Raw genomic sequence first — 128,299 nt, forward strand, 5'->3', positions numbered from 1 at the left:
CACAGCAGTGAACACACACACACCGTGAACATACACCCGGAGCAGTGGGCAGCCATTTTATGCTGCAGCGCCCGGGGAGCAGTTGGGGGTTCGGTGCCTTGCTCAAGGGCACCTCAGTCGTGGTATTGAGGGTGGAGAGAGCGCTGGACATTCACTCCCCCCACCTACAATTCCTGCCGGCCGGAGACTCGAACCCGCAACCCTCGGATTACAAGGCCGACTCTCTAACCATTAGGCCACGACTTCCCCGTATGTAAATACATGTAAATCGTATGTAAATACACATACGAGCTGATTTTAAACTTCCGCTGATAGACTGCTTCTCTTAAAGACTATTTCATTATACTGCCTTCTGCTGGCGCTTGAACCCACTTTCCTGTTTATCAACTAAAAATGGCCAAGCAAGTGCACACACTGACAAGATACACGATACAGTACGAGACCAAACGCGATTTCAGCACCTCTCAATTTATTATATTAGATTAAGATCAGGGGTCTCAGAATCTTGTGGCAATTTTATACAGCATGCTATAAAGTCAAATATTGAGAAATTGTCAAGGCAAGTTTGGAAGACATGAAAATGCATGTTTGACAGAATGTTAACTTTTGTGTGAAGTATTTAAGAGTATTGAATTAAACAGCTGCAGCAGCTTCACACACAAATCTTTTCTCTTCAAAACAAAAAGCATCTATCCAAAATTCAGTTGCCCCCAATGAGTGACCCAGACAAGTGCAGTCTTCACCGGGTGGGTAATCTTTAGTCCAGTTATCAGGCTCATTGTTTCCATTCTCTCGTTTCATCCAGAATCTGCAAAAAGAAAAGAAAAACACCCTGTTAATTACCTTCATATATTGTTAAGTTTAATGCAGGTTGAGTTGTAAAGATTAATGAAGATCTTACTCTAATGAATTGTTAAGTGGCTGGTTATTCACCCAAACCCAGTGACCCTCGGTGTCCAAATCATTAAGACCAATCCAGTGAGTCCCTTTAACTTTTGAGGCAACAAAATCCTGATGGAAAAAAAGTATTTAATATATAATGCACATAAGTTTCAAACCAAATAAATAAATAACCTAATATTTAGAGTCAAAATTAAAATCGAAATGCACTATTTATTGGCTTTATTGAGAATAATTCATCAAGACATGTTATGCTAAATAAATAATTGTTAGTAATCTTTAGGAAAATAAACAATTGGTTTACGGTCAGTTATTTATTTACATTCTTACGTGTTCCTAAGATTTTATTATCCCTTGTGAAAATTAACGTTGGTTTTATTATAGTAAAATTGTAGTTACCATGTTTTTTGGTAGATTAATACAATTTGAAAAAACATTAAAAAAACAGTTTTACTACAAATACTCGGGATTATATTTTTGCCAATATCCGATATGACGGTATTTTTCAACTAATTTTGGCCAAAACCGATGCCGATACTGATATATTTCCTTTTGTTTGGAAACAACACCAAGTCTCTCTTGTGCAGAAATTATAAGCAAAATATGTTTAATTTTGGTTAGTTTTTAACAATAACCTATTTATTACAATTAAATAAAAAATAATGAAGGTTTTTTGACAGTACATTGAAGCTTTAAAAATAACTACAAAAAAATTATATAAATATAATATTTTTATATTTTGTTAATATATTAATATTTAAGTGCGGTAACTTAGTTTTTATTGCTACAATAGATTTTCATTTAATCATTATTTAAGTACAGTACAGTTTTTATTTGACTTTTAAATAAAAAAGTACTTGATTAAAAAATAAATAGGTAAATAAAATGTTTATGTGTAGTTGCAAGTAACAACAATCAGGCCACGTGTCCACCAAAGCCAGCTGAAAATGCCCAGCTGTGAGCGCTTGAGAGGGAAATTTTAGTTTTTTTCAGTTAAACGTTGTGGTTGCTATGATATGGAATATCCGCTGAAATAATATGGCAGATGCATCGCAAATGAAATGTTTCTCCAAGCATCATTTTTCATAACAATATGGTACTTAATTCGGCAATTCCATCTGGTAAAGAAATGAATACTCAGAGACAAGCAATATTAACTTCTCCATTGTTGTTCAGTCGTAGTACATGCAGGGTGTGACGATATTAGTCCCGCCCCTCCTCCACTGTGATTGGTTAGCTGTCTAAAAAGTGACAATGATGAGCACTAAAGTTTTACCCAAAGTTGAACATTCTTCAACTCTCGGCGCCGAGAAAAAAACGCCGGAGTGCTCAGCATTAGGGGTGCCAACTGCACACGGCTACATTTTCATATAAATTTTATATAAAATTTTACTTAAATGTTTTGCAAAATTTACTTTATTTTTTTTTTTTATTATTATATAAGCAGTCTACTTTTTAAAAAATTACTCATTAAAATAAGTGTTCCTCAAGTATCCGAGAGTTTACAGACAATAGTAATGGGTGTTTATTTTTTCCTCAGCATTAATGCTGATTATTACTGATGAGATCATAGACAGTGGCAGATTTAACAGGCTGCATTCAGACTAATGCACAGATCTATTTTGATATATCAGTTGTTTTGTCCTGCTCTGAAAACAACTGACTGTGTGTAGCCAACATCAATTTCGTATAAAAGTATTCGAAAATGCAAGTGGATTTAACCGCAACCGCAATCGAGCTTCAGGACAAATAAACACAAGGCGCATGCCAAAGTCTAATAGTACTGCATTCCAAATGGCATAAATGAAAGCATATCTAAAGAAAACACAGCGGGTGGAAGCACGTGTCTTACTGGCAAATTCTATTCAATGAAGCCCACCGCATCTCTAGCGCGCACACGTGCCATATGCGGGGGGGAAAAAACAAGCTTGATTCAGAATCGTGGAAGAGAGAATCGCGATGTATCAGAGAATCGATTTTTTTCTCCTACCCCTACTCAGCATGAAAAAGACGCTCCCGTTTAAAACAATTAAAAAAGATTGCTAGCTTCGGGGAAAAAAAACGCTTTGGTGGAGACTCGGCCTAATTTATATTTAATTCAGAGATTCCTCTGCGTACCACTAGAGGAAGCTCACGTACCACTAGTGGTACGCGTACCACACTTGGAGAACCACTGGTGTAGGCTATTTTAAGTTGAATTGAATTAAAAGTAGGCCAACCGCTCCCCTACAGATTAAAACTCCTAACAGAACGGGCATTAGGACCCAGGTGAGGCTGTCACTGATGCCTCTGCACGTGCTATTACTGTTTACTCTATCACACACCGACAGCATCATTCTGTAGATGCTTTCACAGATTAAATGCAGCAATCCAAAACAGTCAATAATCGTCATTCAGACAAACTTTGCTTCAAGAATGAGCCACACGGCTGACGTGATCTAATCACTAGCACACTTTGAGCACATGTGAGTTAACTCATTACTCTTATCGGCAAGACATATTGGCCTAATTTTTCATGTCAGGCCGATGCTGATATTTGGGTCATTCTACAGAAACGTCCACTTTTGATATGGCAAGATGTCTTAAAATGTATTTATTTTTTAACATTCAAACTACATTATTTACCTTTTGACTTTATGAATTTTTTTGTGCAATTATTTCAAGACCACATGTATCATATTTTGTCACTGGTGTTACCTTTAGCAATATTAAAAGTTTTCATGAAATATTATTTCTCGTTTTTTTTTTTCAGCACATGTAGACAGATTTACAGACAAATCATGAAAATGCAAGAAATAAGTAGACTGTTTTATTTATTTAATGTGACAGAAAAAACAGTACAGTAACACAGTAACACTGCACTGCACACACACCAGTGACATACGTAAGACCTGATATACTGATCTTCACCATTGTCCATAAGGAAGGTAACACCAGTGACAGTAACACCAGTGACAATTGTCATGAAAAATGCATTTTGCAAAATCTCTGCTGCAAGATATCAAACCACACGCTGTCAATCATGGTATACCCACTAAATTAATTAGTTTAAACCATTTGTATTATTATTATTATTATTTTTTTTTTTACAATTCCCTAACAATAAATAGATCATACCAGTGACGTCAACTAAAAGCTTCATATGAAATCATGAGATAAATGAGAAATTTTCAGATAACTGTAAAGAAACAGTGGACTAAACATGGGCCTTTTTCCATAGATCTTTAGAAAATAGGAAGGAGGAAGTCATCGGTGTGATTTTTTTTATTTTATTCCAAAATAAAATACTTTTGTTAAGCGGTAACACCAGTGACACAACTCCAGGGGACCAGTATTTTCATTATAGCCTATATTTTATAATATTTATTTGGCATTTGGTTTTTTATGCCATTTACATCATATAGTTGATAGTTATGAATATACTTTTGTATTTTAAATAGTAGAAAATCCTCTTTTTTACCTCAAAATAAAGCACTTTCCCTCTGTACATGGCTGTGGGGACAAGCAGTTTTGTGGTACTTGGAATTCTATATAATTAATAAAAAAAAATGCCACATTGATGGCTCAGGAAGGTGTTCAAATAACATATCGTTTCATTTTGAAATATATAAAAAAAATTGTAACCCTAATGTGTATTTCAATTGTAATATTTCTGTAAAGTTTAGGGACAGAAAAGTGTCTGTTTCTGTAGAATGGCCCATTTATATTTAAATCCATTATCGGCCGATTCCGATATCAGTCCGATAATATCGTGCATCCCTAACAAATACCATCGTTAAACTATCGTTAGTGTACCAAAACAATGGTTAATTTGTGGTTACCATGTCTTAACAGCAAAAACCATGTATTTTGGTTTTATTTGGCGTAAAACCATGGTAAATTTTCGTAAGGTATGTAATAAATGGTGAAACTAAAGATGGATGAAGAAAAAAGCGCTGTATTTAAAGGTAATTTCCTAGGATTGACATCATAGAGTTTACCAGTATTTTGGAACTGATGTGTGAATGGTATTTTACCGGTAAAAAGATGGAATACAGTTGCTTGTGTGAACAGCACATTTGTGTATTAGCCAGTGATTTTTACAGCAATTTACTGGCTTTAATGTGTGAATGGAGTTATTGTCTCTTATTAATTTTTTTTTCAGTCTTGCCATTTTTAAGGGCTGTTCACACCGAGAACGATAACTATAATAATTATAATATAGTCCACACTATAACGGGTGATCGTTCACCTTATAATCCAGGTGGATTCTTAATGGGTGTAAATGTTTTTATCGTTCATTATTTGCAAAAATTCGATCTGAAAATGATTCCAAAAATATTGTTCCTCCATGTCTTTATGGTCATGTGGCATGGACTTCCCTATTCTAATATAATAAGAATGACTATCGTTACACTGTGTCCTACCAGAAAAGACGCAATAAGATTCCTTAGATAAGAATACATTTGTTTACACTGAGTTCAGTTTCAAAGTTCAAGTTTGATTTATTTTAAAGATCTGAGGTAAATTATCCATGGTCACTTTTATTATGGCTATAGGTCATGCAAAATGACATTAAATAAAGCACATAATCAGTTGGCTACCCAAGATTATTCATGGAAAAGATTTTACATTTCATCACATCACTTGGCTTCGCATCATGTCTGGTTAGGACACAGCAACAGTCGATCAGAATGTGATCTGTAGACGTTACATGACGTTACAGAAGTAAAAGGGGTAATAAATCAAAGCAATTAAGTGTTTAACTGGTAAACACACCTGCTCTGCTTTGCTGTTTATAATCACTAGATGTCCTCCCAAAGTCACACAGTGATCTCGACTCTGTGTCCAGTTCATCTTGACTGCAGAGAAGTAGTAACACTTTCCACCAGAATGAATCCAGTGGACAGAACAAAGTGCACAACCTGTGCTGTCTTTAGTAAAAGAGGTAGAAAGGAATCAATTATTCATTATTTCACACTATTTCCCTTTTTATTGTAGAGAGACTCTGCTTATTTGTGAGCATTTAAAGTCTTTTAAGTTTGCACATGGCTCAAATCATAAGACTTACTATTAAATCTGTTCAACTTTCTAAGTGTCTCCTCATGCTGGTCGCGGAGCACGTCAAACTCCTCTTTGTAATCTGTATAACAAGGCCAAAAAAGCAAAAAAACAAAACAAAAAAACAAAAACAAAGAAGATGAGATGAAATTGTTACATTCTTCAGACCATGACACTCTTGAAGTTAATTAAAGTACAGACATTTTCAAACACTTTGTCTGTGCCTGGGTCTGAGAGAGAAATTTAGTCTGATGTAGTTAGCTAAAACAGTTTTGAAGAAAGGAAGACAACAAGGGTGGTTAATCAAAACTGATTTAAGCTGTTACAAACATAACTCACTGTTGTTAATGCGGAGATGTTCTCTAACTCTGGTGTAGTTGGCTGTAAGTTCCTTAAGCTCTATTGCCATGACTGGTACAGAAATAAGAAAATGATGGAAGAAAAACAGACAAAGTCACTCGCATAGTCATTTCTCCTTGTACGGTTAAAGAAACTTGTTGCTGTATTGTGTGTGTAAGGATAACTCAAAGTTGGAATTCAGCAGCGTAGGAGAAGGTATAATGCATGTAGATCTTTAACTTGCACTTCTGTAAAGTTTAATTAAGTTTAAATGAAGTTCAAACTTAATTTATTAGGATTGAGTTTGCAATTGTATTGTAGCTGCATGTTAATTAGTGACTAATGACACTAATTTTCAAGAGATCCTTAAATTTAGACTGTGGTTCTAACTAAGAACTAATCCCAAATATTGGTTATGTATTATTTGTTCATCAGGGACCTAGTGTCGCACAGAGTCTCACGCAGCCAGTGTTAGATCTCGCCAGTAGCTTGGTCACCGCATGCTTGTTCATACAAAAAGTGTAGTTTTCTTAGTCACGTTGCTGCAACTTTCTAAGTCAGTGATGGACAGATATCAAAAGATTTCACGTGATATTCCACATGCTATAGGATAGATCAGTAGAAAAGATTAGGAAAATGGCTTTGTGTGCCCTTTGTGCGTGCATTAAATATATTTTACTCACTTGTGCCATTAGTTTTCTGGGCAGACAATTGCACTGCAACACTGACATCTGATTAAAGACAAAACATAAGTAAAACATATGTAAAGACAAAATACAAAATTAATCTGTATGTGTTATGTGATATGGGTTATACTCACACAGGATCCCTAGAATACAGAGACCCCCAAGAGCCAAAGAGGAGCAGACAGCAAAAACAATCAAAATAATTTTGATCCATTTAGGAGGATAAACTTCCTTCTTACTTTTTTGCTCTTTGGTGGTATTACCTGTGGTAGAAATTTGATGAGATGAATAATCATTTCTGAACCCTTAATCAGTGCAGCATTACTGCCTGTATCTATTCTTGACTTTATTTGCTCACTTCTGACATATATTTAAAAAAATATCATCAACTTGTGACAACTTGCCTCAACCTAACAATTTACGATTTGCATTCTTGTCTTGAAAACTTAGTTTTGAAGTTTCAGTTAAAATCTAGCTTTCAGTCATTCACTCTAAAAGAAAATGGTGCTATACAGCACTAAAAGAGGTTATTTGGCTCGTAATCATAGGGGAACCACTTTTGGTTCTATATAGCACCAAATCTTGGTGCTTCAGTGGTTCTTTGGGGGTGATTAAGGTGCTATATAGCACCACTGTCGTACAAAGAACCCGTTAAGCCCCTTTAAAGGTTCTTTATGAGCCAAAGAACCACTGTTGGTGCTGTTTAGCACCATTTTTTTGTTGAAGAAATACAATACAACATGGAACTTCTTATGGTTCTACATAACGCTATTTGACAAAGGTGCTGTATAGCACCTTTCAAAAGTAGTTCCCCTATGATTATGAGCCAAGAACCACTTTTAGTGCTGTGTGGAACCATTTTTATTAGAGTGTTGTTACTGAAAAGATGGGAAAAAAATACTTAATGTTTAGTGCGAAGAATATAATTTAAAAGGGTCCTATTATGCTTTTTCACTTTTTAAATTTTAGTCAGTGTGTAGTGTGTATGTTTGGGCATAAAAAGATCAATTTACAAATCAAGTTACAAATCTCATAGTCCACTCGAAAGGGAGATATTTCGTAAAAAAAAAATCCCTTTTCAAGAAATATAAGGAACGGCTCGTTTGGACTACAAAGTTGTTTTCCTGTATTTGTGATATCACAAAAATAAATCCCGCCTACGGAAATTCGAATGGTTGGCAGGTGGGGGAAGCTTGGTTGAGCACTGTACGTTTCAAAATCGAACCCCGGTGCGGGTGTTTTTATATCACTGTATTTCTGATGGAAACCGACTGTTTTCAGAAAAAAATTGGATGTTATTTTGATTTCATCTCGCATGTAATGTCTGATAAAGCAGCGTTTGTGAGCTTGTGGGAGGAGCTCTGCTTTGTGTACAGCGTTACCGGGGGAACCTCGATCTCTCTGACTCCAACAGCGCCAATATAATAAATGTTTCTTGAGCAGCAAATCAGCATATTAGAATAATTTCGGATCATGTGATCAGTGTTAAAATGTAATGATGCTGAAAATTCAGATTTGCCAACAGAAATAAATTGCATTTTAAAATGTATTTTAAATTGTAAAAATGTTTCACAATGTTACTGTTTTTGCTGAAGCCTTGGTGAGCAGAAGAGACTTCTTTTAAAAACATAAAAAACCTTGCTGATCTAAAACTTTTGAGCGGTAGTGTATATACATATATATATTGTATATAAAAGTATTGGGACACCCCCTTCTTTAGAACAGAAGAAGGCACTTCCAAAACTGTGGCAACAAAGATGGAAGCATAATTCATATATTTAAAAACGGTATTTCCATCTCTGTTCCACAGTTTTGGATGCGTCTAAAATGACTGTACCCATATACAAGTCGTTGGTGTTTGGTGATGAGTTTTTGGCTTAAGGTCTGCATATAAAGTCACACCAGAGGTGTTCAGCTGGGATCAGGGCTTGGCTTTCTACAGACCAGTCAAGTTCTTCCACACTGACTGAATCAATCATGTCTGAACCATGTCTTATACACAGAGACACTGCCATGTTAGAATAGAAAAGGGTCCTGTCCAAACTGTTGCTATAAAATTAGAAGCACACAATTCCCTAGAATAGCATTATATGCTTAAACATTAATATTTGTACTCATAGAAATTACTAAAGTAGTAAAAAACGGTCATTAGAAGGGGGTGACCCAATACTTTTGGCAATATAGTGTATATATATATATATATATATATATATATATATATATATATATATATATATATACATATATATGTATATATAAAATACTCTGCAGAACTATTAAGCTTCCAGGTCTCTGGTAGAGCTGAGGTCCCCAACCACAGGGTCGCGAACATTCTGGGGAAAATGTGTCTAGATAGGATGCTCTGTCGTTGTGCGTAAATGATTGCTCTAATTATTCTGTATTTTCGTTGTATGCGATTGATATGGATTTATTCATCTTTCATGTTTCCCTGCATTTAAGATACATATGCATGGGGTTTGTCACAATGCTCAAAATATTTCTGTTTTAAACCATAAAGGTGAGCCAATGATATCACACAAGCAACATGCAAACTTTGCGCAATAGTTATGCCAGTGAACGTCTTAACTTCAGTCATACAGAAAGTGAAAGTAAAAAAAACGAGTTTTCTAACGCTGCATTAACAGCGCATTTTCTCTAAGAGACAAATCTACTTCAACGTGCTGATAAGAGTATAAATGAATAGACCTGTTTTAAAGAAGATCCCATGGTTCTTTGCATTATACTTTTTTCATGCCTTTTGTTTTTCAAATCTGTAACTGTCCAAGCCTGATTTCTGGTTTTCTGTAGCTCAAGACAGACTGTCAACATACTCTTAACAGGTAAATTATTTATTTCTTAAAATCTTTTATTAGATAAAAATATTTAAATTGTAACTTTCAAATTTTATTAATAATATAAAGATACTGATTAATAAAAATAAACTGTTATTAAAAAGGGTATTTATAACAGCAGGTCATACATAGGACTTTCAAAGCACGGTTCTTTATGGAAACTTATAAAAAAGGGTTCTATTTAGCACCAAAAAGGGATTCTGCTATTGTTTCAAGCCAAAGAACCCCAATTTGGTATTGTTTAGAACCATTTTTCTTAAGAGTGTACCTGTTAGACAGGTAGGATGGCCACATAAATACAACATTGTTATAATGGGTTTATTTGAAGATTGTTTTAAGTTCACTTAAATTAAAAGTTATTTTTAAAGCCTGATAAATGTTGAATTTGATAGTATTTATACTCACATAGCTATTTTTTGTATTGTTTTTAAACAATATTATGCAGGTGCAGTTCCACACATTACAGATGGCAAACCATGCAGGACGATTACGGAAAGCTAATTTGCTGTTAGAACCTGTTAACACTGGTGTTCCACCCTGTTATGCTCCATTCCACCCTGTTATGCTCCATTCCACCCTGTTATGCTCCATTCCACCCTGTTGACAAGTAATTTTAAATAAAAATTTGAAAGCAACATTAAATGTTTGGCATACCTTTGTCTTATTTTGTGAGGTGAGGAGCATTACCAGCATATATATGTTTTTGAGCAAAATGTTTATATTATTTACCATACTGTTGGCAAAAATGGGCACAAAAAGTACCTGTTCTTAATAATCAAGATACATTCTATTCATTAATAATTGTTTTTGTTTCAAGAATAAAAAAATACCATTATGGCATAAGGGACATATACTATCTTATTATTGCTCATTATTGTTTAACATTTACATTATTAAATTTTTGTGGTAACTATGTATATGTCCCAAACAGGGTGGAATACATTCACAGCGAGTGTCTGAACAATATACCTATAATTCTTATTAAGTCACTGAGCTTGATCAGTATGTGTTCCATATAGTGAAACATGTCACTATTTTGGTAGAATGCTAAAAACATGAAAACCATGTAACTTTTTTCCAAAAATTATGAAGCCAAAATGTTACCGAATATCAGGAATGACCCAGAAAATGAAGGCCACCACATTTTAAAAAAATAATATTGGGGATAGAAAACCATGGAAAATTATTCTCACAAAGACAATGCTTGATCCATTTAATTTTAAAAACATTGTTAACAGTGTTAAAAATCTAAAGCATTAACTCCTAAACAAACGTTACTGCACATGCGCGCTTTTGTGGCCCTAACTTAACTTCCGGGAGACATCCAAATAGAATCAGTAACAACAGTTAAGTCCCTCTAGAGTAGATTATTTTTTGATAGCAAGCTAAATATGTTTGCTGCGTAAATCAGATGGACTGAGCAATAAATACTTGGACGGACTTATTCAAAATGCAAATTCATTCTCTGCTAGCAGGAGGCGCTTTAAAGCAGGAGAACTACAGGTTTCCCCAGTAACATATATAGTGTAAGGCTCCACCCATCCGGCCCAAAGAAGGTTTCCGGTGGTGGATGAAGGTTTCCTGCGTGTTCGGTCTTTCCAGTGTGCAAAGTTCTTCAATTTAAATTAAACTCTAATCTGACTCCATTTTATCATTTAATCTGACTCCATTTTAGCTTGACCTCGTATTTAACTTGAAATACAAATTGATTGTTTGTCCATTTCTAATTTATTATTCTGATATTTGATTATTCTAGTTAACTCTTGACTTCATATTTACTCGTTCATTCGGTTGCTCATGTCTTTAACAAGGATGCAACGTAATCTACTAGAGTCAATAATTACAGAGTAAAACAGAATAAGGTCAAATGTAACAATTTATTATCAGTCAGGTAAATATTGTATGTATTATGTCAATTCCACAGCAATTCAAAGAGATCAAATCATATCAATACAAAACATCGAATTCTCAAAGATAATTCTACGAGTAAAGGATGCATACCTGACTTTATAGAAATACATAGTGTGAGTATTCAGACATACCACACTACGGGCTTCTGGCTACAGAAATCGCCCTGATCCTTTTGCCAAATTTCCTTAAGTACTTCAGACCAGAATAAACATCCCCCAAACTCGAGACAGGAACTAACAATTTGGATTTGCTTTGATCAAGCCGAGTTAGCACCTTTTTGGGACAGAAGGTAATTTGCATGAAAACCACTGGGAACTGACCCACCCTCTATAGTATGTAAAATATCTCTGAACTCTCAGGATCTGTATTCCCTTTTAGTTTACTTCTTACAAGAATGAGACCATTGTACCAGTCGCCCTGAGACAATTCAAATGATACCAAACATGACTGTAAATAACACTTGCATTAATGTAGAATATTACATTCTTCTATTGACCATTCTGAGTGAGTGAAGGATGGGGGAAGGAAGGGGATGAAAAGGAACTGATGCATATGTGAGAGAGGCATTTTCTTGTATTCTCTCTCAGTGGGATGTGGAGACAGATGTCTGTATGTTAATGCACTGTGTGTGTGTGTTGTCCATCTCAGGAGTTCAAAGTGTCTGAGTTTCTGTAATTCTTACAATAGACAAAGCAAAAGCTGCTTTATCAGGCATTTAACATGCAAGATTAAATTAAAATGACATCAAACATTTTCTAAAGACAGTGTTCCTTCAGAAATACAGTGATATAAAAACACCCACGCCTCGTTTTGATTTTTAAACGTGCATTATGTGCTCATGTTTATTCAACAAAACCTTTTGGAAAATCTTTAGACGCACTCATAACAACAAAAGACAATACTTTATTTAACCTTTCTGGTAAGAAGTCTGCGCTGCAAAAGCGAGCATTTTTGACGATTGTTTCTGTCCAGTCCACTCGTTTTATCGCGTTTAACCACAGTCGTCGGTTTTTGTCTGGCAGTGGCAGCAGGTAAAGCCATAAAATTTCTAATTGGAGCCTGCTATGTCGATTCTGGCACCCAAAATCACAACGACGATATTTTAAGCTCCTTAAGTAAACGAATATATGCTGGTTTGAATTGGCCGCCTCTAGTTTTCCCTTTGTTTTGCCTCCAGCTGGCGCTGTGACCTAATCGTGACGTCAACAAAAAAAGGGTCTATTGAGCGTTTGTGCCAGGCTGGGGAGAAAGGTATTGTAATAATGTAAATTATGTGAAAAATAATGCAATTTTTGAACCACTTTTCTAGTACACCCCCAAAACAAAATCAAGACTTTGTAAAAGAGCCCCTTTAACAAAATATTCTAACTTTAGAGCTTCAAACTGGATGTTTGAAATAAAACATACAAAACCACTACTATAAAAAAGATAAGAGTAAATTTTCACACATGGAGAAAAAATATATCACTTTTTCAGCATCATGAGAAAATGAAGACAGTCTGTCCACAGGAAGCAAAAATGGCAAACTTCCAAGGGCGTAGGTTTGCTTGACAATGGTGGGAACATAAGCAGAGCAAACCCCCCCCCCCCCCCCCCCCCCCCCACTTTATTTTCCGTTTGCTGTTCACACATTTATACAATATATCTAAATGTGAATTCACACAGCCAAACTTGTCAACAAGGCTATTTTATGCAAATGTGAATGCATTAGCAGCTAGCTGTTGAATCGCAGGTGTTTCATGTATGAGATGGAGCTGCAATCAGCACATACAATGCACGTAGGCTTTGACAATTTAATTTTAATACTATTTTATTTGTTATATTGAAGAGATCTTTTTGAAGGAAACTGATTTTCTTATGCTCTTTTTGAGCAGTCTTCAGACTGTTGTGTCGACCTTGAATTAATTGAGGTAATATTGAGGTGTTCAATAAAGCAATAAGCCCCAAGAAGCCGTGGTTTACAGTGAATTTATAACAGCTAAGGGGCGTTGTTAGGCACGACATGAAGTAGAACGCGAACTGTTTTAATTTATAAAACGGTTAGTCCATATACGTAGTAAGGTTTCACAAAATAAAACAGAGCAAATAAAGTGTAATGATATTAATAATAACATTATTCTTCCGTCAAACAATGTAGATCCTCAGAAATGGTTGTTGTTTTTTGTTGTTGTTGTTTGTCTTTTAAAGTGAAATTATATAGTGTTGACAGCGTTTAATTCCCAGGGAATGCATGAACAGGTAAAACGTATACACTGAATGCAATGTAAGTCACTTTGGACAAAAGTGAAATTGTTGAATGAACATACAGAAGAAAAACTTATACATCATTACTACAGTGCAAAATTTTTATAGAAATTGTAACGAGTACTGATAATATCCCTGTCCTTACCGTCGCATTGAGAGCATTTTTCATCTGAATCAACTGTTGAAAGTATGAAACCTGAATTTCCATAGATCGAATCCATTTCATGAGCCTGACAGAAGAGGGGACTGATGAGACTTGAGTGCTGCTTGAGACTGTTTAGAATAAGGAAGTCAAATAAAGTGTCTTTCCTATTAATACAGACAGGAAGTTATGAGGTTGAATCAGGGCTGGACTGGGACACAATTTCAGGCCGGGAAATCCTACACCCACCTAGGCCATGCTATGCAGCCAATAAATTTAGAAACCATACAACCTTTTTTTCCCCTCTAAATAAAATTTATTAATCAGCATGACCATCATAATAAAACATTTACAAGCAACCTTGAAGTAAAGCAGATCTTCTGTCAGATTACATGGGTCTGTACAGAGCATTATACCAAAAGTCCAAAGCTGCTATTTCCGCTCTACTTCTCAATCATAAAATACTCTGAACTGCAGAAGAGAGGTTAAACAAAACGTTTCCGGTTACTTAACTGTAACCTTGTTCCCTGAGAAAGCGGAACGAGATGCTGCGCTGCTCAGCGCATTGGGAACGCCTTTGACCAGCTGTGAATATTGTGTGTAACACGTCGATAGAATTGACCCGGAGGTAATATAGCCTCGGTCGATGACGTCATCGGCGCGCACCCGCAACACGAGGCTATAAATAGATGAGCCACAGGTGCATCATCAGGATATTTTGTCTGAAGAGCAGTCCTGGGACATCTTCAGCACGGCAAAGCAGCGCAGCATCTCGTTCTGCTTTCTCAGGGAACAAGGTTACAGTTAAGTAACCGGAAACGTTCCCTTTCGAAAGCTACAATCGATGCTGCGCTGCTCAGCGCATTGGGAACGAGAATACCCACGCCGCCGTGCTTGGAAATGTCTGGACCCCATGGTTGTGCAGGTGTGCCCACAAGAACGCAAGAAGGCCTCAGACATTAACTTGTGACGTTGACTCAAGGACATGAGAGCCCGGAGTGGCATGAACATCCAAACTATAAAATCTTATGAATGTGTGCGGAGAGGACCAACCTGCCGCATCACAAACCTGTTGTAAGGGGGCACCCCTTGCCAAAGCACTAGAGGAGGCGACCCCCCTGGTGGAGTGAGCCCTAAGACCTATAGGCGAAGCTTGACCGCGCGCCTCATAAGCAAGAGCAATAGCATCCCTGACCCAATGAGACATGGTCTGCTTGGTGGCAGCTGCTCCTCTGTTACTACCACCATAACAGACGAACAGTTGCTCTGACTTATGCAACTGGCTAGTGCGGTGGATGTAAGCCTGAAGAGCACGGACTGGACACAGTCTATGGGATTTCTCCTGCTCCGGCGTTGTGAACGGTGGAGGGCAGAAGGCCTCTAGAATGACCGGATGTACAGCCGAAAATGGAACCTTAGGCAGGTAATCAGGATGTGGATGCAAAATAACTTTCACCATTCCTGGGGCAAAGTTTAAGCAGGATGGAGAGATAGGCAGAGCCTGCATATCCCCAATTCTCTTCAAGGAAGTTATTGCCATGAGAAAAACCATTTTTAGAGTCAGAAGTTTATCAGACGCTGATTCTATAGGTTCAAAGGGGGTTTCAAACAGACCCTCGAGAACTGTAGTCCCATGAAGGGATCTTGGTTTTTACTGGAGGCCTCAGTCGCCTGGCCCCCCGAAGGAAGCGAGAGAGCAGAGGATGTCTCCCGAGTGGCGCCCCGTCTACCAAGGCGTGGCAAGCCGAAAGAGCGGCCACATAAACCTTAAGAGTAGCAGGGCATGTGCCTGTTGATAATTTCTCCTGCATGAAGTCCAGAACTGAAGCAACCTGGCAGTTGACTGGATCTACATTGTGTAAAACACACCACCTTTCAAAAATACCCCATTTATTGGCATAACTTTGTCTAGTGGAGGAAGCTCTAGCACTCAGAATGGTCTCAATAATGGCAGGCGAAAGCCCAGTGTACCTCAGTTGGTTCCCATCAGGGGCCAAACGTGAAGATTCCACAGGTCGGGCCTGGGATGGAATATCGTGCCCTCCGCCTGAGACAGAAGGTCCCTCCTCTCCGGAATCGCCCACGGCGAGCCGTCGAGGAGAGATATTATCTCCGAGAACCACACTCTGTTCGGCCAACGTGGCACTATCAGCAAGAGGCAAGACCCTTGTTGGCGAACTCTGGCTAGAACTCCCGGGAGCAGAGAAACTGGAGGAAACGCATACAGGCGCATCTTGGGCCATGTGTGCGCCATCGCATCCAGACCCAGTGGAGCTGGGTGACTCAGACAGAAGTAGAGGGGACATTGCGCTGTCTGTAGTGGGGCGAAGAGGTCCACCTCCGCTTTGTAAAATTTTGTCCAAATCTGTTTCACTACTTCCGGGTGGAGTTTCCATTCCCCCGTCGGTAGTGTCTGCCTGGACTGTAAATCTGCTCCCTCATTCAAATGCCCTGGAATGTATACTGCCCTGAGTGACAGGAACTTTTCCTGGGCCCAGAGAAAAATCTGCCTCGCTATTCTGTTCAGATTGCGTGAGCGCAGACCTCCCTGGTGATTTATATAAGAGACCGCTGCTGTGTTGTCCACCCGCACTAGGACATGACAGCCCCTCAATTGATGGAGAAAATATTTCAGAGCCAGAAATACGGCCATCAGCTCGAGGCAATTGATGTGCCAATCGAGCTGATGGCCCTCCCATTCCCCTTGAGCTGGACGGCCATCTAAGACCGCTCCCCAGCCCATCAGGGAGGCATCCGTCTTTAGCAGTCTGCAACGACACGGCGCCCCTAGAGTGGGACCCAAGGCGAGGAACCAGGGTCTGAGCCACAGAGATAGTGTACGAAGCCCACGGCACGTCACTTTTATTTGCCTTTGAGGATTGGATCTTGGATGAAATCCTCTGGCTTTCAGCCACAACTGAAACGGTCTCATGTGCAACAGCCCCAGAGGAATCACCGTGGATGCTGAAGCCATGTAACCTAACATCTTTTGGTACTGACGAACAGTGCGATCTTGGCCTAGCCTGACTTTGCTCATGGTCTGCCGAATGGTCTCGATATGAGCGGGAGATAGTTGTGCCCGCATCGTGATCGAATCCCAAACGATCCCGAGATAAGTCGTTCTCTGGGCAGGAGAAAGAACACTTTTCTTGGTGTTGAGTCTCAACCCTAGAGAAACTAGATGAGCTAACACGATGTCTCTGTGTTGGAGCGCCATCTCTCGCGATTGTGCTAATATTAACCAATCGTCGCTGTAATTCAAAATGCGAATGCCCTGGACTCGTAATGGAGCCAGTGCTGCATCCATGCATTTTGTGTATGTGCGGGGTGACAAGGCTAGGCCGAATGGAAGAACCCGAAATTGGTACGCTTCGCCCCCGAAAGCGAACCTCAGGAATTTCCTGTGTTGTGGCAATATTTCTATGTGAAAATATGCGTCCTTCAGATCGATCGTGACAAACCAATCGTGATGTTGAATTTGCGTCACGACTGTCTTGATGGTTAACATCTTGAACTTGAGCGCTTTGACTGCACGGTTTAAGCCTCGAAGATCCAAGATTGGACGCACCCCCCCCCCCCATCCTTTTTGTGAACCAGGAAGTATCTGCTGTAATAGCCCGACTCTCTCTCTGGAAGAGGAACATGTTCTATGGCCTCTTTGCTCAGAAGAGTTTGCAGCTCTTGTGACAGTACGCCGTTGAAACGCGGAGGACGACGAATAAATTGGATTCTGTATCCTATCTGCACTGTGCTTAATACCCACGCAGAAATGCCTGGCAAAAGTTTCCACGCTGCCAGACTCTCTGAGAGTGGTATTAATTTTAATACTTCCTTTTGAGGGGATGTTAGATGTTCGGAATGACAGCCGGAAACAACGGAACATCTAACATTTCGCTGGAAACCGCTGCCCCCCGAAGCACGAGAAGTGGCGGGGATGGAGTGGTTTCATGAGGGTAGCGGGAAGGGGCGAAGAGATCTTGAACGCGCCCCATCCCGCGGGGGACTACCCCCACCAGATTGGGACTTTCGCTTCTTGTTAATAATAGTCCTGAGGTCTGGCTTGGGAGGTTGCTGAGTGCGGCGAGCCTGTCCCCAGTCTCTACGAGGGGGAGCACGCTCTCTACGAGGGGGAGCACGCTTTTTAACCTCCCTAGCTTTTGAAGGACCGGCGCGGGGCTGGGTGGCAGACGGCCCCTCCCCTTGAGTGCGGCGAGGAAGGAACTGAACGAATGCTTCTTCGTGTTTCTTCACCTCTTTAAATCTGGCCACTACGGTGTTCACGGAGTCGCCAAACAAACCAGAGGGAGAAACAGGGGAGTCTAACAGAAACAAACGATCTTTCTCTTTAATACCTGTCAGATTCAGCCACAGGTGCCTCTCCGTGCTGACTAAAGCACTCACTGAACGGCCGATGGCACGGAGAGACAGATCTGTGGCTCGACGAAGCTCAGAGAATGCTTCCTCGTCGATGGTACTGCCCAACTCAAATCCTTCAACAGGTCAGCCTGGTATGCCTTTAACACTGCCATAGTATGCAGCGCAGCACCAGCCTGACCTGCAGCTTGGAAAGCTTTACCCACTAGTGATGATGTTATACGACAAGGTTTAGTGGGGAGGGTAGGTTTCTTTATCGAAGATGCGGCTTCGGGCGAGAGATAGCTCGCGAGCGTCTCTTCAACCCGAGGCATCTCCGTATACCCCCGCGACTTCGCACCCACGATAGTCGAAAAAGTCGACGTCGATGGCACAAAGACGCGAGAATTATATGGTAATGCGGGTGCGGACTGGAAATAGTTCAGACGGGAGCGAAGCATCTTAACTGTGAGCTGGTCACAATGCTCGCACCCGCCTTTCTCTATAGCCAGAACCGGCGTGCTCTTCCCCCAAACAAACAAAACAGTAATCGTGTGTATCCAGCTCAGACATGGGACGGGAGCATGGAGGAACACAACGCTTACTGATTTTTCTTCTTTTACTTTTTAAACTCTTTGTTGTAACATGAGAGAAAAAAATATTTGAGAATGAGAATTTTCTGCACACTACCTGACTCGACGCACACATGCACAGAATGGTCTGAAGACAAAAGACCTGATGATGCACCTGTGGCTCATCTATTTATTACCTCCGGGTCAATTCTATCGACGTGTTACACACAATATTCACAGCTGGTCACCACTAAAGGCGTTCCCAATGCGCTGAGCAGCGCAGCATCGATTGTAGCTTTCGAAAGGGAACTTTCAGCTAAGAAGGTCAGCAGATTCCCCTGACTTCGCTGCTCTCAGCAACTTTATCAATAATGTTGTCAGTGTCAAGTCCAACAAGTTAGCAAGTCCATGCCACTTGTCTGAAGATACTTTGACAGTGGTGTAGTTTCAGCAAATATTCTAAGGAAAATCTGTGCGGTGAGTATGGTTTCATATCTGAGTAATGCCTCCATGTAACCTCTGGCTTTCACTCTCACAGTCAGTTGCATTGTAATGTCTTCCTCCATCTTTGGTGGCAACAAGGTCAATGAAAAGTGACCCCCTCAGGATTTCCAAAACATCGTCCTCATTGAGTTCCTCCCACACTTTCATGCGTTTGTACTGTAGAACTTGCGCATGAATGTTGCGATGTCATTTAGCAGGGAGAAAAGTGATGCACTAGACACTACAATTCCTGTTGTGTCTGCCAATACAAGATTAAGTATATGTGACCCTGGAGCACAAAACCAGTCATAATTGGGACTTATACATCAGAATAAATAAGCTTTCCATTGATGTATAGTTTGTTAGGATAGGACAAAATTTGTCTGAGATAAAACTATTTGAAAATCTGGAATCTGACGGTGCAAAACAAATCTAAATATTGAGAAAATCGCCTTTAAAGTTGTCTAAATGAAGTCCTTAGCAATGCATATTACTAATCAAAAATAAAGTTTTGATATATTTATGGTAGGAAATTTATAAAATACCTTCATGGGACATGACCTTTAATTAATGTCCTAATGATTTTTGGCATAAAATATAAATAAATACTTTTGACCCATACAATGCATTGTTGGCTATTGCTACAAATATACCCATGCTACTTTTGACTTTTTTTGTGCTCCAGGGTGACATATGTGAATAACAGCAAACATGGACTTGTGCTGGTGCCTCTTGTGTGAGAAGTATAGAAAATCCCTTGTATTGGCCTTGCATGTTTCCAGCTAAATCTGTTGAGTTGCCAGTGCATTTCTTGATGTCAATGCCAACTTTTTCCAAAACCTTCTTCAGCAAAACAACAAGATTTTCCAATAGGCACTGGCTGCAGACATGGGCCATTTCCCAACGGAGGTCGCATTTGTAGGCTGCATATGTCATAAAGAAGATCTTATTTTAGAGTATTAACAGTTATACATTTAACCATTATTCTAAGTTAAGTGTAAATTGTTGTAATATGCTTTTGACTTGTGAATGTCAAGTCAAGTCACCTTTATTTAGATAGCGCTTTTAACAATACAGATTGTGTCAAAGCACTTAACAGTATCAAATTGGAGGATAGAGTGTCAGTAATGTATAGAAATAAGATTAAACACTCAATTTTCAGTTAAGGCATTTCATTATTGAATTCAGAGATGTCATTGTCTAGCTCAGTTTAGTTTAAATAGTATATGCGAAATCCAATTGACGATAATCGCTAGAAATGAAGTGTCCCCAACTGAGCAAGTCAGAGGCGACAGCGGCAAGGAACCAAAACTCCCTCTGTGACAGAAAGGAGAAAAAAAAACCTTGGGAGAAACCAGGCTCAGTTGGGGGGCCAGTTCTCCTCTGGCCAGGAGATTATTGTTTATTTATTATTTTAATTAGATAGTGTTCTAGTTTATTACATGTGGGATTTAGGTCCAACAATTAACACCTGTGTTTTCAGAATTTAGCAGTAAGAAGTTACTCGTCATCCAGTTTTTTATATCGACTATACATTCCGTTAGTTTCTCAGTTTGGTGTGTTTCACCGGGCCGTGAAGAAATATAGAGCTGAGTATCATCAGCATAACAGTGAAAGCTAACACCATGTCTCCTGATAATATTTCCCAAGGGTAACATGTAAAGCGTGAAAAGTAACGGGCCTAGTACTTAGCCTTAAGGTACTCCATACAGCACTTGTGATCGATATGATACCTCTTCATTCACTGCTACGAATTGATGGTGGTCAGATAAGGACAATTTGAACCATGCTAAGGCACTTCCACTAATGCCAACAAAGTGTTCTAGTCTATTCAAAAGAATGTTGTGGTCGATAGTGACGAACGCAGCACTAAGATCCAGTAGCACTAATAAAGAGATACAACCACGATCAAATGATAGAAGCAGGTCATTTGTAACTCTAATGAGAGCAGTCTCAGTACTATGATACAGTTCAAATCCTGACTGGAATTCCTCACAGATACCATTTTTCTCTAAGAAGGGATATAATTGCGAGGATACTACCTTTTCTAGTATCTTTGACAGAAAAGGGAGATTTGAGATCGGTCTGTAATTAACTAAATCTTTGGGGTCAAGTAGTGTTTTTTTAATGAGAGGCTTAATTACAGCCAATTTGAAGGTTTTGGGAACATATCCTAATGACAATGATGAATTAATAATAACCAAAAGAGGATCTATGACTTCTGGAAGCAGCTCTTTTAGTAGTTTAGATGGAATAGGGTCTAACATACATGTTGGTTTAGATGATTTAACAATTTATACAATTCTTCCTCTCCTATTGTAGAGAATGAGTGGAATTGTTCCTCAGGGGATCTATAGTGCACTATCTGATGCGATACTGTAGCTGACAGCTGCATGATTACAATTTAATCTCTGATAGTATCGATCTTGGAAGTAAAGTAGTTCATAAAATCATTACTGCTGTGCTCTTGGGGAATGCCAACACCTGTTGATGCTTTATTTTTCATTAATTTAATGACTGTATTGAATAAATACCGGGGGTTATGTTTGTTTTCTTCTAGAAGAGACTAAAAGTAATCAGATCTAGCAGTTTTTAATGCTTTTCTGTAGGATAGGGTACTTTCCCTCCAAGCTTTACGAAATACCTCTAGTTTTGTTTTCCTCCAGCTGCGCTCCATTTTCCGGGCTGCTCTCTTTAGGGTGCGAGTGTGCTCATTATACCACAGAGTCAGACTGTTTTCTTTGATCTTCCTTAAGCATAAAGGAGCAACTGTATCTAAAGTGCTAGAAAAGAGAGAGTCCATAGTTTCTGTTACATCATCAAGTTTTTCCGCGCTGTTGGATATGCTGAGGAATTTAGATAAATCAGGAAGATTACTTATGTAGAGCCCTATTAAAATAGGGTCTTTTAATTTAATTTTTTTTTGTTTGTTTGTTATTGTTCGATCTAAAATTCATATTTGGTGTTCTAAAATTAAAATGGTTTAAAATTGATGTGGACTTTCAAATCAGAGTTTTATTTTAATGAAAAAAATAAAACAAAGGAAGGTTACTGATCATCCAATGAGGTGTTTAGAGAATAACCCCGAGAGTTGAAGGGGCGGGTCAAGGAAGAGGAAAGGGGGTGATGCAATTGAGAAAAAAAGACGATACTCGTCTCTTTAATTTCTTTTATCCAAGAATTTAAGATACCCTGTGTGTTTTTGTTCCAACTAAGGACTTATAGTCATGTGTATTTTAGCATCTAAGGACTGACGGACATTTTGTAGTGTTAGCAGTCCAGTGAGAGCGACGTGCGACGGAACGCACGAAGATGGGGCGATTGACTGGGAGAGACTGAGGTTGTTCCGCGGCTGCAGATCGGGCCTGGTTGCATCACAGACGGAGGATTCGCGAGAACATTCGCGAGTGCTCATTCACGAGAGGACGTCAGTGACGATCGGATTTGCTAATCATTTGATTGTGGTTCCTGAACTGGTATTGTGTGAACTTCTCTATTTCCCTGGATTTCGTGAGTACTCATAAGTGTTCCACATTCACGTGAGCTCCAACACTGCGAGCCAACGAGACTTAAATCCCAGCTGGGTAAAACTTTATTTTGGGAATTTTGACTATACTATTCTTTTGTGAATTTTTGTTTACTCTGATTATCCGTTTGAACTAAGTTTGGTTGTGTTTCCAATGTGTGAATTGTGTCATAAAGTGCCCTAAAGTAATTCAACTACAGAAAAAAGGGTAACAAAACAAAAGAGTCCACGTTTAATAAATGTAAAGGTTTGTTGACAATCTTTTTGTCTTGTGATCTTCCTGTGAAGAAAGATTTAATGATTGGTTGTTTGGTGTACAGTTGAGAAATTTAAGTGAGATTGGAAATTTACATTATGCAATAGAAACACAGCATACAGGCACTTCCACACTCTGTTTAATTGTAAGCACTTCATACTGATATCTGAGACCCTGGGTTGTATTTTAAGGTCTGTCATTACTAAAATGTAAACAGCTAGTGACAATTAATAGATGTAACTCTCACCCAAAATTTTATTTCTGGTTTTATGAAAACTTCCCCTAGACATCCTTAGCATTTGAGCCATTCAGCAGGAGAGGGCTACATTTGTGGGGGCTCGTCCTCGATTGTTTCAGATTATTCAGATTGTATTTTCAGAAGCTGTGAATTTCTGTGGAAAGAAAATTGGAAGTGATTTAAGTGTGTACAGTAATTCTTTGATAATTCTGTCTAGAGAATTTTAATGTTTAACAGCTATTAATTTTTTTTTCCTTCTCTCTTTTCTTTGCACACGTACTAGCTGGTTACGCAAGGAGGTAAAATGGAGGTTAGTGAGATTGTTGCATGGTGCAGAGAGCAAGATGTTGAGCTGGGCAGAGTACTTATTCTGAGAAATGTGCCTACAGACTGTGAAGACAGAGTAGTCTATAATGAGCTGGACGCTGTTCTGGTGATTGGGAAATGCAAAGTGCTTGATCGTCGCTCTGATAAAACTAAGAAATGTCAGTTTGTTTTGACTGAAGTAGCTGGTAACATTTCCCAGATGTCTATTCCTGCAGAAATTGGAGGACCTGAAGTGGGTCCCTGGTACACACAGGTTGTTCGTGTTGCAGCTGAAACTCCTAAACAGAGTAGGGAAGAAGAGTTCCAGACTAAGTTGATCTCTTTTCTCCAAAAAGAGGGGAAATCATTAGCTGACATCCCAAGTTTTGTTTCCCCTGCGCCTGACCTCAACACTAAGCTCGTTGATGCCATAAACTCCCTTGTCCAAACGTGTCATGTGGCTTCATCTGAGGAGAGAGTTGGATATAGAAAGCTGCGTCCTTTCTCCGGGTTCATACCAACTCCTCCTGGGGAAGACGAGTATGAGGTCTGGGTGGAGCAGACTACCCACATTCTGGAGGAATGGCAGTGTTCTGATAATGTCAAGAAGCAGAGACTAGTAGAGTGTCTCAGAGGTCCTGCAGCAGATATTGTTAGGTTTGAAAAGACCGGAAACCCATCAGCTACATTCAGTGACTATTTTAGTGTGCTAGAGTCGGCGTTTGGGACTACTGATGATGCTGCAGATTTGATGCTAAAGTTTCGGAGCACTTACCAGAATGAGGGAGAGAAGCTCTCAACCTACATACTAAGGCTGGACAGGATGCTGCACAGTATGCTGAGGAAAAAGGGCATAGAGTATTCTGCCCTGAATCATTTTCGAATGCAGCAGATAGTCAGAGGTGCCCTTTCAAGTGACCTGGTGGCTATGCGTTTGAGGATGACCCATAAGCTGTGTGCTCCTCCTTCTTTCAATGAGTTAATGAAGGAGGTGAGAGAAGAAGAAAATATGGTGAACAGTAGGAGTTTGTTACAGCCTAATGTAGCCATGACTGCAGTGTCCTCTGCCAAGAAGGAGTCATCTGCTAACACTAATCGTGACGACTCAGAAGTAGAGAAGCTGAAAAGAGAGATTAGGGGGCTGAAAAATGAGGTGTCACGCTTGTCAGCTGCAGCCAAAGAACCTGTAACCCATGATTGTCCTGCTATGCACAGTCTAGCTGCAACTGCAGAGAGTAAAACACCAACCAGACCAGTGAACAAAGCTAATGTCTTCTGCTACAGATGTGGAGAAGATGGGCATCTAAAGCGCGACTGTACAAATGAAGAAAATCTCAGGAAAGTAAACCAGCGACTCATCAGAATGAGACAGTCATCGGGAAACTTCTCCGGGGCTCAGTAGAGGAACGGCCTGAAGCTCCGGGAAAGACACGTTCCACAAAGTGCAAAAGAGTTAAAGTTGAGCCAGCAGTTCTTCTGAGCGAGTTAGTGGGACCTAGCTCTGTTCTTCCTATCCAGGTGGAAGGGATCTATGCAAAGGCTTTGCTGGATAGTGGATCGCAAGTCACTCTGTTGTACAGATCTTTCTATGAGAAATACCTAAAGCATCTGCCATTGATACCAATAGAGAATTTGGAGATATGGGGATTGAGCATGGAGCGGTACCCATACGATGGCTGTTTGACTCTAAGGCTGGAGTTTCCAGGATCTGTGGCAGGAGTGGCAGGATCCATAGATGCACTTGTGCTGGTCTGTCCCGATCCTGTAATGAAAGGAGATGTCAACATTCTGGTAGGAACCAATACATCTGTGGTGAAAAAGCTGGTTGAGTTGTGCAAAGAGAAGGTGGGAGATGATTTTCTTCATACATTGACTGTCCATCCTGATATCAGAAATGCTTATGAACGAGTCATTGCAGTTGAAAAGTGTAACGATGATGACAGAAGGGGGACTGTCTGGTATCTTCACCCTAAGCCATTGAAACTGCCTCCAGGGGAAAGTGCTAGGGTTTATGGAGTTCTGAAATGCCCTGCTGCTTTTTCTGATAAGACCCTGTTAGTGGATAAGGCGGAGGAATCTTGGTTTCCTGAGGAACTGCTAGTAGCCCCTGAAGTGCAGTCTACTACCATTGTCCAGTCAAAGAGGATTGGAGTGACAATCAGAAATGTCTCCTCTCGCCCAGTGATGATTAAGAGAGGAATGCCCATTGCTCATGTGTTTCCAGCTGAGGTTGTGGCTACAGTCTCTAAACCCCAAGAGAGTAGGGGTCAGACTGAACTGAACAAGAATTCATTTAACTTTGGTGATTCCCCTGTATCAGAGGAATGGAGACAACGACTGGTTAAACAAATGTTGGAAAGGAAGGAGGTTTTTTCATGCGATGAATTTGATGTGGGATGTTCAAGGAGTACCCAGCATCACATTCGATTGACAGAGGATAAGCCTTTTCGTGAGAGGTCACGACGGCTTGCACCAGCTGACCTGGAAGATGTCAGGCAACATCTGGAGAAGTTAAAAGGGGCGGGGATTATCACAGAGTCCAGGAGTCCCTATGCTTCTCCGATTGTTGTGGTACGGAAGAAGAATGGGCAGATCAGGATGTGCGTGGATTACAGGACGTTGAATCGACGGACTGTTCCAGACCAATATACTGTCCCACGCATAGAAGATGCATTGGCTTGCTTGAACGGGAGCAAATGGTTCAGTGTATTGGATCTCAGGAGTGGATATTATCAGATCCCCATGAGTGAAGCAGATCAAGAAAAGACAGCATTCATCTGCCCGGTGGGGTTTTACCAGTTCCAGAGAATGCCGCAAGGGATTTGTGGAGCTCCATCGACTTTTCAAAGAATTATGGAAAAGACGGTTGGAGACATGAATTTGTTGGAGGTATTAGTCTACCTGGACGACCTCATCGTTTTCGGAAGGACCCTGGAGGAGCATGAAGAGAGGCTACTCAAGGTGTTGGACCGGCTGCATAGTGAAGGATTGAAGTTATCTGTGGACAAGTGCACCTTCTGTCAGACCTCTGTCAGTTATGTTGGACACATTGTGTCTCAAGAAGGTGTCTCAACAGATCCCTCCAAGATTGATGCTGTAAAGTCTTGGCCTCGACCAAAGAACGTGTCAGAGCTACGTTCTTTCTTAGGGTTCTGTGGATACTACAGAAGGTTTGTGAAAGACTATTCTAAAGTGTCTTACCCACTGAATCAGTTGTTGCAAGGGTGTCTGCCGACAGCGAGTGTGAAGAAGATAAAAGCAGGACTCCTCCCAGAGCGAGTAGTGTACAAAGCCTCTGATCCATTTGGGAGTAGATGGACTGATGCTTGCGAAGCTGCTTTTAATGAGTTGAAGTTGAGACTTACCCAGGCTCCTGTGTTGGTCTTTGCCAATCCTCAGCTTCCGTACGTCCTACATGTTGATGCCTGCTGTGAAGGGTTGGGCGGGGTGTTGTATCAGGACCAAGGCCAGGGGTTACAACCTGTGGCGTTTGTCAGCAGAAGTTTGACACCTTCTGAGAAGAACTACCCAGTCCATAAACTTGAGTTCTTGGCGTTAAAGTGGGTGGTCGTTGACAAGCTACAAGATTATCTGTACGGAGCTAAATTTGAGGTACAGACAGACAACAACCCGTTAACTTATGTTCTGACAACAGCCAAACTGGATGCTGTTGGACATAGGTGGCTAGCAGCCCTCTCATCATATGATTTTAGTCTCAAGTACAGGCCTGGGAGACAAAATGTCGATGCTGACGCTTTGTCGCGTCGTCCTCATGGGACGGTGAAGGACCAGGAATGGACCAACATCCCATCCTCTGGAGTGAAGACTTTGTGTAAACTACCAGGTCAAGGAAAGTTCTGTTGCCTTGCAAGTGCCAGCAGGATTGTCACGTCGCTAGGAGGATCTCCTAAGTCAGTCCCCAAAGCGTACAGTAACTTAGCTACGCTGGATGCCTTCAGAATCCCAAAGTTGAGTTCTATGGATCTGTCCTGTGCTCAGCAAAATGATCCGTGTCTTGGGGAGATATGGAGAGCTTTGAAAAGGGGAGATTTTTCCTCAGTCAAGAAAGAAGCTCATCCGGACCTTCCAGTGATCAGGAGAGAATGGGACCGATTAGTGCTGGATAATGGTGTGATGTTTCGGTGCACTCAAGCACCAGACAGATCCCGTTGTAAACAGTTGTGTCTGCCCAAGAAGTTCCATGAAGTAGTTTTAAAATCACTTCATGATGACTCTGGTCACTTGGGATTCGACAAAACCTATGGGTTTGTGAAAGAGAGATTTTACTGGCCCCGAATGAAGATTGATGTGTCAAAATATTGCCAGACATGTGCCCGATGTGTCAAAAGGAAGACCCTGCCAAAGAGAGCTGCGCCCTTGTCACATTTGTCCAGTAGTGGACCGATGGATCTTGTGTGTATGGATTTTCTATCCATAGAGCCAGACTCCAGGAACGTCTGTAATGTCCTTGTCATCACGGACCACTACACCAGGTATGCACAGGCGTTTCCGACTAAGGACCAGAAGGCGTCCACAGTTGCAAAAGTCCTGTGGGAGAAATACTTCATTCACTACGGACTGCCTAGACGGATGCACTCGGACCAGGGTCGGGATTTCGAGAGCAGGCTCATCCATGAGTTGTTTGACCTGTTAGGAGTGGAGAAATCCCGGACAACGCCTTACCATCCCCAAGGTGATCCGCAGCCCGAACGGTTCAACCGGACGCTCTTGGACATGTTAGGGACCCTGGATCCAAGGCAGAAACAGCAGTGGAGCCGTCACATTGGACATCTTGTGCATGTGTACAATTGCAGTCTAAATGAAGCAACAGGGTATTCACCTTACTTCCTTATGTTTGGAAGGGAGGCAAGACTACCCATCGACCTGAGTTTTGGTGTGTCAAGTGATGGTACGTCCACAAAGTCTTATCAGCGCTTCGTAAAGACTATGCAGCAAGAACTGAAGTCTGCTTATGAGCTGGCAGAAGAGAAGGCTGGGAAGAAAAATGCAGGAAATAAGAGGAGATATGATCAGAGACTGCATTACTCTCACCTGGTTCCTGGAGATAGAGTTCTGATAAGAAATCTTGGACTGCAAGGAAAGCATAAGTTGGCAGACAGATGGAGTACTGAGCCTTATGTTGTCCAGAGCCAGATGCCAAACTTGCCTGTGTTCCGACTTGAGCCAGTGAGTGGAACTGGACCGGTCAAGATTCTGCATAGGAATCATATTCTTCCTATTGGACAAGAGTTGAGACAAGAATTTCCTTACAGTGTCCCGAAACCTAGAAAGAGGGTTCTGAGACGAAGGAAGAATGTTGAAAAGGGTCAGAGTCCCGAACAGGAAGTTAAGGACGCACCTGAAATGCAGGATGTAGAATCCAGAGCTGATTTGAATACTGGGAGTTCTGACAGTGAGGATGAATCATATGGAGTATGGTTTCCAGAACCTGTAGATTGTCAGTTCACTCCTAGGAGAACAGAGATTTCTGAGAATGATGTCACTGAGAATGTGGAACATTCAGGCACAAGTGTTGAGACTCCTCAAGAAATTGAGACAGTTGAATCGGAGTCTGGTTCAAGACTTCTATTTGAGAATGACTCTGACAATTTACAAGATGTGAGTCGAGTTTCGGATATCTGTGATACTGTTACAAGTTCTGTGCGAGATCTAGGGAATGTTGATCAAAGTGATGCAGATCAAAATGTCTCTGATGTACCTGAAACTGGTAGAATGTCTCAGAGAACAAGAACTGTGCCTAAGAGGTTTACATATGATACCCTTGGGATGCCGAAAGTTGAGCCTGTCCTTTCTCAAGCAAAAGTTGTAAACCCTGTTAGATACTGTGCTACTGTGTATTTGTGGTTGAATATGCCTTCAAGAAAGTTGAGTACCTGTGCAGTAACTTTAAGCCCAAGACAGTAGTTTGATTGAGTCCATACTGTTCGTAGGGTGACTCGTATGTTTTTTATTTTGTTCCCATACCTAGAGAGATATGTAGTGTGCATATGTAACTTAAAAAAAAAAAAAGAGGGGGGGTTGCTGTGTACCCATTTCATCATATTGACAATTGGTATGTTTTCTTTTATTTCTCCCTCGTTATGAGGGCATAACGATTCTTGGTAGGGGGAGAATGTAGAGCCCTATTAAAATAGGGTCTTTTAATTTAATTTTTTTTTGTTTGTTTGTTATTGTTCGATCTAAAATTCATATTTGGTGTTCTAAAATTAAAATGGTTTAAAATTGATGTGGACTTTCAAATCAGAGTTTTATTTTAATGAAAAAAATAAAACAAAGGAATGTTACTGATCATCCAATGAGGTGTTTAGAGAATAACCCCGAGAGTTGAAGGGGCGGGTCAAGGAAGAGGAAAGGGGGTGATGCAATTGAGAAAAAAAGACGATACTCGTCTCTTTAATTTCTTTTATCCAAGAATTTAAGATACCCTGTGTGTTTTTGTTCCAACTAAGGACTTATAGTCATGTGTATTTTAGCATCTAAGGACTGACGGACATTTTGTAGTGTTAGCAGTCCAGTGAGAGCGACGTGCGACGGAACGCACGAAGATGGGGCGATTGACTGGGAGAGACTGAGGTTGTTCCGCGGCTGCAGATCGGGCCTGGTTGCATCACAGACGGAGGATTCGCGAGAACATTCGCGAGTGCTCATTCACGAGAGGACGTCAGTGACGATCGGATTTGCTAATCATTTGATTGTGGTTCCTGAACTGGTATTGTGTGAACTTCTCTATTTCCCTGGATTTCGTGAGTACTCATAAGTGTTCCACATTCACGTGAGCTCCAACACTGCGCGCCAACGAGACTTAAATCCCAGCTGGGTAAAACTTTATTTTGGGAATTTTGACTATACTATTCTTTTGTGAATTTTTGTTTACTCTGATTATCCGTTTGAACTAAGTTTGGTTGTGTTTCCAATGTGTGAATTGTGTCAAAGTGCCCTAAAGTAATTCAACTACAGAAAAAAGGGTAACAAAACAAAAGAGTCCACGTTTAATAAATGTAAAGGTTTGTTGACAATCTTTTTGTCTTGTGATCTTCCTGTGAAGAAAGATTTAATGATTGGTTGTTTGGTGTACAGTTGAGAAATTTAAGTGAGATTGGAAATTTACATTATGCAATAGAAACACAGCATACAGGCACTTCCACACTCTGTTTAATTGTAAGCACTTCATACTGATATCTGAGACCCTGGGTTGTATTTTAAGGTCTGTCATTACTAAAATGTAAACAGCTAGTGACAATTAATAGATGTAACTCTCACCCAAAATTTTATTTCTGGTTTTATGAAAACTTCCCCTAGACATCCTTAGCATTTGAGCCATTCAGCAGGAGAGGGCTACACTTACAAAGCAGTCTTTTGTGGAAGAAGTGATGGTTCTACCATACTTGTAACAAGGAGTATAATTTACAGTTTTAGCTATATGGAGTTTACACAAGACTAGACAATGACCTGAGATATCATCGCTTTGCTGCAGAATTTCAACACCACTAACATCAATTCCATGCGACAGTATTAAATCTAGAGTATGATTTTGACAATGAGTAGGTCCTGCAACGTGTTGTCTAACCCCAATAGAGTTCAGAATGTCTATGTAGCAAGGTTCACAAGAGAGGAAGGAAGAAGTCGGAGTCAGCGTGACTGAGGCTCGGACTATTTATTGTAAATGTCCCAAAAATAACAGTGTGCTCAATGCACTTCCACAAATAAACATAAGTTCACAGTCCTTTTCCGTTTCACTCCAGTAGCGCAACAGTTCCGTAGTCCCGAGTCCTCAGTCTGTGTCTCTCTCTCCTGCCGTTTGCCTCTCTGTGGCGTTTGTACACTCTCCACGCCAATCACTGGGAACGAGAAACAGGTGCATGTCATCTTGTACTTGACCCACTTACTCACCGCTCGTCTCCAGGCTCTCTCTCCCGCTGCAGCCTCCGCTAACCACGCCCCCCCTTGCCACATACCCCCACCGCCCGACTCAGGCCGGGGAGCCATCCGGCCTGCGACCTCCCCCCCCCCCATTCCTGGAGAGGAAGTCGGCCACAACCATCTGCGCCCCCGGCCTGTGGATCACCTTGAACTTAAAGGGCTGGAGAGCCAGATACCAACGGGTGATCCGCGCGTTGGTATCTTTCATGCGGTGGAGCCACTGCAGGGGCGCGTGGTCCGAACAGAGAGTGAACTCCCGTCCCAGGAGATAATAGCGGAGGGTGAGAACGGCCCACCGGATCGCCAGACATTCCTTTTCAATGGTGCTGTACATCGTCTCTCTCTTTGAGAGCTTGCGACTGATGTACAGCACCGGCCGCTCTTCACCCTCTACCTCCTGGGCCAGGACGGCTCCAAGCTCCCTGTCCGACGCATCTGTCTGCAGCAAGAAGGGGAGAGAAAAGTCAGGAGAGTGTAACAGCGGCCCGCCACACAGAGCAGCCTTTACCTGGGTGAAAGCCTGCTGACACAGCTCCGTCCACTGGATCGGATCTGGTGCCTCCTTTTTAGTGAGGTCAGTCAGCGGGCTGGTGAGGTCCGAATAATTAGGTACAAACCTTCTATAATATCCCGCCAGCCCCAGGAACTGCCTCACCTCCTTTTTGGTCTTGGGTCTCGGGCAGGTCGCAACTGCTGCGGTCTTATCAATTTGGGGATGCACCTGCACGTGGCCCAAGTGGAAGCCCAGATACCTGACCTCCACCCGCCCAATCGCACACTTCCTCGGGTTCGCCGTCAGTCCGGCCCCTCTCAGCGCTCTCAACACCGCCCCCACATGCTGGACATGCCGCTGCCAGTCGTTACTATAGATGATGATGTCATCTAGATATGCAGCGGCATATGCGGCATGCGGCCGTAGAATTTTGTCCATGAGGCGCTGAAAGGTGGCCGGCGCCCCGAACAACCCGAACGGAAGCGTAACAAATTGGTGTAATCCGAACGGCGTTGTGAAGGCTGTTTTTTCTTTGGACAATGGAGATAAGGGGATCTGCCAATATCCTTTAGTTAAATCCAGTGTCGAATAAAAACGAGCTGTACCCAGCCGATCAAGCAGTTCGTCAACGCGCGGCATTGGATATGCGTCGAATTTCGACACAGCATTCACCTTGCGATAGTCCACACAGAATCGTATAGAGCCGTCTGTTTTAGGTACTAAAACTATCGGGCTCGCCCAATCACTGTGGGACTCCTCTATTACTCCCATCTCTAGCATCGCTTCTAATTCTGTCTGAACCACCTTTTTTTTGTGTTCAGGCAACCGATACGGCCGGCTGCGACTCACCACCCCCGGCTCGGTCTCTATGTGGTGCTGTATGAGGTCGGTTCGTCCGGGTAGGGGTGAGAACACATCCGCAAACGCGGCTTGTAGCTTCGCTACATCAGTGAGCTGCGAGGGCGAGAGGTGGTCTCCCCCAGGGGCCAGCGCCAGAGATTGTGGCTTGCTATTTACCTCTGGCCCGAGATCCTCCTCCCGACTCACCGCCGTCGCTAGCATCACTGACTCCGCCTCGCTCCACTTTTTGAGGAGGTTGAGGTGATAAATTTGATGTGTCCCCTTCCTGTCCGTACGAACCACCTCATAATTAAGATCCCCAATTCGCCGTGTGACCTCAAAGGGTCCTTGCCACTTGGCGAGTAATTTTGAGCTAGACGTAGGGAGCAATACCAGTACTTTCTCTCCCGGTGCAAATTTACGCAGCCTGGTCCCCTGATTGTATCGCCGGCTCTGCCGGTCCTGGGCCTGCAACAAATTCTCCATTGACAGCCGCCCCAAAGTGTGGAGTTTTGTTCTCAGGTCCAGCACATATTGAATTTCATTTCGGCTGTCTGAAGGTCCGTCCTCCCAAGTTTCTCTTAGGACGTCCAGCACCCCGCGGGGCTGACGCCCAAAAAGAAGCTCAAAGGGGGAAAACCCCGTGGAGGCTTGCGGGACCTCCCGCACCGCGAACAAGAGGGGTTCCAGCCACCTGTCCCAATTTTTGGCATCTTCGTGTACGAACTTCCGAATCATGGTTTTTAATGTGCGATTAAATCGTTCGACCAGGCCGTCCGTTTGTGGGTGATAGACGCTGGTACGGAGCGATTTAATGCCCAACAATTCGTAAAGTTCCCTTAACGTTCGTGACATAAACGCCGTGCCTTGATCAGTGAGAATCTCCTTCGGGATTCCCACTCGGGAGATTAACGAAAACAGTGCGTTCGCCACACTCTTTGCTGAAATGTTGCGAAGCGCTACCGCTTCTGGGTATCGGGTTGCATAGTCTACCAGCACTAATGCAAAGCGATGCCCCCGTGCCGACCGTTCTAATGGCCCGATGAGGTCCATACCAATTCGTTCGAAGGGGACCTGCATTAGCGGAAGAGGGCGCAACGGCGCTTTTGGGGAGGCCGGTGGATTTACCAACTGACATTCACGACAAGCCGCACACCACCTGCGCACATTCTCGTGGATGCCCGGCCAAAAGAATCGGGCCATGAGACGATTTAGTGTCGCTGCCTGCCCTAAATGTCCCGCCATGGGATTACAGTGAGCCGCCTGGAAGAGCATTTCCCGACGGCTCTTTGGTACTAATAACTGGGTTGTATCCTGTTTTGTCTGAGCGTCTTGGGTCACTCGATACAACCTATCTTTCAAAATAGCAAAATACGGATAGGAGAGCGGTCGGGCAGGTTGGAGTCGCTGACCGTCGATGGTTTGGACCTGTTCAAACGCCCATTTTAGCGACTCGTCGTGGGACTGTTCCAGGGGAAAGTCATCGCGTTCAGGGAGGATTAGACTCCCATTCACGCTCTGTTCCCCCTGCCCAGTACCCCGTGGTCCCGGTTCAGCCACTCCCACCTGCGCGTCCGCTCCGTTCTCCAGCTTTCTTTCACCACAAGAGACATCCGCGCATAAACACCCCAGTAATTGACTAAATGCCGGCCAATTTGTCCCCAAGATCAGCGGATGTCGGAGGTGCGGGTTAACCGCCACCTCTACATTATGTTTTTGTCCCCTGAATTGGATAAGCACGGACATTAACGGGTATTTCACCACATCCCCGTGCACGCACCGAACCGAAACCACGCGGCTCGTATCCAATGCCCCGCGCTGAATCAGGCTTTGGTGGATCGAGGTCTGGTTACAACCGGAATCCACCAAAGCGAGATGAGTACCCCCCTTTATACTCACAGGTATCTGGTACAGGCCAGCTTGATCAGGGGCAGCCTGTGGGGCGTCTGGGACCCGGATCAAAGCCCCCACCTCCATCACTGGGCACCGGTCTATGAAATGTCCTGGGTCCCCACACCGCCAACAGGCCGGCCCAGGCCTCCCCGCCGCCCTAGTGGCAGGAAGTGGGTCAAGGGATTGGCGTGGAGAGAGTGGAGACAAGGGTACCGCTGCCGTCGCTGCGCTGGCTAGCCCCGCCCCCCTGGGCGGTGCTCTCGGGCCGGCGACAGCTTCTGGAGGGGGCCCACCCCGTCCCCGGGGTGGGACGCGAGGGGGCATTCCCAGACGGGACCTGGGAAGAGGAATAGGACGGGGGGAAGAAGGGACAGTAGGGGAAGAGAGAGAGAGAGAGACAGCTGGCAGGGGTTCGCTGACTCCGGGGCACGCCACCATCTGGTCCTCCGCCAACTGGATAGCCAGGTCTAGCGACGTCGGGCGATGGCACTGGACCCACTCTGCCGTCTTTTTCGGGAGACGGCCGATGAATTGTTCCAGCACCACTCGGTCGAGGATCTGCTCGACGTCACCTTCCCCGGCCAACAGCCATTTGCGGCAGGCGTCCCGGAGCTGCTGAGCGAGCACGAAGGGCCGGCCACGATCGCCCAGCTCCAGCGACCGAAACCGCTGGCGATGTTGTTCTGGGCTCAGGCCGACCCGCTGGAGGATGGCTCGCTTTAGATCGGTGAAGACCAGGAGGTTTTGGACGGGCAGTTGTTGGGCCGCCATCTGGGCTTCCCCCGACAGCAGAGGGATGAGACGCACTGGCCAGTGGTCTCGTGGCCACCCACAGGCCTCAGCCGTCTTCTCGAACAACTCGAGGAAAGCTTCTGGATCATCTTGCGGCCCCATCTTATTCAGTGGAAGATGGGGGGGTCCCTCTGGACTCCTGACCGTCGGCCCACCTGCCCGTACCCCCTGGTCCATCCAGCTCCGGAACAGCTCACGGTCCTCCTGCTGGGCCTGCACGAGAGCGCGGAAACGACGTTCCTGGTCGTCTCTCATCTCCAGCAGCGCCTGGTGTTGTTCCTGGTGGAGGCCCGCGAGCGATTGGATGACTTCCGCAAACGGCGAACTTGGCGGGGTCTGCATGATAGCGGCGGCCGGGCTTCTTCCTTCCCGGGTTTCGGCACCAGTGTAGCAAGGTTCACAAGAGAGGAAGGAAGAAGTCGGAGTCAGCGTGACTGAGGCTCGGACTATTTATTGTAAATGTCCCAAAAATAACAGTGTGCTCAATGCACTTCCACAAATAAACATAAGTTCACAGTCTTTTTCCGTTTCACTCCAGTAGCGCAACAGTTCCGTAGTCCCGAGTCCTCAGTCTGTGTCTCTCTCTCCTGCCGTTTGCCTCTCTGTGGCGTTTGTACACTCTCCACGCCAATCACTGGGAACGAGAAACAGGTGCATGTCATCTTGTACTTGACCCACTTACTCACCGCTCGTCTCCAGGCTCTCTCTCCCGCTGCAGCCTCCGCTAACCACGCCCCCCCTTGCCACAGTCTATGAATGCTGATCCTAATGCATCTTTTTCATTATCGACATGGATATTAAAATCGCCAACACTTAAGACTTTATTTGCAGCCAGTACTAACTCAGATAGAAAATCAGCAAATTCTTTAATAAAGTCTGTATGGTGCCCTGGTGGCCTGTATACAGTAGCCAGTACAAACATCACAGGGGATTTATCACTAGCACGTGTTTCTCTAGATAATGTTATACGCAGCACGATAACTTCAAACAAGTTATACTTAAAGCCTGCCCTCTGAGAAATACTGAGAATATTGCTATAAATTGTAGCAACACCTCGCCCTTTACCTTTTGGACGTGGCTCATTTTTATAGCAGTAATCTTGGGGGGTAGACTCATTTAAAGTAATGTACAGGTCCTTCTCAAAAAGTTAGCATATTGTGATAAAGTTCATTATTTTCTGTAGTGTACTGATAAACATTAGACTTTCATATATTTTAGATTCATTACAACACAACTGAAGTAGTTCAAGCCTTTTATTGTTTTAATATTGATGATTTTGGCATACAGCTCATGAAAACCCAAAATTCCTATCTCAAAAAATTTGCATATTTCATCCGACCAATAAAAGTAGTGTTTTTAATACAAAAAAAGTCAACCTTCAAATAATTATGTTCAGTTATGCACTCAATACTTGGTCGGGAATCCTTTTGCAGAAATGACTGCTTCAATGCGGCGTGGCATGGAGGCAATCAGCCTGTGGCACTGCTGAGGTGTTATGGAGGCCCAGGATGCTTCGATAGCGGCCTTAAGCTCATCCAGAGTGTTGGGTCTTGCGTCTCTCAACTTTCTCTTCACAATATCCCACAGATTCTCTATGGGGTTCAGGTCAGGAGAGTTGGCAGGCCAATTGAGCGCAGTAATACCATGGTCAGTAAACCATTTACCAGTGGTTTTGGCACTGTGAGCAGGTGCCAGGTCGTGCTGAAAAATGAAATCTTCATCTCTATAAAGCTTTTCAGCAGATGGAAGCATGAAGTGCTCCAAAATCTCCTGATAGCTAGCTGCATTGACCCTGCCCTTGATAAAACACAGTGGACCAACACCAGCATCACTGACTGTGGGTACTTGACACTGGACTTCAGGCATTTTGGCATTTCCCTCTCCCCAGTCTTCCTCCAGACTCTGGCACCTTGATTTCCGAATGACACGCAAAATTTGCTTTCATCCGAAACAAGTACTTTGGACCACTGAGCAACAGTCCAGTGCTGCTTCTCTGTAGCCCAGGTCAGGCGCTTCTGCCGCTGTTTCTGGTTCAAAAGTGGCTTGACCTGGGGAATGCGGCACCTGTAGCCCATTTCCTGCACACGCCTGTACACGGTGGCTCTGGATTTTTCTACTCCAGACTCAGTCCACTGCTTCCGCAGGTCTCCCAAGGTCTGGAATCGGTCCTTCTCCACAATCTTCCTCAGGGTCCGGTCACCTCTTCTCGTTGTGCTGCGTTTTCTGCCACACTTTTTCCTTCCCACAGACTTCCCACTGACGTGCCTTGATACAGCACTCTGGGAACAGCCTATTCGTTCAGAAATTTCTTTCTGTGTCTTACCCTCTTGCTTGAGGGTGTCAATGATGGCCTTCTGGACAGCAGTCAGGTCGGCAGTCTTACCCATGATTGCGGTTTTGAGTAATGAACCAGGCTGGGAGTTTTTAAAAGCCTCAGGAATCTTTTGCAGGTGTTTAGAGTTAATTAGTTGATTCAGATGATTAGGTTAATAGCTCGTTTAGAGAACCTTTTCATGATATGCTAATTTTTTGAGATAGGACTTTTGGGTTTTCATGAGCTGTATGCCAAAATCATCAATATTAAAACAATAAAAGGCTTGAACTACTTCAGTTGTGTTGTAATGAATCTAAAATATATGAAAGTCTAATGTTTATCAGTACATTACAGAAAATAATGAACTTTATCACAATATGCTAATTTTTTGAGAAGGACCTGTATTCATCTGGTTTTAGCCATGTTTCTGTCAAACAGAGCAAATCTAGGTTATGATCATTGATCAAATCATTTACAAAAAGTGCTTTTGTAGAAAGGGACTTGATATTCAGTAAGCCAAGTTTTATCAATTGTTTATCTGTACTGTAAATTAAAAATCTTGTGAATTTGCACTATATTGCTAGTCGGGGTTTGGGTGAAGGCTACAGTTTGTCCGGTCAGAACAATGATGTCTCACTTAGATATCCAAATGGTTTTTATTAAATGTGCATAGATGTGTGGTTCTGAAAATATAAAATACAATCACAAGTATGAATATAAATGTATACAAAACACAACACAACGTTAATAAAGCTTATTTAAAAATTAATTATTCCACGGGGTCGCGGTTGGCGGCAATTGCAGCCACATAGACTTTAAGGGTTGAGGGAGACAGCCTTCGGTCCAACCCCTGCTGCGAAAAGGAGAGCAAGACTCAGATCGGGCACTTCCGGGGGTCTTCTCGGTGAGAAAAACACCACTCGACGAACAGGTTCCATTTCAAGGCATAAGCCTGTCTCGTAGACGGCGCCGAAGTGATGGTGTCAACTACCCCCTGGGGTAGGTCACCTAGAACCTCCGCGTCCCGTCAAGGGACCAGACATGAAGTTTCCAGCTTCTTAGGTCTGGACGCCGGTGCCATAAGGTGCCCCGTCTCTGAGTCAGTAGATCCTTCCTCAGAGGAATCTGCCAAGGAGAAAACCTTTGGATTTTGAGTCCGACTCTCTAACCATTAGGCCATGACTTCCCCATTTACTGACAAGATGCACATTGGATATCGCATGCGATTTATCATGCAGCCCTAGAAGTGATGCAATTAAAATTTGTATTTTTTTTTTATAGAACTATTATTATATTAATTATTATTAATGAATTGTATAAAAAGTGCAATCTGTCTATAAAACACACAACACACACATAAACGTGATTGTCCCGTATTTTCCTTTTCTGAAGTTGGCAACATTTGCATTTACATTTATTCATTTAGCTCACACTTTTATCCAAAGCGCCTGCCAAGTCCCCGGATCCGCCCTGGAGGCTTCCCTTGTCTCCTCCCTGTCCTGGCCCTGCTCTGGCCTCCAGGGCGATATCTGTCACGTGTCGGTTTCCGTTTAGTTCCTGTTTGCCCTTATTTGGTTTTTCCTGTTCTAGTTTAGTTAATCATCGTTTATTCCATTCACCTGTTTTGTATTAATCATCTTGTTTGTTCTTTTGTTCCTGTCCCTTTATAAGTCTTCAGTTCTCCCCTTGTCTTTGTCTCACTTTAATGTTGTTTAATAAAAGATAAAAGTGTGTTGATGCTACTTCGTTCTCCTGAACCTTTATTTAATTACTACAACCACTAAAAACCGTAACACTATGTGGTATATATTAGTTATGCTCACATACAGTATACTCAGAGCATAGAGACTGGCTCCAAGAGCAAAAAACAGAGAGACAGCAAAAACAATCAGAAGAATTTCTGTGCATTTAGGCAGACAAAATCTTTCTTGCTCTTCAGTGGCGTTACCTGTGGTAGAAATTTTTATGAGAACCCTTGAATCAGTACAGAATTTCTCTCTGGAACAATGCATGAATTTACTTGGTTAAAGGGGTTATTGGATGCAAAATTCACTTTTACATGTTGTTTGAACATAAATGTGCGTTAGAAGTGTGTGTATGCATCCATCCTATAATGATAAAAATCCACCCAGTAGTTTTTTTTAAATCCCTATTTTAAAATCCCCTTTCTCAAATCAGGCTGTTCTGAGATTCCTGTCAGAATGACGTAGTTCTGCACAGACCGCTCCCACTAACGGTCTTACTTTAGACCCACCCTGAGTGAGCTGAGAGCTGTGTGCCATTGTGTCGACTCCGGTGCAAGGGAAGACAAGAATGTCTCCGATTAAGCAATTGAGGTGTTTTGTTGTTGGACGTAATAATGAACATAACAGTCGTCATTTACTCCCGACATCTGAGTCACTGAAGACGCAGAGGATTAACGTTACTTTCGTTAACAGTTCACACATCACTGTTGCCTTCACGTTTTTGGCAGATGCTTTTATTCAAAGCATCTTCAGATTGCATTTGAACTAAGTTTTCTTTTTGAAGCAATGGCACTGGAGTTGATAGCACCATGAACTACTGTCTCACTAGGAAGACAGAGCTTTTTCATCTAATTGACAGCATTTGATTCCACTAAAATACATGAACAGATATAAAGGTCTTCCTCGATGCAGGTTAAGATGTTTCGGACAAAGGCATCTGCCAAATGTGCAATTGTTGAAAGAACATCAGAAAACCTTATACTGTACCAGTGCTAAATCTTTAAAATAGAATTTGTAATGCATACTGATAATACTCCTGCCTTACCTCCGCATTGAGAGGGTTTTTCACCGGAAGTTTCATAGTTTCATACTTTCAATTGTTGAAAGTATGAAACTAGAATTTTCATAGATCGAATCTATTTCATGAGCCTGACAGAAGATGTGGACGAACTTAAGGACGTAACGATGCACCCCAAGCCGGTTGAAAATCGATAAAACAAATGTGACATTAAAATGCAGTGGTCATTTCAAGTAAAGCCTTTCTTTGTTTAAATTAAGAGATTTCTTTTATTTGCATTATGTATTCATTTGATTTGGGATTTTTAAATTCAGTCTACAGTTCAGAATGCCTTGAATTTAGAATTTTAATAGACTAAATGTGCATGCACACTCTGTGTGCTTTTGTGATATACTCAATAATGTCAGATCGCACATCATTACAACACTTACCATTATCACAGAAGATTTACTGTATATCGCACACCCCAGCCTCGACTTTGACTGGAAAATGAAATGATCTTTGATCACATAAATAAAACTGACTGCAAGTTGAGTGATGTGTGAGCTAGTAAAACAAAATGTGTTATCAAGCATAGTATGCTTTACAGCTTCTAGATTCAACTTTAAACAGGACACATTTAAATGCATCTTTCAGTTCATTTCTAGAGAAAAATACAGCATTTTTACAACAAAAACATGAGTAAGCAAATCTAAAAGAGCCCTCCCTCTAGTTTGCTATGCATATGCAAATTCAGTATAGACCTTATTAATTAGTACCACTGATAGAGGTCAATTATTTTTTCTTTTCACAAATAAACTTTTTCTTTTTTTTACATGAAGCATCAAACCAAGATTGAAAGTTGCCATTTGAATCTCCCAGACTAGCACAGTTCTCTCCAGACGGATCCTGGTTTCTCCAGTTATCAGGTTCTGTCGGCCCATCTCTGAACCAGAACCTTTAAGACACAAACAGTCTGGGTAAATAACACATTTTTATCCTTACAATAATTGTATAACAGAGCTGTAGTTAAGGTGATTGTGTGAGGTTTTGGACGATTGAAAAATGTACAATCATTTGTCATTCAACTGCAGTGATTTAACAGCTGTATTTATTCTACAGTTATTTATGACAGATTTTTCTTACTGTACTTCAGTTTCAGTGAGAGTTTGGTTATTCACCCAAACCCAGTGTCCTTCAGTTTCTAGATCATTGAGACCGATCCAGTGCATCTCTTTAATTTTAGAGAACAGAAACTCCTAAAGGAGAAACACACATATTTTTTACGTATCTTTTATCTCATTACATACAATTCATACACCAAACTCAAGCCGGAAAATGACTTGCCTGTTCTGATTGGCTGGTTATGGTGACCAGATCGGCTCCTTTTGAAACACAGACATCTCGACTGCTTGACCAGTTTAGTTTATTAGAGCTGAATAAATACAGCTTTCCACGAAAAGCTTTCCATCCATCCACAGAGAGATTGCTCTCATCTGTGAATAATGAATTAAAGAGTGTAAAATTTCCATCGTCGATAAATTTGAAGCTCATCAAACCTTGGTTCCGTGTGCTTGCCTTGCACATTAAAAAGTAAGACAAATGCATTCCAATGCACTATTTACTTGTTTTAGGAGAAAGAGTTTGATGTACTTACAGCCAGAATGATTGTCCTTGTAACTAGTGTGAGTTTGCATACACATATTGTGATAGAATTAATGCTTAATTAAAAAAAAAAAAAAAAAGGGAAAAAAAACCAACAACAAAAAAGTTATTAAAAATGGCAAACACAAGCCAACTCACCAACACAAAGGGACGGCGGTTCTTTAATTATGGTGTAATTGGTTTTCAGTTCTTCTAGTTCTCTCGACACTTGAAGAAAATGTGAAAACCATCAGATGTGGTCAGTTCAGTGAATACTACTGTAAATGAAACGTGTTTGTGTTCTGCTGTTTCATGTTTTCTCACTTGTGCTGTTCTTCTCTTGAGCTGATTTTAAATCGGCAAGCGTATATACATCTGATTAAAGAGTAAACAATCACAGCAGCAATTATTAGAAATGACGTCCTCATATCGGTTTCATTTTGAACAATGCAAGTCAAAAGGGGGATATTTAAAGTATAAAGTTTACAAAACTAAAAAAAATTGCACACTGTCAGACTGAAGTTATTTGTACATTAATGCTTCAGGCTGAATTATTTGCAGTTTAATATGAAAAATGTAAAGGCTTAGGGGTTTAGAAAATAATTTAATTTAGTACAATTACAAAAATGTTATTATATTTAAAATTAACTTCTTATTTTAGGCAACAGAACAGAAATATAATTAGGTAACACTTTACAGTAAGGTTTCATTAGTTAACTACATTAGGTAACACTTATAATAAACAATAATTCTACAGAATTTATTCTTCTTAACATTTACGGTAATAATGCATTTTTAACATCAGAAGTTGTAACTGTTAACATTAATGCAACATGAACATAAACATTTGTATTAATTAACATTTACAATAAATGTTGTCCTTTATTCAAGTTAGTTAATGCATTAACTAATGTTTTAAAAAAAGCCTTATTGTTAAGTGTTGCCTATAGTTTTTTTAATTCATTGTAATATCCAGGCAAACACCTGATTCACAATTTGATCACCAATAGAAAAAAATAAAAATGCAACAATAATTGCTTATAATCTGCATCTTAAAACTACTTTGTCTGACAAAAGTATGATTTTGAATTTTTTTTTTATTGCATAAGTGCTGAAAAGCTGCTTCTGCTGTACACTAGTAAATGCACCCTGAACAGAGTGCAACCTGAATGCACTTTGAACAGATTAAAGATCTCACATTTCTCTACTCACATAGCATCCCTAGAGCGCAGAGGCCTCCGAGAGCAAAAACAAGAGAGAAACTGAGAAGAGTCAGAAGAACTTTAGTCCACTTAGGAGAAGAGACTTCTCGCTCTCGTTCTTGTTCTTGAAAGGACATGTCTGGGGTCAGAAATTGTGTTAAAGTTACAAATTATTCCAAACAAATAAGTTCAGAATTTTCATTGTGGCCTGTAACATGTTTTTGAAAATGTATTTAAACTATTCTTGAACTTTTATAACTGAATTTCTTAGCAGGACCATGTCCTTTAAATGAGCTCACAGCATTTGTGAGAAATTAAACTCATATAAATAAAATAACAAATCAATAATGGTCAACGCTTGTGAAATGGTTGATAAAGAAAAAGAAAGCAAGGATGTGTATGTAAGCATCTTTAGAATTAAAATTAAAATTCAGTTTTATAACTTTTTTTTCATTTGATATTTTGTTTTAGAATGCATGAAGATTCTTTCAGCGGTGAATAAATCTCTAAATATGATATTGGTGTCATCTAAATAGAACTAAAAAAATATAAATGATAAAACCTATAATATCTTACCTCTGTACAGAGAGCATCTGATATCTGAAGCTGTCATCGAAGGCATGTAATCAGTATTTTCATAGATTGAATCCATTTTGCTGACCTGATAAAAGACGTGAAGGTTGAGTGTTTGCTGGACAAAAAGGGCCACAGAAGTATTACTACTGTCATTAAATATCGTTTATACAGACAGGAAATACAAGAAGTTAGCAAATGGAGGAAGAGGAACAAATTAAAGTTGATTTAGCAGTGTTTAAAGATCAAATGTGATGAATACATTCCAGCATGATTTAAAAATTAAACCTAGATAAATAATGTTTTAATATTTAACAAATATAATTTTAACAAAAATCAGTCACACGTATTTTTACATTTAAACAAACATTTGAAAAACATATCAGTAATTTCACTCAAAGTGATAAGCAGTACGTACTGATGCTGTTGTCACTCTTTACTGTTCTGCTGCGTCTGTGCGCATCTTTGCTCATTCTGATAGATTCATACAGAGACATGCAGGAAGTTACCAAACCTCAAAGTCAGAGAAAGTGAGTTTGTCTCACTGAGTTCAATGTACAGTTCTGTGAAAAGAATGTGCAACTCATTAAATGTTTGTCAAACTATGAACATATTTGGTTATATTAACTTTTCATGGACTTATAACTATGGGTGAAATTTAATTGATAGCTTCTTTTAATTGCCTCTTACGTTGACTAGGATGCTTCCTTATGCAAAATGCTTTGAAAATGCTGTCACTCCACTTATATGCATTTTCAGACATGTTGTCACTCTAAATAATGATAATGAACATATAATTCGTATGAATTGGATCATTTTAATGAATCTGTGAACAGGAGGCCCATGCAACTCGACACAAAGCCATGCTTTTTGCCCACAGAATGGTGTTGTCACAACATTTACCAGCATGGGCTCACAGTTAAAACTAAACCCAGGTTTAAATTGCTCTTTGTGATGGAGTACTAGTGCCAACTATAGGCCTGAGGTAATAAAAAGTTCATATTAAATTATTTGGTGTGTTTTCATTGTGACATTTGATTCTTAGGCTACATTATTAATCAAGTGTTTGCATGAACTATTGAAACCAATTTTAAAATTATTAAAACCAATCCAGTGAATCTCTTTAACTTTTAAGGTAACAAAATCGAAATGGACTATTTATTGGTTTTATTGAGAATAACTAATCAAGACATGTTATTCTAAATAAATAATTGTTAGTAATCATTAAATAAACAAATAAACAAGTAATCACAAATAAACAAATGATTTACAGTCAGTTAACTTGCTTACTCATATACATTCTCTCATGTTCATTACATTTTATTATCCATTATGAATATTAACCTTGGTTTTGTTATAGTAAAAATGTAGTTACTATGTTTGGTGGATGATATAATTTGCATAAGAGTTTTACTTCAAACACCATGGTTAAACTATGATTACTGTAGCAAAACCATGGTTAATTTGGGGTTACCATGTTTTGACAGCATAACCAAGTATTTTGGTTTAATTTAAAGTAAAATCATGGTTAATTTTCATAAGGCATGTAATAGATGGTGAAACTAAAGATGGATGAAGAAAACAGCGCTATATTTAAACATAATTGCTGAGGATTGACGTCACAGAGTTTCCCGTTTTTTTGGAACTGATGAGTGAATGGTATTTTATCAGTAAAAAGATGGAACGCAGTTGGTTGTTTGAACAGCACATTTGTGTACTAGCCAGTGATTTTTACAGCAATTTGCAGGCTTAAACGCATTTAAAACTCAATTCCTGGAGGGCCACAGCTCTGCACAGTTTAGCTTCAACCCTAATCAAACACAGCTGATCCAGCTAATCAAGGTCTTTAGGATCACTAGAAACTTCCAACAAGGTGCGAGTTGGAGCTGCATGGTTGGAGCTAAACTGTGCAGAACTGTGGCCCTCCAGGAATTGAGTTTGAGTCCAATGCTTAAATGTGTGAAAGGTATGGAAGCCCGTTTCCGCCACTGAATAAAAAATTAAAAAGGTAATTGCGACTTTTTATCTCACAATTCTGACTTTTTTTTTTCTCTCATAATTGCATGATACAAACTCCCAATTCTGACTTTTTTCTCAAAATTGCGTGATATAAACTCGCAATTGCGAGTTAAAAAGTCATAATTGTGAGATTTAAACTCGCAATTCTGAGAAATAAAGTCAGAATCTCATGATATAAACTCACAATTCTGACTTTTTTTTCTCAGAATTGCGAGTATATATCTTGCAATTCTGACTTTTTTTTCTTGAAATTCTGACTTGTGAGATATAGGGTAGAGTGGGGGAAAAGAAAGATAAGATAGATGATCTTAGAGCCAGGATTAGTTTCCAACGGGACATAAGGGACTGTAATATCTTGTTTGTCCGAAACATGGCTTTCGTCCTCGGTCCCGGACACTGCTGTAATGCCGAGTGATAACTTCTCTGTTTTCTCGGATGGACAGAACAGCAGAGGCAGGTAAATCCAGGGGTGGAGGAGTGTGTTTCATGATCAACAAGAAATGGTGTAATCCCAGGAATATCTCCATTCTGTCGCGTTCCTGCTCGCCTCATCTGGAACATCTTTCCATTACTTGCCTCCCATTTTATCTGCCCCGGGAGTTTTCATCGATCATTGTTACTGCTGTTTACATTCCACCACAGACAGACACCGGCTTGGCTTTGTCTAAGCTTCACGATGTGCTCAGCGGCTACATTAACAAACATCCTGACGCTGCCTTTATCATCGCGGGAGACTTTAACAAAGCCAGCCTCAGGCAGGTCATGCCGAACTTTCATCAACACGTATCCTGAGGACCAAATACACTGGATCATTGCTACACTCAGTTTAAGAATGCCTACAAAGCCCGCTCACTACCGGCTTTTGGTAAATCAGACCATGCCGCCATTCAGAGAGAGAATTCAGTTTCAATTCCAGCTCAATGACTCTCGACGGATGTGGCAGGGACTGAGGACCATCTGTGCCTTCCGAAACAAATCCTCCGCAGAGGTGAGAGCAGATTCGTTGCTGGCCGACGAGTTAAACATCTTCTACGGCCGCTTCGATTGCAACGGCAGCGACACGACTCTGCCGTCCAGTGCGTCAGGAAGCAGCAGGCAGAGCAGCGATAATCCTGTAATCACCGTGTCGGAGGATGAGGTTCGGAGGGCGCTAAAGAAAGTGAACGTCAGGAAAGCTGCCGGACCTGATGGGATAACCGGCCGTGTTCTGAGGTCCTGCGCTGATCAGCTCGCTGGTTTGTTCACTTCCATCTTTAATGAGTCCCTTGCTACCTCCGTGGTTCCCACCTCATTCAAAAAATCAGTCATTATCCCTGTGCCTAAGAACAATAAACCCTCTTGCCTGAATGACTATCGCCCAGTTGCCCTCACATCTATAGTCATGAAGGTTTTTGAGAGACTTGTAAAGAGCCACATTTGCTCCTCCATACCTGATACTTTGGACCCTCTTCAGTTTGCCTATCGCCCAAACAGATCTACGGACGATGCCATCTCTCACGTCCTCCACTCTTCCCTCACACACTTGGACAGCAACAATGTGAATTATGTAAGGCTGCTATTCATTGATTATAGCTCAGCTTTCAACACTATAGTCCCCATCAAGCTAGCATCTAAACTCACAGACCTTGGCCTAAACTCCTCACTCTGTGACTGGATTCAAGACTTCCTCACCGGCAGACCTCAAGTGGTGAAAGTTGGCCAGTTCACCTCAAACTCCATCACCCTGAACGTAGGAGTCCCACAGGGCTAAGTCCCCAGCTCTACTCTCTCTACACGTATGACTGTGTGTCCTCTCACAGCTCCACATCTATTATCAAATTCGCTGATGATACTGTGGTTCTGGGTCTCATCTCCAACAACGATGAGACTGCATACTTGGATGAGGTAGAGAGACTCACATCATGGTGCCAGGACAACTGTCTCTCTCTGAATGTGAGCAAAACTAAAGAGCTGATCATGGACTTTAGGAAGAGACGGCAGCAGCCCTACACTCCTCTTATGATCAGTGGGACCCCTGTGGAGAGGGTGAGCAGCTTCAAGTACCTCGGTGTAAACATCTCCGTGAACCTGACTTGGACTACACACATCCAAACACAGGTTAAGAAAGTCAGGCAAAGACTGTACCATCTGGGACAGCTGAGGAAATTCAGGGTCTCACCAGCAATCCTGAAAACTTTCTATTCAGGGACCATAGAAAGTGTATTGACTCAGTGCATCTCAGTGTGGTATGGAAACAGCTCCAATCAGGACTGCAAAGCACTACAGAGAGTTGTGCGCTTAGCTGAGCACATCTCAGGGTCTGCTCTGCCCTCTCTGCAGGACATCTACCTCAAACGCTGCAAAAGTAGAGCTGTCAAACTCATCAAGGACTCAAATCACAATGGTAACAGTCTATTCACTTTGCTTCCATCTGGTAAACGCTTCCATAGCCTGATGGCAAAAACTGAAAGACTTAGGAGGAGCTTCTTCCCCCAGGCACAACTCTGTGTCATAACATCACATGACTCCATGTAAATATCACTATATCAATAAGCTATTCATAATTTTTTCTACCTCATATTGCTGCTATTTAAATACACTGTACAACTTTTTTGCACATTCTTTGGCACATTCCTCTTATATTACTATTTAAGTCAACAACATACTGACCTGCACATTTATATTTTTTATCTTTTATTTTATTCTTTTTTTTCTACTTTTCTTTCTCTTATATTTGTATACTATACAATTGCACTGTCCTTGGAGCGGACCTGACTTACATTTCACTGCGGGTTATACTCTGTATAATTGTGTATGTGAAGAATAAAAATCTTGAATCTTGAATCTTGATATGAGAATAGTAGGGCTTGTAGATAAAGGCTATGTGTTATTTAATAAAAATATAATTTATAATAATTATATTTTCAGAATGACATATAATTATCACAATGGAGGGAATGGGTAAGTACATAATCTAATTCATAAATATTAAAAAATTTTACCATTATAAAAATATATAGGTCTATACTTAGTGACTGATAGCTACAATCTTCGTTGTGGAATAGATTTGTGACAGTTGCGACAGTGCGACAGCTGATCAGAATCTACCAGTAGTTATCGTCCTTGGTGTGAACAACCCTTAACTCAGAAATACATGACATTACAGAAGTAAAATGGGCAATACAGCAAAGCAATTAAGTGTTTAACTGGTGAACACACCTGCTCTGCTTTGCTGTTTTTGATTACTAGATCACACAGTGATCTCGACTCTGTGTACAGTTCACACACACACACACACACACACACACACACATGTTGGGTTTCCATGTTTTATGGGGACATCCCATAGGCGTAATGGTTTTTATACTGTACAATCTGTATGTGCTATTGCCCTACACCAACCCTACACCTAAACTTAGCCCTCACAGGAAACATGCTGTATTTTTAGATTTTCAAAAAACTTTATGCTGTATGATTTATAAGCTTGTTTCCTCATGGGGACCAAAAAATGTCCCCACAAGATTAAGATTTACTGGTATTACTATCCTTGTGGGGACATTTGGTCCCCAGGACGTGATGAATACCAGGTGCACACACACACACACACACACACACACACACACAGACACACACTCTCAAACACAAACACATTGACAAACACAAACAAACACAAACACCAAAACATTTACTACAATAATAGAAATTGTAATGCATGCTGATAATATCCCTGGACTTACCTGTGTACTGAGAGTGTTTTTCGTTTGAAGCAACTGTATAAAGTATGCAACTTGAATTCTGATAGACTGAATCCATTTCATGAGCCTGATAGAAGAGGTGCCCTATGAGACTTGAGTGCTGCTTGAGATTGTTTAGAATAAGGAAGTCACATAATGAAGTGTGTGAAGTGAAGTGTGAAATGACATTCAGCCAAGTATGGTGACCCATACTCGGAATTCGTGCTCTGCATTTAACCCATCCAACGTGCACACACACAGCAGTGAACACACACACACCGTGAACATACACCCGGAGCAGTGGGCAGCCATTTTATGCTGCAGCGCCCGGGGAGCAGTTGGGGGTTCGATGCCTTGCTCAAGGGCACCTCAGTGGTGGTATTGAGGGTGGAGAGAGCGCTGGACATTCACTCCCTCCACCTACAATTCCTGCCGGCCGGAGACTCGAACCCGCAACCTTTGGATCACGAGTCCAACTCTCTAACCATTAGGCCACGACTTAATGTGTCATTCTTATATTAATAAAGACATGAAGTTATGAGGTTATGAGCCAGAATAACAAATCTAGAAACTGCATGTTTGAATATGTGATGGTCTCTGAAAATAAGGAATATGGAAATGTATTTGTGTTCAAGTTCAAGTTTATTTGTATAACGCTTTTTACTATACAAATCGTTGCAAAGCATCTCTACAGGAAATTAAGTTTCCACAATATATTTATATATTGCAGAACCTTAATATAATATGATATTTGTGTTCTCCAAGAGGAAAGAATGAGGATGGTGGTAAAAACATCATAGTAGAGATACACTGTAGACTGTCTTAAAACCTCATCAAATATATATTACACTACAAGCCCTATATATTCAGCCTCAAATTTTCAGCATTTTGATTTGCTGTAGCAAATTATGCAACTTCCTAAAATACCAACTTAATTTCAAACAGTAGTTTGACAAATTCAGAAGTAGTTCTGACATTTTTGAAATATGAATAGAAGTCATTAAAGCTGTAGAGGCTGCTTGTGGATAAAACAATAAACATATACAAAGTGACAGAACAGGAAAAAAAATATTTTAGATGCATGCACAAAACAGATCTTGACTGTTTATTTTAGTTCTAGGCTACTCATAGCTATACAGGGCTGCCATCTGCTGATCACAGTGGTTTCACAGATGATATTGAAGCATTTAATTACAGCATTGCATGTCCTTATGATGTTTAAACTGACTGCAAGATGAGTGATGTGTGAGTTATCAAAACAAAAAAGCTTTTGTTTTATTAGGTAAATCTGCTTCAGATCTTCATTAAAATATGCAAAGTCAAAACTGGAGAAATGCAGCATTTTTAGATGGGTAAAAGCAAGCAAATCCGAATTCAATTTTGCTCTGCAAATGTAGAGTGCATGAAGTATCATTGACATTTTATTATGTATTACTGATAAAGATAAATTAATAGATCTTTTCACAGATAAACTTTTTCTGTGTTTTACAAGAAGCATCAAACCAAGATTTAAAGTTTCCATTTGAATCTCCCAGACTAGCACAGTTCTCTCCTGACGGATCCTGGTTTCTCCAGTTATCAGGTTCTCTTTGCCCCACACTGAACCAGAACCTTTAAGAAAAAAAAAAAACTTTAAGAAACAAGCAATCATGCATTTGGTCAAGGTAAAACAAGTAAAATGAAAATAAATAACTGGTGGTTTTGCAATACTAATACAGAGAGGTAATCACTGTAAAAATGTTAAGAAAATTAAAATTGGTCAAGCAACCAACTTTACAATTAAAAAGAAAAAAGAAAAAGAGGAAAAAAAGAAAGAAAATCACAAATGCAGAGTTCTTACTGTACTCCAGTTTCATTGAGAGTTTGGTTATTCACCCAAACCCAGTGTCCTTCCGTTTCCAGATCACTGAGACCAATCCAGTGCGTCTGTTTTATTTTAGAGAACAGAAAATCCTGATGGAGAATAAAGGCGATAGTGTAAAATAATTGTGTTAGTATAGGTAAAGGTAACAAAACACACACACCCATAACATAAACTTTCATCTGTGATCAAAACCTAAATCACCTTGTAAAGTAGTTGTCATGAAACAGACAATGATGATGGCATAAAGAACCCAAGCGCAGTTTATTTAGAACTTTGATGACCCAAAAACATAAACTAAGAACTTAATCCATGACATGAAACAAAACAAAAACAAGCTTGACTTGACACTAAATAATGATCTGACACATGGAACAGCAACAGTACGCACTTCAATACACAACAAAGCAATGCAGCAAACATGAGAGCTTAAATACAATCACATGGGTAATCACATGACAAACAAACAATGACAAAATGGGAATGCTAAACAAGATAACAAGGCAAATGAACATGATCCAATGAGAGACCAGGGGTTTATTCCAGAAAGCAGGTTATGTGACATCCCCAGGTATGTTTAAGGGTGAGTATGCGTTTGAACTCAGCTTTCGGTTCCAAAACTGGAGATAACTTTCAGGGTATGCAAACATAGCAACTTATTCTCTGAACATAACCTGCTCCGGAGTAGGTTATGTTTTCAGGGTTAGTTTACTTCAGAGCTAAACTTCAGAACTATTAGCGCATGCATGACCTACTGACGAGACTCCAGTGGGCATGAAAATTTGTGTGTGATATTATATATAAAATGTCATATTTAAGTTGTATTGATATACATTAATTATGACACACTATTATAACAAGGTTTATTTTATTCCGGTGGTAGTGCAATTACCCCAAACCTTGCTTACTTGAGGTACAGTATAATGGTAGGAAAAACGAGTATGTTTCTGGATAACAAGCAAGACATTCTCAACAGAGCTGCTTCTTTCTTCTTCTTCTGTTCAATGGACATTTACATTACCTAGTGCATATCGCAACCAAATTGGTGGTTGTGCAATCATTTTTCAAACTTTTCGTTTCATCTTTAATCTTTAATCACTGAGAATAAGAATTATATTGTTTGTTTGATGCTGATTAATTATGTATTTTTATTATAGAAATACATTATAGAAAATGGCCTGTTGCAAAAAGAAGAAAAAACTAGTTTGAATGCAGTTCCATATGTGAGATGACGATAAAATAAACATAATAAGTATATTACAATAAATAAATATTGATATAATAGTACGGTGGCCGAGAGAGCTCAACGCGCTGCAACTTCAGAAAACACATGCAAATAGAAAAAAACACCAGCAAATCAAGAAAACATCTTCATCATTTTGACAGCACATGCGCTGCAAACCCTCACAACACATGCAAATTAAGAAACGCTGCAAATCCTCACAACACATGCAAATTAAGAAACGTTGCAAATCCTCACAACACATGCAAATTAAGAAATGCTGCAAATGCTCACTACACATGCAAATTAAGAAACGCTGCAAATCCTCACAACACATGCAAATTAAGAAACGCTGCAAATGCTCAGAACACATGCAAATGAAGAAACGCAGCAAATATTATCTGCTCATATTCAGCCAAATGCTTCAGAACTCACTGGACGGCGCTTCACAGTGCAGATGGCCAATGACCCAAAGCATACTGCAAAAGCAACCAAAGAGTTTTTGAAGGGAAAGAAGTGGACTGTTATGCAATGGCCAAGTCAATCACCTGACCTGAATCCGATTGAGCATGCATTTCACTTGCTGAAGACAAAACTGAAGGGAAAATGCCCCAAGAACAAGCAGGAACTGAAGACGGTTGCAGTTGAGGCCTGGCAGAGCATCACCAGGGATGAAACCCAGCGTCTGGTGATGTCTATGCATTCCAGACTTCAGGCTGTAATTGACTGCAAAGGATTTGCAACCAAGTATTAAAAAGTGAAAGTTTGATTTATGATTATTATTCTGTCCCATTACTTTTGGTTCCTTAACAAGTGGGAGGCACATATGCAAACTGTTGTAATTCCTACACCGTTCACCTGATTCGGATGTAGATACCCTCAAATTAAAGCTGACAGTCTGCAGTTAAAGCACATCTTGTTCGTTTCATTTGAAATCCATTGTGGTGGTGTATAGAGCCAAAAATGTTAGAATTGTGTCAATGTCCCAATATTTATGGACCTGACTGTAAATGTTACCTTATATTACTTATATAATATATATATATATATATATATATATATATATATATAAGTAAATCTGAAGTAAACCCTGAAAGTACCATAAAAATGGCTTGGCTTTTAGCTGCGTTCATTGCCATAGTAACGTACACTCCACAGCTAACCTGCTCCAGGGCAGGTTATGTTCTGAGTTAAAGATCTCAAACTGAAATTGGATGAAAAAAAAAAAAATCACTCCCCCAGTTTATCTTGCTCCAAATTAAAGGTCACTAAACAAATTGTCTGGCTTTAATGGTAATTACTTTTGTGACTTATATTATATTAATCCATTCCTCACAAGCAATTTTAGTTTAACAGTTATCATAAATCATTTATTTAAATGAATGTTAATATATGGGTAGTTGACAAATAAAAATAGGACTGCGTCCTATGGTGTGACAGCAAAAATGTAGAAAACAAATACAAATAACATGAAAAAAATGTATCTTCATTCTTAGAGTTACAAATAGCATGAGAGAGGTATATCTTCAATGTTAGAGTCCTTTTTTCCCATCACAACATAGGAAACATTGATACGTCAACTACCCATATACAGATTGTATGTAATATAAATTGTGTAATCAACAGTGTTGGGGAAAGTTACATTTAAAAGTAATGCAGTACAATATTGCGTTACTCCCTAAAAAGTAACTAATTATGTTACTTAGCTACTTTTTATGGAAAGTAATGCGTTACGTTACTTTTGCGTTACTTTTTAAATATGAGCAGGGCTTGATTGTTTTTAATACAAGAAATTACATTAATACAAATGTAAAAGCCCTGTATCTTGTGAACACGTCTGTAAAGTAAAACTCAGGATAAGAAGGTTTAACACTCTTCGGCAATAAAAAAAAAAACAATGAAGTACAATTGTTAGTTTATCTAAAGTCATTTTTGCTTATTAGTATGGTTGAACTGGATCAAATGTCAGCAGCAAAGACATCGTTAATAAAATAGGATTAGATACATTTGTGTTGTTTAATATATTTAATTATTGCAGTTTGCGTCATATTCTGAGTTTGCATTTCACTGTTTTAATTAATTTTGATGAATACTAAATCTGTTTTTTGCGAGTGGGATGAATTCATGCACATTCACATTTAGATCTATAGTAACAGCATGCTCACACAGCGACCTGTCAGTCAATAAATGGGGAAAAAAGTAACTGGCGTTATTTTTTTGAAAAAGTAATTGATATTTTCTTGTAAATTAAAAAGTAATGCGTTACTTTACTAGTTACTTGAAAAAAGTAGTATTATTACATAACTCGCGTTACTTGTAAGGCGTTACCCCCAACACTGGTAATCAATAGATAATGCTTTAAAAATGACTATGTGACCTTACATATTCGAGTCTCTATCGCTGTATATTTATAACTACTGTATATACTACTAATTTAAAAAGTTTCACTTGTCACTGCACTGATAAAGCAAGATCATTTCTTTTATTTGTCCTCTTTCATGAACAAGTACTTTTTTCATTGCAAATGCATTTAAATGAATCATATTCTTCAATCGCATAACTTTTAGCAAAACCTTTAACCAAAGCTCGTGATTGCCAGTGATGTCAAACATTCATGTGCACGTGCTCCACAAACTCAGGATCAACGCCTTTTTTCGTTTGACAAAGAAAGTTGATGATCAGCATCATGGTACCAACAAAGCCGGACTGCAGTGGTTTGGTTTTGTCAACTCAAAACTAATCCTGTAACTCTGAATCTGTTCATCTACCATCATGGTACAGGCCCCAGGTTATGTTCACAGAATAAGTTGCTTTATTTACCTCCGGTTTTGGAACCGAATGCTGAGTTTATCCGCTTACTTACCGTTAAACATACCCGGGTATGTCACATAACCTGCTTTCTGGAATACCTCCCAGCTGTAAGTCAAGTTTGTTTTCATTACACTTACTTTTAGTATCAGTTAATCCAGTTAATAATTGATCTGACTTGCCTGTTCTGATTGGCTGGTTATGGTGACCAGATCAGCTCCTTTTGAAACACAGACATCTCGACTGCTTGACCAGTTCAGTTTATCTGAGCTGAATAAATACAGCTTTCCACGACAAGCTATCCAGCCATCCACAGAGAGATTACAAGACTGAGCTGTGAATAATGAATAAAGTGTAATAAAATCTTCCATTATTTAGGTTCCTTGTGCAAAAATATTCTATCACACTTTGTATACAAACTGGCACTCACCATCGTAAAATGACAACCATTTTCTAAGTGTGTTGTATCTGGCTGTAAGATCATTAAACTCTTTCTTCATGACTGATGAAAAGACAGTTAAAAAAGGAGAAAACAAGCAGCCATTAAAGAATTGACCTTAAAAGACTGAGGCAGTTTTAAAAGCTGAATTATAAAAAAGTAATGAAAATGTCAAAAGCCAACTCACCAACATGAGGTGGAAAGTGTTCTATAATTCTTGTGTAATTGGCTTTAAGTTCTTCTTGCTCTCTCATCAGAACTTGGTAAGAACAAAACAAGGTCAATTCAGTAAAAAGCTACTTTAAATGTGCTCTAATATTTATGAAACATTGCTTTCTCACTTGTGCTGTTGATCTCTTGAGCTGACAGTTGCTTTGAAATCATGATGTGCTGTTCATTCAGTGATTCAAAATCAGCAAGCTTATAATTATCTTATTAAAGACAAAATATTGGTAGATTTGAATTTGAGGATAATCCATATCATGATTATATATAAAGACTAAAATGATCTAAAAACAAAACAAACAAACAACAACAAAAACATTTGAATGGAGTTAATTAATTGTAGTTAAAAATGCTGAAAATGAATAAAAGGCATTTGCTTTCCAGTCCCGAATCTTATCTTTCTTACCAAAAGTTTCATTTCCTAAAAGCACAGACGTTTCTCACACATAGACTGTTAAAAAATACTTCCTCTTCCTTACACTATAGAAAAGGGAAGATAAAATGTCTCGTGTGTGGCTACTGTCATCTTGCACCAGTGACTTCATTTGGAGCAATAGTCTGTGCAGTGGTGCTTGTGAGGTAGAGCCACAGAATTAAAGTCCTGCCTTAACTGCCACAGACTCAAGCACAAGCACACAATCATGATGCCACACCCCCTTCTTACAGCATAAAATAACTAACTCAAAGCAAACCTATTTTTAAAAAAGTACATTAAGAACATACATTGTTATTAGTAAACTACCTAAAAGGACCTAAAATAGTTTTGGGCCCACGTCCCATTCGTTTACATGGAGAGGGCAGGGTTTATGACCTATCCTGCAGCCACCCACCAGGGGGGATCGAAATGTTTTGGCTTCACTTTTTAGGTTGGGCTGCGTCCGAAATCGCATACTCTTGAGTATCTTGAGTGCTCTTTTGATTACTTCCCAACCACAAAAAGAGTACATTCTATATAGTATGAATGTAATGTGGATGTAGTAGAGTCACCATGTTGTTATTGTCACATGACCAACCAGTATCAGTTGCGTCACATCATAGCCATTCATAAATCCTCTCCCGTGGCCTCATAGGATAATAAAATGTCCATCGTATGCACTTCAGAATCACGCTGGAGTAGTAGGTCATCTGAGTATTTATACATACTGATTTTCTCTACTATAGTAGGGAAATATGAGACTAACAATAACCTAAACCTTATTTCAAAATAATATAGTCACACCATAGCAACCCACATATTGTGCTGTTCAGTGCTTACTAAAAGTATGATTTTAAAAATAAAAATGTGTTTTCTACCCTGAACAGAGCAAAGATCTAGTATCAGTTATACTCACAAAGCATCCACAGAGTGCAGAGACCTCCGAGAGCAAAAACAAGAGAGAAACCCAGAACAGTCAGGAGAACTTTAGTCCGCTTTGGGGAAGTGACTGCTGTCTCTCGTTCTTGCATTTGACTGGAGTTAACTGTGGTCAGAAATTTGATGAGATAAAGAAAATTAGAACATATTTTATACATCTCTTAACTCTTTAATCAGTCCAGCATAGCTGTATGAAACTATTCCTGAATTTACAGTTAATTTCTGCCAAATTATATTGCCCCAACTTGACATTTTATAAATTGTACTCTTGTAGTAAATCAGGTACAGATGTTGTGACAACTAGGCTTGTGCAACAATATTCTAACAAGACAGATGAGAAAAAATATACCACTGCTCATTAAAGCATCTTGAGAACATGGACTCTTAGTCTGCCCACAGGACATAAAAATGCTCATTTCACACCGGTTCACACATCACTGCTACTTTCAGCAAATATCTATGTATATTTATGCTTTTGGCATATTTACGTTTACACTTTTGGCAGATGCTCTTATTATCTAATCCTGCATTCAACATTGCATTTGAACTCTTTCTTCTTTCTGAAGCAATGACACTGGAGATGATAGCATTATGATCTACTGTCTAACAGCAGGAAGACAGAGCTTTTTAATCTAATTGACAGCATTTAATTGAAATACATGAACATATAAGATAGATCTTCCACGATGTATTGTAAGATGTTTCGGACAAAGGCATCTGCCAAATGTGCAATTGTTGAAAGAACATAAGAAAACCTTATACTGTACCAGTGCTAAACCTTTAAAATAGAATTTGTAATGTATACTGATAAAACTCCTGCCTTACCATTGCATTGAGAGGGTTTTTCACCTGAGGCAATTGTTGAGGGTATGAAACTAAAATTTTCATAGATTGAATCCATTTCATGAGCCTGACAGAAGACGTGCTCTATCAGACTTGAATGCTGATTGAGATTGCTGAGAATAAGGAAGTAATAAAGTGTCATTCTTATTAAAACAAACAGGAACAGAGCTGGGTAGATTACTTAAAAATTGTAATCCATTACTGATTACACATTACATGATGAAAAATGTAGTTAATTACTTTTTTTCTAACTTGTTTTAAACTTTCCATTGAATTGATATAAATAGCAAAGAGAGAGAAAATACATTGAATTTTTTTTTTTTAAATCAACATCATAAAATGCATTACACATTACATTAAACCAGGGTTTCCCAAACTTGGCTTAATGTAAGAACTACGGTGGGTTTGCGAGTTGACAAAAAGCTAATCATTGTTGGCGCTGATAGCCTTGTGGTTAGTGCGCTGACATACAGCACAGTTGTGTTCACAGGAACCTGAGTTCAATTCCTGTGTAGGGGTCCTTTGCTGATTCCACGCCCCTCTATCTCCCCAATGATTTGCTGTCATCTCTCTACTGTCCTGTCTATTAAAGGCATAGAAGCCTGAAAATACAACTTAAAAAAAAGCTGATCATTAAACACTAAAAATCTAAATACATCATTTGTTTACCTGCATGCCAATCTGACCATTAAGCGACATCAAACTGTAAATTTTTGAATGTGTTGTTAAATTATTGAAATATTAATTTATTTCATGTCAAAGAGGGTTTGGCTGAAAAAAAAAAACATTTAAAAGAAGAATTAGAGAGAATGAGTAAATTATCGTTGATTTACTAATCATGTAATCCATAAAAAGTGTACTGCAATCTGATTATAAGCATTATAAAATATAATATACTCTAATTACAAGTACTTGATTTTTGGGTAACACTTTATTGTAAGGTGTCGTTGTTACAAATGTTACATGTGTCACGAAATTCTCTCAAACAAGAAGATCCAATTGTAGCTTTTATTGAAGAGCCCAAAAACAGCAGTCCACATCGGGGCAAAAGCAGAAAAACATGCAAAATGTAATCCACAAAAGGAACCCGCAAAAACAGAGAACAGAAAATAATAACCCAGCAACAAAAGACACAGAGAACAGGGTATATATCAGGATGAGCTAATGGTACAATCATAGAGAATGGAACAATCATAGAGAAAGGGATGATGGGAACTGAAGTCCAGAAAAACAAACAAAAGTCAAGAAGAGTGCCCTCTGGTGGCTTTCAAGGACATACCAGCTGCTGGCTGTGACAACATGTACTTACTATTATAATAACAATAACTTATGTATAATTACATTCAAGTAACCCTAAACTAAACCCTAATCCTAACCCTACCCATATAGTAAATACATGTAATTAATTAATATTACCCAGTACTTAAATGGATAATTACACTGTAACAAGTTGTAATCCAGATTACATGTAATCAGTTACTTGCCAGATAGTCTCTGAAAATAAGGTATAATGAAATGTATTTGTGTTCTTCAGTAAGGAAGAATGATGATGGTGGCAAAAGCATTTCAGTGGACATAGTGTAAATTCTGTCTTTAAACATAATATTCTGTCTATTGCTTTATTGTCCTCAACATTAAGAATAAAATTCCAAAATTTCAGCATAATTTCAGGCAGCATTATATGTCATGTATGGACAGGAGACTATCCTCTCCAATACCACACTGCCGGAAATGATGCTGAAAATTTGCACTTCAATATATTGACAGGTGTTGTAGGGAAATTACAGTTAAGCTCCACAGAGTGACTAATATGCTCAATGAAGACCAGGAATCAAATTCGACGTTGAATCAGTTTGAACAGAGAGTTTACTGAAGACAGAGCTCTCCACACTTCCAATGGTCGTAGAAAATGAGTACGAGGAGCCAGCCTCGAACAAACTCAAAGTGCAGAAACACTAGTACTTATAGTCATATTAACGTCATTTCTACAGAATCTGATATGTTAAAAGTACAGAAAATTCTAGCAACATCCAAACATCATGATCTTTTCTTAATGACAGTATCTTGGAGACACCAAGTTCCATTCATAAGCAACGCCAGTAAGGGCCGTAGGTGAGTCATAAATCTTGTGAGGGCACTTCTCATCCAGACACCATATTCCTAAACAACCCTTGCAAATACGCCATTATATAAAACATAGGCAATATCTGGTCCCTTGAAGGTTGAGCTGCAGCACAGAACAGAACAATACACTTACACAGAGCACAGAGCGCGTTCATAGTTAAACAAATAGGAAGATCAAATTGGGCACGCCACAGCTCCAGAAGTAGAAAATATTTATGTTCTTGCCACAGGTGATGTTTTGAGCCTAAAAGCTCTTCATTAGACAATGAACACGTACACAGCTCAGCCCTTATATACAGCACAAACCTACATCGCATGATCACCCACATGACAAAAGGACAAAAATAAATAAATAAATAAACCAACACACACACAAGGGCAATCAACAAATCACATCACATTAGATCAATAAGCATAATACAGAAATAAATACTGGGAGCACCAATAATCCGTTCAGCAGTCCGAACCGTTCTCTGTAGTCTTCTGATTTTGTAGCTGAACCAAACCAGACAGTTCTTGATGTGCACAGAACAGACTCAATGATGGCTGAGTAGAACTGTTTCAGCAGCTCCTGTGGCAGGTTAAATTTCCTCAGCTGGTGAAGGAAGTACAACATTTGTTGGACCTTTTTTACAATGGAGTCGATGTGAGTCAACACTGCACTGGTTCTCTATTAAACATCATATACAGTTTAAGATCTTGCTAATTACCTATAAGGCCCTGAAAGGTTTGGCACCTCATTATTGGAGTGAGGTCTTATCACACTATAGTCCTTCACGTCCGCTGCGATCTGAAAACTCTGGCCATTTGATAATACCTAGAATATCAAAGTCAACTGCGGGCGAGAGATAATTTTCCTATTTATCGCCCAAACTCTGGAACAATCTACCTAACACTGTTCGGGAAGCAGACACACACTGCCAGTTTAAATCTAGATTAAAGACCCAACTCTTTAACCTGGTTTACACATAATACACTATCACATTTCTGTAATTCAAATCCGTTAAAGGATTGTTAGGCTGCATCAATTAGGTCAACCGGAACCGGGAACACTTCCCAAAACACCGCATGTACTTGTTACATCGTTAGAAGAATGGCATCTACGCTAATATTGGTCTGTTTCTTTCTTATTCCGAGGTCACCGTAGGCACCTAGGTCCAGACTATCCAGATCAGATGGTCACTGCAGCCACCCGGATCCAGTCCGTATCCAGATCAGATAGTGGATCAGCACCTAGAGATGACCTTTACAGTCCTGAATGTCAGCGGAGACCAGGACAACTAGATGAGCCCCAGAGACAGATCCCCAGTGAAGACCCTGTCTGCTAGATGGCCATCGGGACAAGACCACAGGAACCAGATGAGTCCTTTGCACAATCTGACTCTGCTGCAGCCTAGATTTAAACTGCTGATTTTGTCTGGCCAGAGGAGAATGACACTATTTCGACACACTATTTCCCCGTCTAAATACTGTAAAGCTGACGAAAGACCACCCAGCTTTATATTAAGCTGATGTAAAGCTGCTTCAAGATTTTTTATTTGTCACATACACAATTATACAGGGTATAACCAGCAGTGAAATGTAGCTTTGACACAATTTGCATTGTTAAAAGCACTATACAAATAATAGTGACTTGACTTGAGAGTGTTTGATCGCATTTTTGATGCATTTTGATTGGCATGTAACGGAAGGGGGTGAGGGGGTATTTAGGGGGGTAGGGGGCTTAACGTGTCACTGCTTGTAACTGGTTTTCACTATTTAAACCTCTGCTTTTATCCAAAACATGATTATGTGACCTCTTTCTTCTTTCTGAAACCCATGACATTGGTGTTGGTATCATGATCTACTTTCTGACATACATAAAGAGCTTTTTTTTAGTGAGATGATAGTGTTGACAGTATTTGATTCCCAGGGAATGCTTGAACAAGTAAAATGTATGCATCGAATGCATTGTAAGTCACTTTGGACAAAAGTGAAATTGTTGAATGAACATACAGTAGAAAACCTTATACATCATTACTACAGTGAAAAATCTTTAAATTGTAATGCATACTGATAATATCCCTGTCCTTACGGTCACACTGAGAGCATTTGTCAACTGCATGTTTCTAGACATAACGTATAAAAACTACAGAGAGATTTATTTCTGCAGCATTGCTGTCCACTTGTATTTTACACTTGTCTGCTTCTGCAAGACTTTTCCTGTTTTCATCCCTTCGGTCCTACACTCTTTTATAAAGACTAGAGACTGATCTATTTCTGCAGCATTGCTCTTCACTTTTTCACTTTCGTCCCTTCAGTCTGACACTGTTTTATCATAAAAGTGACTTACAAAAGAGGAACTTAACAAGAAATGCATCATCAGAAGAGCTTTTCTGGAGAAAAGAAGAGAGCAATATGAAGTGACAGAACAGGCAAAAATTGCATAATGTAAAAATTATAAATCAGATTATGAGTGATTAATTCTGTTTCCGTTTTTCACAAGAAAAAAAAGAATACTATAGTTGCTTTACAAGACTTGAAATAGCTGTAGCGCACATTACATGGACATTATTCATTTCTCTATAGCACACAAATCTTATACTCTCCTTGAGGTTTTAGTGAGCTTATTAATTTTTAAACTTCTACTTAGCATATAAGATTTAATAATAAGAAAACCACAAGGCTGCCACAGCAGTTTCATATGATAATAAAGCATCAAGCTATCAAACAAAACAAAACAAAACAAAACTTTTGTATTAGCAGGAATAGTCTGTTTTATAGCTTCTATATTAAAATAGAAAATAAGGACACATTCGAATGATTCAAGGGTTCAGTTCATTTGTATAGCATTTTTAACTTGACACGAGTAATCAAATCCAAAGGAGCCCTCCTTGTGGTTTTCTATGCATATGCAAAGTAACACTGATTTAAGTAAATTAATATTTCTTTTCACAGATAAACTTCCTCTTTTTTTTACAAGAAGCATCAAACCAAGATTGAAAGTTGCCACTCTCATCTCCCAGACTAGCACAGTTCTCTCCTGACGGATCCTGTTTTTTCCAGTTATCAGGTTCTGTCGGCCCCTCTCTGAACCAGAACCTTTAAGAAAGAATCAAGCAAATGAGGGTAAAGGACATGTTTTTCTCCCCTTGGAAATAATTGTAGCTGTTGATAATAATGTAGCTGTATGGTTAAAAAGATCACACATGCACAGTTCTTACTGTACTCCAGTTTCATTGAGAGTATGGTTATTCACCCAAACCCAGTGTCCTTCAGTTTCCAGATCACTGAGACCAATCCAGTTTGTATTTTCAATTTTAGAGACCAGAAAATGCTAAAGGAGAGGATCATAACATCACACAATCAGTAAAATGTTAAGCATTAATGGTGTGCTATGTAAGGGTTTGATCATTTTAGTGTTTATCTTGATGCCATTATGACTTTTTTATACTTTAATGCACTATAAAATAACAGTCAGGTAAGATTTGAAATCAGTTTCAACTCAAATCAATATTTAACATCCGTGTCGTTGCATATTTGGTGAAAAGCTGTGTAATAAGTGATATGCCTGCACATTATACCTTCAATGTTCATTGTCTTTGAACTTGTTTGTTCATCTATACACAAAGCATGTTATTCACAGAAGCACAAGTAACATATTTAAACTTAAGCACATATTTAATGTCTAATTATTTACTTACGTGCAGTGTAATAAGACGGATAATGTACACTCTAAAAAAATGCTGGGTTAAATATAACCTAGTGCTGGGTAAATATTGGACAGAACACATGCTGGGTTGTTTTCAACCAACAGTTAAGTTAAATGTTTAGCCGAGCCTTCTTGGCAGTAACCCAACCGCTGGGTCTAAACATCCTAATCGCTGGGTCCAGCGCTAGTTTGTATTTAATCCAGAATTTTTTAGAGTATACAACTATTTGTTATCACAAAGAAAAAAACCTTCAGCAGGGGCGGGCTGGGGCTAAAGAGTGGCCCTGGACTTTTTGGCACCGAGTAGCCCCATGCATCACACCATAAACCCACCAGCTCATTAGAGCAATTTTTAACACCACATACTAACATAAAAATTTGACACAATACAGAAATAAAAATGTTTTTTTTTTTTTTTTTTTTTTTTTATTATCATTGACATTAATGAATGACTGTCATACATTATCATTATAAAAACTGCTACGTTAATGTTTCTATGTAGCCTACATTGTGGCAAATAACGTAAATGGCATTAAAATCTGAGAAATTCGAAAAGGCCAGTATAGTAGTTTGCTTCCTTGAAAATTAATGTCTGTCATATAACTTTTTTTATTGTAAACAGTTGGAAAATATTGCTGAATTGTCTCGTCATGTTTAGCAGCTTACCTCAGCTCACATTCAACAGCTCAGCTTCTGTGAACAGTAAATCCTGCCTTCTTCGATTTGACTGGCTATTTCAAACATTTTGACATTGACGAGCACTTTTGAGCTGCTGCAGTGAGCCAGAGTGCACTAAAGTAATTAGAATGTTTGAATTAAGTGGGCTGCGCAGGCCATTCGTCTGGGCTGATGTAGGGATACAGGCTACGTACATTTAGCTACTATAATTTATATTTACGCAATGGGCCAGCCTACATTGTACAGCGGCCCACCAGGAAAACTCCCGGTGCTCCAGATGGCCAGTCCGCCACTGCCCTTTAGTGTGATACAAGACTGATCACCCTGTCTGAGTTTTTTCTGCAATATCAACCTACTGGATGTACATTATCCAGCTGCACTGCGCTCTGGAATACTCGATTCTGATTGGTCAATCGCAACATTCCATGGTCTACTGTTTCCTGATAATGACCATTGTCAATAGCAACAGTAGTAACAGACCTCTCTCTCGGCTCGCAATGTAGCCTTATCGCAAAAGAAACCCCTTCAGGGTGGTACAAGGCTCAGACGTGAATCTGAGCACCCCGTTTATTTTAAGATAACAACCTGTCCATATACCTTTACTTATTTTTTTTTTAAATAATAGTCATAAGATCTCAACACGGCAGACCGCATGAGGTGTTAAACAGATTCTCAGCAGGCCACTGATACAGTATATGGCTGAATTCTTCATCTCATGTGAGTATCCATATTTTTAACATTTGTGTTAAAAGTATGTTACTCTATCTCTAGGGAAAAAAATGACACCTTGGGAACTCAAACAAATACACAAACCACCAAAATCCTCGGTGTGATTAAAACTTTATTTTCATACTCATATGTAATATCAATTATAATTGATATGACTTGCCTGTTCTGTTTGGTTGGTTATGGTGACCAGATCGGCTCCTTCTGAAACACAGACATCTCGACTGCTTGACCAGTTCAGTTTATCTGAGCTGAATAAATACAACTTTCCGCGACAAGCTATCCAGCCATCCACAGAGAGATTACAAGACTGAGCTGTGAATAATGAAAATCATAAAGTTTATCATAAAGTTAATCACACTGGTTCCATCAGCAAAAATATTCGATCACACTTTGTATGCAAACTGACACTCACCATCGTAAAAGGACAGCCATTCTCTAAGTGTGCTGTATCTGGCTGTAAGATCATTAAACTCTTTCTTCATGACTGATGAAAAGACAGTTACAAAGGAGAAACAAGCAGCCATTTAGAAAAAAAGAACTCAAGGCTGAGGGAGTTTTAAATCCCAAATTGTAAAAAGTTTCTTTAGCTTTCAATTTAGCTTCAAGAAAAATGGAAAACCACCGGACATGTCAACATGTTCAGGTCCATTACTGAAACATGTCACAAACATGTACTTTACCATTTATGAAACAGTTTGTTTTCTCACTTGTGCTGTTCTTCATTTGAGCTGACAGTTGCATTGAAACCATGAAGTGCTTCTCATTCAGTGATTCAAAATCAGCAAGTGTATTCTTATCTGATTAAAGACAAAACAGCAACAGCAGTCAATTGCTTAACCAGTGTTTAAAAGGCAGAAACATAAAGCTTATATTTTAGCTTTTGGTTCTGTAAATGAAATGCTGTAAATGAATATAAAGAAAGGCAGACAAGTTGGCTTAGAATTCAGAATGCAATTGGATGTAAGAAAATAGACCACCTCGTATTCAATATGAAATTAAATATGAAATTAAATGAAATGTAATGTAAGGAACTTGTTTTAAAATAGTATCAGTTATACTCACAAAGGATGCCTAAAGCGCAGAGACCTCCGAGAGCAATAACAAGAGAGAAACCCAGAACATTCAGAAGAACTTTAGTCCATTTTGGGGTAATGACTTCTTTCTCTTGTTCTTGCATTTGAATGGAGTTAACTGGGGTTAGAAATCAAGTGTTAATGTGATAAAGTGTCCCAAACAAATAACTGACTTTTCCTGTTGGGGGTATTTCTGAATAGGTACTGTATCTAAAACTATTCTTGAATTTCATGAATTACAAATTTAATTTCTTAGTAGTACCATGTCTTCAGGTTCTTTTAAAAAAAAAAAAAAGCCGCATGGCATTTGTGGGAAATTAAAACCAATTCAAAGAGGACAAGTAATATAAGTCCTATATCCATTACTTTCTCCATAAAAAAAAAAAAAAGTCTATTTCTTTATGCCATTTTTAAAGTGTGCTTTACCACTCTGAAATCTGTAATAATAATAAATTATAAATTCTGAATCTTACCTTTGTACTTAGAACATTTGCCACCTGAAGGCATGTAATCATTACTTTCATGTACTGAATCCATTTCATGAAGCCTTTAAGAGACGTGGTTTGAATGTTTGCTGGAAACAAGTTAGCCACAGACATATTAGTACAGTAATAAGTGTCATTTGTACAGACAGGAATACAAAAAAAAAAAAAAGCAAAGTATGCAAAGAAACAAATTAAACTTTATTAGTGGTTAGAGATCAGATGTGATGGATCCCAACATGACAATCATTACATGCACAATGTTTTATATATATATATATATATATATATATATATATATATATATATATTTTTTTTTTTTAATGGACAGCATAATAACATGCACTTACATATTCTTTTTACATTTAAATAAAAAAAAATTCTGATTGTGAAATGTATGGACATTAATTGCATACAGTGTAATATACAGTACACAACAATGGAGGTTTAATGATGCTTTTGTCACTATTTAACAAAATGTAACAATACTGTAAAATAGTATATTTGATTGGACCAATATATATATATATATATATATATATATATGAGACATGCATGAAGTTATAAAACATTCTTTAAAATTAAAGTTATATTTGATTTTTCATTATACAGAAATTCAAAGAAATATAAGTGAGATATAACTATAAAAGCTTTTGTGTGAGCAGTTATAGTTTGAATGTTCCAGCAAAGTAAACTCTAATCTTGTACTTTGTTTTACTTTGATTTTCAACTTTACTTTGTTTTACTCATTTATTATGAATGCCAGTTAGCCATATTGGTTTAAGATTTTTTGGGGGATTTGTCATTTGCAAACTATGAGATATTTTTCATCAAATTGATTAGTTATAATGAATAGCACTCTATATACACGGAAATCTGGTAACTGTCAGGTGTGGGTGAAGGGATGAGTGCGAGGACTCAATTGCAGGAGGAAATAGGGCTTTATTAATAATAAAAACTAAATAAACAAACAAAAACTACCCCGTAGGGGGAAACAGACTGGCAAGGCTGGACAATGCTTCAAATCGGGTGACATCGACGACAAACCGGCACAGGACTGCAAACACAAGGAGATTATAAAGGGAGCAAATGAGGAGGGTAACGAGTAAACACAGGTGGCGCAAATTAACCAATAATCAGGAAACAAGGTGGGTGGGGTCAAGAACACATGGCACATAGAACCAAACAAGACAAGCCATGTGCTCACACAAAACAAAAACACAAGCACATGGCCAGCAAAACCAAAATCACTAACCATGTGCAAAACAGGACATGAACACGCAGCTAATGAGGAGACTCATAAGCCGCGTGTTCACAAAAAAACAAACAAACATGAAAGCACGCAGCCTGTGAAAAAACACAAGCTGCGTGCAACACAGAGCAAAACAAAACAAGAAAAAGCACGCGGCTCGGTTTCGGCCGAACAAAACACACACACACAGAGGAGCGCAGGGCCCGAGCAAACTCGAAATCGCATGCTCCCACAGCGAGAACAAACCTGGAGCGTGAGTGTCCGAACCTTGACACGAAACCAGAACTGAGCCTGAACAAGACAGGAGTGCCGGGAGCCGAACACCACGCCCCAACATGAGACAGAGCACGCAGACGAAAGAGCTCTCCAGAAAACAAGACAAGGGAGTGTCAGAGCTCTGTCACAAAACCATGAATAAACTAGACCGAAGTGACAGAACCCTGACAGTAACCTTATCTTATATCATACTCCTCTTATTTCCTTCCTGATGCCATTATGCCAATGGTCAGTTGACTGAAAACATAGCACAGATCATGTGTGTTTATTAAACCATAAAACAGGTCATTGGTTTAACTGCGATGAATTCCGGTTGATGGTTAAAATCAGGTTTTGCTTAATAATTTATGACTTTACAAAAAAGGAACAAATTCTACAATGTTTACATGTTTTAAACATTGTCAGGTTTTAAGCTGTATCTTCTCATGCAGGAGCTCTCTGCATTGTGCATTAGGCACATTTTCATTAGTTTTGGGATTTGGATATTTATATAAAAAGGTTGTGTTTGCATGAACTATATATGTTTTGATATAGTTTAGAGCTTCTAAGAAAACCAAACAGAAAATGATAGTTTGGATAGGATCCTCTTTTTGGATTTGCTTATTTTGGAGGGGAACTACAGTTAAACCCCACATAGAGGCCAGTATGCTCAGTGAAGACCAGGAGTCAAATTTGACGTTTATTCAGTTGACAGAGGGTTTACTGAAAACACAGTTCTCCATACTTCCAAAGGGCGTAGAAATGAGTAAGAGGAGTCAGTCTCGAACTAAGATAATTGTAGCAACATCCAAGCATGGTATTCTGTTCCCTATGCAGGTTACTCTTCTCATTTGGACTGCTGATGAAATCAGCTGGAAACTGTTGCTTTGGCATAGTCACCATGCCTCTCAATGCAACAAACAACCCCGGTAATCTTAATTAGATAAAACATAGGTGACATCTTCCCCTCTTCCCTCCAAGATTAAGCTAGCGCATCACTGGAACAGAACAATACAATTCATGCAGAGAAAACCTGGTCTGACATAAATTTCTGTTTATGATTCAGTATGCAGTTTAAAATGGCAAGTATGCATATGTGTGGTGGATACATGGTGCGTTATTGACCTTTATGACCCCAAGCCTTATGTCTTATAAAGCTATCATCAGAACAGCAAAATAAAATGAATAAGAACAAAGTTCAAACTGATACTCTTTTTTTTTTTTTTGGAAAATATCATGTTTATATAATGATTCAGATGAATTCTTACAAAATAAATACATATTTATTCTCTGGGAGCTGGGATAAATGAGTAAACGCTGTTACTGCGCTCCTGACATGGGTCAGACCCTCAGATACCAAATGCAGATATTGTTCGTAACATATTTACCAGAACAGATACACTTGTTTTAAGAAAACTATGTATTCATCATATACTAAAAGAAGATGGGATTTGAGAACCACCCCTTCAATTTGAGAAGAATAAAAATGACACTTGACAGCATGGAGAAAAGAAATGCAATTTCACCTTATAAATAAGCTAATTCAAAAGAGGATTCTATGCCAAACATCTGGCAAAAATCTCTGTTCCTTTCACCAAAAGGTATTATTAAAGGTTTGGGTTTTCATGAAAGTTTTCAATGAAAGTGTCATGACCACTTTAATTTGTTCAATTACCTTCCATACTTGTATTGTTGTATTTGTATTTGTTCTGTCACCTGTATTTCCTTGAATCTTCCTTCTATGAGAACCATGAGATTTCAAATGAAAATGATGTCTTCTGCAACAGCTCCAGATGCTCTCAGTGCAGAAGTATGTTATTGGCACGTTTTAGATATTTTAATTTGCTCAGTTCTTTTTAGATTATATAACAGAGTTCAGACAGGGAAAATACTGAGTAAACTAGTTGTTTTTATTTCTTTTTTAGAACTGTATACTCTTCATCATGTTCATCAATACCAAATGCTTTGAGTTTTATTTTTTTTATATATTTTAAAAATTTAATTTATAATCCATCATGGCTATAAATTTGGATTAAGTAACTGATTTGGGGAATTCTTAACAGAATCTGTCTCAGACGTCTGGCAAGGACTTTTCCAGTGAATGTTAAGGGATATCTTCTACAATAGGTATTACTCTTTTGGCCATGCACAGTAATATCCTAATATTGATACATCACTGTCAGTTGGCATGATTAGACACTCCAGTTTATTAGCATGAACTACAACATGAACAAAAGTTCATTAACTAGGCTAAGCAATTAGTCAAATGCACATGCACATACAAACATGCATACAGTTTATCTTTGGCATGACATTATGGTAATATTTGAAATACACTTAGTGCTAGAGCATCAAATAAAGAAATTAATACTTGCATGAACCATCTGCTGGAAAAGAGTGTCCTAGTGCAAATTGTTGAGGCTCCAGTTGATCTTTACTGAAGTTGCATTGAGGAGAGAGAACCGGTTTGATGTAGAGGGTCTTTAATAAATGAAAAGGGGTCTGTCAAGGACTTCTTCTAGTCAAGGAACATTATCCTCAGCATATTCATGTCAGAACATCTAATGCTCCACATAATCTCCTCCTCACTGTGTTCTTACGTCATCTTATAAACCGTGAGGTTGTCACTCCCTCTGGAGGTGAGGGAGCCAATGAGAAGTTGTAGAAAAAGCTGACTGTTTGTTTTCCAGCATTTGTTTCTTCCAACATTTTAGGTAATAACAGGGTAATTCCAACAAGGTAATAAAAGAGGGAAAAGGACTGGAGGAATGTGTAATGGAAAACTCATTTGAGAAACACTTCACAGTTTACAAAGAGTCTGTTATGTCTGTTCAACCATGTGAACACTCATGATTCCTAAAAAACAACACAAGATGTGTCAGATAGCATGACCGTCATCAGTACAGCCTGGCATGTTGATTAATAGTCTGGCTCGTTAAACTAATTGTGTTATAGAATTTAAGTGGTTTTTAAAACAGTGTGAAGTTGCTACTTGATTATGTCATCATGCAACACAAAGCACATCAGTTATACAGAATGCAACAGTCACAATCCAGAAGTATAAATAGGAAAATTGATTTTTAACCATAACTTATAAACCTTTAAAGATGGACCTTTTGCGAGCTCTACAGTGAATGGGTGCCGTCAGAATAAAAGTCCAAACAGCTGATCAAAACATTCCTATAATCCACACAACTCCAGTCTATCAAATACTGTCTTAAGTAAAAATCTGCATGTTTGAAAGAAACCAATCCATCATTAAGATGTTTCAGTTTTCAAATTGAAATGTAACATTGTTTATAATTTGATTTGAACAATCAAATAGACACATGTTGCAAGAAGTCTGTTCCACCATTTGAATTATTTAAAGGAGACCTATTATGCCTCTTTTTACAATATGTAATATAAGTCATATGTGGCTGCCGTCGCATCATCCAAGTGGATGCTGCACACTGGTGGTGATTGAGAAGAGACCCCCCACATGATTGTAAAGCGCTTTGGGTGTACAGCAATACACAATAAAGCGCTATATAAATGCATCATTCATTCATTCATTCATTCATTCATTCATTCATTCATTCATTCATTCATTCAAGTCTCAGGTGTCCCCACCTGTGTCCTTGAAGTTTCAACTCAAAATACCCCACGGATCATTTATTATATAATTTTGAAAATGCCCATTTTTAATTGGAAGCTGTTAAAAACAAGCTGTTATGTCTGTGAAGGTAAACAGCTGGGAAATAAAACACATGTTTCTATTAGATCTATGTGGCTGCAGAATAATATACAGTAAATAAATCAATAAATCCACTGCTCCTCTGATCCTGGGACTCTACATAGTGTTCTGTGCTCATCAGTGCAGCCAAAGACAGAACAGTTAGCAAGTTTTGCTCAAACTTTTGTCATGGTGTTAGAACTGGTACACCATTGTTGCTTTCGAAAACTAAATGACGGTGCCGTGGGTGGAATTAAGGGGCGGTAATGTTATAATAAGATCCCCTTACCACGTCACGGGGGGAGCGAAACCTGACGCAAACATCTCCATGCCACATATTTATTCTCCATTTTGAGTCAGCACTATTTAGAATTCACCCAAGCCCTAGAGTTAAGATTTGACTTGTCTTTACTGATGTGATCTATGTATTTTGCATTATTTCTGTAGTATTTTAGCATATTTAGCTAGGCAGTACAAAATCATCAAATTGTTTTTTTTTTTTTTTTTTTTTTTTTTGCATGGTAAAGAGCAGCTGTTATGACATTCAGTGCTGTTCTTATAGACTTTGCTTTTACCTGTGTGTCCCATCTTTTTCTTTTTTCTCTATATCAAAGTGTGACCGTACTGAGGTGTTAAGACAAAATCAATGAAATGAGCATGCTTGATGTGACATGCTTAACAGACAAATAACACTACAGAGTACTTCCTGCCTGAGGGTCTTCCTTCAGCCAATCCTTATAAAACCTAATTATGTTTAATTGTCAAATTAAAAAGGAGCAGGGTCAAATGAATTTGACTTAACATAAAAATAGTTGGATGGCTTAACCTCAACTTGCCGGTGAGCTGTGTCAGGGAGAGGCCAGTGAGTGTTTTTTTGTTTGCTTGTTTTTTGTTTCACACCTGTAACTATTTTTGTTTTTGAGCTACATGTGTATCAAACATTAAAACAATTTTGATAAAATAATCGTTTTTGATAGAATAACACGAATGTGACTGGACAGATATACAGGCTACAGGCTAAATCTTAACTGAATAGTCATTTAATTGAATACAGCACTGAACTTTTTTTTAACATATGTAACTCCGTGTGTGTGTGTGTGTGTGTGTATTACACATATTATATCAAATGTTGAAACAATTTCCCCACACAAATATTTCAAATAGTTTAATACAAGTAAAAATGTTGTTTATTCATAATTTGTGAAAATTATACTCTAGCATAAAGAGTGCTACTATTTTAAGCATTTTAATTAAAAAGGTAATTATAGGAAATACTTTATTATATATATGTATATATACATTATAAACGCTCTGTGTGTTAGCACTCCAACACTTGTGGCAGTATTTTAAAATATATTTCATGTAAAAGCAATAGGAAATACTTGATGTTTACATGTGAATTCCATAGGCAATAAACACAAACAAAGTCAATCCTTTGTTTACACACTGTACAATCTAATTAATTAACCTTAAGAATGCATGCAAACTGATTGCTAAAACAAATAAAGAAATTGTTGAAAAAAGTCAATATTTTTGTTTTCTCTGCTCACAAAATGTAGTTTAGTAGATTCATTAAATTACGGTTGAACCACTGATGTCACATGGACTATTTTAATGATGTCCTAACTACCTTTCTGGGCCTTGAACTAGGTAGTTGCAGGGCTGCCTATGAAAATGTCAGAAAGCTCTCAGATTTCATCAGACATATCTTAATCTGTGTTCTGAAGATGAACAAAGGTCTTATGGGTTTGGAATGACATGAGGGTGAGTAATTAACGACAGAATTTTAATTTTTGGGTATCCAAAAAAACAAACAAACATCAACAACAACAAAAACTATCCCTTTCTAAGCATTGAGGATAATATGCTTAATATTATGCATAATATGCATACTATTCTAATATACTCTTCTTCCTCTCTAGATCACAACCATTTTGCCTTTAGGTCTTTATGGTCTTGTATTTCTTTCATTTGGTTTTGGTGTCCCCTCTTGACTTAATAGTTTTTAATCTCAATTGTACAACTCAAATGTACTGTAATACTAGTTTTAATCATTCTATTCTATTCTATAATATTCTATTCCATTCTGCTCTATTCTATTCTAAAAGTTTGGAATCAGAGATGTATCTGCAAAACAATATTGTGATCTTTCAAGCTTATGCAGCAAGCTTGTGTCTTTGGAAACATTATTATTGTTAGTAGAAATTTCTTTAAGAAGTCACACTTTAAACAGGTTTATGTTGCATTCACAGTAAAAAATATCAAGCTTAGAAAATATCTAAAGATATTTGGGTATTATTTAATGGCAATATGAGCAATGTTTCCCTCTGAAGTTTAGTTCCTAATGATAAAAATGTGCAGCTTTTATTAAAAATAAAATAAAATGTTGTTTTCAGCGGCAATTAACTTATAAAACACAGCCTTTGCAATGACAGCATTTCTAGTTTGATGAAGGAATGAAATATGAATTTTAATGCATCGTTAATATTTTAACCAATATTTTCATGCATTGTTAATATTTTAAATCTGCACTGCTGAGGAAAAATCACTAACCTTGTTATTAGTTTCTTATTAGCCACTAACATCACTATTATCAGACAAACACATGACACGAGTAGAGATGATCACAATTTATAATCTGATGAGACCTTTTAAGTCATTTAATCTTAGTAAAACGCTCAAAATTAAGTAGTAAGTTAGAAAGTGTTACAGATGAGGGACTCAGACTGCGTGACGGATAGTTAAACAGGTATTTATTGACAGACTATGAGCAATATGGAGTTGAACAGGTAAGTGGTGATTCTGGATATCTTCGGAGATCTGGAAGAACGTTAACTTGAGTATCTTCTCTTGACAGGAGACAAGGAACAGGAGCTGGACACACACCTCACCAATATGGCTGACAAGGACTGAACTCTGGAGCAGACAGACTAGGGATCGCTGGAGAACACACTCGGGGGAAAACACAGCAGGTAAGTAGACAAGGAGGTAAGGATCAGGCATAGAGCTGCAATAGCAATGGTAGTCCTCTTTGTACGAACGATTAACGCCTTAATAAGACCGGACCCTGGAGTGTTGTGAGGTGTGTGTATTTGTAGCCGAGTTGATTAGTGAACAGATAACGTGCAGGTGTGCTCAGTCAATGGCTAGGTGAAACCAGGTGCGTGCGTCATGACTGGTGGAGAACAGACAGACCCGTGACAGAAAGAAAGTAGTTTTTGCAGTAGATGTGAAAGTTGTAATCTTGGTCATCTTTAGCTTGAGTCTGTATGGTCTGTGAGGTTTAGTTTTCAAAATACTATTTTTTTGCTGATGGACCAAGTTACTTTCTTATATGTGATCTCGTATGTGCATGAGATGTATTTGTTGACAGAATTCTGGCTTGTTTCCTTTGGGTCATTTTGGACATCCTGTGCTCTTCTGGAGCTGTCCATGGTGCTGCTGTTTAACTGATGGACTCAAGATCCTCATGCTTTTGATAGGTGATGATAGCAAGAGCCAAAGTAGTGCTGCGTGTTAAAAATCATATTGGATTAAGTAATGCATCTCTAATGCTTACCAAAGCAGCATTTATTTGATGAAAAATACAGTAATTTTGTGAAATATTGTTCAAATTTAAAATAGCTGCTTTCTATTTGAATAAATTGTGAACCTGGACCAGAATTAAGTATACATTTTTCGAAATTGAGATTTATACATCATCTGAAAGCTGAATAAAGCTTTCCATTGATGTATGGTTTGTTAGGATCAGACAATATTTGGCCGAGATACAACTATTTGAAAATCTGGAATCGGAGAGTGCAAAAAAAATCCAAATATTGAGAAAATCGCCTTTAAAGTTGTCCAAATTAAGTTCTTGGCTATGCATATTACTAAGCAAAAAGAAGTTTGATATTTACAGTAAGAAATTTACAAAATATTTTCATAGAACATAATCTTTACTTAATATCCTAATGAATTTTTGGCATAAAAGAAAAATCAATAATTTTGACCCAGACTATGTATTTTTGGCTATTACTATAAATATACCCCAGCGACTTCAGACTGGTTTTGTGGTCCAGGGTCACAATTTATTTCTGTGATGGCAAAGCTGGACTTTCGGCATCATTAATCCAGTCATCAGAGTCACATGATCCTTCAGAGATCATTGTAATAGGTTGATTTTCTGCTCAAGAAACATTATCAGTGTTGAAAACAGTACATTAACAATATAATATAGTCATTATTTGCGATACTGTAGCAAGCAGCAATGGGCCATAGAACAAGATGTCAAACGTGGCTGGTTAGCATGTGATCGGTTCGATCTGTTGGTAGATGCTATAACTACACTTTTCTACAGTCAAAGGGCATCTTTCCTCATTGACAACCTTTCAAATATACCCTTTCACACTATATATACTACATACAACAGCAAAAATGCAGTAGTTTTATGTTATTCTGAACTCAACTCTTTTCCATTGTGATTGGAAACTGCACAATACTGTCAATGCATGAATAAACACTAAGTCAAGGTTAAGGTCAGTTTTTTTTTAAATATTGGCTAGTACCTTGGCATGACAACCAGAGTGCATGCTGCACAACAGACAAACCATGACATACCACTCTACAAAGAAGCTATATAAAAAGACAATACAGAACATCAAACAAATATAAAACATAATCTCTACTAAACAAATGATGTATAAGCCGGAGAAAATAAATATGTTTTAAGAGATGATTTGAATGTTGATAACGGGCCGATCTGATAGAGAGAGAGAGGTAAGGTGTTTTGAGATGTAGGTTGTCACTAGAGGGCGACAAACGCATGCACAAAATGAGAAATCCGTCCACATGCCAAGGTGAGACAAAAATTCTTAAAACAATAGATAGTGTATTGTGCTGCTTTTGAAAGGATGACTTAAAAATAAAGCAAAAATGATTCATACTTAAGTGAATAAACGTATGCCATACATTCACCTGCACACATTGACATCGAAACATTAGGTTACTAGTGACCACAGAGTTTATTTGAGATGTTTGGAATTATTAAGATATGTAGGCCTACTGGGTTACATTGTGGCCAACGTATTACGATTAAGGCAGTTATATTCATATGCCACTACAATTTTGCTTGTCAGCTACACATTTGGAAATAGTCTATTAGAGATACTACTGACCATCACTAAGTTTACATTCAGTTTAGTTCAATTCATGTTGAGCAGCATGTCAAGAAAAACAGCACTTTCATAATCAAATATATCATTGTATAAATTAAAATGAATGCATAAAATAAAATAAAAAAATCTATTCTTAGAGATTGTAAACATGCAACTGTATAAATAAAGTGGGTACAGTGCAGGCAGGAAAGTGTAAACAGGAGTTGTAGATTTACAGAAACACTGTATTTATAGTATTATTGCAATGACAGTGTTAAATAATAATAATAATTACAATAAATAACAGCGGACGTAGTTTGGTACTTAAAAAACTGTACACTTGGAGGGAATCCTAAAGGTGCGTAATGCAAATTTAAGGGGAAGGGTCCTCAGTTAGGGGTCTACGTTTTCACTTTCAACATGTTCAACACAATTTGTCACTTGTTTTCCTGTCCTTCGGTTTGGCATGAAAGTGTGTGTGATTATTAGGTACACAGATCTTGATCTTTATCTTCTGAGTATCATTAAACCACATGGCAGGAACAGGAGGGATTCATCAGAGGTCAAAATCATTAACCTCACCGCTGAAACACACACTAGGAGTGTGAGCCAACATGGCTTTTTCTACACCAAACACACCATAGGATCACATATCAAAACACTCTGTCAACACCGCAAACACACACACACACACACACACGCACGCACGCACGCACGTACACACACGTCTGGTCAGCTATCCTTGTAGGGACTCTCCATAAGCGTAATGGTTTCTATACTGTACAAACTGTTTTTTCTATCGCCCTACACCAACCCCACAACTAAACCAACCCCTCACAGTAAACTGTGCATTTTGACTTTCTCAAAAAACTCATTCTGTATGATTTATAAGCTTTTGTACCCATGGGGACGTCAATTTAGGTCCCCACTGTGACACGAGTCCCCTTGAGTCTGTGTGTATTCAGGTTCAAGTCCCCACCAGGATATATAAACCTGTACACACACACAAACAACTTCCTGCTGCTGCTTCAGTCTCTCAGCATCTTGTTTTTGCACTGATCTGAATTCAATTTAAGAAGTTTTCTCTGTATCATTTATAAAGACAAACATGTTTGTTTATTTTGTCTACAACATAAACATGCGTTTCAGTCTATTTTCTCAGAAAAAAGATGTTTAAAATGTATTTATTTAGGAATATGATGTTCGGTTAGTTTGTTTTTGTTTTTTTTGTATTTGTTTTTCATCCAGAGTAACAGACACAATGTAGTCTCACATTCTGAAGGATAATGATAATAAGATTAAATAAGGTTTCTTTAATCTTAATTTTGTCTCCTAGGTTTGGATGACCTTTGCAACATTGACAGTGTTATTGAACTAAACTGAATCAACATTGAACTGACTTAAGCTGAAAAATGACACTATTACAGTATATTCTGTAGAGCTGCTTTACAGCAGCTGTAAAGCTGAATTTTGCGATATTAACATAAATAAATGTGATTTGATTTCAGTCTCCACTAGAGTTTAGGGAGAGATATCAAACATTTCCAATCAAATTCTTTCAAGCTAATTAATTGTATAGATTTATAGTACTATTTTACTATTTTTATCAGGGTTATTGTGGTTAACAAAAATATTACAAATAATAGTAGTTACATGAAATAAAATAAGCATTAACTGAATTATATATATATATATATGAGTGTGTGTATGTATGTACAAACATGGCAACATTTCTAATTTTCATTTAGTTTAAGTTGAAATATTAAAATAACAAAAACACAAAACAAAATAACTATAACTAAAATGAAAACATAAAAATAAAATCCAATTAAAAATGCTAATAGTACAGTAATTATACTAAAATTATTTATTTCTATTTATTTTTATTATTTATTTTAGTTTATTTTACAATACTTTTTTATTTTATTTTAAATAGATTAGCCAAACTTGGGCTTAAATATAATTGACATCTCCAAAAATTCTTCTGAGCTTTAAAAGCACAATCTCTGAGCAATAACTTTGTCCCCTTAATTAACTTTGCATATGAGACAGTTTGGAAAGGATGTTTAATTTATTTACTGTTAGGCTCTTTCAGATCTCTTATGTTAATCCAGTAAAAGCCAGTTGAGGGAGGGTTTGTTTTGACGAGCTTTGAGGCTTCCCATGTCAGCGAGAAGAAAGTGTGTCGCTCATACTGTCAAAGCTGTGTTTTCTGCTAAAGCTTAGCCACCAGGGTTGACCTTTGACCTTACACCCCTGCCCTCCAGCCTGCACACCTCTGTCCACGCGTTAGAGAGATCGACTGTCAGGCAGAACCTTCCGGAACGCTCTGATTGCTCGCTCTGATTGGCCAGGGATGTTGCCAGTTAAGCCTGTGGAACTACAGGAGGATCAAATGAAAGAGAAACTGAGAGATGGAATAAAAATCAAATTAGTCTGGAGGAAAAGAGTCGACTGACTAGATTTTAGTAGCGTTTGCCCATACAGAAGTTTCCACCATGAAGTTAAGTTGTTGTAGATGGTTATTGTATGGCTGCTAAAGCATTTTTAGTACATTTCAATGCAGTTTCTATCATATTTGGACATGACTTTGGTTAATTTGCAAGCGAAGGCTTACTACTTAAGCTTATATGTGAATAAATTCCTTGCCCTAAGTGTGCATAATAGTAAATTAATTGTGCAAATCATCAGAAAGCCACTGAAATGCTCTTCCTTTCCTGTAAATGCTGATGTTAGTGAAAAAAATGGGAAAACTTGCAGATTCATTTAAGCCAATGATGCTTACATCGGTATTTTTAAAAACCACATCAATTGAAGTTTGCTCATAGTTAAGATAGAGATTTATTAAAACAACTAAGTGTAATGCTAATAGTAAATAATGCATAAATAGTAGTAAATTAGTGATGCAGATCAGCAGCCCTTCAGTTCCTATTAATGCTGATGTTAGTGGAAAACTTGGAAATTGGTTGCAGATTTATTCAAGCCCACAAAGTTTTTTTTTAACACCCATTCAAAATACAGCACATGATAATGCATTTATGCTCCTCTTATTCACTTCTTCTTTTATTTTTTTATTAGTTTTTTTTTATAAATTAAGAAGCACTTGAGCTTTGCAAGAAACATACAATTCTTGTCTATAAGCAATTTCAGACACAACCAGTTGCCAGCATTTGTAATTTTCATTTAGCTTAAGTTTTTATGTTTTTACTATATTTCAGCTTTATTTCAAGTAACAATTTTGTTTTTAATAGTTTCATTTTTAGTTAATAACCTGTCTGTGTTGCGTGACGAAAAATGCAGTCTGGCCGATGGAGGACCCAGACAGGCCCAGGCCTCTGCCAGTGTTATGCCACATATGCATTAAAAAAACTAGCCGTTATCTTCAAAAGTTGTCGCCGTGTGACTCACAACATGGCCAGGCACCTCGCTGCTCTGCAGACATGCTGCATTCCAGTGCTCATTCCACACAGTACAATAACTTCCTGGAATTCTTCGAAGCCTGGCCGACGGAGCCAGGGCACTTCCTGTTGTCCTTGTTGTAGCACTTCCTGCACGGCCAGCGGGATCAGGTTCTGTTGCTATGGTAAGGAGCAAACACCTCCAGCCGGTTTATGCCGGAGCGTTCGGTCTTGAAGCAAACATCCAGTGTGTAACAAAAGTTGGTGCTGCACCAGGTGATATTAAACAGGATGATAAATCCAGTTGCCACTGATACTGGATGTTTTCTAGAAGAAGACATCTTGTAATCAGAGAATAAAAAACATAATTTCTCATACTGCTAACTGATTTACAGTGTATTTTGATTTCATGAGTGACACACTCCAGATTTACAACCCGAATTACGTAAATGTTGGGACTTTTTTTTAAATTGGAATAAAATGAAAACTAAAAGAATTTCAAATCAAATGAGCCAATATTTTGTTCACAATAGAACATAGACAACATAACAAATGTTTAAACTGAGAAAGTTTACAATTTACAATATTTACAATTTACAATATTTCAGTATTCATAGTGCCTACCAAAACATGCAAGCTGCCCATACCGTATGCACTTATGCACCCCCATACCATCAGAGATGTTGGCTTTTTAACTGAACACTGATAACACGCTGGAAGGTCTCCCTCCTCTTTAGCCCAGAGGACACGGCGTCCGTGATTTCCAACAAGAATGTCAAATTTGGACTCGTCTGACCATAGAACACTTTTCCACTTTGAAACAGTCCATTTTAAATTAGCCTTGGCCCACAGGACACGATGATGCTTCTGGACCATGTTCACATATGGCTTCCTTTTTGCATGATAGAGCTTTAGTTGGCATTTGCAGATTGCACGGCAGATTCTGTTTACCGAGAGTGGTTTGTGGAAGTACTCCTGGGCCCATTTAGTAATGTCAATGACAGAATCATGCCAATGAGTGATACAGTGTCGTCTGAGGGCCCGAAGACCACAGGCATTCAACAAAGGTCTTCGGCCTTGTTCCTTACACACAGAGATTTCTCCAGTTTCTCTGAATCTTTTGATGATGTTGTGCACTGTAGATGATGAGATTTGCAAAGCCTTTGCAATTTGACATTGAGGAACATTGTTTTTAAAGTATTATTATAAATGCTGATCGATTTAATAATCCTTGCTGAATAAGTCACATTCATTTCTTAAAAAAAACAAAAAAACAAAACAAATAACAAAAAACACTTGACCCCAAACCTTTGATCAGTGTAGTAATTCAAACATGACTTAACCATCATAAATAAGATAAAATGGTTGAATATGTAATACTCGTCTCTTGACTGATGTCTAAATACAACAAAGCATATAATTATCTTTATAAGCTTATGAACTTTTTAAAAGGAGTAGATAACACTTGCATCCATTCAAACTCCAAATTCATCTGTCTCTTGTAGAAACAGTGCTTGATCTGTGCATATTTCTCTCCTAATTCAGAAAAAAATGACTAACTGAAGTTATAAATGTCTTAATTGATTTGTTTTACAAACAAACAATTTTTTTTTGACATTAATTGATGGACTGCAGTCATGTGGTTTACTTGTGGATTACTGTGATGTTTTTATCATCTGTTTGGACTCTCATTCTGACGGCACCCATTCACTGCAGAGGATCCATTGGTGAGCAAGTGATGTAATGCTACATTTCTCAAAATCAGTTTCTGAAGAAACAAACTCATCTTTAACTTGAATGGCCTTAGGGTGAGTAAATGTTCAGCAACTTTTCATTTTTGGGTGAACTATTCCTTCAAGGACATTTTTGTTTACTTTTATATGATAAACAATTCTGAAACTGTGTCCTGAAACAAATCCAGCTGAAAACCACAAATCTATATAGTTTAGATACAGGATCAATTCAAACCCTCCCTCAGGCTAAGGTTTAAACCATGTGTCCTGAAACAAATCCAGTCGAGAACCAATGATCTGTACAGTTATAGATACAGGATAATTTTTAACTCTCCTTCAGGCTAAGGTTTAAACACACACACACACACGTAGTGATTGATAGCACCAGCTTGGATCAGATTGTTGACAAATCACTGTGAAGTTTGCTTTGGCCCTACATCCTGTGTGCCAAAGAAATTCACAGGAATGATTAGGGTAAGTGTGTTTGTTTGATGTGTCTTTACATGTGATTGGTTAATGCTTGCAAAAGCCACACGTATATACACTCACCTAAAGGATTATTAGGAACACCTGTTCAATTTCTCATTAATGCAATTATCTAATCAACCAATCACATGGCAGTTGCTTCAATGCATTTAGGGGTGTGGTCCTGGTCAAGGCAATCTCCTGAACTCCAAACTGAATGTCAGAATGGGAAAGAAAGGTGATTTAAGCAATTTTGAGCATGGCATGGTTGTTGGTGCCAGACGGGCCGGTCTGAGTATTACACAATCTGCTCAGTTACTGGGATTTTCACGCACAACCATTTCTAGGGTTTACAAAGAATGGTGTGAAAAGGGAAAAACATCCAGTATGCGGCAGTCCTGTGGGCGAAAATGCCTTGTTGATGCTAGAGGTCAGAGGAGAATGGGCTGACTGATTCAAGCTGATAGAAGAGCAACTTTGACTGAAATAACCACTCGTTACACTCGGTATGCAGCAAAGCATTTGTGAAGCCACAACACGCACAACCTTGACGCGGATGGGCTACAACAGCAGAAGACCCCACCGGGTACCACTCATCTCCACTACAAATAGGAAAAAGAGGCTACAATTTGCACAAGCTCACCAAAATTGGACGGTTGAAGACTGGAAAAATGTTGCCTGGTCTGATGAGTTTCGATTTCTGTTGAGACATTCAGATGGTAGAGTCAGAATTTGGCGTAAACAGAATGAGAACATGGATCCATCATGCCTTGTTACCACTGTGCAGGCTGGTGGTGGTGGTGTAATGGTGTGGGGGATGTTTTCTTGGCACACTTTAGGCCCCTTAGTGCCAATTGGGCATCGTTTAAATGCCACGGCCTACCTGAGCATTGTTTCTGACCATGTCCATCCCTTTATGACCACCATGTACCCATCCTCTGATGGCTACTTCCAGCAGGATAATGCACCATGTCACAAAGCTCGAATCATTTCAAATTGGTTTCTTGAACATGGCAATGAGTTCACTGTACTAAAATGGCCCCCACAGTCACCAGATCTCAACCCAATAGAGCATCTTTGGGATGTGGTGGAACGGGAGCTTCGTGCCCTGGATGTGCATCCCACAAATCTCCATCAACTGCAAGATGCTATCCTATCAATATGGGCCAACATTTCTAAAGAATGCTTTCAGCACCTTGTTGAATCAATGCCACGTAGAATTAAGGCAGTTCTGAAGGCGAAAGGGGGTCAAACACAGTATTAGTATGGTGTTCCTAATAATCCTTTAGGTGAGTGTATGTGCAAGCAGTTTCTTAAATGCATGCATGTATTTGAGTTATACAGACTGATTTTGCATTGTTACATAAAACTGTGCTAGAACATGTTCAGTGATTTGCATTTTGGAACTGAACTGCTTAACTGTCCTAAAATACTTCCTTAGATGTGAGAATCAATTCAAACCTCATAATGCCAGATTATATTTCATGTAACTATGAATTGTTTCTACAGATCTCGCTTATCTTCTGGCACATTCCTGCAAATATTATGTAATGCTCGAGCTGAACTCATGCCAGGATTATAGAGACCCTCTTTCCGTTGGACTAAAGCCATCACTCCAAAGCACGCTGATGGCCTAGAAGATAACACACTGTGCCACATGGCAAGAAACATCTTGGTGGTTCTCATTTGAGATACTTTTTTCATTATATTGTAGTTTTTTTTCTCAGAATGCAAATGTATAAAGACAGTCATTCATGTTTTTGGAGCACATTTGAATTAGAATTTTCTGTTATAAAAACAATGCACTGTCAGCTAGTCATTCGATATACCATATTTGTGTTTGTTTGTTTGTGTGTCTTGCTTTTAATAATTGCATACTTGCGGTAGACGTGGCGTCTCTGAACTTGCTACAACAAGAAAAACAGACACAAACAAAATAGTTCCATTTATGCCTACATTTTAAGTGCACTAAATACACAACATGTTTTGCTTGCTCAAATATATAATTCAAACTATTTATAAACTTATAATATAAAAAAATATATATTTAATGTGATAGTTTATTTTTTATTAATTAAGTTAGCATTTTGACATGTCCAGTCATAGAAGATGAAAAAAAAAAAAACATTATTAACACAATTATACACTCTAAAAAAACATGCTGGGCTGCTTTCAACCAACAGTTGGGGTAAATGTTTAACCCAGCCTTCTGGGCAGTAACCCAACTGCTGGGTCTAAACCAGTGGTTCTCAAACCTGTCCTGGGGACCCCCAACTACAGCATATTTTGTATGTCTCCCTCATTTAACACACCTGATTCAACTCATCAGCTCATAAGTAGAGTCTGCAAGACTTGAAATGGGTGTGCCCTATGAGAGAGACTTACAAAATGTGTGGTGGCTAATATATATATATATATATATATATATATAAATGCATAATGCAATTTAATGCAAAGTTTAAAAGAATACTCCCAAAAAAGGCTGGGTTAAACCTTTAAACCCAACTGTTGATTGAAAACCACCCAGCATTGTGTTCTGTCCAATATTTACCCAGCACTGGGTTGTATTTAACCCAGCATTTTTTAGAGTGAAGATTCAGTCAAAGAAGTTCTATGGAAATATTTGTAAATTTTTTATATATATATATATATATATATATATATATATATATATATAACCACTAAAACGTTGCCATGATGTAATGTTCATTGCTTCTTTCCATTCACTCTAGATCAATTTCTTTCTTTCTTTCTTTCTTTCTTTCTTTCTTTCTTTCTTTCCATCCTTGCTGAATATAAAAAAAATATATATAATATAATGTGCATTGTGTTTAAAAAAAAAAAAAATTTAATCACAGCAGGGGTTATTTACCTTGACAGATGTCTGGAAGGGAATTCTGACGGCCAGTTGTTGGTGCAAAAGTTACCATTACAGTGCCAGGTGTCGTGGGCACATAGCTTGCTAAAAACCAGCTGTAACCAATCTGAGGTGATTTTTTTTTTTTAGTTTTAGCTGGTCTAATGAACATTAATACTGATGGTGAACTGTAAACAGATGTCAAGTTCTGAGAGCTGCTCATAAGTTTAGTAAGCAGAGGTGAAATGTTTCAAGCCCTTATGAAAATAAGAGATGAAAAAGTCCCCTGACATCCATGATGGAGCTTGGTTTCGGCGGATGATAATGGGTTGGAAACATCCTCTATTCTCTTTAGCTAACACTGTGTATGGTAAGCCATGAGGGACGTGTTTCTACAGCCATGCAGTAAACATGCTGGTAGAAATCTTACCTCAACTTTCCACCTGTTTGTTTATTTATTCTCACTTGGTTTATGTCTTGACATCTCAGGAATCTCCTTTCTGTTTGCCACAATCTGAAATGTTCATGTTTTCATTAGTCTCTAAAGCAGGTGTTCTGAAAGAGTAATTCCATTTATGTCCTTATTTTAGGTGCAATAAACAAAAAGTGTTTTGCAAGCTTAATGTAGCCTATAATAAAAAAATAATAATTATGAACTTTTATATATTATATTACACACTTTTAGGAAAGATGAAGTGACATCATTGGCCCATCATTGTGGTGTTTTTCATGCTTGATCAGATCTCCCATGTCAACCTTACATCACATAACAAATTCTAATTTGTTTATAGAACAGTCATATTGTCAACTCTTGCTAATGCTAGATGGCTTAACACTTGATAACGGGGAAAGCAGTAGCCATTTTGGTTTGAAATCTCTCATCTGTTGGAAATCGACTTGTGTTGAGGTGGAATATGCAATTGTGTGGTCTGTGTCATGTTTAAAAAGCACATACAGCACCCAACATTGATGCACAACAAATGTTTGTTTTTGCTTCAGAATTGTTGTCATGCGACTCCACTGGGCAGGGAGGAATATAGTATACAAGCAAAGGACATAAGTATCGCTTTTTATTGCTCCTATTTTCTACTACTTGTTTCACTTCTGTTTTCTAACCATTTCTTACAATGTGTAAAGAATTAAATAAGTTGTTGTTTTGAGCATGTGTGTTTGGCAGTGTTATTTCTTAGGATTACTGATAAACTATACTGTCATGATTTGTATTTATCTATTTTAATTTTAGTTAAATAATGTCTGGATTTATTATATCTGTATAGGTCTTTTACGTTTTAGTTTTATTTCATTTGAGTTATTTTAATACTTCAATAAACTAAATGGAAATTAAGTGAAATTATATGTATATGTGTGTGGTTGTACATATACATTGTCAGTTTTTTTGTGTGTGTGTTTGGCTTATTGTTATGTTAGAATCATTATTATACTCTTATATAGTTCATTTTTACTAGTGAGAAGGAGATTGTACACAATGGGGAGAAGGAAGATAAGAGTTAAGGCAGAATCATATCATTCTTTATAATTTAGTTAATTCAATTTGTCTTTACAAGTATTATTCAAAACAAAGGTTTTCTATTCATATATATTTTAAAAATGCAATTTATTGCTGTGATTCTGAGCTGAATTTTCATCGTCATTACACCAGTCTTCAGTGCCACATGATCCTTAGAAATAATTTCAATATGCAGATTTTCTGCTCAAGAAACATTTCTTATTATCAATGTTTTATTTTTTTTTATTTACTTATTTATTTTTGTAATACTGTTTTTTTTTTTTTTTTTTTTTTTTTTTTTTTTTCATTCAATGCATCAATTTTATGCATCCTTGCTGAATAAGAATATTAATTATTTAAATAAAAAAAATGTATTGACCTAAATATTTGAATGGTTATATTATAAAATAATTTTTTTAAAAGTATAAAATTTAAACATGCCAACATTCAAACTTGTTTCTTCTGCACTTTTGCTCTTTTGCATTTCACTTTTCTTCATGCCGTGTGAACTGTGTGAGCAGATTTGTGAATGTGAGCTGCATGGCATGCAGGTATTTTTGATGAGTGCATGTGCACCCTGTCTGATTAATTTGCTCTATCCGATGTGACATGATGGGCAGCTCTCATACGGTAATCCCATGTGGGTGTTCTGTTCGTGACTTCCCACTTTGTAAGAGCCGTCCCGCATACAGACGAGAGTCATGCATACGGTTCTCTGTGCAATAACTGTGAACTCTGCAGGACGCCGTCCTTGATGCATCCCGTCTCAATGGCGTGAGCCCAGGAATGAAGCGTGCAAAGAGACTGGCTTCCCTAATCCCCTATGCAACCAGACATGGGTTCAGCAAATATTTATACACCCTCGGGGTCTAAGACGCAAAATGTAACCTTTACCTCAGTTTCTGCCAAAAACGCGAAGTGACGTGCTTGTCTACGGTGTAACAGGAGAGTGTGAAGTCTGAAGATGTTTCTCTAGGCATCTGGACTCGCTTTCAAAACCACACTGCCACCCACTTTCCCCACTTCCAGTCAGTGCTGTTTGCATCATCGTGACACGGAAACGGAGGGCACGTTATTCGCATGGATGTGCTGTCATAGGTCATCCAGATTGCCATGGATCTGGTTTTTGGTACTCTGCTCTCTTCTGTCGGTTTTCTGACTGGCGCGTGTTAAGCATAACGGGCTTGTTTTTATAGACGCCATTGCCTCTACATGTCTTTTCACGGAATAGTCTTGGAGTAACATTATGCAAGATCTCTCTGACCTCCTATTTCACTCTGACATTATCTACATTGAATATTTACAAACAGCGCAATTTCATTATTTACAGTACTAGCTGGTGAGTTGTCTGAATGAATATTTGGTTTTAAAGAAGCTTTGTATAATTAGAGAAATTTAGGGGCCTGTGCAGCATACACAGACGCTGATTGCACCTTAAAAATTGAAGTATTTCTTTTTAAATCTTTAATTTACGGTGGTTAGTTCACCCAAAAAGGAAATTTGCTGAAGATGTATTCCCCCTCAAGCCATCCAAAATGAGTTTGTCTCTTCATGGGAACAGATTTGGAGAAACTCTAGCACACCAGTGGATCCTCTGAAGTGAATGGGTGCCGTCAGAATGAGAGTCAAAACAGCAAATAAACAAGTAATCCACACGATTCCAGTCCATCAGTTAATATCTAGTGAAACAAAAAGCTGCATGTTTGCAAGAAACAGATCCATCATTAAGACATTTTCAAACCACGAGATGAGAATATCCCCCCCGGAGAAAGCAATATTATGGATGGAGGACTCAAGTTTTAGCCAGAAGCAACAGTTTGAGGTTATAAGCTTCTTAACAATGGATTTGTTTCTTACAAACTTGCAGTTTCTTACTCCACAAGACATGAATTGATGGACTGGACTCATGTTGGAAAGGAATGTGGTGTGTGGCCAAGTATGGTGACCCATACTTGGAATTTGTGCTCTGCATTTAACCCATCCAAGTGTATACACAGTAGTGTGTGCTGGGGAGCAGTTGGGGGTTCGGTGCCTTGCTCAAGGGTTTCACCTCAGTCGTGGTATTGAGGGTGGAGAGAGTGTTGGTTCTCGAACCCACAACCTTCTGGTTACAAGTCCAACTCTCTATCGATTAGGCCACGGCTGCCCTATTGTATAAAGGCATGGATTAATGGAAATGTTATGAATTAATGTGATCTTTAAATTCTGACGGCACCCATTCACTACAGAGTCACCATTGGTGAGCAAGTGATGTAAAGCAGATGTAAAGAAACAAACTCCTCTCCATGAAGAAACAAACTCCTCTACATCTTGGATGACCAGAGAATGAATACATTTTCAGAAAATTTCCGGCATATGTTCATTTTTCATTCATTTACTATTATAACTATTACTTCAATAAAATAATTTTAGAGAAATTGCATCTTTAAATGCACCCCTTTAAAGCACCACTTAAATAAATGTATTTTGGAAAATAAATTTGGTGTACTCAAAGATCTTGAAGATTTTTGACATTTTTGGCTTGAACTGTTTATTTTTGGCTTAAAGCCATGCCTTTATACAATTAGTATGATCTCCTCAATTTTCAAAGCAATTAAAACAGAAATGGCAGAAATCACAAGAATGTACTTTAGGTCACAGTATGCATGCAGATGTCAGACATGAAGCAATCTCTAGCTGTCATGAGTAGACTGTAAATGAGCTGTGGTTTGTCTGGGATCAGTCGAGTAGACAGCTGATCCATTTGAACTTGTATCGGCCTGTTTGGAAATATACTTAACATGCACAGAACATCACAATCACATACTGTTCTTTCTCCTATTACAGGAAAAACTATCCTCAGCAACATAACATCCCGAAACTATACCCCAGTTTCAAAGATGGAGTGAGTTGCTTTCCTGGGCATATGTGGATCACACAAACAGCCAAGAACAGAGAGGTAAACATGGGCGTCAGGCAGGGGCATTGTTATTCTGTCGGAGGAGAACACGGTGTTAGTTTGGTCCAACCCTTTGGTTTTCCCGCATTTAGGCATAAATTCTGCAAGGCCACTGATTTGAAGGGTGATTTCCTGTTATTTGTCATGCTGTGCTCCAGCAAATTTGGAACAGTTTTGTGGCTTTGGTGCTACAGGCTTGACACTTAACATGTTTCACAGATTTCATGTGTTGACAGACAGACAGACAGACAGACAGACAGATAAAAAATTTATCGTTATAAGATAGATATATATATTTAAATGTCATATTGTAAAAAATATATTGTTTATACAATAGACAAATAGACAGATATTTAATCTGATTATGGTAGCCCGTTTCCGCCACTGAATAAAAAAAAAAAAAGGAAGATAATTGTGACTTTTTTTTTCTCAGAATTGTGAGATATAAATTCATAATTCTGGCATTTTTCAGAATAGTGTGATATAAACTCACAATTCTGAGAACATATCAGTCTTTTTTCTCCTCAGAACTGGACTTTATATCCAGCAATTCTGAGTTTATTTCTCACAACTGTGAGTTTATATCTCACAATTCTATTATATCTCACAGACAGACAGACAGACAGACAGACAGATAGATTGATTAATGAAACGTAATTTATGGATGGCTGTTTTGTGCATTTTACTAAGCCGCCCACCATGTCTAAAAATTCTTATTTCAGCAAAACTGTCAGTTCAACCACACCTTAATGTTGTTCTTTTTCGAATGTGTTTGCTAACATGTGAAAAGAAGGGTGGACAGAGACTGTAGATGCAGAGGTGGACCAGAATTGTCCAAACTCACACAAACAAGCCCTGCCCCGCCCCTAGAGACACTGGCTCTCCATTGACCCTAATACCTGGCTTCTGTGATGGCACGCGCCCAACGCCTGAAGACAGGACCATTTCTTGTGTGTCTGTATTTGTAGCGATTAATCTATAGTTGTGATGAGGGCAAGGCTGTGCACTTGGAGAGGCAAGTCTGGGCAATAATGCGGTTGTGTTTACACCAGGCGCATTACAGAAGCCCCATTAGCAGGTTAACATCTTGATGAGACAGAGTGTGGCCAGAGATTATGAGGGAACTGAGAAAAAACACTGTTCGCCACACTTATGTAAGATTGTAGTTCCGAGGACTTGACTCTTTGCTCTCTTTTCCCATTCAGATCATAACAAGTGATAACTATTATTTTGACTTTCCAAATATTTGCTACAATTTCCATAACATTTCATTTTGGCCCACCAGCATATCAAATCAATACATGCTTCTAGGAAAACAAGAAAAATATTGGGTTTACCATGATTTTGGAAAATACTGTTCATTGTTATGTATAGGGCCCTTTTTGTTCATTTTTTATTCATGTTTCCCATAGGGATTTTTTTTTTTTTTTTTTTTTTTTAAAGTTGCTTGTTGTGACTCTGATTAGTGGAATTTTCTGTACAGTATTCATGGTTAATAAATGCTGCAAATTCTTCTGTTAACACAATTATTTAAAAAATATGTTCAACAAAAATTGGAAATTTGCTAAAGATTTACTCACCCTCAGGCCATCCAAGATGTAAATTAAAAGGGAAAGGGGAAAGGGAAGTGGTGTGTAGCCAAGTGTGGTGACCCATACTCAGAATTTGTGCTCTGCATTTAACCCATCCAAGTGTACACACAGTAGTGAACATACACCCATTAGTTTGTTTGTTCATCTTAACAGATTTGGAGAAATTTATCATTACATAATTTGCTCACCAATGGATCCTCTGCAGTAAATGGGTGCTGTTTGTAAAAAACAAATCCATCATTAAGGCATTCTACCTTTAAATCATCACTTCTGGTCAAAATACAATCGCATAATCCAGAAAAATGCTTTTTCAAGTGCAAAAAGCCCATATCTTGTTGTCCTTTAACATAAAAATCCACCAACAGTGTTAGACTGCTTTCACTTCTAAAAGGTGCTTGATTGGTGCATATTTCTCTCCTGATACAGACAAGATTACTTAAAGAAATATTATGTAATATGTGCTTGCATTTTTATGTGAAGGCAACGGTTTGAAATTAAAAACATCTTAATGATGGATTGGTTTCTTTCAAACATGCAGATTTTTACTTAAGACAGTATTTGATAGACTGGAGTTGTGTGGATTATAGGGATGTTTTGATCAGCTGTTTGGACTTTTATTCTGACGGCACCCATTCACTGTAGAGCTCGCAAAAGGTCCATCTTTAAAGGTTTATAAGTTATAGTTAAAAATCAATTTTCCTATTTATACTTCTGGATTGTGACTGTTGCATTCTGTATAACTGATGTGCTTTGTGTTGCATGATGACATAATCAAGTAGCAACTTCACACTGTTTTAAAAACCACTTAAATTCCATAACACAATTAGTTTAACGAGCCAGACTATTAATCAACATGCCAGGCTGTACTGATGACGGTCATGCTATCTGACACATCTTGTGTTGTTTTTTAGGAATTATGAGTGTTCACATGGTTGAACAGACATAACAGACTCTGAGTAAACTGTGAAGTGTTTCTCAAATGAGTTTTCCATTACACTGGAAACTACTAGCACTCGCCCGGGCTTTTGTGTGGTTTCTCGGCTTGTCAAAAGAAAAACTTTTCTTCTGACACATCCTTATAGTTAATGGCATTCCAGAGTCAGTTAAAGGTGTGCTGGGATAGCTGTTATGGGCTTGTTTGTATCACTTTCCATCAGTTCTCCACCTTTTATTTGAAGTCAGGCTGTGTTTGTTTTATTACCTGCATCTTTGGCATTCCAGTCACTTTTCTGTTGTTATCATTACAGTAACGGTGCGTTTTGGGCTTCATTCAGCACGGCTCTTATCTGCACCTCTGCAGAGCCCAGTTAGTGGTTCCTGTTATTGCGGTTTCATGTCACGGAGGCCGATCCACGCACCCAGCTTGGCTGTGCAACCATCCACCGGCTTTTTCACCATCGAACAATTCAGATTGTGTACAGCGCCAGAGTGAAGAATTTCGATTGTTTGTTATTACAATGCCAGCCCGTGGTAGGCCCAGCGTGTGTTGTTTTGACGTTTGAGAACAATCGGCGTCTGCAATAAAAGGAGACCCTGTCCTCCCCGCGCACTGCACTGGTCTTCCCGAATTGCTGAAAAGCTTGAACCGGGTCCAATGTGTTTTTCCTGTAGCTGGAGCGTTTATATTGTGTTGGGAAGCAAGACAATATGGCCCATATGCTGTTGATATTAATAGTCATGGGTTTGATTAAAAACTAATCTGTGCGGTTTAGAAGAAAATGTGACATAGCAAGTTAATTGTTTTTAAAGGGGTAGTTTCCGATGCTGTTGTGTTCGAGGAATTTTGTTTTTAACATAGAAATTCACAACAACGCGCATGACATTTTGTGGAAAGAATTGGGTGAATTGAACAAAATATGTCCCGATTATGTTTCATCCCGAAAGAAATACAATCTTGTGTAATGAAAATTTAGACCATTTTGGGACCATTCAAATTCCCATTCTATTATAATGCAGTGAATGAATTAACTAAATTAATTAAAATCTCATTACAATAATAATCTAATCCTTTTAGCAATGGTTCAGGGGTAATTTAAAGAGCAAAACAGGAAGTTGCCCCCCTTGTTTTAGACGGAGGGTCACAAGTGTTGAGAATTTTTCTTTTGTGAATCCATGTTATCCTGCGATTGCTCTCAGGTCAGGCCGTGATCACAGATCACAGTATTTGGCATTCCTTCATCGGTCGAGACATGATGAACACTATCCCGCTGATATTGTTTCTGTCAGAGAGCTGAACAGACTAAATAAGGGTTCCTCGGTGGAGCCTGCAGCCTTTGCTAATATCACCCACATTATTGGGTCAGGTTTCAGGTCAGCTCAGTAAAGCAGGTTTCTTTCCCTCATTTCAGATGAAGTTAATCTGAACAAATGGTTATCAGTGTGGTTCTGGATCAGGACGTTTGCTTGTTGACTTAAAAACGAAGTGCATTCTTGAGACAAGGATGCGTCTTATCGTCTGCGACACGCACAAACCAGTGATATGCTCACATTTGTTGAAACTTGTGAAATGTTTTCCTTTAGTTGGTATGGAAGACTTTATCACTTACTTTACGGAGTTTGGTCTTCCTGGTCCCCTTCTTGAAAAATGTTCTTATTAATATATATATATATATATATATATATATATATATATATATATATATATATATATATATATATATATATATATATATATATATATATATGTTGGTTATAGCAACATTTTTAGTTTCCTGTTCCCATGTTTAGAAAGCTGAATCATGAATTTAGTGGACTATTGACTTTTATTTATTGTTGTATTGTATAATTATACTTTAGTTCACTTTTTGTACAAAAAACTAACAAAACAGATCTAGCTTACAGTCACTGGTTTAAATAACACTTTTCCTCTGGCCTGTTAATGTGAACAAAGCCCCTATAATTAAACCTCAGCTACTGACATTTAACCAGGCCTTTCTTATTTCTGGCTCCTTATCAAGTCTTATTGTTGCAGGAGATGCACGGCACGATATTAATGCATTTTAATGTTTCCTATCATTGTGTGAGGGACTACATTTGTTGAAGTAACTGCAGTAGTTTCAAGGACACCAGAAATATGGCTCATTTGAGTTTGTCATTAATGAGTGATTGTGAATTCACTGTGAACTCATTTGTCTTCAGCATGTGTTGTGGGTTTTGTGACATATGGCTTAAGATCATGTGACTTGCAGTGTGTAGGTTTATTTTTTTTATTATTTTGTTTTTGTGATAATAATGAATCATTTAATGGTTAATAATATTTTGTCATCATTTACTACAGCTTTATGATTGGTGGTGTTGGGGTTCTGTGATTTAAAAAAATCTGTGATTAAAAAATAAAATAAAAATATAGATATTATTTTAGTAAAACTAAAAAGTAAAAATATAATAAAATAAAACTTACTAAAAAGTATGTGTTTGTGCTGCCTTAAGTTTTTAAGTAAATTTATTTATCTATTATTATTGTTACATTTTTTAAAAATAAAATTAAACTTAAGTGATAGCTTGGATATTTGAGTTGACTAAACTAAGCTGAACTTTAAATTTTTTTAAGTTTAAAGTTTTTTTTATTTTATTTACAATTTGGCTAACATTCTTATTATATATAATTATATAATATACTATATACACTCACCTAAAGGATTATTAGGAACACCTGTTCAATTTCTCATTAATGCAATGATCTAATCAACCAATCACATGGCAGTTGCTTCAATGCATTTAGGGGTGTGGTCCTGGTCAAGACAATCTCCTGAACTCCAAACTGAATGTCAGAATGGGAAAGAAAGGTGATTTAAGCAATTTTGAGCATGGCATGGTTGTGGGTGCCAGACGGGCCGGTCTGAGTATTTCACAATCTGCTCAGTTACTGTAGGCGGATGGGCTACAACAGCAGAAGACCCCACCGGGTACCACTCATCTCCACTACAAATAAGAAAAAGAGGCTACAATTTGCACGAGCTCACCAAAATTGGACGGTTGAAGACTGGAAAAATGTTGCCTGGTCTGATGAGTCTCGATTTCTGTTGAGACATTCAGATGGTAGAGTCAGAATTTGGCGTAAACAGAATGAGAACATGGATCCATCATGCCTTGTTACCACTGTGCAGGCTGGTGGTGGTGGTGTAATGGTGTGGGGGATGTTTTCTTGGCACACTTTAGGCCCCTTAGTGCCAATTGGGCATCGTTTAAATGCCACGGCCTACCTGAGCATTGTTTCTGACCATGTCCATCCCTTTATGACCACCATGTACCCATCCTCTGATGGCTACTTCCAGCAGGATAATGCACCATGTCACAAAGCTCGAATCATTTCAAATTGGTTTCTTGAACATGGCAATGAGTTCACTGTACTAAAATGGCCCCCACAGTCACCAGATCTCAACCCAATAGAGCATCTTTGGGATGTGGTGGAACGGGAGCTTCGTGCCCTGGATGTGCATCCCACAAATCTCCATCAACTGCAAGATGCTATCCTATCAATATGGGCCAACATTTCTAAAGAATGCTTTCAGCACCTTGTTGAATCAATGCCACGTAGAATTAAGGCAGTTCTGAAGGCGAAAGGGGGTCAAACACAGTATTAGTATGGTGTTCCTAATAATCCTTTAGGTGAGTGTATATAATAAATAGACTATAAATGAGGGAGTGAATGAATTAATAAATATTTTATTTACAGTATAACTGTAAAATTTCACTAGTATTTCCCAAGTAAATATTTATGTCTTAATTTCTACATTTTCAAACATTAAACCATCAGGTTTTCATTTTATTTATCAGGGAGCTCTTAAAGCGTGTTTATAAGCACTTCTCTTTATATTTGTTAGGATGATTGGTGCAAGTTGTGTTTCCAAATGCACGTTATAAGCGGCTAAAACGTGTTTTTTTTTTGCATTTGCTGTGAACATAGTTGCTGAAAACAGCAGATCATGAGCTGCTGGCGTATAAAAGAAGACAGAGTTGAGCTTCACTCTAAACATGCAATACATATATTTATTTAATTAAATCTTCACAATTTGATAATCACACATATGCTTTTCATATGGCTTTTTTTGTGTGTGTATATCATCTTTGGAGCTTGAAAGCATCCTTCTTCATTTGCTTTTGTTATATGCAAAAAGCAGCATGAACTTTCTGTGTTCCACAGAAGAAATAAATGCAGGTCTGGAACGACAAGAGGGTGAGTAAATGACGACAGAACTTTCATTTTTGCTTGAAAGATATTTTATATGACCATCTTGGAGTTCATTTTGGCAGGCTATCTAAACAACAGGCTTGAGGCTAAATCTCAGTGTCTCTCTAATCCATGGACTGATGTCAGTATGTTTATGTGTAGATGTTGTCACTCATGTTCAATAGATTTGACCTCTGACCTCTGAGAAGTACTTCCAGGTGGCGGCTCTCCACCGTGGCTCTTCCTGTCAGGCCATTGAGACCCCCTGCGGTCAGCCAACACATCTCAATCTATAAATATCGCATTACGCTCCTCGCCCAAATATCTTCTGTGATCCTTCAAACATCCCAGATTCCTCAAAGAAGTATACACAAATACCAGACATGAGCGCTTTGAGTGATGCACGCTATCTGTTACTCCAGAACAGAACAAGATGTGTAATGAGAGGATCTACTCATGCTTTCGTTATGTGTTTAAAAAACTCTAATAGATTAGCAAATCTGAGTGTCTGTAATGCAGTATTTTTATATTGTATTCTAAAATACATTATACATTTTTTTTAATATTTTAACTGTAAAAATAATATAATGCATAATTAATTTGATTTAATTGAGTGAGTATATGTCACGAATCTGGTTCGTGGCCTTCTGTCCGACTGCCACAAGAGGTCGCCTCTCCATCATATTAACTCTCACACTACACATCACACTGGACTGCATTTCCCATCATCCATTGCACTGATGATACACACACAGCTGAATGCACTGATCACACAGCTGTCACCAATCACACGCTCACCTAAGAGCTATTACACACACTACATAAAACACATTCAGATCCTGATCTAGTTGCTGATTATTGTCTAGCGTTTAGCATTCTCCTAGTGTTAGCTACTTACCAAGCCTTTCCGTGTTTGTTTTTGTGTTCAGTTTCCTATATTGTATAGCGTATATCACTCTCCTAGCGATAGCTACTCTACGGAGCCCACTTAGTTCTCATAGCCTTGCCTTGTGTGTATTCTAGTGTTTTGATTATTGCCCGTGTTTCATAGATTGGCCCTTTTCCTTACCGTTCGGACTCTGTTTGCACCTCTCTTGAACTACTGCTTGTGTTCCTGCATTATCTCTCTGCCTTGCCCTGTTGGATATTGTTTGCCAATCAAAGACCCACGCTTGCCCTAGGATTACTCTTGTGTCTTTCCCGGGCCATATCCGTTTGCTGTTGTTTGACCCTGCCTGTGATTTGACTATGTTTATTAATAAAAGCTTGCACTTGGATCCGCTTGCCCCATTACAGTATATACAACAAATACTAGCATGGCATGAAAAATTTTCACAAACTTTTATTCATTTATTTATGTATTTATTTATTTACCATGTAAAATTTATGCCATAATGCATCAGTGTTCTGGACAAAGAATTTTTGCTTTTTGTTTTGTTTCGTTGTTTCATCGATATTTTCAAACTCACTGAATTATGCATTTCCTATGTGAATTCATTGACTCTCTGTAGTTTGCTGCATTACCTTGTGCCAATATTTTCCCAACTACAATCCATTTACTCTATAACCCACAAAATCGTATTAGATATTTGCACATTGCACTCATTTGAGATTGCACTGCAGCAGTATGATATCATGAGCTTCACATGTGTTTCTGGAATGTTTCTCTGATTCTCCACCTCAGTGCCCCTGGAATGTTCCTGTGTGAACTGTGAGGTCACTGTGCACGAATGGAATGTTTCTTGCCTGAAAATTCTTTGCAGGTGCCCCTCGGCACCCAGACTGTACTTGTAACGCTCCCTGCGGGCTCAGCACTGTCTCATTTTCCACACAATTTGAAATTAGCGTGCATTTCAAGCATTCTTCACTTTGTACACACATAGGCCGTTCTTTTCATTTTCTTTCGTCTATTATTAAAAGCAAAGTTTCTAATTGCAGTCTGATGTCATTAGAGAACATTAGATTCCAAAAACAATGTTTTATTCTCTAGTGAGAATTGGTGAGAATTGGTCCCTATACTAAAGTTATTCTAAATTATTATTCTCATTAGATTTTTGTTAGTGCAATGCAGTATGTTTGCTATATTACTATAAAATGTCATATGATACATAAATATAATAATAAAAATAGGATGTAATATTAAAAAAATATTTCAATGTGTTTAGTTTAATTCACCTTCAATTTAAGCATTAAAACAAGTATTGTAACAATTTTTTTTCTACATTAGATTTATTTATTTATAGTAATAAGAAATTGGGGGTAAATTGATGCTGAAGGCAAGACTCTACATGCAAAAACAATTTTTTCAGGCACAGGTCACTTTTCAGATTTTGGGCTTTTTTTTCATCTTTTTTTCAGATGTGTGGAAAGAAAACAACCAAAATACACATTTAAGTGTTTGTTTTATTGCACTTCACCTATTGGCATCTGTAGATTTCAATTACAAATACAGCTCTTTAAAGCCCATTTTCTCAAAATGTGCTTTTAAACCAAACTTTATAGTTTTATTTACCTTTTGAATTTTTTATTTATTGAATTTTTTTATTTACCTTTACCTCTGAAAAATAGCTGCATTTTCTTACAAAATATCCATGTTTCTTTTGATTTTGAGGTAAAAATACTTAATACACACCTGTGTCAATGTGAGCAACAGTCATGTCAACAGCTTCTTGATAAGAAGAGGGTTCTTTGCTGAAACTAAAGTGTTGCCAAGAAGTACTGAGGAACCTTTCTATTTAGGAGTGTTGTGTCTGTTCTCTCATCACCTTTCATTACTCATGCAGAGTTTGCCATCTTACTCCATCTTTTCTTTCATTATTTTCCACACGTGGCTTCCATTTCCATATTCCAAACTCAGAACTTTACATTACGACTTTACATTACGAGTTTACATTCCTAATTTAAGGAGAGTCATTCATCATTCTGTCTTAATGTCATACCGCACACTTAGCAGAATAAAAATGTGTTTAAAATGTATTGGCATTGATGTCAATCACCAAGAGCTTTTTCATGCACTTAAACTAGATGTGTGAAATAGAGGTCTTGATTATTAATTACTGACAGCACAGATTCACCTTAGATTTTCCTGGTATCCCAGCTGCACTCCTGACACAAAGGCTGTTTTTAAAAAATGCAGGCTTATAAAGGTGGATGTGATTTTTAAAAAGTAGGACGAATGCTGGTTCAGGAACCATATTCCATGAATAGTAAAAATAAATGTTTATTTAGCAGCAAATCAGCATATTAGAATGATTTCTGAAGGATCATGTGACACCGAAGCCTGATGCTGAAAATTCAACTTGGAATCACGGGAATAAATTACATTTTGAAATATGATCAAAGAGAAAACAGTTATTTTAAATTGTAATATTACTGTTTTAGCTTCATAGCCCCAACCCCAAAAGTGATTTGAATTTGGATAAATGTCTCTTTCCACAAGAAAGAACCACTCATTCTTTCTCCAGATCATGTAAAACTTAACTTTAGTTTGTACTTCTATCTCACTCATCAGTGATGTTCACAGAAAACTCATTTTAAAAACATTTCTTAATCAAATCTGAGTTGGTATAGTGAGAAGTTTTCCTAGCTGTGCAGACCCAGTGTGTCCTGTCCCTGCAGTGCTGATGGATGTATTTATTAGAGGTTAGTGGGGGTTGGTCAAGCAGAGTGACATCAGCTCACACTCTCTGAGTCCGGAGGTCCCAGACGCCTGCCGTGTCGCTCTCTCATCCTCCCATCAGTCTGCGGATTAACCGGCTAAATAGCCGCCTGTCAGTGTGTGTGTGTGTGAGCAGTTAAGCGTGTTTGGGGTTCCTCCCTGATGTGTTAGCGTGCTCTCCGTGTGTCACGGGAGCCTACTTAGCGTGAGATGAAGCTTGAGGCCCCTGCTCAGAACCAGCACTGTTTCATACCAGCAAAAAGAGCAGTTTATTGGCATTTACAGCACATGAGTCCTTTGGGGTTTGGAGTGTGACATAACAGGCTGTGCACTGGAGCCCAATACTCTCATGACATCTGATACACACTAAACACTTGCCTCTATTTTTTTTTGTTTTTTTTTGAGTATGCATGGATTCTAATATATACACTATCATTCAAAACTTGGGTATGAGTCTCTTGTTCACCAAAGCTGCATATATTTGATCAAAAATACTGTAATATTGTGAAATAATACAGCAATTTAAAATAACTGTTCCCGTTCAGGAACTCGAGCTGCGTCAGATACGCTTTGGGAACGCCTTCAGCGTGACCGTGCTCTGAATTATCTGTACAATCATTCCAATGGAAAGGCAAGGCGTCACGGGCGGGTGACGTCACGACCAGGAAGCTTTAAAAGCACGTGAGGTGTAGCCGGCTTCTTCAGCTTTTTGTCATTCAGCAAGCGCTCTGTGTGTCTGTCAGTCCGATATTTGTTTTGTGAGTCTTATTTGGTGTTGTTTGTCAAAATAAAGCACTATGTCCAAGGCCACAAGTAAATCAAAGCATAAGGGCGATCTTGGATCACGCTTCAAGCTGTGTGTTCCTCCCTGCTCTTGCTACAATCACGAGCGGGGATACACACAGTTTGTGCGCGGTCTGCCTGGGCGCGAAGCATGCGGAGTCGGCTCTCCAGGGACCACTGTTAGCGGCTGCCGCTATGCACGCTTCGCTCCCAGAAGACTCTCTTCGAGAAGGGAGCCTTTGCGAGTGTTCCTCACGGTGCTGGCCCCGCGGCTGCCGAGGCAGAGCGGCGGCTGCGCTCGTGGTAGTGATGGGCGGATCGATCCTAAAGTATCGATACTTTCGATACTGATGTTGTATCGAAAGGATCGATCCTCACATAAAAATATCGATTCTAAAGTGCATTTTTTTTAAACCACTAATTTTATTAAGACATTCTGTGCATAAATAAGCTTTTAAGTGTTAGTCTAATTGTGTTAGAGTGATTTCTCCTGCTCGATCGGAAGCAAATGCTGATAGACAAAACCAATCAATCACAGACAGCGTGACTCATGGCTCAGCAGTGTTTGTTCAAATAGAGCTACGTTTCCCAAAAGCATCAGAAGCATAAGTAGATCTTTATAAAACATTGCCACATCATTACATTACATATCATTGTTACTATGTATAAAATTAATTCTGAAAAATGCATCACGGTTTCCACACAAATATGAAGCAGCAATAATCAGAAATGTTTCTTGAGCAGCAAATGATAATTATTTCTGAAGGATCATGTGACACTGAACACTGGAGTAATGATGCTGAAAATTCAGCTTTGATCACAAAGGCATTTTAAATTACATTTTAAAATATATTAAAATAGAAAATAGTCATTTTAATGGTTATGGTTATATTTCACAATATTGCTCTTTTACTGTATTTTTGTTCAAATAAGTACAACCTTGGTGAGCATGATGTTTATTTAAAAAATATTACAAAATCGTACTAACACCAAACTTGGTTTATGTAATATTCATTTTAAATAGGCTCGTTTGTGCAAGTAAATTTATTTAAACTGGTTGTTAAAAGTTCAAATGGATTGTGTTAGGTTCTGTAATTGCTGTTAATAAAAAAATATGCTAAAGTTTCACCTTTAGAAGTACAGCAGCCTGGGAGCCTTTTACAAAAATTAACCATGGTTTTATTACAGTAACCACAGTATTTGTAGTAAAACTGCAGTAACCACACATTTATCATAAAAATAATAATTTTAGTACTTATGGAACACAATGTTTATTTTTCATGAGGTACCCTCAAAGGTGCACATTTGTTATTTACCGTTAAAGCATGCATACTTGTATGGTACTAATATGCTCCCTTTTAGGGTAGGTGCACCTTTGAGTTACTGCCCCAGTAAAGGGCTGAAATACAATTTATTTTATTTCTGAGTGTAAACAAAAAACAAAAACAAAAAAAGCCTATGAAATGTTAAAAAAACCCCATCTAATATTAAGTGAGTATAATTACTGATTATATTTTATATTTAATAATTTAAAAGATCAGTTTAGTCAAGGTATCGGTATCGGTATCGGTATCGACGATACTGGGCTTAAAAATATCGGTATCGGATCGAAAATAAAATAAGTGGTATCGCCCATCACTAGCTCGTGGGGCTCGCACATGGATCATCAGATCCAGCGCCCGCTCTCTGTGTTCGGAAGCCCCGCCCCGCGGTTTCTTCCCCCTAGAGAGAGGGCTCGACGCTCCGCTTGTCTTCCTTCGAGGAGGTGGACGTGGAAGATGAGCTTTGTAAAGCTGCAATGTTTGCACAAGCATATTATGAATGACAACATCATTATATTCGCGCTGTCAGCTCTAAGATAAAGGGCTGATTGTGCTTTTCCACGCCGTAAGATCTTGCGGTTCCGGCCCACCACTGCTGAGGCAAGGCGGCGAGGGAGATCGCGGGGATTGCAACATGGATCTGGCCGATGGGTTGGAGACGGGTTCGCCCTATCTCCACCTGCATTCCCCAGATCTAGCACTCTCGCTTGGGGCTGGAAGCCCGCGGTTCTTCCCCCTTTAAAGCCAAGTTCACACTAAGGACTTTACACGTCGGCAGATCGTTGTGCCGTTCAGACTACATGACTTGATTGTCTGTCTTTTAGTCGTTGTGGTGTTCACACTACTCTGTAAATTATCCGCAACCAGGGGTTACTCACTACAGGAGCTGACAACAACTCTGTCACCCAACTCGATTTGGTCCCTATTTTGCCATAAAAACACGCGAGAATTGACCGGTCACAAAGAGCTTGATTGACAGGTGATCTGACCAATTAGAACATGACTGACAGCTGGCCAGTCTTCACAGAAATACGTTAAAATGGGGTGAAAAAGATCGACTGAATTGAAAGTTTTTCAATATAACTAAATATAAATATGTGAGGAGGGTTAAGCTGTGCTGTTGTTGGCTGCCATGGTAACGGCAATAAGCTGAGGTATTTAAAAGTGCTTGTTTTGCTTACCAGAAAATATGGTCATGCACTGTATGCATAGCTTGCAGCGCTAAAGTTAAATGCTGAGTGTTAAATAAAATATGTTAAAAAGTGTGCTCTTATCATTCTGTGGACAAAATCCCGTGAACTTCGCCCCGATCGGGAGCTGTATATGCACATGCACGCTCATCTGTTTTCAATGCAGGTTAACCGCAAGCTTCATGTCATCTTCCCACTCATTAAACTATGACAGGTCCTTTACTGCAAAAAGACGGTCACTGCGACACTGGCAAAGTGATGAAACTATGGCGCTATGTGCTTTTTAAAACCATTTTCATTGGTTTCACGTTATATTGTCGGCTCGGAAAATATGTAAAAGCGCATGCCCAGTTGCCGCAGCTGTATCCCTTCTAGCCTTAACCCCAAATCAGACAGGAGAGTAGATTAACTTCGCTGGACTTAAAATGGTGTGTTCCGCGGTTGAAATTAAACACCTTCTGATGTTTATTCATGTTAATTTCGTGCATTAAGTAAACATGAAAAGACGATCGGTTCACGTGTTTGAACTGAGGCAATACAGTGATCTGTCATGACACGTTGAAGAGCCACAAAAAGGTATTTATTATTTGAACTTCTTTAAAAATGACTCAATTTAAAACCTGAGAGTCCTGAGACCTTGTTTCATATCAGCAGTAACCTGCTTTGTCTTCTCTGTCGGTGTGTGGTCAGTTTCCTCTCTGCTCTGCGATTTGCTTTTCACTGCGTGAGAACATGAGTGTAGCGAGAGTGTGTAGCGAATGTCCAGTCGGCCGACCGGTCCAGATATTTGGCATGCTAGATATTTGTTTGGCGTCGGCGAGGTATCGGCGACTCGTCAGCGAGCGCCTTTGACGCATCGTTGTGTAGTTCACACAAAATGATTGCGAAGCGCCGATCACCCGCAGATTTTCCCCCGATTACAGCCCGACCTGTCGGCGAGCTCGTTAACTTGCAAATCGGGTTTAAATCGGGCTTAAATCCTGTAGTGTGAACTAGCCTTTAGTGAAAGCTCGCTGTTGCAGCGCGCGTTGCCGAGGCGACCACGTGCATTATGTCATTCTCATTCTTATTATGAATCCTTTTCATATCAGACCGTGTTTACTCGTCTGGTTGTCTTTCTGCATTTAATTTCTGAGGAATTAAATGATGTATTTCATCTAACTAGGAGAAGTTAGATGTGTATACACCAATATCAGGTTCTTCCCGTTGGCCTTACACGCTCACCCCGCTTTTTTACATCAATGATTGGTTGATTCTAGCTCAATCGGAGCAGCTGGCGATTTGACATCGAGATGTCATTCTCGCCCAGATGAAAGACCTGGGGTTAAGATTAAACGTCAACAAAAGTGTGCTTTCTCCATTACAGAGGACCACTTATCTGGGCGTGGTGTGGGATTCGACCACGATGCAGGCACGTCTGTCCCCTGCTCGTAACGAGTCGATCCTCACAGTCAAGAGAGTGAAAGAAGGCCAGTCACTCACTGTCAAGCAGCTTCAGAGACTGCTGGGTCTGAGGGCAGCTGCGTCCAATGTGATACCTTTTGGGCCTGCTGTACATGAGACCCCTACAGTGGTGGCTCAAGACCAAGGGGTTCTCCCCGAGGGGAAAACCACTCCACACTTTCAAGGTCATGAGACGTTGCATACGTGCCTTAGACATGTGGAGGAAACCTTGGTTCTTGTCCCAGGGCCCGGTGTTGGGAGCTCCTTGTCGCCGTGTAACACTAGCGACGGACGCGTTCCTCACCGGTTGGGGAGCGGTCATGAGTGGCCACCCTGCCCGCGGTCTGTGGAGTGGCCACCATCTGACATGGCATATCAATTGGATGGAGATGCTTGCCGTGTATCGAGCACTCAAACACTTCCTCCCAGACCTAAGAGACCATCACGTGTTGGTGCGCACCGACATCACGTCAGTGGTCTCGTACATAAACAACCAGGGAAGTCTGTGGTCGCGACCCTTGTACAAGCTGGCGCACCAGATCCTTGTGTGGTCCCAGAGCAAACTCCTCTCATTAAGAGCAGTGCACATTCCTGGGCATCTCTATGTGGGAGCAGACGTTCTGTCGAGACAGGGGCCGAGGCCCGGGGAATGGATGCTTCACCCGAGGTGGTGAAGCAGATATGGAGAGTGTTTGGCCAGGCTCAGGTTGACCTGTTTGCGACTATAGTGTCAGTTCAATGTCCCCTCTGGGCCTCTCTGACTCCTCCAGCTCCTCTAGGACTGAATGCTATGGTACAGACTTGGTCAAGGCTTCGTCTGTACGCTTTTCCCCCTATCGCTCTGCTCTTGGGAGTTCTGGCGAGAGTGCGCCGGGACGAGGTCAGTCTACTTCTGGTAGCGCCGTTCTGGCCGGGCTGAGTATAGTTCTCGGACCTGATTTCTCTCCTCGATGGCACTCCGTGGGAGATTCCCGTCAGGGGAGATCTCCTCTCACAGGCGGGGGGCACAATCATCCACCCTCGCACCGGAGCTGTGGAAGCTTTGGGTGTGGCCACTGAGGGGGCACAGTTCATAGCTTCCGGTCTCTGAACCGAGGTTGCTGAGACCATCCTCCAATCCAGAGCTCCCTCTACGAGGAAACTGTACGCCCTGAAGTGGAAGCTCTTCACTTCATGGTGCGGAGGTTGCCAGCTCGACTCAGCTAACTGCCCGATTGGTACAGTTCTGGAGTTCGTGCAGGCCTGTCTCTAGGCAGGGTTAACCCACTCCATCATTAAGGTGTACGTGGCGGCCATTGCGGCCTACCACGTTCCTGTCAGTGGTCAGTCAGTGGGTAGACACCCCCTAGTTACACGTTTCCTCCATGGTGCGCTGAGGCTGAGGCCACCGGTACGTTCACGTGTCCCCACGTGGGACCTGGCTGTGGTACTAGAGGCTCTTTGCAAGGCTCCCTTTGAGCCAATTGAGGAGATATCTGACAGACTCCTCACCATTAAGACTGCCTTCCTTCTGGCTATTTCCTCTCTAAAGAGAGTTGGTGATCTACAGGCCCTTTCAGTGGCCCCTGCCTATCTTGACTTTGCGCCCGGTATGGCCAAAGTTTTTCTCTACCCCCGAGCGGGGTATGTACCTAAAGTTCCCTCTGTGATGCCTCAGCCCGTCGTACTTCAGGCCTTCTGTCCTCCTCCCTTCAGGGAGCCCGACCAGCAAAAGCTTGGATAGTGGATGCTATTAATACTGCCTATGAGTCCTCTCAGCTCCCCTCGCCGATGGGAGTCAGAGCTCACTCAACCCGAGGTGTGCGGCCTCCAAGGCCTTCCTAGCAGGTGTGTCTATGCAGGACATCTGCAACGCTGCTGGGTGGTCCATGCCCCTCACTTTTGTAAGGTTTCATGACCTCGACATTTGAGCCTCTCCGGGCTCTTCTGTCCTCTCGTCCTAGTCACACTAGGCAGGGACTTGTCAGTCTGGCGGCGTGGGTATCTCATTCCCAAAGCGTATCTGACGCAGCTCGAGTTCCTGAAGGGGAACGTCTCAGGTTACACATGTAACCATGTTTCCCCGAAGGGAAGGAGACGCTGTGTCTCGAGGCTATTCCTCCGGCATCCCTGCCAGCGCTTGCTTCATTCTTAGAAGCTGAAGCCGGCTCCACCTCACGTGCTTTTAAAGCTTCCAGGTCGTGACGTCACCCGCCCGTGACGCCTCGCCCTTCCATTGGACTGATTGTACAGATAATTCAGAGCACGGTCACGCTGAAGGCGTTCCCAAAGCGTATCTGACGCAGCGTCTCGTTCCCTTCGGGGAACCATGGTTACATGTGTAACCTGAGACGTTTTCTATATTAGTAGATTTTGAAATGTGATTTATTCCTGTGATTGCAAAGCTGAATTTTCAGCAGTTTTCATTACTCCAGTCGTCGGAGTCATATGATCTGATATTATTAAGTAAAACTGGTTGTGATTAGTGTTTCATATTGACAATTTAAAGTAATAGTTAACAGAAAAACAAAAACTTGCTAAATATTTACTCACTCTCAGGGCGTAAGATGTAGATAAGTTTTTAGTAGTTAGTAGTAGTTAGTAGTTTTTAGTTGATAAATTTAGCATTTCATCACTTGCTCACCAATGCATCCTCTGCAGTGAATGGGTGCCGTCAGAATGAGAGTCCAAACAGATGATAAAAACATCACAATAATCCACGAATAATCCTCACGACTCCGGTCTATCAACTAACATATTGTGAAATGCAAAGCTGCATTTTTGTAAGAATCAAATCCATCATTACAGCATTTTAAATGTAAACATTTGCTTTTGGCACAGCAACTTTTTCACTGAAGAAAGCAATAATATTGATAGAGAACTTGTATTTAAGATGGAGGCAACAGTTTGAAGTTTAAAACATCTTGATGGATTTGTTTATTACAAAAATACAGTTTTTCACTTCAAAAGATGTTAATTGGTGGACTGGAGTCGTGGGGATTACTTATGAATTATTGCGACGTTTTTATCAGCTGTTTGGACTCTCATTCTGACGGCACCCATTCACATTGGTAAGCAAGAGAGGTAATGATAAATTTCAGTGACAAATAGTCCAGCATCATAATAGATAGAGATAAACCAGCATATGATTCGTTTGGAAAATGCAGATAAGGTTGTTTTCAACCATGAAGACATTCACCCTTATAATCCAACCAATCCGCATCAATGGAACAAGATTACAATGTTATGTACATCTTAAAAGAAAGTATGAAGGTTTAGTAGTAAACACTTCTGAATAAGATCACAATCTGGGTCGTTTACAGTAAGCACTCCTCTAATAATACGCATGATTCATCAGGTATGCGATTATTGCAGCCGGCAGCGAAAGTTTTCTATGGTATCTACAAACAAAGGGTGTCAACACAGCGGTTGGCAACGCATGCCCACAGATGCTGTTCTGTGAAACGGCAGATGAATTCAATAAAGCCACACCTTTGTGAAAAGAAAGAAACTGAATATGCGAGACTCATATATTCATTGTACAGTAGATACACGCCTGAAAATATTTGCTCTTTGGAGGCGGCTAAGAATACTGTAGTGCTTATACAAGCTGAATTAATGTCTTTGAGGAAACTTGGTGCAGAAATTGAAACGGCAAAAGCCTTCAGTGGCAAAACAAGTGAGTCAATGTTTTGGAAATGTTGAATGTGAGCCACTATGGTTTCATTTTATATTTGTCTATCGCAATACATTAATAAAATAATAAATAGTTTTTATATCATGCCACACAGAGTTCACAGAGGTTCAAAGTTCAAATTTGAATTAAAAAAGTAGGATGTAATATAATATAGAAGAAATTAATCTAAAAACTTTAGTGAAGAATTAGTGAGATGTTTGCAGCGACACCTATAGAACGTTCGGTGTAAGAATACTTAATTATGTTATATATACAACCATTATACAAGCATACAAGTTTGGTATGCTGTTCGTTTGAACTTTCTATTCATCGCAGAATTAATAAAAAATGATCACTGTTTCCAAAAAATATTCATGCAAATCAGCATATTAGAATGATTTCTGAAGAATCATGTGACACTGAAGTCTAAAGTAATGATGCTGAATATTCAGCTTTGCATTACAGAATAAATTATATATATTTTTTAAATATTTTCAATTAGAAAACAATTCTTTGAAATTGTAATAATATTTCACAATATTACTATTTTAACTGTATTTATGATCAAATAAATGCAGCCTTGATCATAAGAGACTTCTTTAAAAAAACTTTTAAAAACATTTTACTGACCCCAAACTTGAAGGTAGTGGTGCTATCAAAAACATAAACTGTTAAAAGTTCGAATTGTTTTGACAGTATTGAACATATGTCTAAGAGAGAGGAAAAAAAGATGATATAAGGAAATTTTATGTCATGTCAACTTTCCTTGTCCTGTCATTCCAATTCTAATTCGACTTCACACTCATTATTTGAAAGAGAGCCAAAAAAGTTGCTCAAGAGCTTGTGCAACTTGGGCAATCATTTCTAAAGGAAACATGCTGCTAATGCTTAATGAAAGGGAAAGAAAGAGAAGAGAGAGGTAGGAAGTGAATAACACGAGGCAGGTGAAGTGGAACGGCAGGTATGGAGCTGAAGGCCTTTGAAGCACAGCTGTAACTCAATCCTGAGGTTTAGACTGGAGCATAATGGCCGTCTATAGTCCATTCAGCGCATGGAGTGAGTCCAGGCCCACCAGCGGATCCTCTTTAAACCACGGCGCCTCCTGAGAGTAACTTATCACCTTTAGCCTCTCACTGAAAGGACCCTCTCTCTCTCTGCACCCTTTGTCTTTGTTGTCTAGTCTTTCTCTTCCTCTCAGAGTAACATACATTTTTCTGGTTCATTGCTTTTCAGGGAAGCCGGGGTGAAAACGGCACAGACATGGTCGAGGGACGATGGAAGGCTTTGTTCAGTCAGGTTATTTTTCTTTTTTCTTTAGGCTCATCACCCTGCTGACCTTTGGCCTCATCATATACTCAATCAAAGCTGGTGAAGGATTTTTCACCAGCTTCTGTTGAACTTCAAATCCCGGCTGATGACAGTAATTATGTTGAAATATATTACTGAAGGTGGTGAATGTGGCTTTGATGGCTGTAGCGGTGATTAGCGGAGTAGCAGTGTGCTGACAGACTGTCTAAAACCCTCTCTGGAGAATTTGTGTCTCTGAATTCAACCCCTTTAAAGCAAAGCTGCTAAAATATAGGGTAATACTTTATTTTAAGGACCAGTTCTCAGTATTAACTAGCTGCTTATTAGCATGCATATTACTAGCATATTGGCTGTTTAGTACTTATTAGGCACACATATTAATGCCTTATTCTGCATAACCATAGTCTAGATCCCTTAACCCTGCAACATACCTAAACTTAACAACTACCTAACTAACTATTAATAAGCTGCAGAAACTGTTAGAAAACTCTTAGTGAATATGTTAACTAATTATTTAATTAGAATGATCTAATCTAAGTATAACCAAATATTGAAACTAACAACAAACTAAGAAAAGAGGTCCAGATACATTTATTTTTTAAGCAGATATTGAATTAATAGACAACTAACTAACTAACTAACAATTACGGTACTAATGATTGAGTTGAGGACAACTAGTCAAATAATTTAAAGGTGCAAAAGTGCCAAAATATGTATTTGTTTCTGTCACTTATTTTTCTTACTAAACATTCAACAAAGTTAATTAAGAGGTTTTAATATTTTTAGCATTTTATTTCATTTTTGGTCCTAATACATTTTTTCTGTATTTTAAGCCCCCAGTAAATTAAGAGGGTTTATATATATATATATATATATATATACACTATATATTATAATATTTATATATATTCGCACATTTATTTAATATTTTTTCCAGGTATTTTTTGTATTTTGTTTTGTCTCTTGTTTGTCATCCTAAATCTCCAATATAGATGAATGAAGTTACTTAATTTTTAGCATTTTAATTTAATTTTTGCATTTTTATAAAAAAAAAAAAAAAAAATTATTTAATTTTTAATTTTATTTTTTTATTTTTTGCCTCTTGTTATCATAGACCTCCAAAACAAATATAAATTAAGTGACTTTATTATTTTTTAGCATTTTTATTTTATTTGGGTAGTTTTTGTTTATTTTTGTCTCTTATTTTCATATTAAATATCCAGTACAAATAAATTACAAGGCTTTAACATTTTCAGCATTTTTTTCCTCTTCACATGTTAAATTGTGTTACTGTATGATTCTTTGTTCTCCTATCTTATATAAGCATTCATAATATGCATATGTAGAGGACTAGATACTTCCACCTTCTGTAGACAAGCAGATTTAGCTTTTACAATTTTCTAGTGCATTACAATCTTGCATAGATTTTGTGGTTTAGTTTAGCCATAAACAGAGATCATAATAAAAAAATTACTGTAGGACTTTAATTGCGAAAAGAAAATGGAACAAAATCCACATTTTAGCACCTTACTGAATAAAATAATTATACAAATAGGCCAAATAAATGCTGATTGCAGTTTGCTTTCCTTGCATGCATGCTATGCAATGCAATGAAATTAAATTATGGTTGTTTTATTTACACATCATCTCTGTTCCATATATTTTCCTGCTAGAAGCACTTTACAGATTAAACTGGAATGCAGGGACACAGGGGACAGCGGTACAAACACATTTATTGTGCCGTCCACTGCTGTTTCCTCAAGTGACAACTGCATCCTGTCTGAAAAGTGTCGCTCTCGTTTTCAGACCTCTGCATCCGAAGCAGACTGCAGTCTGGCTTGTATCACACGCTTATCACCCGCCTCAAACACGCCAAACACTGGCTGAAATTCAGATATTTGCACGCTACAGGACAGTGCAGAATTTCCCTTTCAGAGGAAGAGTGCATTGTATACGGCAAGGTATATCTGAGTTTGGAATGAGATAACTTGCATTCTCTGTTTATGCACTTAAAGAGATAGTTCACCAAAAAAGAATTATTTACTCACCCTCACACCCTCACACCCTCACCCTCAGAAAAATTTTAAAATCTTATTCTAAAAAAATTTGCCGTTGCATTTCACAGAAAAAATTGTTTTGGAACAACAAGAAGGTGAGCATATGATGACAGCATTTTTATTTTCACTATTCCTTTTTTCTTTGTTATCTTGCACATTGTTGAGATAACGATGGATTGCATTGAATGAAGGATGAAAAGATAGATGCATGAAACACGCTGCCCTCATCCTCTCAGTTTATCTTGGCGCTTTGTTTGTTATTTTAGCCTCAATGTTTCATGTCGGAATTTGTGTGTCCTTTTGTCACGAGCAGAGGTTCTACAAGAATCAAAACAAACAGCTTTCAGAGGCTCTTTTGAGGAGCAGGGATGTGCGCTCGTGAGCGATGGGCACTGGGCTGCAGAAGGACGCTCTCATTAGAGGTGACTAGTGGGGAAGCGGGTGGCTGCTGGTGTTAGTTCAGGGTCAGCTCATCTATTCATACAAGTTTCTGTGTACACAAACATGTCCAGAGCTCTCACACATGAAGATCCACTAAAACACACACACACACACACACACACACACAAACTGCTCCGAGTATCACATTTGATCAAAAAGCATTACAGCAGCAGAAAAGATTAAAAGATAAAGGAAAACATGAAATGTTTTTAAAAAATATCACAGTTTCCACAAAAGTATTAGCACAGAGTTACACTACACAGCTTCAAGTCAACATGAAAAATTATTTCTGGTCTCATGCACAATTTATTGGCATTCTGAAGAACAATTCTTTATAATCTTTAACTGAAATATGTTTAACTTTAATAAGTATAACTACTGACTTTATTTTCTGAATTATTTCATCAAGTCCTCTCATTTTAATCACCTGGTTATGTAAGAATCCTTAGCCAGGGGTCATTTACTGTACATATAAATCTCAGGTATAGTATCAAAAACAGCCTACTACTGTACATATAAGAAAAATATTTTTTTGTTTTGTTTTTTGCAAGACTAGGTGTGAAATTTAAATTTAGGTGTGGTCATCAAATTTTGACAAATTCATGTTAAATTACGGACTATATATATAGTATATATTCATTATACAGTTACTGTTTAAAAATGTGTATTAAATATTTCATATATATCATTTTTATATCTGCTAGTGACTTTTTAATGTGCTAATGTGTATTATTTTATAGGTAGAAACTATGAGTGCCCGTGGCTTTAAATGGTGTCATAGATTCCTGGGACTTGACAAAATGCAAATACGTCAAGCTTATTAATTTGTGTCCTGGAATTCCAGTAGTGTAAGATGCCATGCACATGTTACACCCCTCCTATAAACTACTGTACTGCATTGTAGAAATTCCTTTGACGAACATGATGATGGTGAGCGCATTGAAAAAGGCCCTCAAACAATTGTGGCACAGACGCAAACAACTGTGAACGGCAGACGACAGGATGTTAGTGCAGACACTGCCAGCATGCTTCCTCAAACAACACATGCATACAGACACTGACTGATAAAAAAAAAGAAATAGTTTTAATATTTTATTTTATTTATTTTATTTTGTTTTATTTTTGGCACCGTTGGCATTTTACCCTTAAATAAGATTGAATTATTTAATTTAAATATGAATTTGATTGAATTAATTAACTAATTTACACTGTAAAGAAAAAAAAAGTTGAGCCAACTTAAAATTTTAAGGCAACCAGCAACAAAAAGTTGAGAATCTCCTTCAAAAATAAGTTGAGAGAACTTAAAAATCTGCTGAAGCTGGTTGCCTTAAATTTTCAAGTTGGCTCCACTTTTTGTTTCTTTTTTTTCTTTTTTACAGTGTAGAACTGTAACTTATCTAGCTGATAAAAGATAAGAAATTTATTTTTTATTGTATTTTGGTTTATTTAATTATTTTTTATTTTTTGCGGCTATTGCCATTTTACCCTTTAATTAAATTATTTAACTTCGGCATTATTGAAGTTTAATTACTTAGCTAAATTTTCATTTAAAATCAGCTGGATAATAAAAGATTCTAAAATAAAGTTTTGTAAAAATACTCTCTTTGTGCACAAAATTTTTTTTTTTTTTTTTTTTTTTTTTTAGCAGTGGCATTTTACCCTTAAATTAGAATAAATTATTTTATATTATTATTAATTATTTAACTAAATTATTATTATAAATCACCTAGCTAGTTAATAATGGTTGCAGGTGTGTTGGACATATTACAAAGAAAATCCCTCACACTGCCATAGCTTGCTAGAAATCTAATCATTTTTGGCACAGCAGTAAATATTTGGTTATGTAGACTTCTTGAGGTATTTCACGTTGTTATTCATGTGACTGAAACTTTTTTCCTCCCCATATTGAATTTTTTGCAAGTTGCAACAGAGCGCTCACATTTTCTTGAAACCTTATTTTGTCTTATTCAAACCTTGAATACACAGTGTGGTCAAGGTCTGTGGAGTGAATCATTGCTGTGTGGTGACCTCTGTGGCTCCAGCCTCCCAGATTTCCATGGCAGAGCACGGGTACAGGCCGCAGAGGTCTGCTTTGGGAATTCCCTGCTGACTGTCTGTATGAGAGACAAAGACACCCACAGCTGCAGCAAGCACAAAAACACTCTGGGCGTCCACTTCTCAGGCCTGATATCAGAAAGACAGAGGCTGTATGGACAGATGTATTAGGTACACTTGAAAACAACCACATCAAATCTATGCATGTAATGTAAAGATAATATTTCTTTTCAACAGAGCAGATGTGCTGTTCTTGCAATACTTACAATAGTATTTGAATAGTGAATCACTATGTTTGTATTTTGCTACAAGCTTTACTGCAACAATTACCGTATTCATTATATCATTTGGCACTGTTGACTTAGAATAATGACTACACAAACAAAATGTTATTTACAAAGCAAATATTCTGCTGTTTTATAATGCTTGGGGTAATTATTATTTTTTTTTTTTCAGCAAGAATGCATTACATGGATTAAATGGGGCAGAAAAGACATTAATAATGTAAAAAAAAAAAAAATCTATTTCAAATAAATGCTGTTCTTTTGTGCTTTCGATTAATCAAAGAATCCAAATACAAAACAATAAGAAAAGATATATATTTTTTTTAACAATCATGTGACACTGAAGTAATGATGCTGAAAATTTGGCTTTGCATCACAAGAATAAATGACATTTGAAATTATATTCAATTAGAAAACAGTTATTTTAAATTGTAATAATATTTCACAATTTTACTGTTTTTTGATCAAATAAATGCAGCTTTGGTGAGCATAAGAGACTTCTGTCAAAAACATACAATTGTACCAACCTCAAACTTGTGAATAGTGCAATTTATGTTGTTATTCCAAAGCAGTTGGTTTGCTATTCATTTCAACAAAGGTTTTACATTGTGCAATAATTCATACATTTAACGCAATAACAGTTGGGAATGTGAACTATTTCTCTCTGAAAACGAGTGTGGCATAACTGACAAGACAGGTATTTTGTATGTTTTCCATCCTCTTGGCCCCCTGCTTTGACCTGTTTCATGACACACATCTGCCGGAGAGATGGATTCAGGGCAGTGACATCAGTATCTGTATGAAAACATCCCAGTGTGAGTCCAGACAGCCTGCTTTCCTTCACCGCACACTATCACACACACCTCACAGACTCATTTGTTGTTAACTTTAGTTATACTAACCTTTCTATTCTAAAAAAGAAAAAAAGAAGTCAAATGCAATTTAAATGTCAAATTATAAAATTGTATTAATAATTGAAATTTTTATATAATAAATAATTTGTTTTATTTAGTTTTATTTGTTGTGACATTTTTTATAAGCTTGCAAAAAAGTCTCAGTTTGATTTTTATTTGTATCATTGTCAGACAAAACACCATTTCTTATGGGTTTCTTCACGTCTGACATTTTAAAACTTTTTTCTAGGATTGTTATGTCACTCTCCCCCATCATCATTCGGGCAAATGCCATTGTTGCATTTTAAATATTATGGAATAAGTTGCTGTGTTTGTCCTACAATCACGTATCACTTTATTTTAGAGCCTGAGGTCGTTCTAGAAGCTGATGGTTGCCATAGTACTGAGTGATGAAATCATGTGTTCTTAACGTTTCATGTGTTTACCAAAGATAAAGAAATTACCAGAAAATACAAGAAAAGGATAAAATAAGCATTTTCCAAATGGGTGCATGTAAATACAAACAAATCAAATAAGTGTCCTAATTATGATTTCCGAACTCCTCAGTGCATGGGAACTACCTATAAGGTTTTGAAGGCAGATTATAACAATGCTGAAATGAGATATTAGAAAATAAACTTTAAACATTTAAGAAATGTTCTGTTTAATAATTTAACATCCACTACTAAATTTTTTTTTAATAGAGAAATATGGTGATTTCAATGGCTCTGTCTAAATGAAATGAATTTAATTTAATTTAATTTAATTTAATTTAATTTAATTTAATTTAATTTAATTTTTATTTATTTTTAATTTAATTTAATTTAATTTAATTTAATTTAATTTAATTTAATTTTTATGTTATTGTGTTACAGTTGGCATTTTACTCTTAAATTCAATGATTAAAGATTAAATGATTTAATTCAAATATTAAATTAATGTAACAAAATTTGCATTATTTTAAACCACCATTGTATTTATTCATTTATTTATTTATTTTGGTGCTGTTGGTCTTTTACCCTTAAATTAGATTAAATTATTATCACTAATTTGTTATAAATTAATATATTTAAATATTAATGTTATTGTTTAACAAAATTATAATTTTAAACCACCTGACTGATAAAGGATTCTAAATAAAGGAACAGATAAAGGACTGATAAAGTAACTGTTTAGTAAACACACTTTGCAAACCTGAATAGTGTCAGGCGTTGGACAAATTACAAAGAAAATCCTTTACACTGCCATGGCTTGCTAGAAATCTAATCTTTATTGGCACAGCAGTATTTATTTTGCTCATAAGACATGTGCCAGTGTCTGAAGAAGTCACGTTTCTTTTTCAATATTGGATTTCTTGCAAGTTGCGACAGTGTGCTAAACAACTATATTTTCATTATACCTTGTTTGTCTTATTTAAACTGCATAATTAAGTAGATCAATATTTAGTATAAACACCTGTTTTATAGAGAGACCTAGAGATTTCATTGGATGGAAGTTTATCTGAATGACATTCAAGCAATTCACACATTAACTCCTGATTGGATTTCTCAATAGCAGTTGCAGTTTTTCATAGAGAAGCGGCTTCAAATGATTCGTTTTTTTCACAAGAGCTCCCTGAATAGCTTGAAAACCCTCTGAATTGCCCCAATAAAAGCTGGTATTTAGTGTTTTGACATAAATCATGTTGAGTGCATGAGAAGCCAAAGGGGAAGAGGTCAAGTCATTACGCCTACATGTTATAAAAAGAGCAGGTGGCTATAACAGCGTTGTCTCAGTGAATCTCTTCTGAAACACTGTGGAAACATGCACTGATTGATCACCAGTGACTAAATCATTTCCGGAAACATTATGCATTTTTTTGTGTTTTTATTCTGTAACCTCTGCCAGAACATTCTGTGGTGTGATGCTGATGTTTTAGTGTCATAAGATAAGAGGTAAGATAATAGCTCTGTTCTTTCAGTCTGTCCTCTTATGTAGGAATGCGGAGCATAACGGAAGTGAAGCCAGAGCACCGGCTGTCCATATTGTGTCTGAAATGACATGTTGATGGGTTACGCTGACACTGAAACCCCATTCACAAAATCTGGCACCTCGGGGTCTGAGATTGGCTCAGTGGTATGAATTTAAACCCACATGCTCAAAAGTTTGTGTCATGTTTTTGAAAGCAGTGTCTTATGCTCACCAAGTCTACATTTGGGTGATATAAAAATACAGTAAAAACAGTATAACTGTGAAATATTATTGCAATTCAAAATAACTGTTTTCTAATTGAATATATTTTAAAATATAATTTATTCCTGTGATGCAAAGCTGAATTTTCAGCATCATTACTCCAGTCTTTGTACACAATCCTTCAGAAATCAATCTAATATGCTGATTTACTGCTGAAAAAACTTCTCTTATCAATGTTGAAAATATTTGTGCTACTTAATATTTTTTGTGGAAATAATGTCAATGTTGTACTTGAGTAAATCAGGTTGTGCTAGATAACACCTACTTAACATGAGTACTCAGACTTAAGTACTCTAAGACACCTTGAGGGAAATTTCCTTTTGATATTTTTCTTCAAAGTGCCTGACCAAAACAATGATGTGAAGATGTCTAATTGCTTGAAATAGAGTGTTCAATGCAATTTTGTTGAAAATGAGGTCAGTGAGGAGGAACCCTTCCCCCAGGATAGTGTTTCCCATCTTATTTGTTTTTGTTCAGTCTATTAGTGTGGTATGTGATGTCAAGTAGGCTTCACAGTACATGGGAGTGAGGGGTGTATGAACAAAAAAAAGAAAAAAAAAAAACATGAAAGAATGTGTGTCCTCAGCTTAACAGAACACCATTAGTGCTGTCAGGAGCCTCCACATAAAAACAGTGTCTTGTTTTGTGGCATTAATGTGGTATTCCAGGGGGGACATCTTTTTTCCAACAGAGCTTCGTCTGTCTGGATTGTTTCAAATTGTAAATAAGACAACTTACATGAGTTTTATACATCAATTGTACTTAAACATATAAACAAATACACATGTTAGCCCTAGACGTAAGGTCAAAGGTCATATACACTTATAATAAACTTGTAATATGTGAAACTTGTAATATAGTGAAGTATTGTTACATAAGTAGTACTGTGATTTTCAGCATCATTACTCCAGTCTTCAGAAATCATTGTAATATACTGATTTGCTGCTCAAGAAACATTTCTTATTATTATCAATCTTGAAAACAGTTAATTATGTGGAAGTGATGTATTAAGTGATGCATTATTTATGATTCTTTGATGAATAGAAAGTTTAAAAGAACAGAATTTATTTTAAAACATTCTTTTTTTAATATTATAAATGTCTTCACTGACACTATTGATCAATTTAATGCGTCTTTGCTTTGCTTTTTTCTTTTCCTTCCCTTCTTGATATTAGACATTTGATATTGCAGCAGATTTGAACTCATTAGCAAATTTTTGGTGGTATAAAATTATTCTGCATTTCAACAGGAATTCACCAGAACGGTATCCTTCTAATGGAAGACCAGATTTGGTATAGGCGTTCCTTCTCATAACCAGACTACCTAAACAGAGATAGTTCAGCCAAAGGAGACATTTCTACTCACCTGGAAAAAGGTAAAAGGCGTTGTAAGGCATGTGGCGGCAGGGGACCCTAGAGTACCCAGAGGCCTTTGTGTTTCGTGCCAGGATGCTTCGATGATGCTTTGATGATGCAGCATGCTGGAATGCACTCTGAGCACTTTTCTATTTTCAGTATGTCGTTAGCATGTGGGTTTTGCCTGCAGCAACTATATATGGTGTTTTATCTTTTGGGTGTTTAAATGTCAAGTGCAAGGGAATACAGTATTATCTGAAAGACTAGATGAGTTCATGACCGCAGTCCATTCGCACGCACCCTTTTTGTATTGCAGAAGACTACTCGAAACACTCGTGTGACGTATTCTGTTACAAGATGTTTTTAGTAATGAAGTACTTGAATAATAAGTTATCTTCAGGATTATTCTAGTTTTTGTGAAGCTTTCGGTTTGTACCTGTTTTTCTTTAGAAATCATTTTAATCTGCTGATTTTTGTTAAAGGAACAAAATGGTTACACTTTATTTTACAGTATGTGTACTTCAAGTGTACTCACTGGGTAGTATGAGGTAACTAAGGTTAAAGTTAGGTTTAGGTGCAGGTGCAGGCTTAGTACCTGGTTATTTTATAAAAAATAAAGCACTACCAGAAACATTTATTCATTAATCTCTCAGTATCCTTTAGAGTTTTGCAAGAACCTTACATGGATAGTATTGTTTAAAATTTTGCAAACACTCAATGTCAATGCTTTTCTAAAATTTTGATGGAGAAAAAGACATGTACTGTAAGTAGTCAATAGTCTAGACTGTGATACTATCTAATTTATAGATGGCTTGTAAGTTCCTGCCATCTATTGTGCTAAATTTTGATATTAGACAAGCACAGTAAGCAAAGTGCGTACATCTGAGCTCATTAGATATTCGCAAATTGCTGTCTGTCAAAAAATTATTCTGAGAATGTTTTGGGGATCTTCCATAATAGCTTTCAGAGGTTGTTTTGTTGCTGATGGAGATGATGCGTCGTAGAGGGTGTGTGTGTGTGTCTGAGTTGTGTGTTTACCACAGAGAAAGCTAGATTAGGATGAAAAGACAGTGTGCTGAATGAAGCCTATGCCGATTCTTGTAAATGACCTTGTGAAATGAAAGCTCTGTTTCAAATGCCAAATTCTGAGACCAGTTAATATATTCAAATTAACGCTGTTCTTTTGATCTTTCTTTTAAAAAAATACAAATATTTTTTTTTAAATAAAAACAAAAAATACAAATTAAACATTAAACGGCACAACTGTTTTGATCATTGAAAATTATAAAAGAAAAAAAATTCTTGAGCAGAAAATCTGCATATTAAAATGATTTCTTAAGGATCATGTGCCACTGAAGACTGGAATAATGATGCTGAGAATTCAGCTTTGCCATCGCAGAAATAAATTAAATTTTTAAATATATTCATATAGAAAACAACTTATTTGAATTGTAATAATATTTCACAATATTACTGTTTTTACTGTATTTTTGATCAAACAAATGCAGCCGTGGTGAGCATAAATAAGGGTTTTATATAATATTGTCTCACAATAGATATTGTTTGCTTGTCGCTAAGCTTCTAATAACCATTAAAGTACACAAATATTGTGTAAAATAATTACATTTTTGACCTGTTATTTTCATACTGAATGAAACTAATTTCTTTCACTTTTCTGCCCTCCTGAATTAGAAATTTGCTCACTTTGTTTATTGCACTACATTCTGGAAATGTCAAATTCTTGCAGAATACATGTAGAGCTGCCTTAAAATTTGGCCCAAGCAGTGTAGCAGGGTACAGTTTTCCAAGTTAGTGTGCATATGCTGCCTACAAAGTTTTGCAACAGAGCAAATGTGTCATCACTCTCCACCAGGTGGATGGTCGACCGCAGACATATTAGTGAGACAGCACACCTGTGGAATTTGCACACTCCCATGACACATTTATTTATCGGGGAGAATCTCTGGCCCATCTAAAGAATAATTCGAATTTATGAGTGTAAACGACAGCCTAGATCATTTAAAACACTTATCAGCACCCATTCAAAAAGCCCTGAGCCCATCAATCAACTCTCATAACGAGCGCCTCGTTCGGAGATGATGAGTGAAGAGTTTCAGCTGGAACAGCCATCAGCCTCAAAATCACAGTCCCGGGATGCCCTAGGAATTTAAGTTTGCGTCAATGTTTTGTGTTATTATATAGCACGGTGTGTGTGTAAGTTAGATGCATTGTTTGCATATGTGTGTGTAGGTAACTGAGGGCGGTGACCCCGGCAGCACGCGGAGACGTCAGAAGCCCGAGGCGTGTCCGCCCCTCCCTGAGTATCTTCCATTGTTTGCTCAATGCCTGTCGGTTCGAGGAGATTCCTTGTGCCATAATGGGCTATTATTTGTGCTCAAGCTCTATTCAAGCCATAATGACTTATGCCAGTTTTCACGGCCCCTAGAGACCCGCTTGCGTAAAGTGCACAGCTCAGGAGGAGAGATAGCCTTTGTGTTCGATTTTTACAGGCTGATCCAAGAATATTTCTTTCTCTCTCTTTTTTCTCCTTTCTACACGTATGGACAAAGACAGGCTAAAATTCACCAATCAAAAGGATCTATTGGAAATTCCCTGCAGGGTATATTTTCTTATGTGTCTTTTCTAAAGCTCCTGTAAAGGAGGAATGCAGTGTAGGTGGAGTCTTATTAATTCTTTAATAAAACATTAGGGATATAATAAACTTTTTGGATGTTTGTAAGTGTAAATTAAAACCAATTAAATTAATTGCATATAAGGTCACTTTAGAGCATGTTACACTGTTGTATATCATTTATATGCATACATTTAATAATAAAGTAACAATAATATAGTAATATGGTTCAAGGATGATGCTGTCAATTATTTGTCACTTTAATTTCAATGCTTCCAGTTTTTCCATACATTTTTTTATGTGCTACTTTTGGAGAACATTTTACAAACTATTTCAACCCATCTATTTAACTGAAAGTGAAAATAGTTTTGAAGGTCTAATCTTTTTGCTGCGTAATTTTTACATTTTTTTTTTAACATTTTTTCATTTTCCGTTTTTTTGTGTTTTAGTATGATTCACTTTCCTCTTAAGATGACACTCATTGTTTTGGTTTATAACTGTATCATGGATAAAGACTAGTGCAATTTGCTTCACCTTTCATCTCTCATGTGCTCATTTTAGCACACACATAAACCACCTGACCTGTGTTCATTGAAAGCTTTCTTTCTGTACCTGGTTAAACTCTATTGTAGGTGGTAAGGCTTTCAGTGAAGTACGTCTTTCTAGAGTTTTAAGACCATATTAAAACGAATACTCTGTTCTTCACCTGACTAATCCCTGTAATGTCTTTGAATATTACTGATTTTTTTGTGTTCTACTCATGCATGATTGTTTATGTGCTTGAAAAGGCTTGTTTGTGCTTTATGAAGCATTCTTGGGCTCTTCAAAAAAAAAAAAAAAAAAAATTATAAAAAATTATAATATATATATATATATATATATATATATATATATAAATTATATTAAAAAATTATATATATATATATATATATATTAATATATTAATATATATATATATATATATATATATATATATATAAAAATATAAATATATATAATAAAAATATATTTAAAATTAAATATTTTATATTTTTAAAAAGTATTATTACTATTTTTTTAATATTTTAATATATTGATATATTATTGAAAGTGTTTAATGTTAGTCTTTTATAATTCTGTTCTATTAAATGTTAATGTTGGAACAAAAGAAATCATACATTTCAGTGGGATGTAAAACAATAAACTGAAAAATTCACAAACCACTTCAGTTGCTTAAATAATGCAAACTATTTATTATTACCTAACAATGTTTACCACATTAATGGCAATTAAATGTGATCATTTCATAGAAATAACATTGAGAAAAATCTTATTAGCCAATATGGCTAAAGATAAATATTTAACATAAATGTGAAAAATTCCATTGATGCATTTGCAGAGCTTCATTGTTTTACAGTTAATAAAGTGAATGAGTCCAGTAACAAGATCCATGAAAGATTCTTTGGCTTGTAGTGGCTGGATGTTCAGTGTCCTCTGATGGCCGTCACACATCGCTTAAGGTTCCTGGAATCCCTGATTCCAGTTTAATTTAGTTACAGCATATTCCTCCTGTGCAACAATTATCTTCAATGCATAGTCTTTATATGCAATCAGTTTAATTTAAAGGTCCCACTTGGCTTGTCCGACTAGTTATCCCATGCACCAAAGGTCTAGTTCAGAAACGTTTAGGGTTAAAAGAGGTTAGTCTTTATAATTTGAGGTTTGATTTGTTTTAGTCAACATCTTCCTTGGTTTTTCACCCCGTTGAGCTCCACAACTCCACACTGATGCCGACTCGCCCCTAGGGCGGAGACCACATGATAAACACCACAATCCAAGATGCTTGCATCTGCAGGTATTCCAACACACCTGATGACACCCAATGGCATGAATACACAAGACGTGTGTGATGAATGAGCAGAGAGGAGCCTTTTATTCAGGTAAATCCTGTGGTGGATCAGCAAAGGGCAAAAGCTGAGCTTGATCTGATCTCTACGAGGTAGCGTTTTTGGACGTCCACGCTCGTGCCCTGTGGTGCCGCCTCACTCGCCATTTCTCCAGGAGAAGATGGATCCTCTTGATGGCCCTCACCCTGGAGAGGATGTCACCAATCTGTTTTGTGTTTTTCACTCTATAGAAAAACAAAGCAATGAGGTTAATATCACAGCAAACACAGGTAGAACCCTTGACCTGATTTACCTGGCAAGTACTAGTTGTAGTTGTGTGTATACATGAAAAAACAACTCTAGAGCCCCCAAATCTGCATCGACAGTAAAATCCACTTTATACTACAGTCTTACTTTCAAAGTTAACATGTTTATATCTGTTGTTATGAACATTAATGACAGGTAATTTGTAACAGCCACAAGAGACATCAATCTTACAGAGGCTTGTAATTAAAGCACCCAATTATTTCTTAAATGTATGCGAATGTGCTGCTATATTTTTTTAGTGTATGCGGTTTGTCTTACCGTTTAATCTTTGTCTGTTTGTCTGCCAGCTTGTGTTTGCATTGCTTCTCAGCACAATCTTGGCCCTGGGCGGCATGGATTGCCTTGTCTGATGCTGCTTTATGCCTAAAAAAGAAAGTTCATATGAGACATGAGCAGTCAATTCCTGAACAAGTTTGATAAAAGTCTACAAATAGAACTAAAACCTGTTTCTGCAAGTTCGTCAATTCATGCAATGACAGCTATTATGCCTTAGATCATTACTGAGGTTCCCACACAGCCCGTGCTCAGGAAAACAAGTGTGTCCCAAATATTTTCTTAACCAGTAAGTCTTTTGACCTTGAAATTGGTTTTGAGATTAAAACTATCTGGCTTTGAACTATGATGACACTCATGTTGTTAGCATTCAGTGTGTGTACTTACGCATTGTTCGGCTGACAGAATGAAGAGCATGTGTTGTCTTGGCTATCTGCACATTTGCAGCGTGACTTGGGCACAACAGGTTCTCTTACTGAGCGCTTCTTACGTGGAGCGTTTCCAAGTCCATATGACACTGTTCGCCTGGGGGAAAGAAAAAAATAATTAGAAAACAATTTTAGTCATGCCATCCTTCGATAATGATTTACAGATTTATTTAGTTTCTTTTTAAGTCATGAAATATAATGACTTACTCTGGTGTGTTGACCCATATTATGTCCAGGTGGCAAAAGTAGACACACTCTTTATCCATAAAACTTGCACAGGAACACCTCTTAGTCCTGGAGTGTCGCACAGAGATTGATGTGCCTTGTGCTGTGCCATAACCCAAAGATGCTGGAGAAGCTAAAATCATAAAATTATGTTGAATTCATAAGGTTTTGCAATATAAAGTATTCTACCTACAAACACGCACTATGATTTTTACACTCTGAAGTTGCAAAACTGTGTTTGATGGACCGGAAAAGCTGAATTTGTCACGCTCAATTAAAAATGTCAGTGACGATCATAATATAGTCTACAAGAATAATAAAACTTTATCTTGCATGTGTTTATAAGTTGCTTAAGCAAGGCCATAAAGCACTACTCTTATACTTAATCACACCTGCACTTTTAGGTTTGTATTTCGACACATTACAGATGTTTAATACTTAATGTTAAACTTAAAAAAAAACTTTTAACAGCAATTAAGAAAACTATTTAAAAAGCACTCAAATAATCTTTAACACAAATATCGGATGTAAAGTAAGTACATACCCAAGTCAAAAATTCCAGATGACAGCATGGACAACACTGGGAAAACAATCCTCAAATCCATTTTATTTAATCTTATGCAAGTCCCTGATTCCGCACAAACTGTAATAATCCAACAAATTTGCAAACTGCTAAAAAGGGTCTGTTTTGCACTATTAAACTGCAGTCTTCTGAATGCACTCCTGCATCTTTCAATAATCCAGAGCACACACTCCTGTACAGGAGCGCTTATATACGCGCGTTCTCCGCCTCCCGCCCGCTCGCTCACGCGAACACAATGCTGTTTGTTAATAGTCACCGACAAGCAACGTGTGGAGCGAGATAAGAACTTTGTATTCCTGAGATTCCAGCGGGATGGAGACGCCGGGCGGCCGATTGGTGCCAAGTTTTTTTTAATGGTAAGTAAGGTGTCTTAACGGAGTACAGATTTTATACAGGGCAGTAGAGGGCGCGCGAATACAGACCGCTCAGACCGGAGACAACAAACGAGGTTTCTCTTCAATAATACTGTGGGTAATAAATGTAGGCTAGTGTTAATTGTATTCCACAACTTCTGTCTATTACAGTGTTGGGGAGTAACTAGTTACATGTAACCAATGTTTCAGGAGTTTAGGATACAGACACGTTTATTCGATAGATGTTTTAGTCCCGATTTAGTATTATGTAGGCCTATATGCTTTATTTTCCTGTTTCCTGTCATAGCTATGCAAAGATTTGACTTCAAAAACAGTAGCTATTAAACTATTCCTTCTGATTTTAAATCTGTATTTAACCTCTGAATGATCTCAGAGTAGATAGTTTGTGGTGGCAGTTCTTTAAAAATAAACTATTAATCTTAATTCAAATAGTGAAGGATTCTGAAAATCTGACAGTAATCAGTGTCGAGTGCTACTGTAAAGTTAACCCTGCCTGGTTCAAAGGTTTGAAAATGATTATCAGTTGAAAACCTTTGTTAGAAATTTAGAAAAGTAATCAAAAAGTAGCCTGATCAAATGTAATGTTACTTTAATAAAGTAATTGAAATATTTACAATACTAATTACATTTTAAATAAGGCAACTTGCAATCTGTAATCTATTACATTTCCAAAGTAACTTTCCCAAAAAAACACTGATTATATATTTATATAGTGTAGACTGGAGATAGTTAAGTTTCACAGTATAGGTAAATTTAAATGTCATGTTTTGTATAGGCGTGAAGAACTTTAAAATTTTTGCCAAGAAAAAACTATTGAACATGTTCGTCCATATTGCCCAGTAAAGTTAGCTGAAGTTAACTGGAGCACTCAATATGGGGTAAATTGTCTCAGATTAACCTACTATTAAACAGAATAGGCTTTTTAGCACAATTTGTTAATCGATTAGTTTGTAGTTGTAATTGACTTAGATTCAGAGAGTAATTTTGAATCATTTTGGTGTGTATGAATCATTGCAGACTGAAGTATATTAAGCAATAATAGCAGCAGTTTAGAAACTAGCCTCTAGCTCTGTCCCTGCCCAATGGAAAACCCAGTTAATGGAAACTCTGGCCAGTGTACTCTCACAATTGTCTACCCTCCACCCGCTCCAAAAATGTATTAAATATTACAGCGCGAAGATTCCATACGTGTAGCCTGTTCATGCTTGTTGAATCTAAGACAGAGAATTAGGACAACAATAAAAGCAATCTATTAAGATCAGCTGAATATGGATGCTGCATTAAGGACAATTATGGAAATATGCAGTTCTGTTTTTCAGTCTTGCTCTCCTCAGGCAAGGGTGGCATGACTGCATT

At 38.4% G+C, this 128,299-nt stretch overlaps 5 protein-coding genes across 5 annotated transcripts; 1 reads left to right on the top strand and 4 right to left on the bottom strand.

Annotated features, from left to right (window-relative positions):
- Positions 1-633: 633 nt before the first annotated feature.
- On the bottom strand, positions 634-15,621 carry LOC306885819 (uncharacterized protein; the record flags this gene model as incomplete). The annotated part of the gene is made up of 6 exons (XM_079442602.1): positions 634-808; positions 902-1,011; positions 5,659-5,813; positions 5,951-6,022; positions 6,280-6,351; positions 15,255-15,621. 6 exons carry the CDS (start codon positions 15,619-15,621, stop codon positions 634-636), a joined length of 951 nt encoding a protein of 316 aa, XP_079298728.1.
- Positions 15,622-23,846: 8,225 nt separating this feature from the next.
- Positions 23,847-25,250, top strand: LOC306885820 (paraneoplastic antigen Ma1 homolog; the record flags this gene model as incomplete). The annotated part of the gene is made up of 1 exon (XM_079442603.1): positions 23,847-25,250. The coding sequence occupies one exon, from the start codon at positions 23,847-23,849 to the stop codon at positions 25,248-25,250; it is 1,404 nt and encodes a 467-aa protein (XP_079298729.1).
- A 16,004-nt stretch (positions 25,251-41,254) lies between these two features.
- LOC306884911 (lectin BRA-3-like) lies at positions 41,255-50,114 on the bottom strand. Its single transcript, XM_079441148.1, has 9 exons — positions 50,018-50,114; positions 44,701-44,845; positions 44,286-44,370; positions 43,720-43,848; positions 42,832-42,882; positions 42,667-42,735; positions 42,211-42,359; positions 42,010-42,122; positions 41,255-41,821 (listed from the first exon to the last, which is right to left on the bottom strand). The coding sequence occupies exons 3-9, from the start codon at positions 44,359-44,361 to the stop codon at positions 41,659-41,661; spliced, it is 750 nt and encodes a 249-aa protein (XP_079297274.1). The 5' UTR covers positions 44,362-44,370; positions 44,701-44,845; positions 50,018-50,114; the 3' UTR covers positions 41,255-41,658.
- A 526-nt stretch (positions 50,115-50,640) lies between these two features.
- LOC306885051 (C-type lectin domain family 4 member C-like) lies at positions 50,641-58,881 on the bottom strand. Its single transcript, XM_079441364.1, has 7 exons — positions 58,749-58,881; positions 57,901-58,029; positions 56,686-56,775; positions 56,336-56,407; positions 56,088-56,239; positions 51,855-51,967; positions 50,641-51,625 (listed from the first exon to the last, which is right to left on the bottom strand). Exons 1-7 carry the CDS (start codon positions 58,822-58,824, stop codon positions 51,463-51,465), a joined length of 795 nt encoding a protein of 264 aa, XP_079297490.1. The 5' UTR covers positions 58,825-58,881; the 3' UTR covers positions 50,641-51,462.
- Positions 58,882-124,075: 65,194 nt separating this feature from the next.
- On the bottom strand, positions 124,076-126,727 carry LOC306885005 (endothelin-3-like). Its single transcript, XM_079441311.1, has 5 exons — positions 126,531-126,727; positions 125,969-126,119; positions 125,721-125,858; positions 125,319-125,423; positions 124,076-124,978 (listed from the first exon to the last, which is right to left on the bottom strand). The coding sequence occupies exons 1-5, from the start codon at positions 126,589-126,591 to the stop codon at positions 124,840-124,842; spliced, it is 594 nt and encodes a 197-aa protein (XP_079297437.1). The 5' UTR covers positions 126,592-126,727; the 3' UTR covers positions 124,076-124,839.
- Between the last annotated feature and the right edge of the window lie 1,572 nt (positions 126,728-128,299).

Source organism: Barbus barbus, assembly GCF_936440315.1.
Source record: "Barbus barbus genome assembly, chromosome: 19".
Classification (NCBI taxonomy): Eukaryota; Metazoa; Chordata; class Actinopteri; order Cypriniformes; family Cyprinidae; genus Barbus; species Barbus barbus.

What these genes read in the sequence shown, in the direction of transcription:
- LOC306884911 (XM_079441148.1), bottom strand. Translation starts at nt 44,361, where the DNA reads ATGGATTCAATCTATGAAAATACTGATTACATGCCTTCGATGACAGCT. An exon ending in TCAAGAGAAGAACAGCACAA is followed by an intron (nt 42,736 to 42,831) that starts GTGAGAAAACAT and finishes ATTTTCTTCAAG; the next exon opens with TGTCGAGAGAACTAGAAGAA. An exon ending in TAACCAGCCAATCAGAACAG is followed by an intron (nt 42,123 to 42,210) that starts GCAAGTCATTTT and finishes TTTCTCCTTTAG; the next exon opens with GAGTTTCTGTTCTCTAAAAT.
- LOC306885051 (XM_079441364.1), bottom strand. Translation starts at nt 58,824, where the DNA reads ATGGATTCAATCTATGAAAATTTTAGTTTCATACCCTCAACAATTGCC. An exon ending in AAAACCCTCTCAATGCAATG is followed by an intron (nt 58,030 to 58,748) that starts GTAAGGCAGGAG and finishes TTCTGACCACAG; the next exon opens with TTAACTCCAGTCAAATGCAA. An exon ending in CTCAATGAAACTGGAGTACA is followed by an intron (nt 51,626 to 51,854) that starts GTAAGAACTCTG and finishes TTTTTCTTAAAG; the next exon opens with GTTCTGGTTCAGTGTGGGGC.
- LOC306885005 (XM_079441311.1), bottom strand. Translation starts at nt 126,591, where the DNA reads ATGGATTTGAGGATTGTTTTCCCAGTGTTGTCCATGCTGTCATCTGGA. An exon ending in ATCTGGAATTTTTGACTTGG is followed by an intron (nt 126,120 to 126,530) that starts GTATGTACTTAC and finishes TTATGATTTTAG; the next exon opens with CTTCTCCAGCATCTTTGGGT. An exon ending in AAACAGACAAAGATTAAACG is followed by an intron (nt 124,979 to 125,318) that starts GTAAGACAAACC and finishes GTTTTTCTATAG; the next exon opens with AGTGAAAAACACAAAACAGA.